The sequence below is a fragment of the Nyctibius grandis genome, chromosome 4, assembly GCF_013368605.1.
Source record: "Nyctibius grandis isolate bNycGra1 chromosome 4, bNycGra1.pri, whole genome shotgun sequence".
NCBI classification, from domain to species: Eukaryota; Metazoa; Chordata; class Aves; order Nyctibiiformes; family Nyctibiidae; genus Nyctibius; species Nyctibius grandis.
This window is the reverse complement of record NC_090661.1, coordinates 64,651,639-64,795,817: the sequence shown is the minus strand read 5'-3', so window position 1 is coordinate 64,795,817 and position 144,179 is coordinate 64,651,639. Positions and strand designations below refer to the sequence as shown.

At 41.6% G+C, this 144,179-nt stretch overlaps 1 protein-coding gene across 2 annotated transcripts; it reads left to right on the top strand.

Annotated features, from left to right (window-relative positions):
* The first annotated feature begins 65,769 nt into the window (after positions 1-65,769).
* NUDT14 (nudix hydrolase 14) lies at positions 65,770-127,464 on the top strand. Of its 2 annotated transcripts, none has more exons than XM_068399896.1 (5): positions 65,770-65,895; positions 93,885-93,928; positions 108,601-108,665; positions 113,042-113,279; positions 125,375-127,464. In XM_068399896.1, exons 1-5 carry the CDS (start codon positions 65,815-65,817, stop codon positions 125,613-125,615), a joined length of 669 nt encoding a protein of 222 aa, XP_068255997.1. In that variant the 5' UTR covers positions 65,770-65,814; the 3' UTR covers positions 125,616-127,464. The 2 variants fall into 2 exon arrangements, with proteins under 2 accessions (XP_068255997.1, XP_068255998.1); XM_068399897.1 differs by lacking the exon at positions 125,375-127,464 and adding an exon at positions 115,240-115,457.
* Positions 127,465-144,179: the final 16,715 nt, after the last annotated feature.

Sequence of the window (144,179 nt, the reverse complement as noted above, 5' to 3'; positions counted from 1 at the left end):
CCCTTAGGTGCCGCTACAGCACAAATAAATACATCTGGGTTTGGCTTGGTCTTCCTCATGTGTGAAACCCTTTGCACAAGCTGTAGTGCATGTTAGAGTTATGGGTGGAAAGCACTGAGTTCATCACAATTACACCAAACAAGAGTCATAAAACTCTCACAGCTCCCCAAGGAACAGGCTGCCGTTTGGGGGTTCCACATTGTTAAATTCAAGTGCCTCTATATTCCTGAGTCTGATCGTTCCCAAGCTATTCCTTTACTAGGTGCTTCTTCCACACTTAACACAGTTTGATCATCTCTCCTTCCTAGAACTGGGCCCTCGCAGTTCAGCTGTCCTGTTCCTTGTGTGGACAGCCTCATAGACATCCAGTTGCTTGATCAAACACTTCTCTACCTCTGGCTTTGCAGGTGCTGTAGGTTACAGCTTACTCCTTCAGAGAAGTGCCAAAGCGCAGAATACTCCAGACTTTACAAAGCATGCTAAATGTAGTTGTCCTTCATTTTCACTGGTGCAAGAAACACACAGATCAAGCAAAACTGTAAAAAAGCAGTATGAAACTCCACGCCAAAATTCACCACTCTTGAGCCTTCTGTAGGTTTTGGTCAGCAATCCTGAGACGGGATCATGGCTTCTCCCATGGATCAGGATATGTCACTTTCTCCATCCTATGCAGCCAGCTTCTCTGATCCTCAGCTGTGAAAATAGTTCCTTTGCTATAAAACCTTTCCCTCCTGTTTCTCTCTTCTGCCCCCATTTCCTCTCCCTCTTTACATCTTTTAAGGTGAGAACATCCTGGTTTCTTTGTTTCCCTATCTAAGGATTCTCCCTTTCTCTTTAGACAGCAGAGTTTCAGATCCCAGGCCAGACTCATCCACTGAAACTCTGGTGTTCAAGCAGAGCCCAGAATAACACCTTATTTTCCTTGCTGTGTAGGATTTTGCAGCAATACGGGCAGGAAGAGTGAAAGTGTCAAGGACACTTCCAGGCTGCAACAGGCTCAACCACAACTTTCACTGGTGCAGCAATTTCATGAAAATAACTCAAATTCATCAGTTATGCAGAGCCTCTCCACAGCCCTTCAGTGACTAAATTAATGAGGTTAAACCAGAACAAAACTCAGTCCCTGGGATAGGCAGTGACTTGCCCACAGCACCGGAAAGAACAGAGCTACATTTTTTTCATGCCCAAGGATATGCAATTTCTGCCCTTGAAATCATTTCCTAGAAGGAAAGAGATAAATTAGAGGCCCTGCTTTCCTCCCACTATGGGAAAAATTCTGATCTTGTTTTGGCTGAGGCACACTGGTGAGCTAAGTCAGAATTGTTTACGTGGGCATCTCCTGCTCACCTAAAAAACCAGATTGTAGGTGCTGCCAGCCAGGACCAGGCCAGGGACAACCTAGGCAGCAGCAGTGGCCAGACCTAGACACATTAGAACATAAGACATGTATGGCAGAAATCGATCCTGTGGAGTGCTTTTTTGCTACATGTTCAGTCCTCTGGGTTTATCCCCACGCGACTGATGCCAGAACAAAGGCAATGGGACCTGTGGGTGTGGAAGGAGCCTCTCTAGGGATCCAAGTACGAAGCCTTGGTGCCTAATGTTGTGCACCCAGCTCTGTAAACTGTGGCCAAAGTATTTTAACTAGGCTGGGTAAGGGCTTGCTTCTCATATTGCTTCCTGTGCTTTTGTGCATTGTTACTTCTAAAGTTATTCAAAACATCTAAAGGAGGCTGAAGCAATTACATTGCAACTAAAATAAAGTCCTAATTTTGTAATCCACTTCCCCCCTCACCCACACAGAAAAAATCCACAATGAAATATAGTGCCTGAGAAAATACAGAATATTCCACCCACCCTTCAACAGTGCATGTATGAGCACAACCCTATCACAGCCAGCACCAGGCTGGAGTGCTTTCCATTAACTCACAACATATATGGGCAGAAGCTTGATAAGCAAATAGCAGTGTTCCCAGCACACCAGCCAAGCCCTATGAAAACTAAAAACAATAAATTTATTGAAAGCTTTTTTAAAATAGGAGGAAATTATTACTCATTTGAATTCTGTTCATGTTAAGGTCAATGGTCTTTTTTTCAGATTCTGATTGTTAATATTAGATGAAAGGACATTTCCTTTACATTGTATTTATGAACTCTAATGGCACAAGGAGGATAACAGCCACATACATTGCACACCAGAAACATTTCTGAATTTTGCATTGTTTAAGAATTAGTTCATTACTCATTTTCCTTTGACCTTTAAGTTAAAGTCAGGGTTACTTAAATACATTGGACCTGATTCTGGTTTAGCATACAAAAAGAAATGATACTTTATTTTTACCTTCTAGAAGTTTAGTGTGTGTAGGAATACATGGTTTGCATTCAGTCAATGCGTCCTTAGACTATTCGCATGGATAAGAATACGGTTTGAAAAACATTGGCCTGAGGGGATTCAGTTCTCTCATAATCTGTGTGAGGGAGACAAAATTTCCAAGAGGTTGTAGGATGGGGCCAGAGCTTCAGTATCTTCTGTTGAGTTTAACAGAACAGTCCCTGTTTATGCCCCTAGGGTTGAGCACCACAGCATTCAGTTGTATGTGTCTAGCTTTGCATGCTAAAAATTACCTGCATTGCATAATTTTGTGGGTATTCAGAAGTAAATTTTTGATTGCCTAGGTGAGAGCTTTCAAAAAGTTGCATGAGCACAAAATTATGGTCTTAGATTTGCTGTGGCTTTCTGCTGACAGCAAACATAATTTGACAACTGAAGGTAGCCCCAGAGCCTTTTGTGTGGTCTGCATTATGGAACAATCATCCACAAAACAATATACTTATACTCCTGGTGACATTTCCATTGCCCAAGAAATTGCCACCTTTCACTCTGTTGGTGTTACTGTCATTTCATATCCTCATTAATGACAGTCAAAAGATTTCTGGTCATGTGGAGGAAAAAAGAAAGCAACACCCTTGGATTTGCCTGTGTCTAGGTACTGGATATTGCTCAAAATACATCGTTGCACTAAGTGATTGCTAACAGGGACAAAAGGGTTATACATGGTGTCAAACCTTCACCCAGTTTTGGCGTCATTTCAGATTTACCCCGGTGTCTGTGAGAGGAGGACTTGGCTGTGGGTATTCCCAAACGGTCCCTCCCTTTACACCAGCTGCCAACGCTGTATCTTTGTCAGCGAGATAATCCAGCTGTGTGCTTTGCTCCAACATTGCCGTCAGCTCTGCGACTTCCTCAAAACACCTGTGAGGGGTAGCTTCCTACGCGAGGTTGTGCCCATCCTTCCTTGGGAGTGCAGCGCACCTTCTCCTGACTGGGGAAGGGAAGAGGTGTGGCTGAGGCCTTGGGGATAGCAGCCCCTGCTTCAGCCCCTTGCTGGTGCTTATCTCTGCCCTCCACTCTGTCCTCATGGCTGGTCCCTGATGCATTTGCACCCTTTGCTCCAGCAGTGGTTGTAACTTTTCTTGTGGCTGCTGAGACATTGCTCTCATTTTTCTGGTGAGAGTGATACCAGAGTATGGCCTCTTCCTCCTGAAGGCACAACAGCCTGCAAGCAGCATGGCTGCAACACTATAAAATAGGAATCCAGCTCCTTTCCCCCTTCTTTTTTCCTTTTCTTGTAATGACAGGATAAACTGCGGCCTTCTTTTGCCATGGAGGGCAAACTACAGCCTGGCAGCACATCCTCATGCACACGCAGCTCCATCAAAGCCTTTGTGGTTCTGATGAAAACGGAGAGTATTTTGACATTTGTGAGTGGTTTGGAAAGATTTAGAAGTTTCAGAATCATAGTCCCTCATGACTGATATCAACACAGTAGCAGTTCAGTGTATATGCTCCTGCAGCACTTGTTAAAGACTTCTAGAAAATACATGAAATTAGTAAAGGTATTTTCTGTTTTGATTCAAAAATCTTTTCTGTTCTCAGAGTTCAGCAATAAACTCTATGTTCCGGTATCACTGAGAAACCTTAAAATACGAAAAAAAAAATATCAGCACTGTAACAGAATGAGACAGATAGCCTTCTCTTTTCACTTTCTAATCCCCTCTGCTCATACATGATGTACAACGGTAAAGCCCCACAACAGTTTTTCGAACAATTCTAGTTCATGAAGAACTCCACTGAAGTTTTACTGTCAAGTAAAGTTTTAGGGCCTCATTCAGATTTCAGCATTTTGACCTGAAGAAAACATGGGCTGATACATTATTAGTAAGGATCTGGACACCCACAGCTCATTTCAAACCAGCAATAATACAGCCTTTGTGGTAAACAGTCATAGATTTTGTTTATGTTAAAATTTGCAGAAAAGGCATCTGGGGGATGCTTTGCAGCCTTTTGAAACAGGGCAAATAACACTATTTTTCCTGTTAGCCTTCCAAACTCACATATCTAAGGGCAGCTTAAAGTGAAAGACATAGTCAGGTTGTCATGAGGCTGCCCCCACTCTGAAATAACAATAATACACAAATAGTTCAGCTATTGAATAGGATTGGGTAATCCTTTGTACTTTTAGTGTTTCACCATCTGCCATGTCTAAAAAGAAGTACATGTAGCCAGGAGCACTGTGAAAGATAGGCAGGCGAGGGATCATGACCCCTGCTTTTGACCTTGATGCTGAGAACTCACATCTCAAAACAGATCTAGGACTGCAAACCTGTCACTAGTCCTGCCCTTCAGAGGTAGACAATTGGCAGGGCACAGATTCATCTCTAAAAATGAGAAACGGTTGGGGGGAGGTTTAAGGTGGAAGCAGGGGAGAACACCAGCGAACAACTGAATTTCGAAGTACCCAACTTATTCCTCTCAACCCTCCTATCAGCATTTCCCTTCTCTCATTTCCATACTGAAGGCAGATATAAAGCCATGAAAGATGTTCAAGATGTGGCATCCATTTGGAAACTTCCCAGGCAGTTGTACTAACATGTTTTTAAAGACTGCCTGTAGGTCTTTCATCTGGATTAGCTGCACATTCTTTCCTTGACTTTTTTTTTGTACTGAAGAGCCTTACTCACTTTTATCCGCTGCAGGACAAAGTTCCCCTTAAATCCCCACCTTAGAACTTGCTAATTTACACAATACAAGAGGCTTGCTTACCACCATTTTTGCATCTGTATTTACACACGAAGGGCACCTGGATCCAAGTGAAGCTTCTTTTGGGGATTGACTTCCCTTTGCAAATCAGGAGTACATTCCAGAGCTTCACTCACTTTAGTTTCACACCAAATATGCAAGTTCAGCTGGCTTATTCATGGGAGTAAGGCAAGCAAGAGCTGGCCTCCTACTTGACTTCACATACAAGCCAGGTCTGTCTTTCCCCCCCTCCTTTTTAAGTGCTAGAACAAGTAAGCAGAGGTTTCTGCTTTCAAAGAAAGGACTGGTGGATACATCATACCAACCTTGTTGTCCTGGGCTACTTCTCTTTCATTAGGTTGTTTTTTTATTATTGAAGAGGAAAATAACATAGATGGAAAAATATTCAGGAAGATCCATGCCAGACACATAAAGCTGAGGTGTTCATGTTTTGCAAATTGTTTCTTCTTCTGTCTGCTCGTTAATAATGGAGTTTTTGACACTGAGCCACAGAAAAACAAAAAAACATTGCCTGCCTTGGCCAACCTATTGAAACAAATCATCTCCTCTTTTCCAGACTGTTTCCATTCCCCTCATTAATCCTTCTTTCCTGCCCAGCTTAACTCTCCCATCCTGTTATCTTTTCTTCATGATATTTCACCCTAGACAAGGGTGATGCCTACCAGAATAAATTCCTCCAAGAGACCTGGCAAAAAGAGAACGTGACAAGAATCTGCAGGTAGACAGAAACCTGTATGGTTGGCCTTAAGCTATATTGATATTTCTGTAGTGATATATAAAGGAACTACAGTAAAAAGCTAGACCTTTGGCTCAGTAGGGCCAGTTGCTTGTTTTTAGATGTGGCTGCTAATTAGTCTTTCAAAGGAAGATGAAAAGTCACTGTATTACACTGAGCCTCAGTGTTATGCTACACGGAGGAAATTTTTCCCCGACGTTACAAAAAATCAGCAAGATATCTCATGCTTATTCTGGTATTGTCTTAATCCAAATACCTACAAATGTTATCAATCAACATCAAATAACTGAGTTCCACTCAAAATCCAGGTCAGCAAATCTGTATATGAGACTATGTAGTTGTGTCATTGGTCATGATATGTTGCCCTTTAAAAATTTTGGGTTTCCTTCATTTTGGAAAAGTTGAAATAAATGATCTGATTGTCTTTGACCCAGCAAAGGGAAATGAAATAAGAACAGCTGGGTAGGTCAAGAAGGAGATGAGTCATGTTACAGTCAACTCATCAGGAAGGGCCAGAGATCTGGACTGCAGGAATTAGGACAGCTGAGTGGGAGTAAAGCAATTGCAAGTGTATTAGACTCTTATCCAAATCCCTTAAAATGGGCTTTGGTTCTCACAAAGACAGGGCCAGATAGAAGTTAGCAGAAAACTGATAATATTTTGTTGGAAATATTTGACAAAAGTGGAAAAGAAACTACTTTTAACACAATGTTCAGTGCAAAATGACAATCCTGTATTTGAAAATATGGGCTGCTGTCTGAAAACCTGGGAGGTTTAAGCAGAAGAATTGTTGCAGCAAAATCCAAACGAATTTAGGTGAAATCAACAATCTCTCAGAAATGTTGTCAAAAGATTTCCTACCCTGACTTGATGCAAACTTTTTGGACCTTGTATTCCTGAAGTGTATTATACAGACCTAAATCAATACACTGAAATACTGGCAAGCATTACAAACAATATGTATGCTTTCATTTTGCTATTAATGGTACTAATGCTAGAAAGAGCAAACTGTGCTCTTCCAGATGTATCTGATTACTTCCACTTACAAATATCATTTGCTTTAATAGTGATCTTCTAGAACAGGACACACTCTTGAATGCTTCACACTTTCCCCCATATAAATAATGTGTAACCTCCTTCCCCTGGCCAAATAATCTCTCTACAACCCTGCTCCTGATCACTTCCACCATTTCTGCTTCTTATCCACTCACTTGATACGACAGTGTCCACAAGTAATGTCCTAGTGATGTCTCAAACCAAAACAAAGCAATTGTGGATGAGTGAAAAAAGGTCTGAATCCACAGGACCTCAGATAATATTCTAAATACAAATGTGCAGCATGCCAGTGGAATAGCTGAAAACTCTCTTCAGGTCAATGAAGACCAGGTAAAATTGGAGGCAAGCAAAGGCAGGCAAACAGTCTTTGGATTAAGCACACAGGTTTTTTTGCTCTATGATTTTGCCTCAGGTTCATTTTGAAGTTTATAAGGTTTTTTTAATTATAGCTCCAGAGTTTGAGGTTTTATTGGAACTTTCGGAGTTTCTTTTTTTTTTTCTGGGTAAAAAGAATATCGAAATATGATAAATGCTCAGACAAACTGGCATGAAATATTTCCTGAAACCAAGAGAAAACAAAGATGAAGATGAAAGTATAAGCAACTCACATTGCCCTTACTAGTCACTCCAGTGCTGAGGGTAACTGTTTTTTCACGAGGAACAAAAAGGAATGCATGTGCAAGAGCAACATCTCCGAAGGACCAAGGACTAGCACTGTATTGCCCAGTGCATGAACTCCCATTAGCTTACTGCTAAATAGCTGCATGGTGGGATGTATTTAAGTATCACACAGCTTCAAGAGAGCAAAGAGTGCTTCAGATCGTTGACTGTTGTGGAGTCTCCATCCTTGGAGATACTCCAGACTCAGCTGGATATGACCCTGAGCAACCTGATCTAACTTTGAAGTTTCATCTGACTGACTTTGAAGTTGGCTCTGCTGTGAGTGGGCGTTGGACCAGGTGACACTGACAGGTCCCTTCCAGCCTAAGTTGCTCTATGATTCTCTCTAAAGATGCTCAAATTAGTTACTTGTATATCTAGAGTGACATAAAGACAGTGATAATGCTTCAATACAGAAGCTATAGGCAGCAACATGAGTAATACCTCTCTTCCCAAAGGTGAAGACAAGATGTGAGAGTTGCTAGTCATGGTGATCTAACGATATAAACAAGGCAGTTGTTTGGAAGGTAAGATAGTATCTTTTTACTAAACCAACTGATAAGGGTGGAAAAACAAAGATAAGGTTTGGAGCATGTAAGCTTTTTTCAGGTCTGCTTTTTCCATGTGAGGTCATCTTCAGTTGATCTTGTAAATAATCATAATTACTGCAGTGCTAAACTATGGAGAGATGGTGACTCTATGCATATAATTACTCAAGAAAATTAAGAATGTGAGATTAATCTTTAAAATATGTATTAAGGAGATATACAGCCTGAAGCAAAAGAAGCATTGAGTTTATTTTGAAATAAAAAACAGTGTAAAGGTAAATTCTACTAGTTGGATTTCAAAAGTAATTTTAATTTACAGGTTTATGTTTCATTGCCTTGGGATACTCCGGTTTGCACAGACTGTAAAACTACTGTTCAGTTCACTGGAAATGGTGGTGTCTGATGAAGAGAAGCCCTTCTCTGGGATGGCAGAGGACATCTTAAGCCAGAAGTAAAAAAGGTCTTTGCTAGAAGTGATGGCCTTCAAAGAGCCTCCTAGAGCTGTTCTTACCTCGTGCCAGCCCTGTGAGTCACTCTTTTACACAAGCAATAAATGTATCCAGATTATACATAAAGCAAGAAGCCAGGCTTTGTACCCTGTTTTTTTGAGAGATGTCTTATTTCTTCAACTGTTCAACATTAAGACATCTCCCAAGTGTTGTGTGGCAGCTGTGTATATCCTGCATTCAGAGAGCTGCCTGACCGTGTCAGGGCTGGTCTGTATCTTGGACAAATCTGAATCCTCTATATTTTTGCCCTTAGATTACCCTCTAGATTACTTGTTAAAAAGTCCCTGCCATTCAGCAGCAGAATGAGTTATTTGTTTAGATTCTGAGGGGAACCCCAAAGCCTCCTTTCCTCTGGTTCCTAACTGTCTCCAACTCCACGCAGCTCAGCACCCCTCTTCTGCTGCCTCTCACTCTGTGTGGATTAACTAAGGGTGATGTTATCTTGGGTGGGGGGAACACACACACCCTCTTGGGACTTGTTTCCAAGTGCCGGTGTTTTTAAAGAACCCAAGGTTATATGAGAGGTGGACTATACATGTCCAAAATGAGGTAGCAATTCTGATAAAAGTCACAACGTGTTGGTTGGAAAAGGCACAAAGGACCCACATCCAAAGCTCATGGGATCAATGGAAGGATGTGCAACTACCTAATCTGATGAAGCACGGGGCAATGAGATGCTCAGAAGCTGAAGCCTTTGATACAGGAGCCCTGTAGCAAAGATTCCCTGGATGCCATCAAGGTGAATTGAGGTTAGTAAGGAGCAGATAAACACAGAGGGCACAGACTTCCATCCACCTGATGAAGGAGCACAGTTTGCTTTCATCTAAGTGGGGCCCTGTGTTTTCTAAACATTTCAAATGCTGCGTTCTTGTTTTGGTTTGGTTTTCATTATTAAAAATGCAGCAAATGAAACTCACAGAAAAGAAGCGGGAGGGAGAGCTGCTCCCACATTTTCACCTCTAAGTGGATTGCTTGACCCTGCCCACAGCCCCACCTCGAGTGACTAACAAAAACATAAATCCCTGTGGGACACGGGAAGATACTGTTTTTAGGTACCAGCAAAGCATGCCTCAGGAAAATGTTTAAAATCATCGCCAAAGAATCTCAGCATTTTTATGCAGCTCCAAAGTAATCACCATCTTCTGTTTATTGTCTGGATAAAATCCTTTATTTCTTGGGTGCTGCATATTTGAGTTCCTACCTATCGCAGACAAAACAGACATTTTGTTCTTGCAGCTGCATCCTGTATACTCAGAGGTGCCCCATGCTCTCTCAGATTTTCCCTTCTTTTCTCTTTGTTGGCATAATTTTCCTCATTGAAGAACTACAGCAACATTTTGTTTGTGCAGGAAACAATGACATATACCAGAGCTACCATGAACATCCTGTTATCTGTAAGCAATGCTCCCTGTGCTTATTTTTCACAAAGAATATTTCAAGATTTCCAGATCAAAATGGCCTGAAAACTCATTAGTTAACATGAAACTCTGCAGTCTTTCGCAGGCCTGATATTTCTCTAAGTATGATAAGGCTCTGAATCCATCCGCAGTGAATTATCTCTACAGGGCATCAAGGGCCCTATAGAGAGGGAGGAAAGTTCCCCATAACTCGCAGCTCTTGATGTAGGCAGGGACACCTGTACCAGGTGCCCTGCCTGGAGAGCAGAGGCCGCTCAGGCAGCATAAACCACTCCATTCCCTGGGCATATCTATTCCATGCATAGTTGTTTCAGTGATGCACCAGGTTCAGCACGTTTTCTGCAAAGCAACAGCAAAACACCCTTTTGACACCTACAGAGACTCCAAATCGTTAAAAACATGGTCTTCTCAGTATGAGATGAGAAACAGCATCTTAACTGACATATGACTTGTGCCTAGCTTCTTGTGACTATCAGTCCCTGGGTGCCAAGGCAAGAAACATGCAGGTTAGGTAGACATGTGCATGTCCAGATCCTACAGACACCCTCAGCCCAGTCAATGACAGATTAACTGAGTTGAGGACATTACAGGGAGACTTTCTGTTCCTGGGAGCTACCCAGGGCAGACCTGAGAGGGGTCAGCACAAAACACAATCAACCTGAGAGGTTTACTTGAGCAACAAACCCTGGTCTTTCTTATCACAAGCAAGTTTTGCCACAGACAGTGTTTTAAAAAACTCAGATCCATCTATGTAGCTAGTGCCTCCTGAACAGCCTAGGTATAGTGCATCTGCACACGGGCTTGTGCTCACCGTTATCATGACTCAAGCTGTCCAAGAAGTTTGTCGATGAATTTCTGTATGCCAACTAATACCAAGCCACTGGCTGGGTGCAGGTGATGGCTGCATTTCCTCAGACTATAGCACTCACAGGGTGACTCGGATCACCCTTTCCGCAGCGTGCTGTGATGGGAATACTGTAAAACACTTTGGCAAACATGATTGTGCACAGTGTGAATGTTGTAACCACCCATTGTGTTCTGGGTCCCTGTGACTAGCCAGAGCTCTAAGACTTCAGCAGGGATTGAATTTTGTAGCATGTCCCAGGGAAATGTGGGAAAGTCATCCTTGGCAAAATTCCTTAGACCTTGGGGTGAACTGAGACCTGTGTAAGTATTAATCCCAGGTAATTATTTTATAAGACTTTGCTAGAAGAAGGTACAGAGATTTGATACTTGAGCACCCTGGGGCTAAAGAGAGCTGGGTTTAATTCCCAGTCTTCCACAGACCCTGTCTCATGGGTCACATAGCCTGGCTGGGGACTGCTGGGTGACAGACACCAACTCTTCTCTGGTTATACCCTGGGAGACTGGCAGGAATTACAGGGTATCCCCTGTCTGCCCGTCCCCTTATTTTTCTCCTCCATCCTCCACCTTTCCAGTCCAGTGCTTGCTGTCTGCAGCCGGCAGTGCCAGGAGCTGCGGCACAGCCTTCATACTGCATAGCTCTACTCCTGGACAAGCTCCTGTGTTTAGGCAGCACGGCTGCAAAATGCTGCTCTACCAAATGCATGTGGCTTGCCGTCTCCCTCTCTGGCTGTGCCTTTCCCAAGGCACAAAGATAAGTTTGTTAACACCACGCTACCTACCATGATTTTAAAAAAATCACACCTTTTGCCTTGTGCTGGGAAATCTGTGGGCGTTGGGGCGAGAGATATATACACATACACACATCTGTGCGTGTGTATGTATGTTATATATATTCTGCATATCTATGTATATATATCTGTATCCACTTACATATATGTGTATATGTATAGCTTAAGCCTTATCTGTAGAAGCAGGCTAATATGCCCCTCTTTTTAAAACACAAACATTTATTGCTGACTTGTCAGGCATACTCCTTTTTGTTGTTTTTTTAACTTGGCCAGTTCTTATAGTACAATAGTACATTGGCCATCTGTGCAGAGAAGAGGGGTTTAATGAATAGACAAAGCAGGGAATGATTGACTGATTGGGATTGTTTCCCAGTCTCATTCATACCAGCCATACAATGGACTCACTCCCCATTTACACCGACAGAAGTGAAAGGAGAATCACGTCTGTTTTGAGTTCATTCCTCAGAAGCTAGGATCATCCTCCTGGGCAAAAGACTTTGAAGCATGTGCTGCTGAAGCCAGGCTATCCAGTTTATTCAGAATATGCCCAAGCCTTTTATACGTGCTAGTAAAATTAGCTTCTCCTCGGCCCCTCTGATGGTGTCACGCAGCAGACGTGGCCTTTGTATAGGGCTAGGGCAGTTTGTGTCCGGACAAACTTGTTTATGCAACCCAGTATGCCCCTTCCTTTTTTTGTCCCCATGTATAATGACAAAGTTCTAGGCACGTGGGCAGATCAGTTTCTTTCCCCTTTTGTCAGAGTACAAATTTACAACAGCCTGTTTGCATACCGTGCGCTGGATTTTAATCAAGTTCACTGTAAGGAGAGATAATAAAAATGAGAACCATGATTACTTCACAGTTGATTTCATTTGAATAAAGAGTCGCTCAATGACAGATGGTTTCTAGAGCTGCTCTATATGTGAGCTACCATGATGTTGAATAGTAAGAAGCACAAGAAAGTATGCTGCTGTGGTCTTTGGGTCCTTACTTTGTCTTATCTATATTCATGTTTTATTCAGAGAGGAAATTAGATTCCACATCATTTTTTATTCAGAAGAGAAGGTTGGAAAGGGATAATACACAGTATGTAAACCTGCCAGCTTCTCCCGGATCAGGTCCACATCCCTCTACTCTGCCAATACAGCTTTAACAGTATTCTCCACCAGCAAACTGCCTTATTGTGAATGTAAGCTTATATCAGGAAAATTGTGCTTTTAGCAGTGTAACTTGTTTCACCTCCACCCTCAGCCCAGAGGGAAATGTGTTATCCCACAAAAGCAAAGCAAGGGGTTTTGTTCGTAAGACCTGTGTGGGGAAGGGACATCTCCACACACTGCCTGATGCGGCTATACCAGCAACTCTTTGCAGTGCAGACATGAGCTGTGAGTCTGTTTCCACTGGCTTTGCATTTGGTTACTTCTGTTGGTTACTTTTGCCGTATCTGTATGTGACAGTATTACACAAAATTGTTGAGGACTTTCTTTTCACAGTTTTATCCTGTGGCAGCAATGCCCCTCCGGCATATATTGAGGGGGTATATAACCTGTCCAAAACAAAGACTGATGCTTGCAAACTCTTCCTTGACTGCAAAACCAGAGGTCTGCTGGTCAAAACTGTTGTTTCTTACCTCATCTCACAAAATCTTGGTGATACCTCCTTGTTGGAATGAGTGGTTTTCATCAGCAATCTAGAATAAGCTTTTTCTTCTTAAACAGAATATTGTTTGTTCTCCCCCACCCTTTCTGATCTCTCCCTGATTGCATGCTTACCTGATCCCAGCTGCATTATTCTGATTGATGCTCTTCTGAGCTGCAATGGAAAATCATTGATTTGAATTAAAATGCTAGGCTTGCTTTGCATTTGGAGCAAATTTTCCAGAAAAGGGTAAAATCTGCAATTTCTGAGCATCCAGTTAATACTTAAGAAGGTCAAAATTTGTAGCGAGAAGAAATAGCTTTTATTAGACCACCTGTTGTGCTTGGAAGGGTTACACAAATTTTTAAGCACAACATCAAACTTGGGTTCAGAAAGTACCAATCTTCAAAACTAAATACAGGTTGAAAACTATTGCTCTGAATGCAGTTAATACATCAGGAAGATTACTTGAGGTGAAAGGTAGTTGGTTCCTGTGGCTTGTTGGTGTCAGATGGGATAGCTAGTAAAAGTGGAGTGCAGAAGGGTCTGTGTGATTCAGAGGGAAAGAGACAGGTAATTTATCACCTGAAGAACACAGAGGTATTTGCTGAGAATAGCTACTGAGGGATTAGAACATGCCATAAACCCACTGTCTTATTGCATCCACAAATTTTGCATCCAATAATGATTAGCACCAAGAGGTAAATATTTCAGCCCCTCAGGCCTCATTAATGGGAGTCTTTCCAGTGGCTTTAAAATGCTTTGAATTGTGCTCACATAGAGCACATTCATCTTGTAAGCTTTTGGACTAAACTTTTTTGGCTGTTGAATCATGGGTTCAGCTAGTGACCACCTGTGACTCTTGAGATCACTGTGATTATTAGCTTAGGCAAATGCACTTGTCTTCCATTCCTCCTTCCTGTCTCCATTTATCCTACCGGGTATTCACCTGTTGTGTATTGTCTAAATCCTTGATGAGGAGGTCTCCGGGTCAGGGCCTGTCTTTGTGTCCTTTGTTAGATCTCTTCAATATTAATCCTTTTCACATTGGCAGTATATGAAAGGTGGATTCCTCACAAATTCTTATTAAGTACCCAATTAATAAGAGCAAGAGCGTGTTAAGAGCCCAGCACAGAGACAATGCTCCATTCAGATGCTGCATGAATTCTTGATGCTGATACTGTCATTTGAGTGAAGTCTGTCTAGGGCTGGGGATGAATCCCATGATGAGCACTAGGAAAGGATTATTAACAGAGCTGGAAATTTTTTTTTTAATTTATTTGGAATTCTGTGTGTGTATGGTGAACTAGAAGTAACAAATGATTCCTTTGTTTTTCACTGTGCACCATTTATACACATTTTATTTTAGAATTTCAGACATAACTTGATCCTGGTAAAAAAGACAAATTGACTTAAACATTAGACCCCAACCTGAGCGTAATCAGGGGCTTCACTCTGTTTTACACCTTCTCTAGAAGCATATCACAGCACAGACTGTTTTATGGCTATTTGGAGGAACCAGTACCTCTAGCATCCTCTCCTGGGATATCTCTGTGTTTCTAAGGGACTCATCAGTTCCCATGTGCCAAAGGATTAATGAAGTTCAGACAACATCACGCCCAAAATCTGAGTAGAGCAAAATGCCCAGGAGCCTCAGCAAGGAACCTTGTGGCAGATAGACACTGAATAAAAAGGGGGCTGTATTAGACTGAGAGCTGGAGTGAGATGACTCTTTGGGGTCAGTGACAACAGGGAATTGGCAAAGGCCAGCTGACCATGAGGGCAAGCAAGATGAAGGGAAAAGTTCTGGTGGGCCTGGCTGGGACTTCAGGTTGAGAGAAAACCCCAGGTTTTACCTGAAACGCCAAACAAAATTAGGCACCAAGCTACACTATTTGTTTTCAGAATAGATGGCTCCAAATTTCTGGAAGGAGTCTCACATTTGAGGTTTCCAGAGGTTCATACTGAGAGGTGCCAAGCTGTGAAACCCGGCTCTGCTTCCAGGCTCCTTCTTCTTGCAGGGGTTCAGACTTCCTTCTTCCTTCGCTCCAAGTCTCTGCAAATAAAAATGTCAGAAAGCATGGGCACGCATGGAGTTGCCTTGAGTTTCTGACTCTACCATAGCAGTGCCTTGAAAAAATATTCCCACGGTGCACCTCCGGTTCTGGATGTGAGGTGATAAAGGCAGGCCTCTGTGCGCTCCCAAAGATGCTGGGTACTCGTTTTGCCATTCATTGCCCTATAGAGCAGCCTTTAGGCTGCTCTCAATGGTAACAGGTGCTTCTGGCCCCATTGTGCCATCCCAGCTGTCAGGGATTTCTGGGGACCAGTGAGTGAGATTGTGTAGGAGTTGCTTTAGTGGCTCTTTGCCATTCAGGAATTCTTTTGCGCCAAGGGAATCCTCCAACAGCTGTTTGGGCTGGCTTGATGACAGCTTTGTGCTGCTGGAACTGGGCAAAGCAGCCCCAGCTGGGCCAAGGATCTGGCTCCTTGCATGTAACTTGCTTATTTAGGCCTGTCGCCCTGTTTCGTAGGTAATCTCTGCTACTGTTAGTGAATGCAGCAAGCTGCTGAAGTTGGTGGCCTTTGCCAAAGAGCAAAATACCGACTGATGTAATTGGAATGTGAGATCTGCAACGCTCGAAAATTCTGCCAGAAACTAGTTAAATGGAGATGGCATCTCATTAAAGGGAAGAATGGGGTCTCTGTGCATGTTTTCTGTCCTTAGTCTGGGCAATGGATCTCCAGTGAGTTTCCTCTGCAAAAGATAAGCATTTGAAAGAGAGGATGTTAAAAAGCTGGATCTGTGGGTGAAACGTGTAGGTGCAGGCCCCCTGTACTCAAGGATGTGACATTAGGTGCAACAAATGAAGACCTGGCTGAAGGCTACACATCCCTTATAAACAAAGATATTCTTTGCCATGCCATGCTTTTGATTTGTGCATGTGCCCTGAATGTCTTCCCTCATCCCTTTGTGCTAGTGCCTATTCAGTAGCCATGAGGACCATATCATAAGGCCAGCTAGCGACAGTGTCTCCATATCTACTGAGTCACGACTGGCAACGCACACTTCGAGGATCAGCTGTTTGATTACCCAGAGAGCATGTGGCTTTACTCAGCTGCTCTAAGCACAAAAAAAGCCAAGAAGGACAACTGACTTATTGTCAAGAAGTGTGGACAATGAGGCAGGAGGGGGAATCCATGTGACTGGTTTCTGAGTGTGGTCCTTCAGTATCCAGTCAAAACAGAATTGGCTTGAGCTATCTGATGACCTGCATATGTAAAAATACTTGTCCTTATTCAAAAGAGAGTGGGACACCATATATTGTGAATGGAACAATGCATGCAAGCCCTTGGAAATCCAAGATGTGCCTTTCAGCTAAGTCATATGAAATGACATATCTCCCCCAGTGCATTGTTGATGGGCAATCAAGTCCCAGCAAAGCTGTGAGGAAAATAAAAATGGCACAAAACAAACTCCTTGCTAGTGAGCAAGCCCATTATTTGTCTGCTGCTAAATATGTAAATACTGAAACAGATTAAGCAACAGTAGCTTAAAACTAGGTATTTTTCTGTTCTTTTTCCTGTATTTTGTAGCCTAATAGATTGAAGTACAAAGCTGAAAGGCTGCTTTAAAGAGATATACCTTGTGGGACATTAAAAAGTCTTCATAGAGTACACTAGACAAAACAGACAACTACTTCACTGTCTTTGCTCTGAGTGAAAATGGGGCTGCTTTTTATATTCAATGCTACTAAAGGATATGCTTTATTCCGGTAACTGGATGGAGGAAGGATACGCAAGAGAGATAGACATCATCTAGAAATTACAGTATTTGCCATTATTTGAAATACATCTCCCTCGGGAGGATGGTAAGAGCATTCACTTCCCTCGCCTCTGTTACAAATATGGTTACAGAATTATGTGGCCTGGAATTATCCATGAAAGTAATGCCTTGAAGGGACCTTCCCAAGGGAAGAAAGGTAAATGTGATCCCATGGTTCCTAATGATTTCCTTCTGGACCTTAGTGAAGACATTGCCTGCAGATGCTGCCCCTACGGGATGCCAGGCTGGGTGGGCCAAGGCAGGGCCACCAAGCAGCTCTGTCCCCAGGACAGCCTCCCAGAGCTTACTTGGAAAAGCCAGAGAAGACCCCCACCATGTCTCCTGCACTGTCTCCAGGATGTCTGCTGGGGAGCAGGGGGAAATGTGGGGTGTCCAGCCCCTGTGGATGGGACTGACTTTCTGTGGATCCCCTAGGATTTGTGATATCCCTGGAAACCTCTCGGATGTGAACTACCCACCTCTCTTCTTCCTCCAGCCCCAGCAGTGAGACTTCACCACATTGACACATGATGGATGGGGGCCTGGGCTTGGATGATGGGCACCCTCCAGACTTTCGATCGCGCCGGGGGCTTTGGCATCCCCCTTTCCCGCTGTGGGGGAAGCCAGTGCCCGCATCCAGGGAGCCGAGCTGGGGGGGCAGTTTCCCACAGGAGGGGAGAGAGGCTGGGTGGGTTTGGAGACAGGGCTGGCAGCTATTTGAATGCAGAGGTAAACTTCATCTGCACCCGGAGCCAGAACATGTGCGGGTTGGAGGGAGGGAGGGATGGACTCTCCCTGAGGTGATATCCTCCCTGCAAGGGACTCTCCAGGGTTTTCAAGCGTAGGCTGCAGAAATCTTTTTGATTCGTAGATACATGTTGCTCTTCTTTGAAAGAAAACAATTCTTTTTTTTTTTCCCCCTCCCTGAGCTACTTTAAAATCTTCTTCTCTCATGAGGACTTTATCCAAAGAGAGAAGACTCTTCATTGTATTAAAGAGAGGCCTGCTGGGTGTGACCCATTGCACTAAATTCAAAATAAACCTGGAAATTATTGCCAATAATAATAATAATAAAGAGTGTGTAGTGTGAGAAAGCATTTTGCGAGCAAGTTATAATAGGAAAGCAAGGGGGAGCTTTCCTGAACTGGAGCCCAGAGGATCTTTAGGGCAAAGCCTGAGCATTGCTGATCCAGCTTCTGCCCCTCCGTTCCTGCTCCCATGCTACACAGAGTCCCTCCAGGTCTCCTGGCTCTTCCCATCACACATGATGCCTCCTTTGCCACATGAACCAGCATGCTGGGTCCATCCCACTGCTCCCATTGCCCCACACCAGAAAATGTGACAGCTCTGTGCATGAAGCTCAGTGAGATTTACCCATCTTCAAAGTCTGAGCATAGTATAAATTAGGAAGAAAAGCTCCACGCTCATCTGAAAGTCTTAAGTTTATGTCATCGCAACCTGCTAATACAGGAAGAGGGCCAGCTATTATCTTTTCATGCAGAGCTTTTTGTCAGCTTGAGCATGAGTAATGTCAGCTCACTGATATTTTTCATACTTTAATAAAATGCAGCCAACAGTTTGGGAACAGAATACATTTACATTTTCTCCTTCAGTCTCAACCACCTTAAAAATTAGCAGTACCAAATGCTAGGCAGTTACCATGGCCGACTTGAAGTCACTGGTGATGATGGACCAGATAGGAGAGAGAATACTGTTTTCTCAACACTACTTTTATCTCATACTTTAAACACCCATCAAAGAATTTTATACATATTTCTCTACATATTGCAACTTGTTGTAGGCGCTGGACTTGGATTGTCTTTTTAGTTAATTGCTACTTCACTTTATATTTTATTTAAAACACACCAGTTCCAAGAAGATCTGCTAGGAGGTCATTGTCTCAGGTACTGTGTAAATGTCAGCTATGTTTTCATTTGCTCCTTTATTTCCTTTTTTTTTTTTTGGTTAGGGTTTACCTCCAGGCTGTTCCCTCTTGAGGTTCAGAGTCCTTGAGCCTCTGTTCCAGCTCCTTTACTTTCCAGCTCAGCATCCAACTACCGTTAGTGATGTAGTTCCAAAATGCACACATTACTTACAGCTGAGATAAGAATCTTTGGAGTTTTCTTTGAGTAGTTTCTCTTCTTTCAGCCTCGTGTAAAAATGTTGTCGTTCATAGGCAACAAATCTGCACCACTTTGATTCACAAATTCATCTCCCCTGTTCTTGTGGACCTAATCCTGTAATTGGATCCAGACACAGAAGCTACATGTACACCCGTAAATTAAACATGCCCAGCAGCGTTCCTGGGCACTGTGGCCAGTTGGCAAGGAAAAGGCAGTGTCTGTGCTAGCAAACTGCCTAGTTAAACGTGTTCACATGGTAACCACTTACTGGAAATGGTCCCTGGACAGGTCTAAGTGCTGTGCCCAGGAACAGAGTTAGAATGGGCCAAATTCATGTCAGGGATGCTCTAACAGCTTCCTAGTGCAGGCAGTCACAGCCCAGCACCTGGGGACGCTACTGCCATACCTGAATTTACCAGCATAGACGTTGCTGCCTGAGTATCTTGCTGCAGAGACAGTGCTGTGGGAGCAGGCCATAAGGATCAGCCCACTACTTTATCTGGGTGAGCTGTTAGTACCGTGGTGCAATCCACATCTGCTGTATATGACAGCATACCACAGGTGGCTCAACTGCATGTTAAGGTACATTTGTCTTAAGTACTATAAGATACACCATGAAGCTTAAGCCATTGCAAAATGACACACATTATCTGCATACATAGGTAGATAGGCAGATAGATAGATAGACCAGGATTTTTCATCCTTTGGCTCTTCTCCAATGTCTAATTAGAGAAGACAACGTGGAAAGGACCTCAAAGAGATCTCAATCTTCACTGCAGAGCATCGACATAAAAATTCTTACACAAGGTCACCCATGAGTCCAGGTGCCCCAGGACTCTGTCTCTGACCTGCAGCAGGTTTGGAGAGAGTTCAAAGCAGGGCACAATACAGTAATCCTCCTGTGGGCATAGCCTCCTCCCAGCTTTTAGTAATCAACAACTTCCTAAGCCTTTACATTCAATAGACACTAAAGGAATTTTTCATCATGAATGTTTCTATTCCTTTTCTGAAACCAGTTATATTCTTGGCCTCCATAACACCCTGGAAAAGGAGTTCCACAAAGCCATTAGATGTGGTATGAAACAGTATTTCTTCTTGTTTGAGTTTGCTGCTTGATCATTTCTTTGCATGTCTCACAGATCTTCTATTGTAAGAACAGCTGTCTTTATTTACCTTTTCTATGCCATTTGGGACCTAAAACATTTTTCTCAGGTGTTGCCTTTCATCATTGCTTTTTTCCGTAAGGAAGATTCCAGTCTACTTGTTCAGTCTTTGCACATGTTATCCCTCCATAACTATCATACTCTATTCTATCACAGTTACAGATCTAGTCTAGTTCTGCTCTGTGCTTCTGAGATGGGGGGACCAGACATTTGAATGTACTTGAATTGAAGTAATGGCTTAATAATATTTTCTTTTTTTTTTTCTGTATTCTTTTTCCAGTAATTACTAACATCCCATTTGCCTTTTTGATCATTACTGAGCACTGCTGGTGTGATAGTTTAATAGGACCGTCCCCAGTGGCTCCAGTTTCCCTTTCCTGATTGGTAATAGGTATATTAGAAGCCCTCATTACATATATAATATTCAGATTGTTTTTCTCCGAAGTGCGTTAGTTTGCACTTCCCAATACTGAATTTAATTTTCTGGTTTATCACCCGGTCACTCAGTATTGCCAACCTCTTCTGCAACTCTTTGCTGTCAGTCGCAGTTTTGACAGGCAGGTCCTACCAGATTCGGTGGAAACCCCCTATGCTGACTCTTTATTCCAGCTTTAATTCCTCTCTTTTAAAAAAAGTCAGTTCACAGAGGAGCCCATCCATTCCTTTGCAGACTCCATGCAACCAACACACTATTGCTGTCATCCGAACAGAAGTCTTGTCATAGACTTGCCATTCTTCTCCAATTGAGGTTGAACTAATGAATTAAATCTCTTATGCGTGTTGCTGAGAATAAGATTGGACTTCTGCTCTTCTATAAGCAATACACTGTGCTCCATTTGCCCCCTGCAGCAGTTTTCATCTCCACATATCAAAGTACTTGCAAAGATGGGGGAGTATCAATGTCTCCAGGTGACAGACAGGGAAACTGATACCCCTTTTAGCAGTAACAGTATGCAGTGTTCTAGAGTGGCCTGAATGCTATTTGTTGAATAAATTAGTTAATGAGTAACAGCAATAGTTGCTAATTAACATACTCAATGAATATTTATGCTGGCGTCTCGCCAATTGTACATCTTATACAATGTGTCTTTCACTCTCAGTTTCCCCTTATTTATTTCATACCATGAGCTCCCATCGGAAACGGCCTATCCTGGCTCTACCTCCCCAGCATCTGTCGCAAGGAAAGCCAACTACTTCTTCCCACTCTGCAATAGCTAATCTCGATCAAATGTAAACCTCAAAAATCATCCCCAGCCTCGCTGTGTCCCTACTTCCCAATGTAGCAGTTGATCAATGGGCCTCCACAGCACCCCTAGGATTTACAGAGTCAAACTGTATAGGGGAAATAAGATCCCAGCTTATGGGATGAGACAGAACCGACAAGTAACCTGTGGGATTCAAGGTGACACCCGCACATTTTTTGCCACTGTTGCAGACCAGCATCAGAAGAGGTGTGCCTTCAAAACGTAAGTGTCCTGGGATATTTAAAGCATCATAAAGAAAATCAATAGCTTAATTTCAACCTGGAACCCAATCTGCAGCCTGCATACCACCAGGCCCATCACTGTACCCCGCAGCCTGGATTAGCTCCAGTGCCTGGAATAGCCCCAAGCGTGTGCATTACACTCATCTCACTAATCAGGCATTTCAACTCTGCTCGCTGTAGGGTGATGAGGTAAGAATTGGTGTTTGTAATTCAAGAAATGAGGGAGCCTGTTGGTGTCACGTCTCCTTTTGAGATGTCCAACACATCTTTGGTCCAGAGAAGAGCATCATACAGGTACAAAACCCAAAGCCCGATGGCTTGTGTCCAATATCACCATTAGAGATGGGACTCTAAGCATTAGCCCTGTATTAATCTTGCCCGAGTTAGTAAAAAAGCTAATGCTAACTGCAAACAGTAAAACAACTAAAGCTGGTTGTGAAGCGTCACAGAAAATCTCACTCCAGCAGTGACTGCAATGTCACATTAGTGAATGACAAAATAGCAAATAAAAGTTTAATGATAACAAATGCAAACTCATGCTTACAGGGAAAAATAAAACCCACCCTAACAAAGTCTATACAGTAATGGACATTACATTAGCTATTACGACTCAGGAAAGACATTCTGCACTCACTGTGGATAGTGCTGTAAGTACATAACTCCTGGTCCAGCAGCACTCAGAAAGAAAAACTGAACATCAGGAACTATTAGGAAAGAAACTGAGAAAACAAAAAGACGCCTGTCCCCATCCCTGTGTTGCTGTGTACATTGATGGCGTGTGCCCTCTTCACCACCACAGGCAGGCTGTGGCTAGCAAAAACAGCGTAGGACCAGAAAGGTTCACAGGACATCAATAGGGATGATCAAAGCTACAGAAAGCCTTCAAAATAAAGAAGTATCATATGGGCTGGGACGGTTCAGCTGGGAAAGAGACCACTGGGACAGCAGATGAGAGAGGTATATGAAATCAGGAATGGCCTGGAGAATGTGATAAAAATGTGTCTTTCATAGTGCAATGACTGGGGAGCCTTTACGTGATTGTCAGGTTTAAAGCAAACACACCCAATGCATAACCACATTGTGACACTCGTTGCCACAGGATGTTGTGGAGGCCAAAAGTATAAATGGGTTCAAAAAGCAAGTAGAAAATTCTTGAAAGAAAAGTCCATCAAAGGCTCCTAGACTGCAGAGATGAAGATATAGCCGCGGCTCAGGAAGTCTCTAAACTCCAGATTGCCAGAAACTGGAAGGATGAAGTGGAGGAAATATCGCTGTACTTGCCATGCTCTTGTGCTCTTTTGCTGAGCATCCGCTATGTGCTGGTCAGAGACAGGATATGGTCTAGGTGACCCCTCAGTCTGACTCAGCACTGCTGTTCCTGCAGCCTGGCTCTTTTCCAGCTGGGCTAATTCACACCATGGCTGCTTGGAGGCTTTATTTCTTCATGTCCTCCTGTCATGTGTTATTCAGGTTATCCAGAAAAGAGGATTGTCTCTGCCAGTGAGGGCAGACACTTGTTGGGATAAAGTCAAAGGGGCGTAAGTTTTCAGACACAATGACCAGAGCCAAGGAACTTTGTACTATGAGGTTAAGGGTTCTGACATGTAGCTGCAAAGGAAAAGTGATGACAAGGACAAGAGCTAAAACCCAGCCAAAGCTGGGGCTCCTGTGGCCAGACCAGCACCGGCTGCCACATCACTCTGGCAGGACCTCATTGGGGGGTAGGAAATCACACTCAGATCCATTCCTTCTGAGACAGGCCCCATCTCCGACCTGTGCCACACAGGGTGGAAATGCGGATGTGTAAGGGATTTTGGATCCACGCCACGCACAGATTTTAAACACCTTCTGCTGACTTCGCCTTCTATCAGGGCTCAACGACTCTGGGTTTTGCACTGCAGTTCCTTGCTAAATGAAAGAGGGGGTGAGTGTTGCTCCAGCCTCCTGACAGGCTCTTCTCGAAGACTTCCCGTCTTCCCATGGCAGATGCACAGAGCTGCAGGAGGTTCAGATAAGGCCTCGTTCAAAAAAAAAACCAAAAAACCAAACCACCTGAGCTCCCAGGTAATGAGCAGCACCTGTGCACCTCTAGGCACACCGCTTCCCAGCAGAGCCCATGGAGCTGCTCCACGTGCTGGAAATGATGTCTGCACTTCTGCATTTTGCTGTATCAGGGCGTAAAACTGAGCAGAAAAGCCTTCCTTTGCCTCACTTTGCAAAGCTACAGTATTTGTGAACATCTTGCTGCAGATTCAGTAGTTTAAATGCATCGTAGCAGTGCGGCTGCTTTTGAATTACTAAAATCCCAGCACTACAAGCTTTGTCTGTGATAAGCCTAATCTCCTCATCATTATCATGCTAGAAATCACGCTGGAGGCCTCTACAATCTGACTTCATCTTGCATTAACCATAATTGTGAGAACTTGCTTTCTGCATGCGTGTTTGGGCAGAGATTGTTTGCCAATGACTTTATACAATTATTTTACTCCCAGAAGTATGCCAGAATTAATTTCTTTTGCTTAAAAAATAAAAAAGACATTTTCCTAGGAGAAAAACAAAAGGAGAAGGAAAGAAAGTCCCTGTTGTACAACATGACTCTGAAGTGTACAGTAATAGACTTAGTGGCACAAATTACACAGTTAGAGATACTGAATAACCAGACTTCACCAGTCTGTTTGGCGTTGCTTCAGTGAACATTGCTGTGACAGATGAAGTCCCAACACACCAGCTCTCAGTGGGGGAAATATGTAATGACATGCATCGCAGCTGTATCTTCACCTTTGCTGCTCTCTAATTAATACAGATACAGTGTTGGGTTTGGACATCCTTTTTTTTTTTTTCTTCCACTTTTACCAAAATCCACACTGTCTGTTCACTCATTACTTTTTCCTTTCTTTTACAGACTGTCAGGAGTTTTCCTTACCTCTAGGGACTGATCCTATTCCTATTAAACCAACAAGAGACCTCACACGAGGTGTGGGACAGGGGCAGGAGTTGGGATGGGAGCTGCAGAGGAAGCTCTGCACTGCAGAGGGTGTGGAGACTGAGTGCAGGCTCTGGAGTCAGTCAGGAGCTACGGGGCTCAAAGAGCAGAGCCCATGTTTGCAGCTGCAAAACAGACCTGATGCTGATCCCAACCCTTTTAGATCCCAGTCTGATACGAGAAAAAAAATATTTCATAGTCTTTCCATTAAACACCTTATCAGTGATGTTAAAGCATCTGGAGTGACGGAGTGCTAAGGAGGAGACACCCATCATGAGAGAGGTTTATAAAGAGGAACACCTAAGAACATGAAACCAAAGATATTGTTACGGCTAATGAAACAAAGGCATTTGATTAATTACTGACGTTGCAGAAGTACATTTTTAAAAGTGATTACTATAACTAGAGATGTCGAACATGATAATATGCACTAAACAACATACAATAGGGCTGGAGAAGATTTACGTGATTCCCCTGCACCTTGGCTTCAACAGGGTAAGTTCATCGAGTCCCAGGAGTTCACAGGAAGAGACCTGAAGAGCTGTGAGTCTTCTTCAAACCCCAAGAGAGCCACATTAACTAGCTGAGAATGTCAGCAATGCAGATAATATATTGTGAGTCACATAGTAGGCGGAGAAGGCAAGGCTGCTGGGCTGATGGCGTGTTCCCAGTACAGGGGGTCAGTGTCTTGGCCCTGACCAGAATGTCCAGGGAATTGCCTAACAGGAGACACATGGGGCAATTGCAGTGCTCATGCTTCCATGTGCCACTTCTGCCCGGCAGTCCCCATGGAGAAGTTTGGAGGTGGCGGGGCGTTCTGCCACGGAGAGGCAAAACTGAATTTTCCTGAGGGGCCTCACCATGGGAAGACCTCCAGCACATGTGAACCTAGCTGTCTGCTGGTGCTTTCCACCACCCTGGCCAAGGCATGGTGGAGTCATATGGCCTCCCTCTTCCTTTATGTTGCTTTCCAGCACTTGGCCCTGCACAGTTTGCTTGGGGAATACATTTACACATAAGCCTCATTCGCTGCAGGGGAGGGAATGTATCCTACCTCCATTTGCTGCTGCAGCCCCAAAGAGATGGGGAAAAACTGGCCCAGGGAGGGGGAGCCTTCTGAAGAAGGGCTCTTGCAGCCTCCTGCTTCTAGATCAGGATGTCTCCAAAAGCTGAGGGATGTCACTTGCATTACAGATACAAGTGTTGGAAAAAGGGTAATTTTTCATCAACATTTTATACATTACCAGTTGCTGCACCTGGGTCAGATTAGTCACTGGTGGCTAGCAGAGCAGTCTGGAGAAATACCACTATCTGCTGCCCTGTTATTATCCTCTTCCGCAGACACCAGTCCCTGGCTGCTCTCAGAGAGCACCAGCACATAGCCAAAACTCAGGTTACACATTGCATGTTAATTTGTAAGCTAATTTTGCTCTCGTTGCTCTCTTCGTGCTCTGGCTCTGAGTTCCCGTTCATAGTTAGAACTAGCCATGCATATTTAGACAGTGACGGTAAGGAGGGGAGAGCTCAGGACAGGCAGGCAGCTGAGTCTTTAACATTTCCACCCGCATTCAAGTTGAGGCCAGTACCTAGAAACACTGCTCCTCTCTGCACTCTGCATGGAAATATGGCTTTATTGATTACAGGTAGGGCTGCAAAGCAAGCATTTCTGAAATGGCAAACAAATGGTGATCACAGAAAGAAAAACAAGTTATAAAAAAAAAAAAAAAAGAATCAGATATAAGAGGGCAAGTTGCAACAGTGAACACTGGGGATTTGTCTAAGGGCCAAAAACTAACCCAGTGTTGGTTGGTGCTCTTGGACAGCTGCAATGTAAAGATTTGGAGCCAGATTCTCTGTCGGCGTAAGCAAGCGATGAAGTAAATTGCACTAATCTGATTTATAGCAACAGAGACTCTCTGCCATTAAAAGCATAGATCCCTCCAGAAGAGCAAGGGGCATCTTTTATGAGTTGCTTCATGACAGCGATTCCTTACGCACTGGAGAAATATCTCAATGATTTAATTGGCAGCCATATGCCTGTAGGGATGTTTCAAAAGGTAAAAAAAATAACAATATCCTTAAGCTACCTGTAACAACTGCTAATTTCCAGCTACCTTCTTTTTTAATCATTGAGACTGGCGTATGTTGACATTCCTTTATCATTGCTATTAATCAGATCTGACTATCTCTGTTTAACTACCACCTTCATACGCCCCATGGCATTTTTTTGCATTTGTATGGCAGCTCCATAACCTTAACTGCGTTGCCCTGCGCTAACGACACCGAGTGTAATGTGATAGGTTCAGATAAAGGTGCTAATGAAACACACTTGCAGATGCCCTTAGGACGGTGGTGTTGAAGGAAGATGGCCCTTGCCCTTGCCAGCAGAGGTCACTGCAGAATGGATGTGTGACCGCGCACCTGGAAACCATCTTAAGTCAAATACGCCAACCGAGTTCCTTCCTTCCTTCTCAGACACACACGTGTGATCTCACACACACTTTTAAAAAAAAATTAGACTTATGGAGATCTGAATCCAGACAACGCCAAAGCCTCCGGGTAGCACAATGGATACCCCCAGTGCTCAAGTGACCAGACACAATCTATTTCTAACGCTCACCTCTCCCAGTAGGCCAAATCATACTGGTTTTAGGCAAGGGTACCCACTATAACCAAAAGCAACACAACATTTTCTCAAAATAGCAATATATTTTAACATCATTGCTAGCAGATTCGTTACTTTTGATAGCAGACCTATTGTGTAAAAAAAAAGGACCGGGGCTATTTTTTTATTATTATTGTTCTTTATCTCAGTTTCTGAGGCCCTGATGTTGAATCCTGTAATCTCAGTGAGATTTAATTCTGATTACCCAGAATGGAAACATTTCTCTCACTCATCTCTCTGGAATATATAAACACAATGTGAATACGGACTGTATGTATTTTCCAATGCACCCAGGGTCACACAAGGGTTGTCAGAGTAAGGACTAAAGGGGATTGGCATGGAAGATCGACTCTGCTGGACATTCAGTTTTGTCATGAGAGCTTTCGTGATGATTATCTGACCTGCTGTATAACCGTGATATAAAATCATCTCCCATGAGCTCTTCTCTGTCTTCAGATGTTGCAGAGGAGATTCTGGGAAGTCATCCACTCTTGATTTAAAGAGAAACTGAGAATCCAACTTTACTCTAGTAAGTAGTGGTTAATTACCTTCAATTTTTTACTTGACTTCTGTTCTGGATGTGTCTAGCATCAACAACCAACCACTGGATTTTATTATGGGTTTATTTTCTGCTTGAAACATCTGTTGCATTTTCCCCATGCTCATACTTGTAGACCGCAAGCAAGTCACCCCTTTGCCTTCTTTCAAACAGACAAATTCCACTGAGTTCTCAGTCTCCTACCGTAAAGTTTTCCAGGTCTCAGATTGCTCATGTACCTTTCCCTGATGCCTTTCCAACCTGTCAACATCGTTTTTGAAGCGCAGAATTGAAAACAGGACAGAGCATTCCCGCGGTAGCCCCATGCTTTTGTGCACAGAAATAAATCCAGGTCACGGCTCCTCCTGTGCGTGTTCAGGATGTTCTGCACAGCAGCACTGCATGAGGAGCTAACATTTATCTGGTTATTTCCCATCACCCCTACATCTTTACAGCTCCCCTGTGGTGCAAGGAATGGAGTCCTTTTTGGAGGGATCTTTGACACCCCACTCCCCCCCAGCTCCATACTCACTGTAATGAAAGGCTGGCCCTGAGCTTGGGGAACAAAATGGCTCCCCTGATCCTTGGACCATTTGGCTTAGGACCAACTCCAGGTTTAAGTTAGAGCCTCAAGGGAGACTCCCCAGCTGCACCAGCAAAAAAAGGATGGAGCTGGGAGCCAGGGTGGAGCCTGCATTCCTCAATCTAAAAGGAGACTTTTAGTCTCTTCCTCGCCTCCCTTTCTTTGAAATGTCTCTCAAGAGATGGTTAGAGAACAAAGGCGAGGAATGAATAAAACACACATTATCAGCACTTTGCATGAGTCCTGCAGGGAAAGGTGGCAAGCTCTCTCCTTTTCTTCTCCCTTTCTTGTTCCTCCCTTGCCATAGTGACTCTCCCAGCTCCAGCTGGTTTGGCATCCTTCTTGCAATTCTTTGCAGATCTCCCCTTGGAGTCACAGGAGATGCTGGCTTCTCTGCGGGCCTCGCTACTTTGCTGCTGCTTATTAGCATCCCCATTAAAAATGCCTCCACTGGAATGACACAAATGGCAGTAGTGGAGGGAAAAATACAAGAATGGGAACAAAATTCTGCACAATGATAAATGAAAAGCCATAACTGTTGGGGGGTGGTGCACACCACTGAGTCACAGGGGAGCAAAGCAGAACCATATCACTCCTCACCATCAGGAAAATCTGTAAGGACTAATGTTACATCCTAGAACAATGACATTTTAAAAATTAATATATTCTTTCTTTTCTGTGTCTTGAAAACTAAATTGTCCAGTGTTGCACCATACTTCTTTTTTTTTACATAGGATTTTAATGGAAATTACTTCCTTTCTAATCCTTGGAGCTTTACACACAGTTTTTCCAAATGTAACTCCATTACTGCCATGAAATGGAAAACCAAGCCCTACATCTTGTCCTAATTGGTCAGAGTTATTTGTATAGGCCAGAAAATCTTTTGAATGCATTACTTTATTAGCTGTTAAGGGTTTTGTGCCTTTTCCAAGCAAGTTCTGCAGAAGACAAGCATTTGCTAGCCCGGAATATGTCAGCATAGCTCCGTGAATGATGTAAAGCCAAATCTGAATAATGCCATTGGTATTAATTTGCATGACCACTTAATATAATCACAGTTTATAAGGGTTCAAGCAGTGACTGGACAAGTTCACAGCAGAGAAATGCACTGAGGTTACTAAACGTACAGAAACCACACCTAGCTCAGGGAGTCCCTGAACTGAGAATAGTTGGATGCTGGAAGAGTATCAGGGGAACGTATCTTATAGGTTTACCCTTTCCTTACTCTTCCCAAGGCATCTGTTTATGATTATGGTACAAAACTGGATGCTGGGCTAGATGGACCTTGGCGTGATCTGGTATGGCTACACTTCTGTTTTTATGTTTGTGGTAGAGATAGTGGTGATAAGGAGGCTGTAGTTGTTTCCTGAAGTGTTTAGTTCTTATAAGAAAAATGACCTAGATATTTGTATTTATTTCTACCATTATGGTATGTTTTGGGTTATGCGCGACCTTCAAGAAGCAGTGTTGGTTAGTGGCAATATTACTTATATTTTCTGTGGATGAGTTCTGCCTGCTTTATTCACAATCTCTCAATAAAATCAGGACAGTAAGAAAAAAAAGGGAACATTAAAAACAAAGAAATGGAGTACACGTGTTATTTCGACCCAAAGCAAGTCCATGACAGCTTAGTACACACAGATATTTCAACAGGCATGTTGGCTTTATAATCCCTTTTCTGGCATCAGCATAAGTGATGAAAGGTAGCCATGTGTCCAGATAACTCCATATGAGTGATTAGAAAACCTGGTCATTTTTCCTATGGCACAGGCCCCTACCTGCCTTTTTAAAGACAGCCTTCATCCAAGATGCTTGATGAATGCCAGCTTGTTGTGGTATTATCAGTAATGTCATATACCTGTGAACGTGCAGCCCAGCCCTGCAAGAAGCTTGTGCCAGGGAAGAGGATGAAAAGCAGCCCCTAAAAGCTTGAATACTCCAGATGGGCAGACTGTCCCCAGGGAAGAGCTCCTCTCTTGTTTCTATCAGCAAGCAGAGGGAAACAGTTAAAAGAGACAGGCCGTGTTTGCATTAATATTTAGAGTGTTTTGGCCAAAATGTAGCTAAATAATGAATCTGAAGGTACTAAACACTGTTGTGTGAAGCTGGAGCTCGGACCAAACAGAGGAAGAGAGGTTGCAGGAAGGCATCTTGGGGAAGCAGAGACTCTGCTTGGCCCTGTGTGCCATCGAGGTCTCTCTGGAGGAATCCACAGAGATCAGACTGCGAGACCATGACGAACCCAACAGCAACCTCAGGAGGAAACACTGGTGCTGACTTAATGGCCACCAGAGAGCTTTTACAGAAGCAGCTAAGGACTGCAGCTTAGCTGAGAAAATCCAGCAAGGGCTTGTCTATCCGGCAAGCCAGAATCACCTTGGCTAAACTAACCAGTGAAAGTAGGAGCGGCATCACTTCCCTGAAGGGCCGGAGATCACCTCATCTTCCCCAACGCCATTCACCAAGAGCAACAAAGGAGGAGAATGCGCTGAATGAACACCGCCGTACGGGGTGTTCAAACTACAGGTGGAGAACTGAGCTCAAAAACTACTGCCAAGATGCTGCTGGGGGTGGGAAACAGCAAATCTCACTTAGCAGCCGTAGATTAGATCTAGATGCAGACACAGATATTGTTGGTTTATTAATGCGCCTATTCTCGAACTGGGTGGCATGTCCCCCCGGGGGGCTGGAATACATAGGGTTGAATAGTTTACTTCTGTGAGGGAGAAAGCAAGTCTGAAGCAAATCCCCCGCACTGCTTCCCTCTGTGTTACTGCTCAGATCAGCCAGACTTGCTCTTCCAGGACGCCAAGACCCACACGCCACATCCGATGTCCACGTGGAGACCCTGCCTCTGCATCACCTGTCCTCCCCCAGAAGGGGACATGCCTGGCTGCTCTCACCATGGCCTCAGCACTGGCTTGGCCATGTTCCCAACCCTGCACCATGCACTCCCCAGCAATTCCCACCACTCCCCTGCATTAGGATATTTTCCCTAGGGATTGCTGTCCGAGTGTCAGTTTTCCCAAGTTGAGGCCATGCCAGCTTTTCATTTCCTTTTCTTTCCTCATACACTAACTCAAGCTTTGTCCATGGGAAGATTTGTCTAATAAAAGCACCTGGTGAAGACAGTATTTTCCTAGGCCTCCAGTCTAGGGCTCAGGCTGGTGGTAGCCATCACACCTGATGAACTCACCAGGCATTCAAACCCATCACTGCTGCTGCTGGCGGCAGCTGACACAGGGGGTTGCAATATCAGGGTATACAGTAGCAATTTATGACAAATGAATAATGTATAAAAACTGACCAAAGACTGAGGTATCCAGTCTGATGCACATAGTTGGTCCCATTGCTGAGAAAGGCAGCCAAATTAACCATAATTCCCGATCTCTTCCATTCACCGCCACCCATTTTACTTCTGTTCATGCAAGTACTTGAGTTCAGTCTTCTGTTTCTCACACTGTGGTGCAAGAGGCTGATCCTGGCTCTTGCTCAGGAGGGTGGCTGCCACAGCGGTCTCCTTGTCTTTGCCCAGGGTAGAGCCAGAGAGCTAGTCTTCACCGTCTGGGCACTTCAGTCCTGTATGAAGAGCATGGACACCCACCTGCCCATGCTGCTTTAGTCATTCATTGGTGTTCAAAACCCTCCTTCAATTTCTGCGTCATCTGGGAGCAGTGTCAGTGCAGAAGAGGTGTGAGGGTGGGTCAGAAGAAAGTTCTTTTGTTTCCAGTAACTTGATGCTGGCTGAGGTTCTGTCAGAGCCCATGCATCTTTTATCACATCCTAATGGTTGGGCAGAAGCTGCCATTGGGATTATCTAATGGGAAACTGAGGCCAGAGGTAGGTTTAGTGACCAACGACCAGATCACATGTAACAGGGCCATGTAATGGAAATGCATCAATCATATAATAAGAAAGATGACCCAATGCTGGGTGAAAGAGGGGAAGTTATTCTGCCTTAGCCTCTCCTGTGGATCACTGCAAGTTTAACTCCTGAATGTAGGTTCAAGAAGACTCTTAATTTTGTGATGAGAAATGCAGATATTTGATTTGATGTTGGAAAGCTCAACACCGCAGAGCTGGTGCCTTTGAATAAACACCTCCTATCAGCAGAGCCTGACAAAGGCTTCACAAAGAGCTGAATTTCATTCTAAACAGGTATATTTACTTTGGAAAGGTGTCCGTAAAGCTGAACGTGGTGCAAGTGTGCTGCTAGCAGTGAATTTTCTGGCAGAGTCCCTCTTGGCATGCAGCAAAGTTACTAGTCCAGCCCCATCGTTCATACTGGGCTTGAATCACCAGCGTGTTACTGCAGCTTTGTGCTGGTACCATTCCAGAGAAATGAGTGAGTGGCTCTGGAGAGCCCCTGAGTCCCACCGCGCTACCACCTGCATGGCAAGGACAGTGGCAAAGCTGCCCACCAGCAGCTAGCTCTGTGCAGGAATGACCCTCCGGCCACATCAGGATCCTCTCTGTGTCATCCGTCTCTGGCACGGTCTGCCCGTCTGTGCCTTGTTTTCTCTCCTTGTCCTACATCAGGCTGGGTGGGCAGGGAGCAGCCCAGTGAAAGGGATAAGTGGCTGCTGTGCCTTCTGTGAACAGCAAGAGCTGTGTCCCAACTGTGCGGCAAAGTGACAATGACAGGGATGCTATAGTGAAAACTGGTGGGAGAAGCACAAAATCCCAGTGAGATTTGCATCTGGCCTGTGCCCAAGGCAAGTAGTACCCTGCTTTATTGGAGGAAAGAGTCAAGTGCTTAGTCAGATGTATGCCTTGTACATACAGGCAAAGAATTATTTTGAAGCTAAGACCCTCAACAAGGACTTGAAAAAATAGGATTTAGTTCTCACCACTGTCATGACTCTCATGTGTCACCAATGTTATTCCTCCATGTTTCAGTTACTTCCCTGTGGAATGGGGAATTCCATCTTCCTTCTCCTACCCTTTGCTGTTCCTGCCTATTTAAACTGCAAGTTGTTTAGGCCACGCATTATTTCTCACAAGGTGTATGTACAGTGCATACACCTAGGAACAAAAATGGGAACTTAGGACTCCTCTAAAACTGGCAAGTCCCGATAAGGAACCCGCTCACCCTGCAGGCTGTCGCTACCAAGTGGCAGCAGATGTGATCAGTGCTTTGAGAGGTATTAATCTGATGTTTCCTCGTACCCTCAGTCTCTCTGACCCCGTGTGCCACCAGACATCCATGGCTACAGCTAATCACTAGCTGCTGGCGAATACACAAGCAGTCACCAGCCACTTCTGAAGCGTGCCAGACACATAGTGGAATATGTGCTCCTCTCAACCCATCTGCACAACAGGCTACAGACGCCAGCTGCTTTCCTTGGAGTGACATGGACGAGAGAGAAAGAAGGGAAAAGGAGAAAACCAAGTAACCGAAAACCATATTCTCCACGCTTCTTTAATGCATTTCCACCTCTTGTCTGCATACTGTGGTCTTGCTGTTGCCCCAGTTTTTCTCTCCTTTTCATTTTTCCATTGACTAATTAGGCTATCAGTGAGTTCATGAGATTAGTGAGTTTTTATTGCATGACAATAAAATATGACATGTTCCTAAAAAGTCTCCATACTGGTCTTTCAAAATATAGGGCTTTTATTCAACATATTCCCTACTTGATGGTTTAGATCTTTTGAATACACTAACAAGAGCAGCCAGTTCTGAGAACCCCTCACCGTAATTCAGCTTGCCTTCACAAAGAAAACTGACACTGTGTTTTTCCTTGGGAATATTCATGATTTAAAAAAGGGTAAGATACAAAAGAGCACTGGGGATAATAAGCCTAACCTTGTTCTCCTTTATACTTTGCCGACACTGCTCTGACTCCACTGACCATGATGAAAGAACTCCTGGTTGATGCTGGCGAGCAGTAGTTGAAATGAAAGTCGGGTAGTCTGAAATGAAACCTAGCTGGTCTACAGCAGGTATACATGAAAATGCGAATGTGCAAGTTCTGAGGCATGCTGGTATGGCAAACTACTGTGAGCAAGTCTACTAGGTAAGTAGCTAGTCATCATGTTGCAACAATACTAACAGGGAAATGATGTCACCATGACTATTGTGCATGATCATATATATTTTGTACCAATATTTTAGGAAGAAAATTTACTTCTTAAAATTTTTATCCTCCTGGTACAAACCTACGTGTAAATCCTCTTCTTTTAAAATAAATGTAGCTGGGTATGATTTTGTGCAGGAAGGCACACGAGCATGGCTGTATCACCTGAATAAATTCCAGTTTGATGGGATTGAACTGGTTATACAAACCAAAGTGCATTGGATCGGTTGGATATAGGAAAAAAGCAGAAAGAGATCCTCACTTTGTGCAACTTTTCCTTTTGAAAACAAAATGAATGAAAGGAAGCAAAGGTTAATCACTCCATGCACCCTCGGATGAAAGGTTGTTGAAGACAAGAAGTCATCCTGGGAGTCCCATGTCTTTAGCACAAAAATTTTTGTGAAATTCTGAATTTGGTCAGAATCTACCACATCAAGCTCCCCAGCTTATTTAGGAGCCCTACAGACCCTCCCTGGGTGTGTAATGAATAAATGAAGATTGTGAACAGCAGAAGCCACATTTCTTCTGAGTGAAGTCTGTCTGCGCAGACACACCAGATGAATTGAAAACATTTTCAATTCACAACTCTTATAATAATTTGATGACAGAGGGGGAGAACACAAGACTGGTGGGTACAATGAGCTAATTGGATAAAAGGCATGTGAAAACACTATACCTATAATATACCTTGTTAGCGTATGCAAATGAGATAATTATACAGGCTGATAGCAGTTAGGCACAGTAATACATAGTCCATGTGAACTGTCCACAAATACTTTTGAGATCAAGAAGTGAAAATAAATTCTTTAAACATCCTAATTGGTTGCCAAAAGGAAATTCATCCCAGATAGAACTTAATTCAGTGTAAAGTAACATAACTCATTTGATCTCAATGAAGATCAAAAAAACACAACCATACCCAGACAACCTTGGATTAGGACGCATTGTTTGTATATATTTACTACATAAAGTTGTTATGCAAAAACAACCTAAATGAGATGAAGGCTTTGTGAAATAATTCATTATTATTTCTCATGTGTTATTAGTGAGCTGAACACTGTCCTGTTCATGCGAGGAGACACCAGATCTTCCTAAAATCTGGGTTTGCATACAGGATTTGTACAAGTCAAATGGATAGTCAGATGTTTCTCATTCCCTCAATTGCACTCAATGATTTTGCACTTCAAATGCTTTTTGCTTACACAAATTCAGGCCAGCCTCTCACCTTTGAAACTATTAATGTGCCTCAGAGACATTTTCTAGGGAATTATTCAGGGAGACAACATTTTTTCTACTTGATTTGCTATGAAATGACAAGCACTGTTAAACCAAAGGTTAATCATTGATTAAGTTTAATGACACTAAAAGAAACAGGTCATGTGAGAAAGCAATTGCACTTTCATTTTTGCTGTCACAGGTCATTTATAGCTTTTGATTCAAATTCTACCCCATGCAAAGAGTTGCTAACAACATCCTACTTCAAATTCTAATGTACTACAACTGCAGAGCAAGCATGTGAGCTGGCAGTAATCAGGCCATTTGTAAAGCATACACAGATTCTTTCATTCATCCTGGCCATTAAACTGTTTGAAAAGATTATTTTATTGTTCTGCATTAAGAGGCAGTGCTTTTGACAACTTGTTTTACAGAGAAATGCCCCATTTTATTTGTATGCAAGACTGTTCTGCCATTTTCATGCATTTAAGAACCTCAAACTCATCATCACCTGCAGTCCTTCCCACTTTGGTATGGACTCAAAACAAAAAACAACAAAAAAAAAGAAAACCAGCTTGAAAAGAGAGCATTTATTTTCTCTGTGACCAATAGCTCTTGTGCCTGAAAATATATGAGGAGCTGAAAAGTCAACTGTAAGTCTCTGTGATTCATTCAAGGATGGCTACATCAGCAGGGAGCTGCTCATAGCAGTAATAGAGCTTGCCTCTGATTTCATCCTCCTTTGCACCATGGCGTACCCATTTGTTTCCAGGACCTGACTCTTCCTTTACACCAGCATAAAGATCAGAATCAAATCTTCCACCTGCTGAGGGAGAGTTAATGGGCATTGTTAATCCAATATGCATCTATGCTTTGGCCTACCATCCAAAATAATTAGCCCTCTAACAAAGAAAGGAGCCTTTGAAAACTTAGATGTGGGCAGGAAATAAGCAATAGAAGTAGATCATGAGGCTTATAAGGCTATATAAAGCCTCCGTAAGCTTTCTTTTCTTCCTTTTCATCCACATAACAAGAAAAAGAAGGGCCTACTGCTCTAAGCTTTTGGGCAGTCACATCAGGACCCACATATTTTATGCACAAATGTCAAAGAATTTTCAAAACTGACCTTGTTTGAAAGAAAAAACATAAAGACAGCTATATTGGCTTGACCTAAGTCAAGGTTTGTTACAAAGAGCACCTATATGTAAAAGGGAACTATGCTTTCAAAAAACTAATGGTGGGACAAAAGAGATGAGATTGCCTTTATTTGTAGATTGTACATGAATTCAGGGGTGAGTCTGGCTCTTTGGAACTAGACCATTGGCAGATGCAAAGCTGCAGAGAATGGCTCATCTCCAAAGCATAGCACTGAATCTTCACGCAATGGGTAAAACACTCCAGGTGTGATTTGATGAAAATAGGCTGTTGGTATAGATCAATTCCAGAGTATCACCAGAGCTGATGATACCCAGAAATTGGCTTTAAAATGGTAGTAGAACTGATTCAACAAAAGAGATGCCCTAGCATTAAGTTATGTCTCTTTTCAAAGAATGCAGTGAGCATTGTTCAAATAGATAAAACATGAAGAGAGCTCTAGTTCTGTAATATTGACATGATTTTTTTTCCTTTAAATCTAATTCAGGAATGATCATTAAAAAGTCTGCAATAAAAATTCTCATTTTCAGTGCTGCAGCGTTGGAGCATTGCTATGGGCTTTTTTGAAGAGTCACTCCACATCCACATCTATTTTCACCCTTTCAACCCAATTCTATATTGTTACTGCTGAGTGGTGGAGCTGCCTTTGAAAACATACAAAGCAGGTGATTTTCAATTGTGTAAAGCCGTGTTTGGATTTAGGCATTTGAGTTCATGGGAATAGCCTTTCAAAGTGCCTAGTCCAAAGCATAGTGGAGTCAATGGAAAATCTCCAGGTGACTTCACTGGGCCTTGGATCCAGTCCAAACTCTGGAGCCTCAAAGTCTGGAATTCTCAGCTGGGCTTGAAGTTAGTCCTAATTGTTCAAACACAGAATAAGAATTTAGCAAGGTCAACTTCCTCCACACACACTGTGTCCGATTTTGCAATGACTTGAGAGTCTCCTCGAAGGCTGAAGGCATTCAGCACCTTGCAAAATGAACGGCCACCTTAGGATAAACCTTCTTACAAAAGTCACAGCAGTAGATGTGCAGTAGATTCATCACATTGTCTCAGTCATTTGCTGCCAAAATTCATCCAGCTGTGCAATTTAGTCATCTTTAGCCACAAGTTGTGGTTGCAGCTCATCTGCTGAACTTAGAAAGCCACATGGAAATTCACTTCTAGGAGACTGTTCCCTCCAGGAATCAGCTAAGAAAAAGAAATAAACAAAACCACAAAAATTTAAATTAAAAGTGTGATCTGATCTCCGAAACAATTCTTTACCCATAAAGTTCCCATCCAAGAAACCAGTTATATGTGCGTTTCAAGGAACTATATTGTTTAAAGAAACTGTAAATGTCACACAGTCAAAAGAGAGAGATGCAGCTAGATTTAGTTAAACAATTGACTAATAACTCAGTCAACAATATTCTTATCCTAGGTAGTAGTTATCAGCTTAGACAGCTGTTACAATCTTTCACTGTAATACTTAAAAAGCAAACCACCAAATTCAATACCATATTGTGTGTGTAGTAGTGTTTGTTTAAAGGTAAATCACTCATAAAAGTGTAATTTCCTGCTGATACATAATGGCGGATAGTGGCAGGAAGCCGGCCCGAGCAGACTGAGACCCTGAGATACGCAGCGCTAAATCGCCAGCAGTACTTTACCTTGGCTCTAAAATGATTGTGTTTTTACACCCAGTCACACCTAAATTAGCACCAGCATAGTAGGCCTTCTTGCAAACACCTCTTTTCTCTTTGTGCAACAGCACAAGATAAGAAAAACTGCTACAATCAACACAATGAAGTCGTGTTTCTCCGAATAAAGATTCCTTTCCTGCCAGGCAGACCCTGCTGGGCAAAATTCTTATTGATTTATTACAGAATCATACTTACATTTTGGATTTCCTTCTGCTTGCTTTTGGCTGACACGCTGCCTCATAGGATTTCACCATTTTTGGAACTGCTAATTGAAGCTCCCAAATTCACAGTGCTCCATTCACTGGTTTCTGTGTGTCAGCAGCACAGAAAGAGAGCAACTGTTGTTGGCTTTGGAAGAGCTGCTCTAGAGTCATGTCCATATAACCAAAACCCCAATTAAGTTGTAAGAATGTACTAACTCTTTACCCAATGGCCCCTCAACCTATATAGGGGCTGGCAGTGTGAAGGAGATGGGGATGCTCCCAGGGATTAACCGTGAGACATTGACACTATATCAAACACAGGACAAAATGTGCCCCAAGAGGAATCACCTGTTGTTCCTATCTTCGTCCTTTGAGCTGAACGCTTTTTGCCCAGCTTTATCTGCCTAAATCTCAGGTTGCTGAGTCCAAGACAGCTCTCTATGTGATATATTTTAAATTATAATCAATGAACAGAGAGGCAGGAGGCAATTCATGCTGTGCACTCTGTGTACCTTTTTTGGGTGGAATGAATCAACATCCATCTCCCAGATGGTCCCTAGTGCCCAAGGCAGTTGGATATGTATTTTACTTTCCTGCATTTCTCTAAAGAGATATCCCAGGATGTCATCAATATGCCTTGATGGCCTGATGCCAGAGCACTCCCCATGTGCCATAAGAATGAACTGGATAAAATCTCACAGCCTATAGCTCAAGCCCACGCAGAGCAGGGAGGAAAGGACTTGTACTGCATCTCTCGCCCTTTCTCTGCCACGAGCCTAATTGCTCAGCCAGCTTCAGAGAGGAAGAACAACTTGTGTCCTCTGCTCTCTCTTACCCGTCTGTACCCGAAAATCCAGACCCAGCCAGACCTGGATCTAAGCCACAGTCTTCAGAGGAAGTTTTGACAGAGTGAGGATGTTGAGCCTCGTTTGGTAGGAAGGGCAGTTGCTGTGGAATTTGTACTAGGACTCTCAGGTTCTTTTGGACAGGAGTGACTTCTGATACATGCATATGTAGATATTTTTTACAGAATTTCTTTTAGCAGCCCACTGAAAGGAAATAGGATTCCACAAAGATCACAGAAAAGTGAACTACTCTGCTAAATTTAAAATCATAAAACATTAATAGAAGGCTAAATTGGAAATCAGTTCCATCTTCCTCCATCTGCCAAGCTCTGCTTTCTCACCAGCAAAGCACATAGCTCAGGGAAATTCTCCCATCTCTCTCCATTAGGGTTTGATGTTATCATTTTTTTCCTGTCATGTACAAAAATTACCTTTAATTAGCTCAGTTTACAGCTATACTACCAGCCTTGGAAACTTTTTTTGGGATATGAGGAACCAGTTGTCTTCTCAAGTCCCTTATGAATCATCATCAGCAATAAATACATCAAAGTCCTGCAGTTCAGGAGGGCTGTCTGGCATAACTGAGGCCAATACTTAGTCCTGGAGATGGAGCTCCGTTGAACATGCCATCATGCCATTCCTCATGCACAGTCCTGCATCCAGTCCAGTTCAGCCATCACTGCCCCTAGGTTATCTCAGCACTGAGAAGAACAAGAGCAGAAAGCTACCTTGCCCTCCTATCTCAGCAAGTGTATCCCAAATCATGACCTAGGTAGAAGACTTGCGTGCCTAAAAATACCTTTTTTACCAGTTTGTTTGTTTTTTTTTTTTTTTTTTTTTTTAAAACAAATGCTTTTAGGAACACAGGTTTACAGTGTAGTGTGAGCTGCTCACATTCCCTGAAGTTCATGTTGTTAGAAATGAAGGGGGATTAATTTCCCGGTAAGTTGGATGAAATCCTTTTGCAGGTTGCATAGTTCACAACTAAATATAGCATTTGTCAATGTTTTCCTTGCCTGGAGGAAGAAAAGATTGTCTATTGGTTTCCTCTTCATTAAACAGTTGCTAAAATAAACCATCTTTGTTTAACTGAATGCCTCTGCAGACTCAGTCAGGTGCAAGCCCTATTTCTTCAAACAAAAGGATAACAAAGGAAACATGCGACTGCCATATAACCTTGTCATTTGCTTTGAGAAGAGGAAGAATTACAAGCCAGTCATATGTTTCCCTCAGTGCTTCAAGGACAGAAGGACCAGCTGTCAGTCCGGGGGCAGCAGGATGGAGGAGGATCACACACTATATAAAAGCAGGATAGGACTTGGAGTTAAACTGCAATCAGCAGGGGAATGGTTTGGAAAAGGCTACGAGGGACAGAGTTTTGTCATGGCAATTTTCTCTGCTGGACCATCAGGTTTCTGCTGTGGTAGGTGTTTCCTCACCCAAAAAGTTCACCTGAAGCCAAGGGAGATTTTACAATGGCCCTGGTGTGGATGAAGATGCCATAATTTGGCATCACTTGTGCAAAATGGACCACTTTGTTATGAGGATTGAGCTACTGGCGTGAGTCAAGGACTGGGTAAATATCTGTCCTTTTTTCAACAAATATTATATCTTCTTATTGTTTGCACTGTAACCCTTACTGAGAACAAGACCTCTGCGTGCTTACAGAGGCAGACCCTGACCCTACAGATTTGCTTTTGAAATCAGTGAGAGCAGTGTGGTATGGCAAAAGGGAAGGGAAGGGAAAGGGAAAGGGAAAGGGAAAGGGAAAGGGAAAGGGAAAGGGAAAGGGAAAGGGAAAGGGAAAGGGAAAGGGAAAGGGAAAGGGAAAGGGAAAGGGAAGGGGAAGGGAAGGGGAAGGGAAGGGAAAGGGAAGGGAAGGGGAAGGGAAGGGGAAGGGAAAGGGAAGGGAAAGGGAAGGGAAAGGGAAGGGAAAGGGAAGGGAAAGGAAAAGGAAAGGGAAGGGAAAGGGAAGGGAAAGGAAAAGGAAAGGAAAAGGAAAGGAAAGAATTAGGTTGTCAGAAATCACACAAGAGGTTAGTGGCAGTGCCTGAAAGCTGATTTTATGATGCTAATGACAGAAGGTAGTACTATGGGGAAATAATTAAGGAAATCTTCCAGGAGTTCATCACTTAGTTGATGACAATATTCAGGGTTCTGAATAACATTGTGTTATTCATAATAACAGAATTCAGAACAACACACTCTGTGAATAACATACATAGACCCATGTTTTTGCAGTCTGTACTCCAAAAAATCATAGGAATCTCAGGCTTTGCTTTTCTTAATTCGTCAGGTCTGAATTTGTTCTCCCTTCAGCCACAGCAGGGGTGACTTTGTGGAAAACCACCGAGTTATACCAGAGTGGAATTCAGCAGAGAGCAGAAAAAAAGCAAGTCACCTGCCTTGCAGTCGCAGTGACACTCTGCCTGTGTTGCTGTTGTAAGACACATTTGCTAGCCTGTAAAATACTTCCACGTGAACCTGAATCTGTCCCCCCTTCCCTTCCTCCATATCTCCATATCTGATCTCCATATCAATATGCAGAGCTGACCCCCATCACAGGGAGGTCTGCAGCCTGCCTGGAGCCCGAATCAGGGATATCACCAGGCAACTCCCCAACCTGGTGAAGGCCACAGACTACTACCCCCTGCTGATCTTCCAGACAGGTGGGGAAGAAGCTGCATCCCGTAGTCTGAAGGGGATGAAGAAAGACTACAAGGCCCTAGGACGGTTGGTGAAAGAGTCTGGGGCACAAGTTGTTTTCTCCTCCCTCCTTCCATTTTCAGGTGATGACGTGGGATGGAATAGTAGGATTCTCTCTATTAACGCCTGGCTACGAGACTGGTGCTACAGGCAGGGCTTTGGGTTCTTTGATAATGGCTGGTTTTATAAGACAACAGGCGTGACAGTGATACATGGGAAAGGTTTATTTCGTAGGGGCAAAAGGGTTCTGGGACAGGAATTAGCAGGGCTCATTCAGAGAGCTTTAAACTAGATTCGAAGGGGGATGGGGTAGTAGCTGGGCTTGCACCACTGGGGCAACGCTCTAGTGTTGAGGTAGACCAGGAGGCCTCCCATCCCCCTGGGGTGAAATCGGTGTGCCCAGCTCGCTCCCTGAAATGCCTGTACACCAATGCACGCAGCATGGGGAATAAGCAGGAGGAGTTAGAAATCCGTGTTCGGTCGGGGGGCTATGATCTAGTGGCAATTACAGAGACTTGGTGGGACGCCTTGCATGACTGGAATGTGGTCATGGATGGCTATGTCCTGTTCAGGAAAGACAGGCCGCTAAGGAGAGGTGGTGGAGTTGCTCTTTATGTGAGTGAGCAGCTAGAATGTATTGAGCTCTGTCCAGAGGCGGATCAGGAGCGAGTTGAGAGTTTGTGGGTGCGAATTAAGGGGCAGGCTGGCAGGGGTGATACTGTTGTGGGTGTCTATTACAGGCCACCGGATCAGGATGAGGAGGGTGATGAGGCCTTCTACAGGCAGCTGAGAGCAGTCTCTCAATTACAGGGCCTGGTTGTCATGGGGGATTTCAACTACCCTGATATTTGCTGGGAGGCCTACTCAGCCAGCCATCCCCAGTCCAGGAGGTTCCTCCAGTGCGTTGATGATAACTTTCTGATGCAAATGGTGGATGAGCCAACTAGGAGAGGAGCGCTGCTGGATCTTATCCTCACTAACAAGGAGGGTCTGGTTGAAGAGGTGAAGGTTGAGGGCAGCCTTGGTTGTAGTGACCATGAGATGGTAGAGTTCAGGATCTCATGTGGCAGGAACAGAATAGCTAGCAGAATCACAACCCTGAACTTCAGGAGGGCCAACTTTAGCCTTTTCAAGCAATTGCTAGGGGAAATCCCATGGGACAGGGTACTAGAAGGTAAGGGGGCCCAAGATAGTTGGTTAGCATTCAAGGACTGCTTCTTCCGAGCTCAAGATCAGAGCATCCCAACAGGTAGGAAGTCAAGGAAGGGTACCAGGAGACCTGCATGGTTGAACAGGGAAATGCTGGGCAAACTCAAGTGGAAGAAGAGGGTGTACAGATCGTGGAAGGAGGGGCTGGCCACTTGGGAGGAATATAAGTCTGTTGTCAGAGGATGTAGGGAGGCAACTAGGAAAGCTAAGGCCTCCTTGGAATTAAACCTTGCAAGAGAGGTCAAGGACAACAGAAAGAGCTTCTTCAAATACATTGCAGGTAAAGCCAACACTAGAGGCAATGTAGGCCCACTGATGAATGAGGTGGGGGCCCTGGAGGCAGAGGATAAAAAGAAGGCGGAGTTACTGAATGCCTTCTTTGCCTCTGTCTATACTGTTGGAGGCTGTCCTGAGGAGCCCCGGACCCCTGAGGCCTCAGAAGAAGTCAGGATAGAGGAGGAATCTGTCTTGGTTGATGAGGGCTGGGACAGGGACCAATTAAGCAACCTGGACGTCCATAAATCCATGGGCCCTGATGGGATGCACCCGCGGGTGCTGAGGGAGCTGGCGGAAGTCATTGCTAGGCCACTGTCCATCATCTTTGCTAAGTCGTGGGCAACGGGAGAGGTGCCTGAGGACTGGAGGAAAGCGAATGTCACTCCAGTCTTCAAAAAGGGCAAGAAGGAGGACCCGGGTAACTATAGACCGGTCAGCCTCACCTCCATCCCCGGAAAGGTGATGGAGCAACTTGTTCTTGGTGCTGTCTCTAGGCACATCAAGGATAGGGGGATCATTAGGGGCACTCAGCATGGCTTCACCAACGGGAAGTCATGCTCAACCAACTTGATAGCCTTTTATGAGGATGTTACCCAGTGGATAGATGATGGTAAAGCTGTGGATGTGGTCTATCTCGATTTCAGTAAAGCGTTTGACACGGTCTCCCACAGCATCCTCGCAGCTAAACTGAGGAAGTGTGGTCTGGATGATCGGGTAGTGAGGTGGATTGTGAACTGGCTGAAGGAAAGAAGCCAGAGAGTAGTGGTCAATGGGACAGAGTCCAGTTGGAGGTCTGTGTCTAGCGGAGTCCCTCAAGGGTCGGTTCTGGGACCAGTTCTATTCAATATATTCATTAATGACTTGGATGAGGGATTAGAGTGCGCTGTCAGCAAGTTCGCTGATGACACAAAACTGGGAGGAGTGGCTGACACACTGGAAGGCTGCGCAGCCATTCAGAGGGACCTGGACAGGCTGGAGAGTTGGGCGGGGAGAAATTTAATGAAATATAACAAGGGCAAGTGTAGAGTCCTGCATCTGGGCAAGAACAACCCCATGTATGAGTACAAGTTGGGGACAGAGCTGTTGGAGACCAGCGTAGGGGAAAGGGACCTGGAGGTCCTAGTGGACAATAGGATGACCATGAGCCAGCAGTGTGCCCTTGTGGCCAAGAAGGCCAATGGCATCCTGGGGTGTATTAGAAGGGGTGTGGTCAGCAGGTCGAGAGAGGTTCTCCTCCCCCTCTACTCTGCCCTGGTGAGGCCGCATCTGGAGTATTGTGTCCAGTTCTGGGCCCCTCAGTTCAAGAGGGACAGGGAACTGCTAGAGAGAGTCCAGCGCAGAGCCACGAAGATGATTAAGGGAGTGGAACATCTCCCTTATGAGGAGAGGCTGAGGGAGCTGGGTCTCTTTAGCTTGGAGAAGAGGAGACTGAGGGGTGACCTCATTAATGTTTATAAATATGTAAAGGGCAAGTGTCAAGAGGATGGAGCCAGGCTCTTCTCAGTGACATCCCTTGACAGGACAAGGGGCAATGGGTGCAAGCTGGAACACAGGAGGTTCCACTTAAATTTGAGGAAAAACTTCTTTACGGTGAGGGTGACTGAACACTGGAACAGGCTGCCCAGAGAGGTTGTGGAGTCTCCTTCTCCGGAGACATTCAAAACCCGCCTGGACGCGTTCCTGTGTGATATGGTCTAGGCAATCCTGCTCCGGCAGGGGGATTGGACTAGATGATCTTTCGAGGTCCCTTCCAATCCCTAACATTCTGTGATTCTGTGATTCTGTGCGATCTTAAACAGTACAGCACAGGCAAAGCCCCATGCTGATCTCTAGCTGTGGCAGACCGTGCATTCATAGCTCCCCAGGTCTGAATGCCTTCTCTAGCAGCAGAAGAATAAATCTGGGCAGTGATTGCAATTCACAGATTTGTAATCATACGGTTTTAAGGTCAGAGAGGCTGTCATGATCTTGTGATCTGATACTCAGACCTTTGGCGTAACCCGGAGCAGAGAAAATTATGCAGAAGTTTCTGCATAACCCCGTAGTCTCAATTTGTGGTTGGTGGTGGTTTAGAAACTATGGCTTCCTCCAGTCTCCTGATGATGGAGAATCACCACATCCCTGGTCAGGTATTGCAGTGGTTTGCTACACTCAGTGAGTCACCTTAACAAAAATCTTCTTAAGCCTCATAGGCCACTTACAAACCTGGAAACCAAGACATTTTGCAGACTCTGTTTCAGTACAATACAAACAAAAATGTCATGTTAGGTCTATTGTTCAGCCTAAAGCAGCCAACAGAAATCAGAGCTGGTGCTCAGAATATACAGATATTCTCTATAAAGTGTCACTGAAGAGAAGAAAACCAGCTTTCTACCTACATCACAAATTTACAAGCTGGTGTATTATCCAACCCAGACATTGTTATTTAAGCCAGTATTGGCCTCAGAGAGAAGGTCTGACTTTGCCAAGAGGCTCCTAAGGACATTGAAACTGAATTTCTCTTCCTATTTGAAAACATCTCTTGCTGAAACACTCTGAGGGAAATCACAAACGCAGGAAACAGCAGCTACAGTGCCGCATGTTTGTCCGTATAGAAGGAATGTGATGATATCATTTTGGAATGTGCTTTCTTTCTCAGGTTTTTGTTTTGGTGGTAGGAATGTCACTTTCTTAAAAAGTAAAGCACATTCTTGGCCATTCTCTCCCTCCCCCTTCTTCCAAGTTTTGCCTACAAATCAATATTCCCATCTCCTGCCATGTGTTTTTCCCAACCTGTCAGATACTGTTCTCATGTTACTAGTACAACCATCTGATGTCAGGCATCTCAACAGGCAATTATAAATAGTCATTTACTATTAGCCAGAGGGCTTATTTATATAGATATAAGTTTCAAGATGTTCTTTGCTATTTTAACTTGTAAGCGTTATTTATTTGTGTTTGGCATAGAGGATTTGACCATTTAAAACATGCCCATTTCCATCAGCTGTGGTAAAACCCCAAGTGAAACTTTAGTCCTCTGAAATGAACCATAAATACCTCATGTTACCCATTTTCAGAGGAACCCAAAGGCATGTGATGTCCTGTTCTCCACGAATCTGACTGAGCACCTCTCTTTTACAGCTCTTCCTGAGAGTGCCCATTTCCCAATGGACACATCCTTATAGCCAGATAACATTTGTCAGTGCGGATGAAGCTGGCCAAGACACGAAGACCTCCTTTGCCATCCTTTTCTGTGGAAATGTCACTTTTTTCTCCATTTAAACCTAATCCATGTGTTATGCGCTTCTACTGCATTCCCTATTACATCAAGCTTTTATGTTTCTACTTCCAATTGTTGTTAAGTCTAACTTAAGGTTAAGTGATATCCTAAACCAGGCTCTCAAGGCCCTCAAGGACTAATGCCCCAAAGGGACTGAGATGCTGGAGAACGCACCTGCACTTCCAAGAGGAAAACCCTGTCTCATCATCACAGAATCACAGAATCACAGAATCACAGAATGTTAGGGATTGGAAGGGACCTCGAAAGATCATCTAGTCCAATCCCCCTGCCGGAGCAGGATTGCCTAGACCATATCACACAGGAACGCGTCCAGGCGGGTTTTGAATGTCTCCAGAGAAGGAGACTCCACAACCTCTCTGGGCAGCCTGTTCCAGTGTTCGGTCACCCTCACCATAAAGAAGTTTTTCCTCATATTTATGTGGAACCTCCTGTGTTCCAGCTTGCACCCATTGCCAGGTTGTTGTCTCTGGGAGACAACATTCCAGGTTGTTGTCTCTGGGAGCACCTTCCAACTCATGGAGGAATGAAAATTCAAAATTGTCCAGGAAGCAAACCTTCAGACAGAAGAATGTGAGAGTTTAACACTACTTTTCTCATCTGAAGTGGCTTCCTGCTGTGGATCTCAGTGTGCTTTGCAGATGATCAGTACAGAAATGATCCTTCCAGGAAACAACATGGGGAAAACTCGCTAGAAAGCTCCCTTGTCCACATGGCTAAGACGAATGTGGCTTTCCCAAAAGACAACTCTGGTGCCTTGAGACCTTGTCCTGCAGCAGTCTGGGACCTCTTCAAATTGCAAGTGGATTCCTGCTGGTTGGAAGGACAAAATGAGCTGCTTGTCCACCCTAGCAGCCAGAATCACAGTGCTTAAAGTTTGATATTGAGAAGGGCAATGTGTATCAAAACAGTGAGTTACAAAAATCCTACTGATCCCTAAAAAAACCATGTTTTCTGAACTGTGTGCTTCAGCACTGAACATCTGGTAAAGAATACAGTGGAAGAATAGCAGGGCATTGCCAACATGGGAGTCAATTCAAATGCAAAACTTTTGAATCCTGTGTAAATGAAAGCTGACTCCAGAAAGATGAGTCTTAAAGTCTTCCTGTCCTAGTATATCTCATGTCTCAGAGATGACATGGTGTGTTTCCTAGGTCTTTATTCTCAGAGAACAGCAACATTAACATCAGTCAAATTGCAATTTCTGATCATCATGTCTAGAGTAATGAACGCAGTGTTAGTGAAACCCAATTCACTGCCCTTGATCTAATGTTCTCTCTGAACTCCAGGGTCATTTCCAATGAATGTTACTGCATTTTTTAATCATAAAAGTCTTTCCTTTTATTGAAGAATGTTTAACAAAATGCTAAGGTTCTGTAATTGGACAGAGAAACAAAATTATCTAATATAATCAAGGACACTGCAAGATCAAATATTGACTTTGCACTAGCAAAGCCATTGCTACAAAAGAATTAAGAAGCCTGGCTGGGCAGATGTAATCCTGCAAGCATCAGCTAATACATTTTCTTATAAGTCTTCTATACTGGCTACAAAATGATTATGCAAAAACAGAGGCTTCCTACTGACTTAAATCAGGATTGTGTGGGGGTGTAAGGATGTGCCTTCACTGGAGCAGTTTATGTGGCACGGGCCAGAAACCCAACTCAACACGTCTCTGTATTCTTTAGCAATTAGATAAACCTGTAATAAGATCATAATTGCAATTCCACCAGGTAATTTCATGTGCCTGGGAGATGACAACATCCATACAATTAAAAGAAGAAACCTTTTCATCCCTGAAAACTATATTACTGAATACTCTGGTCTTTTCTATTTGCAGCACACAAGCAGAGGGAGGGCAGGGGTCACCCCAAGCAACGTGGAGGTACCTAGAGGGGAAGAGGGAATCCTCAAGGCTGTAAATTCACTGAGTTCAGTTCCACAAAAAATATGGAAACACAGCTCTCTGACATGCTACCTCTTCTTGGCAATTTTCAGCTTTTTGGTTGTATGCAAGAGGAAATGTCTTGGGATAAGGTTCTTAGATCTAGTATAACAAATAGAGTATGAAAAATCCCTTTTACTCTGACCATCTTTGAAATAACAAAGCAGCTCAATTTCTGAATTATTATATTTAAGCTGTCTTTCAACTTTCCTTTTTCCCCCGACAGCTTTAAATCTCTCTGTGGGTGGAGGTCTAATGTCGGCACATGCAATTCTATACTTTAATCATTTTTTAACTACAAGATCAAAGAAAGTAGGTTTTTATTACTCCAGTGTCCGATACTTCAGAACTTAACTATTGAATGTCAGGCAACAGCTCTTCTCAATGCACTGCATTAAAATAAATCTTTCCAGCTACACTCCCCTTCCATCAAGAAATGTATTTAAGAAAAAAAATAATAATATTTTATTAATCATATGAAAATTAGTAGTAGTACAAATAAAATATAACAAACTTGTTTCTGTATTTACTCTGGGGCTGTCCGAGAATTATACTGCCTAAGAAGAAACCCAGTGGCAGACATCATTAACATCTTCATCTTATTTTCATTTCTAACATTTTTCTTCACTTTCCCTGCTCCCATGCAAGAACCCAGAGAAATTAATATCTGGCCCATAGCCAGACTGTCTGGGTGAGTCGTCCCCTGGGGTATTACTTCTCTGCCACAGCAGTGCAGAGCCATCACACCAGAAGAATGAAGGCACCTTTTCCCCCTCCCAGTGTCAATCCCTCCCTAAATGTGCCTGAATCCTGTCTATGTTGCTGGTCTCTCTCCACCGCGCTGTCTATGGGAATTCCTCCCATGCATGTGCTGGTGTCTCACTCTCATGGCTGGATAACACGGGAAGGAAGTTTTCTGGACTGACTGCACATTTGGTCTTTTGTTGACACCACTGGCTTCGAGTTTGGGGTGATAACTGCAAGACCAGGCAAAATGTTGGTCACTCCTTTATACTCCTGGAGAAAAGATTTCCCTTATAGTATTACATGACTTGACAACGTGTTCCCTACTGCTCACAGGGAAGTGACTTAACCTCATTTAGCAGTCCAGAGGAATTTTAACAGCATCTTATTCCGACCACAGCAGAAGCACTGAGCTAAGCTTTCCTGCACACGGAGGGCAGTCCCACTGACCCTTGCCGTTCAGCTGCTCCGTGGGCACGGGGATCTGTCGGGTTGCATTTCCACGCAAGCAGAGAACAGGCAACGCTCGCACTTTGTTGTCAGGTTGAAATCCTCCCAAATATTTCTCTGTCACAAGCTGTTCCAATTAAGAAGGCATGCAATAATATGCCTAATTACATTTTACTTTGATGAGAGATCTAGGCATTTTTTAAAAATGCATGTTGTATAGGGTTAGGAGAATCTTCATTTTAATTCTTCGCATATTTTGGCACGAGCCGTGTCTCCGCCCTTCGGCGGATTCCAGGCCCTGCAGGGCACGTGCATCTCTTCTGCTACAGCAACCCAGGCTCTGGATGCCAGATACCAGCAAAGCGACGTGGGGTTATTTTTTGCTGACTCACCCCAATGCTAAATCGCAAGCTCTGACAGCTCCAATGCAAGAAGAAAAAAGACCCCGAGCAGTCCGGAGGATCAGATGGAGGGGTCCTGCTGTAAAATGCTCCCTCTGAGCTGTCAGGTTCAAGCAAGCGCTTAGAAGGAGATTTATATTTTGTTAATTACAATGGTAATAAGCCACAAACACAAATTCAAAGAGTAAAAGTCAACCAAACCCATGTTCTCTTTGAGTGAGATAAAATCTCTACCTTTTACATGCCTATCTATTGATGTGTTCCTGGATAAAATGTGTAATTTTAATTAACTGAAAATACCTGCCTTTTATATTGAACTTGGTGCTAAAAACAAAGAAAATCGTACAGCAAAAATGCCATGCTGGCTGAGTGCATCTCTCTCTTTTGTGCTGAGAAATTGGTATGTGCACTGCTTTCCTCTCAATCAATACACATTAGTGTGTAATTGGGGACTATAAAAATATCCACATCACTTTGCTAAGTCTCTTGCCAAACAGACACAAGCATTTATATGTTAAGCTTCTCTAATGCAGGTTCCACAGATAAATTTCTTTCTATTAATGAAGCAGCTATGGTGAATGCAATTATCCCTAAAATAAGGAAGAAAAAGAAGAAAACCTGAACACAAATGTGTCAATACAGAACTAAAGTTAAGCAAAAGGAAATTAGATTCTTCACTATAATTGTTTAATGCTATTCTAGTATGAAATATTTGTCTCTATTATTTAAACTATTATGCCAAAACTATCTCCATTTAGCACACACGTATGTAAGTACGAATGGAGGTAAACATATTCTGTTTGTCTATGTGTGTCTCAAGAATGCTGTGCTTTTGTGGATCTCAGGATTATTTGGTCAGTACAGATCCCTTGATCATATTAAAGAAGAATTTTAGGTCAGGAATTTATATTTACAGTGAACCAAAAATCTGAGCAAACGGGTATTTCGTTAGAGCTAACTTTTAATCTCCATCCAGATCCAGGTCTCAAACACCCCTTCCTGGATATCCTGTGTTGTCTCTGCCCAAGGGTTTTGCCATCTCACTCTCTCTTTCGACACCACCCTGTTGTTTGGCTAGCGAGACGCGTTGTTTCTCTAACTAGATCAAGGATTTTGCCAAGTCCTGTTGCTTCCACTTCTGTAGCATGTTTAGAATTCCTCCAGCCCTCTCCATCTCGAAATTCTTGGCCCTGCACAACTGCTTTATTTTGGCTGCTAGAAGCCCATACTAACCTAACCAGATTTGGGCTGGCAACACAGATCTTTTTAACCATGTCTGTTTTCCCCTGGGCACATCCTTGTTTACTGAGCCTGGTGGTGGTGGAACCAGTACAGTAAAACTCAGCAAATAAAGACACTGAGGAAAATCCATGCCGAGTCTTTAAAACAAATAAAAGTGCCACAAAACAGAGCTGAGGACATAGCTTAGCCTAAGTCTCAGGTTTTCTTTAGTTTGGGGTTTTTTTGAGGATACCTGTATCTGTCTACTGACTACAGCTTCTTTTTAATGCTTCCAAAATGTAAGCATACGATGCACAATTTTAATTTTTTCATGCCCAGTTTGCACACAGGTGAATGCCCACAAGCAACTGTCTCTGAGTAATGGCAAACATGAAGCAGAGACTCCAGGATCCTCCCATTAAAGCTGACTGAATCGGGCTATTACAGCTAATAATGTCTGTTAATACATTAGTGGATTGCTAGTTTAATGTACATTGGTAGATAAATGTAGATATTGGTATTGGTGATGGCAGTGATAAAAATAAAACAGTACAAACACACTGTCTTCAGCTGCAAATCACTTCTTCCTTTATTAGCTTCCCCAGTGTTTCAAGTAAAATTCAGCTTCAGTTTTAGTAGCAAACCTTTAAGCAAAGCTCAGATATAATTTATCCCATGACCATTTTTATCAGTATTATCTTCCTCCTCTGGTAGGTTAGATAGAGCACTAACTTCAACAGTTTTCCTATACAGAAAACGCACAAGGTGATTGCTTTCGTTTAAGATTTGCCTCAGTGGTTTACCAAAAGACAAAGTTCTTTTTTTTTTTTTAAAGCTTTTTATAAAACCCATTTTGGCTGAACCTGGAAAATGTGACTATACAATGGGAAAGGGCAGGCCCTCCTTTTTTATTTTTTTGTCTGAACACAATGGCAGGATAAGGGAGGCACCGCTCGTTACAAGGAATACACTTTAATCAAGTTGCCCAGCACCAAGCATTCGTCTTCCACCACTCTGGATGCCAATGTTTGTTTTCTGTCTGGGAGAAGAAACAGACAACACTTTTCATTTTAATAAAAATCTTTCAGAATGAAGCAAACAGATGACCTGATCTGGAGGATCTACTTCTTCACTTGGTTTGCAAGTGACTTAGGAGGTAAAGACGACTGGAGTGACTCTGGTTACAGCGTTGCTGGAGGAGATTTAACACTTTCCTGCTCAGTTTGCTAGCTCAGAAGTGTGAGATCGATTGCGATGGTGTTTGATTCGACTCTCACTGCTTCAGCAACATTGCCATCACTATCACACACAGCTTGGCTTGAGTGAGAACTGCAAAATACGTTGCTATGACTAAAACTGCAGTTGGAAAGGTGGAAATCTGGTTTTATTAAACACATGCGGGCGCCTGTTAAAATTCCTTCTGCAAATAAAACCAGGACTTCATCTTCAGTCTCACAACAGTCCCATTCTCTGGTACAATAGCATCCAGTGTTGCCAGTTTTAAGAATATCATCACAAGTCTTCTGTTTCTTTATCTTACAGTACTGGGTGTCTAAGTATATGAAGACAAGAAATCATAATCATAAGACTCATCTTTCACCTAAATAATTCATTTCAAGCCTCAAAGTTTGTGCAGAAAAACACAAAAGCCTTAAAGACTCATAGTGCAGGGAAACTGAAATGCTTATTTATTTTGAATCCTCATTATATCATGGCCAGTCTCCAGGATTTTGGGGCTTGAGAGATACATTTTTTATGTTGTTGGCTGACAGCAGATACTAACAACACTTGAGGGCTTCAAGCATCTTGTCCTGCCTGCACATAGCTTCTGATAACAGCAGAGACTTACTTTATTATCTGTGACCAGGTAGAAATAACAGCCTGAAGACTCCTGTTCTGTTCCAGGATTCATCTCCTTTAAAGCAAGATCTTCCACCCTTTTCTCGCAGCAACACTTTACTCCCCAAAATCAAGGGAGGAAAGGGTAAGAGGAAGGGTGAAGAGGCAGAAACAAGAAACCTAAGCCCTCTTTCCCCTACATCTCCTCACGTACCAAGGGAGCCCCTACATCTCCTCACGTACCAGTTGTCACTGAGCTGCAGGTACAAAAGACACCAGAGCTGCAGGCTGTCCTCCTGAGACTCTCTGCTGGGAACACAGGAGGGACATCAGGGAAGAGGAGACAGGAGGTAGTAGTGGACTGGAATCATTGTGCTTTCTTCCATGCATTTCTCCCGAGATAAATCCCTACTTGCCTTGCATCACACAGCCCGTAACAGCTGAAACTTGGTGGATTCTGTCAAATTGGCCACAAACTTCCAAAAAATATGGTATTAATTATCAGCTACCAGGAGATGGTTTCCCTTGGAACTTGTGCTCCAATAGTGAATGATCCCCACTTTCAGAAACACACATCTTATTTCTCATTTAAACTTGCCTCACTGTAGCTTCCTACCACTAATTCTTGGTATCGCAGTGCAATACAGCATCTCCCTGTATGGGTGCATTAGGCAAAAACTACACACACAAAGATACTGCAATTTTTTTGTGAGCAGAAGCTGGGACCTGAACTGAACTGGAGAATACAGCAAGTATTACTGACAGCATGGAGCTGTTTTTGAGGCCCAGGCTACCTGTGCAATGTAGCTAATGTAAAAAATAGATGGTCTCTTGTAAGGATCTTGCAGTAATATCTGGCAAAACATGTACTGGACAGTGTATACCTTAAGAGGGACATTGACTGGTGACAAGTATGGGATTCAATCTTTGTCCCAGTGCCATCCATGAATGGATTAGACCTCATTTTCATTAAATCTTTGTTTATTCTACTGGCCTACTAAATACTACTATTAAAGCAAATGGTACCATGTATTGTCTCGCATGTGCATTACTAACAGCATCAACAACCTAGAGCTGCCAGGCACCTAGGTGCGTTGCAAGGTGCTACATGAAAACATCTACACCCATCAGATGGTCACTTCTTTGATTATCCTGTTGTTTTACTATTTCAGAGGTGGCATCCAGGAGAATGTACGGGTTCATTTTCCTCCACCAAAACCAGCAACACTAGGTCAGCAGAGGGTTTGTCCCATGGGCTGGATTGGAGCTGGACACGCAACACTCCTGGTAACATGAAAAACGGATTATTTTGTGAGGTTCTGTAGAAATCCTGCTAAATCTCACCCACAGAGGTGGTGATCAAAACAGCTGAACTCAAACATCTCATCATTCACTGGTCATGACCTTTTCTCTTTTTTTTGCAGTTGTGAGAAAATGTTTTTCTTCTACCCAGAGCTGTTAAAAAGTTTTTGTTTAGCAGTCTGTTGTCCTGCTTGGGAAGTGCAGAAAACAAGTAGAGAAATACAAATTTATTTTCTATAGATTGGAAATCTTTTTTTCCGGTGAGCTCCGTTACTGAGTCAGCTACCCGTGTGCACTGCCAAAGGAAGTAATGGGGTTGTCTATACAAAACAGAGGGAGCACAAATCAACAGGAGAGAAAATTGGGTTTCTCTTGGGCCACCGGCAAAAAAAAAAAATATCGATGACGCAAAACAAGACAGGGCTCACTGCAGACTTGCAGATTCCCTGTACTCTATTGATGATATCTAAGTTGCATGACTGCTTTGCAGCTCTTTTTCCCTTAATCGAAATTGTATCAGCCTTCAGACTGCTTCTCAGCATGTCTGCTTGCAGATAGTACTGCATTGATTTCCATCTGGTGCATGTTTGAAAAATTTTCTTCACAACCATAAGGATTAACTGCCCTTTTTTTTAACAGAAGTTTAGATTCTGAAGCATGCTGAAGAAAACAATCGCAGCAAAGAAGCACCAAATCTCTTGCAGACTCTCCCCCGATCACTGGGCATTCAAAGATCTACCAGCAGCTGTTAATGTAATGTTATGGATGTTTAGCAGGACTTCCTGTATCTAATGAACATAGCTCTTTCAGTGAAGAGAAAAAGTGCAATGCTGTCCCAGGAAAATAAAAACGATGTAACATTCAGGCAGGAATGCACTTACTACACAGCCGGAATGGTGAATTGATCTCATGCCTCTGTAACAAAGATCTCATCTGTAGTCCCCACGCACTGCAGGCTCTGGCACGGCTTCAGAGGGAGCGTGATGATCCTGCTCCCAAAAGGAACTGATTAGGAGGGATGTTCCAGGAGCTATTCAAGACAGGCAGCACAATCCAGAATGCCATTTATAGAGAAAAAAAAAATCTTAAATATTGTTATGTCTAAGAATGCCAACAGCATCACCTGACAGTGAAAATAAAAGCTTACTAAGCACTCCTACGAACGTGGTGTTCCTGGATTTGAAGTAGGCAGAGTGGACAGACAGATGTTTTGGTGTGAGCATGGCACACGAGAGAAAAAGGTTGGTTTATTTCCACTGCTTTCCTCCTGATTTTAACAGAAATTATACATGTAGGTCCATTTAAAATCCTACTGCTCATTTCTCTATGCCTTGTTGCACACAGAATGTATCCAGGGATATGTGAAGCAAAAGGTGAAGTTGCGAGGTGACCCGGTGGTGTTGGAAACAAGGACGATGTAAGTGACACAGGCAACTTCTAAGAAAGGCTTTCGGCATCTTTTGCCAAATATCCAACTTGTGGCAATAGTGCCAGCAAGGGAGTGAAAATGTACTCAGAGCTTTGCTTCATCAATACTATAAAATAAACCTAAGTTAAAATGGGTGTTGCCCAATCCAATTGTCAAACATCGCTGCCGCAATACAAAGACAAATGTTTATTGGCTTAACTTTGAAACTGCAGTAAATGCTCTTCTATTCAATTAGATAAACAAATACAGCACAGAGTATATAATAGGGTCCTTTCAAGTAAATTATGCTTCCTAACTCATGTGTAAAAGAAAAATGACTTTTAATGTTTATACTCCTGTAAAGTAAGAAACCATCAAGGCTCTCCTTCTGTTATACTCAAAATATAAAAAAAATAAAGCAGGTTTAAATTATGTCCATTTTATGACAACGTGAGCAAAGCAAAGAAGTAAAACCAGACTGACATTCCAGCTTTTCTTCTCACTATTACGAGAAAGAGGGAGAAAAATTTCTCCATTCTGTTCTCATTTACAGGAGCACAAATACCCAGGAACTGCACTGACTTCAGTTGGTTATTTTGGATTTATGGCAGACTGAAGGAGATTAGAATTTGGTCACACATGAATGAAGAACAGAACATCCACATTCACTCTAAATATATTTCCCTTTCTTACTACACAAGAAAGTAATGATGCCCTTGGCAATGACAGATGATGTGCTATTGGTTTACGTGACTGCCTAGAGATATTTATACAGGTACCAAGCGGGATGCCTCAGTGAAGAAAATACCTAGTTACCTTCTCCAGCAAATGCATCCACATCTATGTCCAGAAAGACCTGCATTCTCTACAGGAGCAGGGCGTTAGGCAAGAGGCTAAAATGCGTACATACAGCATTATGCATCCAGTGATGAGAACCACCTGTTTGTGAGTCTGTTCTATTGTTTCTGCCAAAGATTGGCTCTAAGTCATGACAATCTCTCATGCAGATATATTAGCATACATGGACTGTATAGCTTTCAAATACCAAGTAGAAAACTGTAGTAGTTATTGTAAAGCACTATGGTTAAGACAATATATAATTCCAGATCTTGATGAAGGAAGGGAGGCATTTTCTTCATAGAGGCTGCTTAGTTATGAGACTCTCAGATCTAGTCTCAGAAAAAAAGCAATGCAGTGAAAAGCTCCCCGTTGATTTAAAAGCAATGATACCCCTTGCACAGCACAAACCAACTTCAGATCCTAATGCCCCACGCCTTGTCCGTCTTATTCAGCTGAGGTGCAACATCCTTATGCACAAGCAGGTGGCCAAATAAACAGTGTCTTTCCTTTGGTCTTGACACCTATCAACATTAAATACATCCACCTTTTCCATTCTGCAGGCTTACTCATAAAGTGGCTGCAGGCAAGGAAGAGGCATTAAGAGAGGGAGCATTGCAAAAGTAAAGCGAAAATAGGCTGCTCCAGGATATCAACAGAGAACAGGGCTGGATATCCCTGGACTCAGTTTTACTGTGAGCATACTAATGCCCAAATCTCCAACTGAAATGCTCTGGAAACCTTCTCTGCAGCCTCCAAGAACACAGTGCAAAATCATAAATACAGCAAGATGGTTCACAAATAGGAAAGGTGGGAGGAAGGGTTGATTTTTGTGTTGTTTTTTTTTTTCTGAATTATAACCAAAGAATTGAAAATGTCTAAATATGCAGAACATTTATTAAAAAAAAAACCATTGTCAAGGTTTCAAAGTCAAGCACTCATAAGTCTGGGCCCTCAAAACTGTTGGCATTGACATTTCCTATGTAAGATGCCTAGGATATTATTTTTCAGAATCTTGATTCTTATGGAGACCTAATCTCTTAAAGACCCAATCTAACTTTCCAGCGAGCTCTCAACAACAGATCAGCTCAACTACTTGCAAGTTACTTGCTAAATCATCTCAACTCAATCAGTCTGACTCCCATATTGCTTCCTGACTTCATCTCTCCTATAGTGAAATCCTGCTGCCCCGTATCTCCAGCTCACGTCCCACTCCCAGGCTCCATTCTCCATGCTGTCCTTCAATCACACACACTCTTTGATGGAATGTCCTTCCCCAGAGCTCTCCTCCGACTCACTTCTAACCACAAGAATTTCACAAAAGCATTTAGGCTGTTTTGTTCTGTGTTTTGATACTGATATAGGCACAATAAAGCTCTGGATTCCTAAGCACTACTGCAACACAAATAAATACGAAAATAATATAGTATGCCTAAAGAAGAAGAGGCAGGAAAATGGCCAGTTATGTCTCCTTGCCTTTCTATCTCATAAATCACGTATACATGTATTTATACCTAAGTATGTCAAAATAGAAGCCAGGTACTTGCTCCCTACATTTGGTGGAAAAAAACCCTCTGACTATTTTTTTTGTTTGGAATGTCTCAATCCACCAAACAGAAACATTTCATACAGACAAGTATTCAATTAAATTCCTTCAGAAAACAGGCAAGCTTCCACTGGAGCCATGCCAGCCCCAGCTTCGGAGCAGCCCAGCTGGTAGTCTCCTGAGGACCAGGGCATCCAGCTCCCACAGCTTTAACAAATCTTGCTAGGCAAACTGCCTGAAGATTAAGGACCCTTGGCCTTACAATGCCTGCAGTCCAGGGCAGGTTACCAGGCACAGCTCAGTGTCATGGTGAGTGGAGAGCTCAGAGATACCAGGGTCATGGCTAGAGTCATGGCCAACATTCAAGTATCCAACAACTCGGGCTCCAGTCCTTTTCACAGACAATTTCAAACTATTGGAACATCAAGGTTCCCTGAGAAATCAAAATACTTTTCTCCTTCCAGCTCTATTGCATACATATGGGGCAAACAAAAGCAGATTCTTCTTATTCCTTTACTCTCCTTCAGCTGTTCCTTATTACCATACGTTAGTCTTGTTTGTTCTTTTGTATGAATTAGTTTGCAGCTCTTTTTGGAAAGACACCATTTTTCTACCTGTGTTTGAACAGTGTCTAGCATAATGAGACCCAGACTGTAGCTGTACACGGTACTGCAATAAAAACAACAAGGTGTTATCATTTTCTTTTTTCCCCTCATCAGAGAGGAGCTTATTGAAAAATCAAAGTCTTGCCTCTAATCATTTTCACTCTGTTAGCTGTAGGCAACATTTGTTAGATAGTAATTAAAATAATTTAAATATATCTAAATTTTGCATGTATATTGTTTCTTATTTTTTCACAGACTATATGTTTGTTCTTCCCCCAGCTGAAAAGCTAGAAATCAGAATTTACTTCCCAAGTTCTCACCTCCCTCTACTTTATACCATATTGCAACTTGTCACACTATATCATGAATCTTATGAACTAATTGACATATTACATATTTATACTGAAGAGCTTTTTTCCTCCACTATTTTTAGAGAGATCGATTTTATATGTCATGATATCCATATCTGTATTTATAGTGAATATATTTCAATTATTTTTTCTTACCATATTTAGTACAAGGATTTTAATGATGATATGCACTAAAAAAAGAGCTTTGTATCAGCCCTTCATTTCACACGGCAGATGGATAAATTTCAGCTGCTCTTGGAAATCACACTATTCTTCTAGACGCAGGTGAGTTTTCCGCTACAGCCACGAGAAAGTACTTGACTTTGCAAAGTAAAGACCAAGATGGTCCTTTCTCATTAAGAGAGACACATTTTGGTTTTCTAAAAACAAGGAGCTGCTAATGAAAACATGTAAGGGAAACAAACTGAAGCATTCCTCCAACTCGGAGTGATGCACATCAGCACTACCACACACCGTTCCCCTCTTGCTCATGCTTTCAGTCCTTATGAACCAAATTCTGCAAACCCATACATGAATAATTACTCTGAGTTCTTCGGACTGAGGCTATTCATGTGATTAAATCAGCTCTGAACCAACTGATGGTGAATAAAATTGTTGGAACATAATGTTATGTACTGCAGTGCAGAATTTTATATTCCGTAATAGAAATGTAAATTATTTAAAAAGAGTCGTCTCTCAGAAATGTTACTACTAAAATAAAAATAAACTTCTCTAGGGCTCTATTTACAATGCCAGAAGAATTGCATAAGCACGATTCCTGACTTTCATGAATGTAACCAGGGTGGTTATGCCCCAGAACTGAATAATAATTAAAAGCCAGATATTGGCAGCTTCAGGCTTGCTTTTCTCCAGGAGCCTAAGGGGTAAACTTTAGAAGGCAAACTTCACAACAGCCACTTCATTACGGAAAGAACCTGCATCTGATCCCCAGAAAGGCACTCAAAATTAATGTCTCTGTGGCAAAGCAAGGATGGCCCACATGAAGAGGACAAGCTTTCATGCTGCCAACTGTAAGAATTCCCAATGCAAGTTTACAAAATATACTGGATTTTTGACATTTTCATCCATCTTCCTCACCTGAGCCTTCACAGCAAAGGTGTCTGACCTTCCTGATAGGCTTATGTGACCTTCACAAAAAATGCACATGGCCTGGGGAGCTGAGGAAGAGGATGAAGTTCTGGGAATAGTTTCCAGGCAGAAGACAAAAGCTCTGCAAGGGTCCCAGCTGTCTGCTGCTGGATGGGGTTGAACTGGGCACGCAGCTGGATGCTGGGTCAGCCAGTGCCTGTTGGTTTCAGCAGCCTCTGCTGCTTTTTCTTCTGCCTAGAGCTGGGGATTCAGGTTATTTGTCACCCCAACATCAAAGCCTTTCTACTATATACATGGCATTGCCTTGGCACGAGACCTGTGCTTAACAGCTCACAAACCATAGGTTCACATTTCCTGGCTTTTTTTTCTGCAACCATGAGGGCTAGAAATTTTTTTTAAAATTGAAAGCTGAGAATTGCAAGTCAGTGTGCCTCTAGTTGCTGAGGCTTTTGTACTCACAGTATCTTAGTAACTACAGTACTCACAAATATCAAAAGAAATATAAGAAAGTAATGATACTCTGCAATATATTAAGGAGCCTTCTGGAGACAGGAAAGACTGAGGACTCGATGATTTCTGTTCGTGAGCAATGGCACGTCAAAGAGCAAAGCGAGCCTGGTAAGGATTGACTGAATTTTAAAGCACATGCAGAAACACACACACACAAAAATCACTATGGAAAATGTGCTGCCTAACTGTGCATGAATGAACCCGGCAGCTCAGGCACTTCGCTAAGCTCCAGCAGGAAGAGGGAAGTCCTGCAAGGGACATTCCTGGGTGCCCACCCACAGTAAACAGTGGGGCTGCTGCCTGAACAGATGGGCCAGGGCAGGTGGCAAAGGACTGTCCTGACTCCCTGCACACCCACACCCATGCACGCAGGTGGAGGCGAGAGGGTGCGCTTGGCTCCCGGAGCCACCACGAGCAGGAGAAAGGCAGTAGCGCCAGGCTTGTGCGGGAAACATGCCCTGTTGTGTCCCAAAGCAAACAGCAATAAAACGAACTGCTAATGAGGATGCAACCTGACCCTCCGCAAAGTACGTGCCCAAGGACTGTGCAGCCGGTTGTGTTTAAGGGGAAGGGAAGGACCGTGTCGGCGGAAACTTCAAGCTCAAGGGGACTTTTTTAAAAGAACAACAAAAAAAATTTGGATATTTTGCTGGTAATAAAAGTTACACAACGTAAGAGAGAGCAAACACTGCTTTGAAGGAAAGAGAAACCTGTTAAACAAAGAACTTCACCCTGCAGAAATAATTCCTTTTTAATGCTACTGTTAACTTTTTATTTTTTATAAGAAATTCCAGTGAATCTTCCCTTAAGACGCTTCAGCTCCAGACAGGACACTTCTCTTTTCTTCTCTGCCTGTTGACCTACTCACCTGATCTTTCCTTCCAGGAAAAAATGAACTTTTACTCACGTTTTTTGTTTTTCTTTATTAGGCTGTTTATCACACTGCTACACAAAACCTTTCTCAGATCCGTTAGAGCCTGTGCAGGCAAAATATCTAGATTTTTTAGTAGTTTACAACAGCAGACCAGCAGCTCCAGGAAACTAAAGAACTCATGAGGAAACCACTCATGACAACATTCACAACCTTGTATCTGTTATTTTAAAGGGGAAGAAAACAACATATAATACAGAAGCCACCTCTAAGGAAGATAAAGGAGTATATTTAATGTAGTGAAATGCAACCTGTCATTCTGACACCCTGCTGTTTGCAGGGGGGAGTCAAATTAACAATAATGCTTAGGAAGGAAGATGTGATGGCGCAAGGCCATTGGGTTATGAAAGCATATCATTGGCAGCTATTTCAATTAGGAGCATAACGGTAAATGTGGATAGTGCTCTGCAAAGAAACTGTGATGGCAGAGAGTAATCCAGGATGTGAGAAGTTTGGGAACTGATGATCTAGGGACAGTATCACAGAAACGTAAATGATACTGGATGGAGTAGTGCTAATGGAAACCAAAACGTTTTGCAAGCAGTTAAAACACGGGCTTAAACTTAAGTACCAGAACCATCTCACTGAAGCTAACAGACATGAACATAGTACTTGAACACCTTGGAATTATGAATGTCTATTTTCATAAGTTTCTGGAGGACCACCACCACTAGTACTTCTGCTTTTAAAAAGGAGCAGACACGCAGGGATGTCAAGTAACACACAACGGAGTAGTTCAGAGACTTGCAAGCTGGTCATTATCTGAGGTTATAAATTCATACAGGGCAACACTGAGTAAACACACCTGGTCTCTCAATGTCCTTTGGAATTAAGTTACTCCAGCAAAAGGGTGAGCGCATGGTGGGCACATCTGCCCTGGTAGGAATTTGTGTGAACAGGGCTCCCCTGACTCCCGAGCTGAGCTGCTGAGTAGCATCTCTGCATTGTATCCTCTTGTACTTCTTGCTCTGAAACCAGTGCGTTTAGAGCCAGGTCAGAGTCACTGCGCCAGTCAGCACAGGCAAGCTACAAAAGCAGTGCAAGGGTACAGGAACGCAGGAGTGCATCTCACTCACTCAAAAGTAAGTTACACGCCTTCGTTTTTGTCCATTAAGTAGGAGCTGAGGGGCTTGTCCATTAAGTAGGAGCTGAGGGGCGTTTCCTTCCCAGGAGTGTTCCTGGACTAGCAAAGGCAAAGCCACTTGCTGCATCAGGTATCTAGGCCGTAAGGAAGAATCGTAATGAAATTCAGATGTAGCTGCTCAACACTAGTCCCACTACACAGGACGTATTTTTCCTATTTATTTTCTCAGGTTTCACCTGTAAAATGGTAACAACTAAGGCAGCTCCTCAATCTCAGCCTGTTAAATCCTTAGTTCAGCTAGCGTATTGACAAAGAATAGTTCCCAAAAGAGAAGTCTACAACTTTCAATTGCAATTGTAACACTAGAGCACCCTGAAACATGTTTTTCTGCAACACTGCGCCCAACTGTTCCAGGTACATGAGCGAGATCAGGTCTGTGACACATCACAACCCCAAACACTTCCCACCTAAGACTAAGGATGGAATAAGCAATCCATCACACACTATGACACGTTCCCCAAAACACACACACACACACTCAAAACCTTAAAGTGGTGTCAGAATGTTTATTGAAGAGGCCAATCTAACTGGCTGAACGGACCTGGGTACCCGGTAACTTTTAACATAAGCAAACAGAGATACTGTAAACTTGCAGTGCATGGAAACTGTGTTTATACTTAAATTGGACTTGGAAGACTGAAATAATTTAATAGAAAAATATAGCTTAAGTTCCCAGGAGCTCTGAATGACCTCAAGATCATTCTGAAAAAAACAGAAATATAGGGACACATTCAATGATGCAAATAGAATTACATGAATATTTTCAAAAAGTCAGCTAATAAAATACATTTAGTTGCCTATTTGTTATGATAGCTTTGCAAATACACTTTTAAACCCACACTTTCCAGTCCTACCAAACATTTTTTGTCACTTGTTATCAGCACATTTGTGTTCTGCAATGTAAGTGCTGCCTCATTTACTTCTTAGTGAGTTTTGTAGTTGCTGGATCTTCTTTTTAGCCATACTGCTAAGATTCTTAGTACCACATGACAAGATAATAAACTTTCTTAGTGATTCAGTAGAAGTAATTAAAAGAGAAAAAAAGAAACAGATGCAAGAAATTTCAGATTATTCTCAGTGCAGTCAATACATTGACAAAACAATTTGATTTATATAGCAACTAAAATAGCTGTACACTGGAACATTGTCATGGGAAGTGAGCACAAATCAGAGGGATAATGACCATTACAAATTGTGAGCTCTGTGGCTCATGAATCTAGAAAATCATTACTAGGAATATTAAAACACCAAGGGGAATCTAACCTAATGTTGCATGATGATCATCAAACTCCTATGAAAATTAGGAGATCGTTAAATCTAACAGTGATTTATTTTTAAAAATGAAGTAAAAGGGGAGAGGATAATTATTTTCTGTCGCTGGAAACAGCCAGATGAGTCTAACGAAGCTGCATTTGTTCTCCTGCCATGGGCTGGGTGCGCGGCCACGACTGGAAGCTGGCCCCGAGAGGGAAGGTTTGAGCAGCATGGAGTGATGCGTTGCAGTTACCAACAAACCTGCATTCTCACCTGCATTTTCCACGCCACTCGTACAACTCCCATTTTTACGGGAAAACGGCACACAGGCAGACACAACAGATTATTGTGCTTTTAACAGCAATGTCCTCATCCTGCAAAACCCTACATACGTCCAGGATTGGGGCGACCTGTGGCAAAATTCAGCACTGTTTTTGCGGAGTAAAGGTGACAGGGCCCCTCTGGCTGCTGCCGCGTCCCCGTTTTGGGGGTGAAACCCAGCATTTGGGGTCTTCTCAGAGGGAAGGGGGTAGGAGGGCGCCGCAGCTCCGTCCTGTCACCGCTCCACGGGCCAATCTGCCAGGGAGGGAGCTGCCGGGCTCCGCACCGCGCCGGGGCCCGGCGCAGCCAGCAGCCGCCCGCCCTGCCGCGGGCACCGCCGCAGGTTCCGAACGCACCCACCGGGGCCGCGCCGCGCCCTGCCCGGCTGGGCTGGGGCCTGCCCGCCGCCCTGGGCCCTGCCCGGCTGGGCTCGGCCCTGCCCGCCGCCCTCGGCCCTGCCCGCCGCCTTCGGCCCGGCCGCCAGCGGCTGCGCGCGCCTCCCCCCTTCCTCCTCCTCTTCCTCCTCCTCGACCTCCCGGCGCCCGCTGCCCCCGGCAGAGATGGAGGCCATCGAGGAGCTGGCGCTCAAACCCTGCACCTCCTCCCTCTACCTACGGCCTTTCCGCCTCTGTTACCGGCAGGTGAGTGGCGCCGGCGGGTCGCCCCTCGGCGCCCGCCCAGCCCCTTCCCTCACGGCTGGCCCAGCTCGTCCCGCCCGTCCGCCCGCCCGCCCCTTCCCTCCGCCGCGGCCGGGCAGCGGCGCCTGTCCCGCCTCGTCGCGGCGCGGAGAGGCGGGACGCCGAAGGAGAAGGGCCGGCCGGGCCGCGGGCCCCTCTGGTGTCCTGTCACCCCCCCGCCTGCGCCATTTTGGGACAGTGGCGGTGTCGCCGCAGGAGCGTGCGCCGCAGCCTCATGGCGCCCTCCCGCCCCGCCCGGAACCGCCCCTCAGGCGGCTGCTCTGGCCCGGCCCGCCCGCTGCAGCGTCCCTGCCCGCGGGGAAGGTGGGGCTCTAGGTGGACAGTGAAAGACCGGTGCTTGTGGAGGGCACAGCCCTGGCGTGTGCCACCAAGTCCAGCTCCTCCGTGGGTGCGCCAAGCCCCCGGGTGCCCGGTGCCTCACCGGGCTCTGGGGCTGTTTCCTTAGCCCCGTTCTGGTTTTTCGGTTCACCTTCGAGCGGGGCATCTCTTGATTTGGGCCTTGCCTTGGTGCTGATAGTTTGCAGATCGAGCCCGTTGCTGGACAGCCCTCAGTGTAGCAGGTTGTTGCTTAACATGGACAAGGTATGCCTCTGCTCTGCGAGGCCAGCCTCAGTGCCCGCACGTGGGAAGCAGGGAAGGAAATCCCTTTCCTTATAATTTTTATATCAACGTGAGTCGCCTTTCACAGCATCTCTGAGAATTGGTACCTCCAACAGTTGCCAGAATGCAAGGTGTGAAAGGAAAGTCACTTCTCATGGCATAAAGTGCTGCATGTTCCTTGGCACATTTTCTGCGAGCGAGGTCATGCACAAAACCGCTTGTTTCTCTAGCTGACCACGCAGTGTTGGCCGGTCCAGGGTGAGCTTTTACCCAGGTAGAGGAGTGGAAGTGGAAATGCAGAATTTGGACAGCCCTGGAAATGCATGCTGCAGACCGCATCTTCTCTTCTTCTTTGCTTTGCTTCTAAACACATCAATTGAAAAGGCAGAAGAGGGAATGTATATGGAGGAAGTGTATTTAAGTCCAACAGTGAAATAAAATGAAGAAAGCAAAAGCAAGGGTTCAAATAGCTTGCATCAAAGCAGATGAACTGATTTTTTTACCTTTTTTAAATACATTTTGTACATGATTTTCCTAAAACATTTTGATTTGTGAACAGGTGAAAGCTTTACACTGAATTAGTTATTTCTTTTTAGGTATCAGAAGAAAACCTGAATAATATTATTTCATGTTCTGAATTTTTGCTGGCTATTTTATAAGTGAGAAGTCTTACTTCTTAATTTCATTTTCATTTCTGAGTCATGCCCTATTTACGTGAAAAATGGGATTTAATTAAAATGTACAAAACAGTATTATAAAATTACATTTAATTGAATATAAGTGCCTTAAATGTGATGAGTATGGTAAAGGAAAAATAAGGATGTGTTTGATCACGTGCTGTGATTTGACAGAGACCATCACTGCCAGCAAAAGAAGGAGTTTGGCCCTTTCTGCACGTCTTCCTACTTTCTCCATGCACAAGTGTTCGTACAGCAGCATAGTGAGCTGGATCAGGGATTTGATCCAGGTCAAACCTAATCTGTCCAAAAAAAAGAAGTTAGTTTTAACTTAAACAAGGTCTCTGATTCAGTTCAAATGCTTATGCTGGCAGAGGGGAGGTGGTAATGTGGTGGTTAGGGATGAGTGTTTGGGGGCTGGTTGAGGGCAGAGATTGTTTCTCTTGGCCACAGCACTGTCTTAAAATGAACATGAAAATGTAGTTTATATGGCATCTGTACAGAAGCTGGCTTGGGTCCAGCCTACTGAGAGCATAAACTGAACGAGTGCACAACTGTCTGCACCTGACCTGGGAGACAGGCCCTACATTTATTAAAAACACATTTTGCATTTAAAAACTGACTTACTAACCAGAGGAAATGCTAAATATTTTTAGTCATTTGACTAATTGTTTCAAAGGCATTTAGGCTTGCTGAAAACCCCATTAAATACCTAAGCAGTTAAGTGTCTTAAATGTAAGGGAGTTACGTGCCTGATCTGCTTAACAATTTTTGAAAATTCCGCCACTCATCTAAAACTGAAAATGATTTCTGAAATCTAGCCCTTAATCTTAATGGCTTTATGCTGAGTAGGTCTTCCCCGTGTCCAACTTCTTTTTTTATTCACTAGCTGGAAAAAAGAAAATAAAATTTTCTTCTTCTAATTGGTTCTTTATCTTAGAGTAAAATTAGTTTTCTCCCTCTATGAATTCCCTGCACCTGCTTACTGAACTTAACCCAAGTCTAATAAAAAAGTTTTTCTGAATAACAGAACAATTTAAATGAGGAAAATTTCAGTAATGGCACTTGTTGCACTATGAAAACCGGAACTAGTTTGGATATTTACTTTATGCAATATGTGGCGTCATGCTGTAACTGGAAGGTTTGAGGAAATCTTACAGGTACTTTTTGTGAAGCTATAACGTGTCCCCTATAATTCATTGTAATTTGAAGAAGATTAATTGATGCATATTTTTGTGTTATATAATATTGATGAAGGATAATTTAGGCCTTGAAGACTGAGATTTTGAAATCTATTTTCAAACAGATATGTTCCTAAAATAGGCATTGATATTTCAACATCACTTCTCTGTCCAAGTATGTGTACAGAATGAGAGGTTTTTGTTTTATTAGTTTAGTTTTTTTATAACTGCTGCTTTTCTGTACAGGAAGGAAATGGAAAGAATTTTTACATACATGTGATTTTACAATTGTTTCTAAGCCTTCATGAACACATATGTTACAGCATTGGTTCTAAGACATTTCATGTAAAAATTACACTACTTGTGTGGAGGTAATTTCGGTCCCATCACTATAGCTAAACCAGTTAAGTTTTCAACATTTAAACATAAATTTAGATATAGGTGATTTATATCACAGTTTACCCTGCAAGTCTGGTTTTATTCATTCAACCCACACCCCACTGAGTTGTAAACCACAGTTACTCTAGCAGGTTTGCAGACCACCAGAAATCCTCAAGACATCAGAAAGGGATCCTGGAGGTGAGTGAAATCTAAACAAAATGCTGAGGAAATACTGTTGTAAGCCCACACAGGTTACGCATCTGAAGAAGGTTGTGGTCACACCTGATCAAGAGCAGAGACAGAGACTCAGATGGTCGTCTGCCTGTTCGTCAGAGGCACTTAACACATTGAAACTTGTAGGCCCAAAGATTGGATTAGTGTTTTGGCCAGCTGAGTATTGTCCTTGGGTTTCTGGATGTTCAGACAAGGAGTTGTGGACACACACAGGAACAGAGTTGTATGTACTTAAAATCAAGTCAGGAGGTTACGTATAGAAATACCCTTCCAAAAGATCATGAGAAAAAAATGTAGGTTTCTGGCTATTAAACTGTAGTGAGCATTGTCATAATTCTTAGGACTTCCTGAAGTTACAGCAATTTATGCCCACAGTGGATCAGCTCTTCTAATAGGGAGGGTCATGAGATCTTTTTGTATGACGTCTTTCACCTTTCTCTTCTTCTGCCCACCCATATTGCCTTAAATAAAAGTAACGAGCACTGCATGTTTCTTTTAAAGTGTTAAAGTGTACACCCTTCTGAAAGAATTATAGGTTTTGAACTGTATAGATGGAGGCAACATGCAGCTTAGTGTTAGGCATCCAAGTTATGGGGAGTAGCCAGGCTCTCCATATCCAAGCAAATCACTGTACCAACCACTTTTTTAATGATTTGTTCTCTCTGTATAGAGGAAAGGTAGAAATGGAAGTGCAGTAAAGGAGTCATGGAGTTCAACAAACTGTAGGCAGATTTGGTTAGGGCCAATGTGAAGGTGTAAGGCACAGTTTAAAACTATGTTCTTCAAAAAGCTTCTCAAAATGCACCTCACTTTCTACTTGGAATTTTCATCTGTCAACCCCTTCCTCAAGATGGGGCCCTCCGTCAAGTAAGCCATCTTATTTTAGGTGGGGTGGCCTGAGGGTGAGAGATGGACAAGGTACCTCACGTAGCCTCATGAATGTCCTCTTCATTTTGTCAGCAGGAATCTTCTTTATGTACTTTTGTTCTGCTCAGTACTGAAAGAAGATAATACATTTATCTCACATACAGGATAGCATCTGGCTAGTTTTAATGTGTACTTGCCCCCAAAGTACAAATTGATTTGTTGGCTAAAATGGCTTTTTTTTTTTTTTAACCATATATCACCTCCTGAAGAATTGGCTTCTTTACCAGAACTCCATGGTAAACCTCTTTTCACTTTTTCCTATTGAAGTTTTTCTGCTTTTCATAAATAATTTATTCAAGAGACCAGAGAGATGGCTAATGAGAGATTAACTCAATGCCCAAGGGCTAGGGCATTTCCCTGGGATGTGGTAGCATCAGGCTGCGAGATCTTGCTTCAATTAATATTGCTTCCCACATCACAGGAGAGTGTGCTCACTGCTGGGAAACGCATTTGTGTTTAAATCTTCAGCTCTCTTTTGTGTATGTTAGCCAGGCACTGGCCTATATATTAGACAAAAAAACCCCACAAGTTTAAGAATTCTGCTGAGACTAAGTCCTGAAGTAGACTCTGAGTAGTAACAGTTGAGCAGAGCTGTTAGGATTTTGGGCAGCATTAAGTATCCAAATGGGAATCTGAATTCAATGTAGTCTTCTTAATCAGCACCTGAGCAGGGATTTAAGTGGTTCTGCATGTTGGATTTGGACCCTAACGCAGGGGTTTGACAGAGCGAGCTCTGGTGAATCTTGCTGCAGTAACTTAGGAAGTTCCTGCGTGCAGTTATTTGTCCCTGTGCTAGTGATTATTACCCTCTGAGAATCAGGAGAAAGGAAAGTAGTTTTGCTCCAGCTCTTACTCTGCTGTTCCAGTCCAAACCCACCTCCATCAGCCCTTTAAGCTAAATTACTGAGCTTTGCATAGGGCTAAGTGAAGTGCCTTTGCATCTTCTTTTTGGTGACCTCTGTGCTGGGGACAGTATCCTTCAAGGGGAGGCAGAGCATCAGCCGGGGGGGAAGCATCTAGCTGGGGGAATAATATCTTGAGCTGTTAACAGAAACTTTTGCCCAGAGCTCACATATCAAAGCCTTTGTGGATCTAGCCCAGACTCCTATAGCTTTGTTTTTGAAGGTTGTTCTGGCAAGGGAGCTCTTGCCGCTGTTTCCTCACATTGTATAAACATATATGTGCATTCTGCCCAGGACCTTGTAGAAGTTTGCTACTAGACTAATATCAACTGCCAGTAATTTTCCCGGTATGTATGTGAGTTTGTATTTCGAATCTGTGGAATGGTGAATGGGCATCTGTTTCAATGATGTGGGATAAACCTCAAAAGCTCCGTGCATATTGACTGAACCATACAATCAGTAGTGGTAGATTGGAACTACCTGCTCTTGTGAGCTTCACCTTCCTTCCACACTTCAGAGTAGTCCAGTGCCTGAGCATCACGTTTCCTCTATTGATTTAATGTTTGGAATCATTCATTTTGAAGTTAACCATGAAAAATGCTCCCTTCTATGCATGATGTTTTCATTCAGTGTTAAGGGAATTCAGTTATAATCTCTTTGAGTTTTACAGTCATTCTAAAGTAATTTTCAAGACTATTGTAGGTTTTAACACATCATGAACTTTATAATGGGTAGAAAATGTACTTCAGGAGTAGTGCGCAATTCATCAGTGAAGAAGGAATTTCTTATTTCTATTCTTAGATTTGCTTCTGCTTTCTTTTGTGACCATGAGCAACCACTGTGTTTCTGTGCCTTACAATTTAACTGTCTTGGAGATGTCATGAAGATTAAAACCCTGATAATATGTATACATGCAGAGAGAAGTGAGGCCTGTATCATTAATGTCATGAAACCCTTGAAGATGAAAAAAGAAAAGCAGTGCAGTGTCACAATAATATTAACAATCTGATTTTACATTCAGGATTTTTTTTTAATATGGTAATAGCAACATGAATGTGCCCAGCTGCCTGAAATATTCTCTGGAACTTCCGTCTGCTTTTTTATAAACATAAAACGTTCTTTTCTATTTTGACAGTTAAAAATAATGCTGTTGAGGGAGTAAACAGATTTTTAAGTTACCTGTTCAAACAAGTAAGTCTTCTGTTGGATCTTCAAAAGGCTCCAGTAGTAGGAAATATGCTACCGAGTTATACATTTATTTGCAGTTCATTTTTCCAAAGCACTGGTGCAATAAAGGGAGATGCCATTTTTGCTGCAAAATTTGTCTCATTTTTTTCAGCTTGTCAAGTCTGTTATGTCAGTGTATAGTATTAATCTTAAATGCAAACATACCGCTTCTAGCTCAGGAAGTCCCTGAACTGCAAATTGTAGGAGGCTGAGAGTATTTTAACAATATATTCTTCCTCAGGCATCTTGGCTTCTGTCAGAGGTAGGATCCTGGATGAGACAGATTTTTGATCTGACTGATCTGACTGCTGCTGTGTTAACCAGGAATTATGGTTGAAGTGCAGTATAATTCTTTTATATAGGTAAAAGAGAAGAAATGTGAAGTTTTTGCAACGACAGCATTAGGGAGCTAAATACCAAGCGGACATAATTTCTTCTGGGAGAACCAGTGTTCTTTGCAATTAGACCACAGGTTTAAGAAAAGAAATTAAGGAATCTAGGCGTATCTGCTTCTGGGTCTGCCATATACCTTGAATTCAACTCTGGAAATTTGGACAAGTTATTTTTGTATGAGACATTTATATTACTAAAGGGGGAAATGAGAAGAATTAGTTAAAAAGAGTAGCAGTCGAAAAGAACACTAGTTCTTTACTGTTTCAGTGAATATAATGTTGTATGACTCTTAATTTCTTTATCCAGCGTGCTTTGACAAGTGAATGTAGGGTTCTTTGAAGTAAATACGTAAAAAAGTTGTTGGCAGTAACAAAACTTCACATTTTTAGGTGAGTCATATTATGATTTAACAAACTTAGGACAGCAAATGTCACTTATTGGAAAGAATAAGGCACTGTTGAGCATCTTTTGTATCCTTGCATAGGGCTGAAATGTGTCTACACTTGCATAAATGAACATTAAAATCTCATTTAATGCCATCAATAGCTAGACTACTTGGGTTACTGTGCAACAGCTGTGAAGTTAAGACCGAATATTAGGAGAAGGTACATGAGTTGTAGTTAGCTTAAACCAGTATTTTTCAAGTTCTGATATGTAGCTCTTTGAGGGCCATTGGACTACTTGTAGGTCATCCACATGAGTCAATTAAGAAAAGCAGATCAATTATCAGCAGATTTTAATGTGTTACCAAGGTCTGCAGCTTCACTGGAAGATGTTTCCAGGTCTGCAGATGAAGAAGTTGAAAACCATTGGCTTTGACAATACCACTCCAGTAGCTTCATCTGCAAGGGCTTGTCTACACGGGACTTTCCTGATTAACTCCATGTCTCATTCTACAACAAAGAGTCTGGTTCTGTTTACGTTAAACCATTTTCAAAGTGGGATTGCACTTTGAATTCATACCCTACCTTAATCCATGTTAACTTTCCAGTGCATGCCCTAAGGGAGCAGTAAACTAAACTGAATGACTGCGTCCACACAGGGTTTTAATGGAGTTTAACTAGCAGAATTCAAGTTCATCAAGTACTTATTTAAGATTCATTTTCTTGATGTCCTGGTATAGACAAGCCCTAAGAATGAAGGTGGTTTAGTTCCAAGTAAATGAAACGTTATAAAATCCATCACTGAGATTTTATTATATTTTTTGTGTGTGAAATATGACTACTGTAGGGTATAAAGTAGGCTTTTTTTTTACTTGTTTGGGACCATCTCTTTTGTAGTAATTGCAGTTAGATCTGAGAAATAGAATAGTATTCATGTTCTTCAACAACTAAATGCTCTGTTGTTTTTCAGTTTGGATCAAAATACGTATGTTTGCTTAAATAGCAGAAACTTCCTTTTCCCAGTACAAAAAGTCTGTCATCTGAATCATTATTTCAGCTATGACATTATGTGTATTTGATATGTTTTAAAGCAGATGAACACCATAAAATTTTAAGTGTTTATAGCAAATCTGAATATTATGGAAATTAGACATTTTCTATCAATGGGAATATTCTTTAAAATGTCTGGTTTTGATGGTCTATGTGGGATGAAAATATACTTTATTGTATTCCTGAAAATACGCGTGTTTTAAATAACAATTTTACTTCAACAGCTGCCATATTTAAAATACATTTGTATTTTCAGCTGTAACTCATAAAAGGTCAGCTCCCATGCTTTGAAAACTCTACACAAGTCGATGTTGCATAAATAAGCATGCTTTACACAGCAGGCATATAAAGTTAACTGCCCCTCTGACTTGCATTCAGATTAATTATTCTTCATAATTTTTAACTAAAGCAAGTTAAAGAACTTAGCTTTTTGGTACTGTCCTTCAGACATTGATCAAAATCTTGTTAATATAGTAACACTGAAGTTTACTGAACTTTAAACAAAGTAAAGCTCAGTTTTTCTTAGTGGTCAGCTCATGTCACACTGAAGCCCTGATCACTGATCAAAACAGCATTAATTATTTGTTTCACGTTGCGGTTGCTGTGTCAAAATCCTTTAAATACCTCTTGGAGCTGAGAGGGAATCTTATGGCCTGTGACAGAGCAGCTGGTCTGGACATGGGCTGATGCCCCAGTTGACAGGTTGTTGGATTAGAAAGAATATCAAAGGCAGCGAGTAAGATTAGGGATAAGTGAACATCTGACAGCAGTTTGCAGCAGGGGAGAACAGATGATAAACAATGGGAGCGGGGTGCGTGGGGGGGGAGAGAGGTGAGAAGGCCATGGGAAAAGTGTGGCGGCAATCACTGAAGCTCCAGGTTGCTGAGCCTCATGAATAGAACAGGAAATGGGATTTGCTGGGACAGATGTGCTGAGCAGTGATGAATACATTATAGGGAAATGAGGCTAAACTCCTAAAGGTGAGAGATGTCCTTTCTCTGAAAATAGAAAGGAAAAAAAAGTTTACCCTCCTGATGAAGTAAGCATTAATATTTGAGAACTAATACAGAAAGAAGTAATGCTAATGGTAATTTTAATTAAATGGTTATTCCTCAGTAACATTCGTGATGAACTCTAAGTCATGCACTTCTAGCGTAACAATCTTACAGTGCTATTACATATATAGTATTGCAAGTATTTATTTTAAACCTAAAATTGCACAAATGGTAGAATAGTTTGAATGATGGAACAGCCTGAATGGAGGCTCTGACCGCATAATGCTCAGATGGATCTTCTCTGTCTGGCATGTATTATATAGCACTCACGTAACATATGTTTGATCCTGCCACCGTTAAAAGAGAGTTGTACTGAGTGATCTTGTGAGGTCCTTCCAGCCTTACATTTTTTCAATTCTGTAAAGTGATTGTATGCTTGTAGAAAATTATACATAACCATTCCTATTCCTTAGGATATCGTTTCTGTACTTCTCAAACTTCTTTAGTTTATATTCTTGATGGATGCTTTTCTAATATTTATGATATAATTGTCTCAGGCAACAGGAACTTTTTGTGTGTTTACTGATAGGACTTACATCAGTTCACTGACTTAGAATTTCTTCTGTGTTTTTTTTTTTAATTTTTAAAGAAAATCTCATTAAAAACCTGATCTCACAGGAACATTTTAATACTGTATTACTTTAGCACAAGGTGGAGATGCAGAAATTATGATTGTTGACATTACTCTGAGAAAGTATCGATAAGATTTGTTCTCAGACATCTCTAAGTTTATTCCACAATGTATTCTCCCAGTTTTACAAATATGAGCTTGCTAAAATAAAGTGGAAACACAAACTGTGAGAGTCACCAACTGGAAAACATAAAGCTCAGTGATGTAAGGACAAGAGGTGACTTAGCTGTAATGGGAATGCCCACCATCTGTCTTTCCTGACCTCAGATCTCTTGTACGTGCTGCCCCTGTCCTCAAGATGGGGAGACATGTATCTGGCCTCTTTTAGTCCCTGTTTGCTCCTAGCCATGTGTACTGTAACTGTAGCTCTAGTTTTCAAAAGAACAAGGGATTGCAACTAGAATCTGGGATGAATAGGTATGTCCCATAGCCCTGCTTCATGGAAGCAGGTGTTCGTGTTGCGGAAATGCCATGTGTGGTATTTTGACCACCGCAGCATCCGTTGAATACAACAGTTGAAGAGTCTGTAGAGCTCTGGAGTTCCAGAAGTTCCCTAAATTAATAATCAGCAAAGATTGTTCTTCAGGTGGGCCATAATAATAAAAAAATAAAATGGTGGTGAGCACAGCAAAATGTAGATAAAAAAGTATGCTTTACTGATTCTGATCAGCATAAATACTATCCTAATAGTTCTGTTTTCCATAAAACTTTGATTTCTATATTTGGATGAAACTATAACTGAAGAACTTGCCATTTGTTACAGGCGGTTCCCATTTCTAAAGGGTGGTTGAAGATTATTTGCTGTTGGCTTGCATAGTTCCTTAGTTTATATCCCAAGATTTAAACTGTTAGAGGGTCACTGTCATTATGAAGGTTTCAGAAATACTGCAGTAAAATATAGAAATGTATAGAAAACACTAATCAATTAATCACTAATTAATCAATTAATTGAATGCCAGTTGTATATACTTTTAAGCAATAGGTACATTTTTCTGTACCAGTGCTCTTTTCAGAATAGATGACAGGTTAGAAGATGTTTCCAAGTAACTTCTTGAATCTTTCTATGTATTATTTTTTCCCAAGGGGAGGATATGGGGAGATGACCACCACTATGGGAATCAGATTTCAGTTGAGTCTCCCAAAGCTGAGAGGTAAAAGTGAAATTAAGAAAATAGCAAAACCTGGACCTAGTTGCATCTGTCACTTTGAACTGATTTTTGGGGGAGTGGGGAGAAAGGAGAGGATGAAAAGCCCTGAGGATCTTTGTGAGGAGGGTCTGTGAGAAAGTCTTAGGAGAAAAATCTAAAGATTGTTACTAAGCCTTGGCTTCTATTAGCCCCCTGCTGCTGTTCTTCATCAAGTTGTTTTAATGGCTTTCAAAGCAAGTGAGTGGAAAATGGTTTCTCTGGAACTTTAAGGAAACTGAGCTGAAAACTGTCATTGCTTTATAAGTAAAACACATCAAAGATTGATGGAAGAATTGCTTGTTAAACACATTGTAGATTTTAATTAAAAAAAATGGGAGGTATCATAAAAGAGACATCAGATCATCATAACTACCTAAAGGTGAAAGTTTAATGGCTTGTCATCTGCTGAGGAACCTGTGTTAAGTATCTCTTTCATAGCTTTTGTGACCCTCTGTGTGTGTGCATGTGTGCAAGATCTTTTTTTTTTCCTAATGTACAGAGGGAAAATTATGTAAGTGTGAAAATGTAGTTGGTGGTTACTATGCTTTGTAATTTTCTTTCCCCTGTATTTAGGGATGCTGCCTTCTGGTATTTTTAACTACCTAGTGCTTCAAATTCTTATGTATTTCTGAAATAGTTATTTTTCTTTGTGTTGCAGTGTATAAGATTTGTTCTATGTGTTCAGTGTGTGCTAAGTGCATTTCTGTATCATCTAGTAATTACGTGAGCGTTTCTTCTGGAACCTGGTCCTCTCACTTTCCTCTCCTCTCCCCACCTTCTTTTCCTTCCACAGTCCTCCCAGATGGTAAATAGTGTGTTTTTTAGAGTTGTGTAGTAGATCTAATTAAAAAAAAAAGGGAAAAAAAGTGTGCATAGGAAACATTTGCACTGCGACTTTGAGCTTCATTCTTTTAAGCCAAATGCTTGTTCTGATATGTTGTGCTGCATATGATCAAGGTGCGTATTCAGTAAGCAAATACAAACAATTGTTTTAAAAGACTAGAAGAATTCCTCAGCAAACTGATAAAACACACCATGCGTTATTCACTATCCCTTGTAAGATTTCAGAAATGTTCAATGTTGCCGTTTCAGTTTTAATTTGTGAGTTCTTTCTGGAGTCAAACAGCTACATCTATGCATGATTCTGTCTCTAGATCTGATTCTTAATGTAGAAAATTGGTTTTCCCAAGAGCCTAATATGTGATGGCTGTAATTACTGGATTTTCTGCACATGATATGCGTAGAAAAGGTATATATAATCAAAAAGCATAACATCATTTGACTGATTCTGTAAGATTTTCATGACGTACAAGATCATTTAAATTAGGAGCAGGAATAATGACTATGCAATCAACTACTACATAGAATTTGATAACTTGGTGTTATTATTTTCAGGATTATTTTCAATCATATTTGTCATTTTAGCTGATGTTTGAGTTCGCTATAATAGTTATTTGTGGACTTGGAATGGATTTAGCATTTTGTTTTGCTGCATAAAAAGGTTCTAGGCTATAAATGGGTCTGGACTATGAAAGGCTAGACACTAAGGTCCTTACCGTGTATTTTTATAAACTTCTGAAATTCCAGCCTTTCTGAATGCAACGATATTTTTGCTCCTCTCATTGGTGAGGCCAGGTCTTCACTTGCATTGTTACTACTTAAGCCTAGTTTAGGCAAAGTCTAAAGCAATTTGACTAAGAGAGTTTTTTTTACTTAGAAAGTAAAGTGATGGGAGTTACAGCAGTTCAGTGCTTTTTGACCAGAAATTACATGTTCTGACAAACTGAGCTGGAAGACAAGATGTGGAAAAAATGGGGGAAACGGGTAAATTTGTATATTGAGTATAACATTGTAAATAATTTAAAAATTTATTTAGGATATGAGCCTGTGTAGCTCTTGTGTATATTCCTATCTTGAAGTGCTGAAATAAACTATCACTGTTGACTTCGTTCAGGTTTTTTTTGTCTTTAAGTCCTACGTTTGTTATTATTTGGTCTCTTAAGCTTGTTGAGCTTTTGAAGCAGCAGGATTAGAAGAAAAGTTAGCCATCAGGTCTTTTGGCAAATCTGTCTTAGAATTTCATATGTATGTCTGCACTTAGCACTCTGCTTTCAGCATTGTAACATTTCTGACACTTTAAATATTGGACATAGGTAGGCAATTTCTGGCTTACTTTGTCTGCAAGACTTGTGTTGCTCTTTAGAGTGACATTTCCATAGCACTGCAGTTTGTACAGCCTAAAATTTGATCTGTAACTCATCTGATTTGTACCACTTAGATAAGTTAAAGAATAACATGAGATTCTTTGCCTTCTATTCAGTGAAACCAGTTGGTAATCATTAGTACAGAAATGACTACTGTAGTACTTTATGGGATAGTTCCATCAAATTTGAAACCTGACTGTCTCCCTGATTGTTTCTGTAAACCGTCAATTTTTCTCGTTGAGGAGAGATGGTTGACCTGTCAGTCTGGAGAACCCTGTTTCGTTTTATCTCGTTACTTTCTCTTTGATCTATCTAGGAGTTAAAACCTCTTGGCAGTGCTCTCACAAGACTCACGGGAACATATGAGCCTCCCTAGAGCATTATGGTACACTCCATAGAGAAAGATTAATTTGTAAAAGTAATAATATAAATGTCAGGATTTAAGTGTAAGAATTATGTTGGGGGGGGTGGGAGAGAAGAGATTTAATCACACCCAGGGGCTGAAAAAAGCTAGTCAGGGAAACTATTTCACTAAATGGAAAAACTGTTGGAATATTTGCTTTTGAAGTATTTCTCAAAAAAAACAAATGAATGCCAGTTGGCATTGTGTCTTCCCTCCCCTCTGTCTGTACATTCTTCTGCAGCCCTTACGATAGAGCAGTGGCATGCCTTCCAGTACTGCATGAAGTGGGATGACAAACCACACCTAACAGTCGTGCCTTGGGGAGAGGATGAAAGAGAAAAGAAACAACTTTCTGCAGTGCTATGTTTTGTATACTTTTTGGTCAGAAAAGTGTGTCTTGCTCTGGCAAGGGAAGGTGTGTAATTGTCTGTAGTACTTGTGGAAGTTAATTCTTCATTCTCAGACCAGCCCTGCTGAGTCTGTGGAGTGCATTTGTGACCTTCATTCTTTGTCTAAGATTTTAGGCTCTTCTGTATATGCTGGGTTCATGCCATTGCACGCTCAGGATAAAGTCTTAGAGCTTAAAATGTCTTGATATTCTGTTGAAGGAGCCAACAGAAAGGCAATAAATAGTTTTAACACGCTCACAGTATTCGGTACTGCTGAGGACATATGCTAAAAATCCCGGGACCATGTCTATGAAAACACTTGCAGTAAGTGGTAACCTTGAGTTCCTGTGAGACTTGGTGTGTAGGAGGTGTCCTTCCCTGCTCTTACTTCACCATGGAGACACCGCAGTGCTGCACCTGGCTTTGTTCCCAACTTTGTTGAAACTTAGGATCTCCCAAGTGCTGCTTGCTAACCTTGGTCAATCTTGTTAATGCTGGTTCTTTGTTGGCATGTACCAGACTGGTGTGTGATGCAAGGTGTACAGTTCATTGAGCTATATTGTTCCTGCATGGATTTGAATTCTGCATCAGAAATATTTTGTCCTTCGTAAGTTATAAATAAATGATTAGATTTGTTATTTACTTTTTAAAATCATACTTGCATGATCCACACTATTGCTTTACAGGTGCACTTGCAAAACCAAGTAACTTTGAAGTTATGCATGATGTATTGTTTTCTGTGGGGTTTTTTTTAAATCCATTTTTAATGATACAACAGTCTATACCCAGGCTTTTTCTTATCAGTGTTCTGCTTCAGGTGACATAGTCGGTAGTTTTGTTTCTGAAATTAGAACAGCATTCATCAACTGCAGGGTTTTTGAATGCAGCTTTATTATCTATCTAAAAACAGAATGGTCCGGTACTGTGGTAGAAGAGCAATAGTTTTTTTTCTGCTGGCTCTTTGTCAACTGGGGAAGATTTTAATCAGACTCTGTATAAGTTGCAGTAGAATTTGTTAGAATGACTGAAGAGGTAATGAGAAATTTTAGACAATTGATGGTGGTGATTAGCATTTGGCTGAAATACCAGTGGCAACTTAAACTGTGGTTTTATGGTGGTGTCAGTGTTGTTTTCCTGAATGGCATAGCGAAATTAATGATGAAAGGACAGTTTCTTTCCTTCCTCTTTTGGATGAGGGTCATGACCTAGGGTAGCAAAGAAGAAGAAATTATGCTTGTAGGCGTAGTGGTTGCCTTGGGACTGATGATTTTACGATTCATTTTCTCCTTCTACTTACTATACTTGTGTTTGCTTCTCTCCCTGCTGTGCCCGCAGAGATGAGGTGAAAGGCCTAAATCCTGGCAAACCAGTGGGGTGGATGTCTCTCAGTCAGAGATTCTACATGAGGTTGTCTTCAACAGTCCTAAATTCTTTGGGGTGTAAGTGGTCAGGGGAATCACGAGTAGTGGGAATGTGATTTGGACCAAAGCAGTGTTTATCCAGTATGTATCATTTGGAGAGTCCTCTTCCTAAGGGGATGAAAAGAGATTTTGAGTAATGAGCACACAGGATGAGTACAGGAAGGAGTTCAAGTATATCAAGCGAGATTTCTCATTTACTGTGAGGTCTCAGACTCACAATGGGTACTTTATAGTGAATCTCACTTTATCTTGAAACAGCTACTACAGACGTAATTGACTGAGGTGTGTTATGAAGAGTGCAGAATTGTTTCCCCTGCCTGTTACTAAATACCACCAGTCTGAAATTTCACAGTCAGGCCCTTTACCTTGGCTACTCTGTGGTCAAAAGAAGCAGCTGCCAATGGGCCAGAAAAGATTAAAGCAGGTTTGCTGGAGACATTTTTCATTCTTTTGGTCTCTTTAAAATATTAAAACAAAGTTTATTTTTCTTATAGTTAGCTGTGTCTCAGTAAAATTTAGCAGTTTGGAAAATGTTGTCTTTAGTGACTTTGGAGTGTAAGTACCATTTTCCAAAGGAATTTGCAGGAATCAGTCTCACTGAATTTCACTAAGGTCCCATCAGGTAGCAGAGCAGGAATAGTTTTGTAATCTTAGGACAAATATTGCAGTTTAAATTGCACTACAGAATATGACATTATTCAATAAAGGTGTTTAGATGTTATTTGGGGGTTATGGCAGTTGCCTGAAATTACAGTGGTTCAGAATAAAGTCTAAATTCAGATCTTCCATCTTTCCAGTGAATGCCTTAAAAGTGAAGGTTATTGAATGCTACAAAGTGATTTCTTAAATCTCATGTTTTGGAGTTTTCATGAATTATTATAAATTGGAGCAGGGACATGAACCCATGTCTCTTGCTCCCTAGATTCGTTTATTACTGAACTACAAAGGCCATGTTTGTTTGTTTGTTTCTAACACAATGAATATGTAACAATTTATACAAATAAGGAAAACTCTAGAAAAATAAATGAAACACAGAACACGTAGGAGTTCTCAGCAGCTCTCTGGTTGAGGTATTTCCCTGTCTTTTAATCTCTGAGCTGGAGCCAGCAGATGTGCCTCCTGGATCTATGTTTCTCAGCTCTTAGGTCGTTTAGGGAATTTTATTTTTCATTTCCCTTAATGTTCACTGGATCTGAAATGTGTACCATAAACTAAAAAAAAAAAAATAATCCATGCCTCTTTTCCACAGGGATATGATATTAATGTTCGCATCACTTTTGCTTGTCCTGATACAGAATTCAGAAGACAAAAAGTTACAATTTCTGATCACGGTTTACCCAGGACAATTGTCTCAATTGTTTCTAGCTTCTGATCTTCTTCAAAGATACATATATTAATCCTGCTGAATGTCATCAAGTCTAATATGTCCTTAATTATTTGGCAGACCAGAACTGTAGAATGTGAGACATGAAATTACAGGTACCATTGTCCCCCCCTTACATACCTTTATGCAGTGGCAACATGACTGGCAGTGGAGAAGCTTTTTTGTGCGAGTTGGTTTAGTCACTAGGTGACATCTTTAGTGTAGCTCAGTGTGTGATTGCAGAAATGTTTGTGCTGTTTGCATGCGGGAGACCGTGCAGAAAGCAGGGAAAGGGAGGGTGATGCTGTTTTGAAGGAAGTGTTGATTTAGGTCAGATTAAGCAGAAAGTATGGCAAAAGAGATCTTAGTGGTTGAAATTTCCTGAGTTTTTGTCCCTTTGATAGCAATTTTGCAAATAAATAGTTATAGCAAATTATATGAGATTTTTGTTCTTTAATAATAACAGAAAAATATAGGGAAAATATTACAAAAATGGCCTTTGCTGTGCAGATTTTCAGCAAGTATGGATATAAGTGACTATGTGAGGTGTGTAATACATCTGTTTGAAAGTACAATAGTTATTTACAGAGAAGTATTTTGCTGTCAAGTCAGCTGAACGCACAGTTTGCAAATGATATTATCTCTGTTAAAACATCTTTAATTATTATGAATATATTCCTTTATTAGGAATATATTCCTACATCCTATTATTAGGAATATATTCCTACATCCAGTCAAAGTTTCTGATTTCATGGTTTACTGTAACTTTGTGGAAAAAGTAGCGTTAGTAATTTTGTGAATATGGAAAGTGTATGTTCCTTTTATCCCTGCAAAATAAGAAAGTGCGTCACAGACTTCGCAGGGAAAACACAGTTTAGTGAAAATGTGAAAATACATGCAGCAAATTTCAATAATATGTCAGGAATTTAAGTAAAAGCAGTTGAATACTTGCTTTAAATTTTGTCATTTGTATACAATAACACTAGGGTCTGAAAACTCTACCTATTAGCAATTGGTTCCTTTCAACAGAATTGGAGTTAACTTAGTACTAGGAAAGCCCCATCTGCACTTCAGCTGACAACCATAAATTATATGCTGACCTGGCAGTAAAATGATGTGAGAAAAGTCATAAATATGACCTTTGTGCATATCGTGTTTCTTAACGCAAGCACTGTATCCTTATTCTTTGTAGTATAGATTTCAGTATGCTACTGCGTATGTGCCTTGGAATAAAGCGTGTTTGATATGTATATGCAATTGTTCTTAATAATGATGTATATTAAAAACAGAAAAACAAGGCAAGAAAGGAGATTTGACTTAATTTAGTGTACTTATATATGCTTAATTCTCATGTTTTATAAATTTCATTCAAAGGTAAGTGATCTTACTGATAGCTGAATGCCAAGCTAAACTGCAACAACTCCATTGTTGAAAAGTACACACAAAAAACAAACTGTGACCTGAAAAGTAAACTTCCAGAGGATTATACGAGAAAGTTTACTTACACATCAGGTATCTTAGTTGTAATTGTTCTGGCAGTTGATGTACATAAAATGAACAAAGTGGCTTGGCCCAGTATTGCATTAACAGTTGAATAAATTAATGCGTTCTCCATTGTTTATTTTACCTCCTAAAGTGTGAAAAAATTGCACCTTTGAACAGTAAACTATTGCCATAACCATCTGTTTGCAGTTTCATTGCAAACTCCTACCAGAATAACCCTCACTTTGAAGAGAAAATTGATATGGGTTGTAAAAATTACAGCCTATGACCTTAGGTTTTACATCTCTTGAGGTATCCCTGGTGTGGTCTCCACTGCTATACATTATGATTTCCTCCAGAAGTACCTTTATGTCTTCCAGCTAATTTCAGATAAGAAGTCAAGTCCATGCCTCAAAGAGTTTGCTATCACATAGAGCTGAGCAGCTCTGTCTCTTGTTCAAGATCCTTGTACATAAAATCAGTGTAGTGGAGACCACAGCAACTTTGCTCTGCTCTGCCCCGAACTGCTGTGTCAACTGGAGCTGGCATGTTGTTCTTTAGTGTATAAGAGTATTTGTCCCCATGAACTTTGCTAGCTTAGCGTTACTTCTGAAATTGTTAATATTGTCAATTAAAGCCAATTAGCAGCAGTAGTATTTGTGCTTCAGATAGAATGTTCATTTTTAATGTTGTTGAAAAGTCATCAGTTTGTGTATTTTTGGATGCAGATTCCACAAAGGCACTAAAACCAGTCATTTTTAACTGAAACATTTAAATACGGGTAAGTTAAAAACTGCAAAACACCATTATTTGTAATCATCATGCTTTTAAAATAAACATTCTGGATAGTTCAGTAATGAAATCTTACAAGCTTTGTTTAAAAAACAAACACTCCCCCCCTTCCTCTTGAGCTTAAACAGTGGCTTGTTTAAAAAACAGTAAAATTCCATAACACTTAAACTCTTTTGAAGTAGTTCTTCAACATCAGCAAGTAATTCTGCAAATTGCTTTTGAAGATGAGGCTTCATTTACTCCAGCGTGTGCAGTCTCATGGAGTGGAATAGTGGGTGTGGACTGAAATTGTAATTTAGGCTTTTTTGTGTGCATGTGCCTCTCTCTAGAACACTCCTTATCAGATAGACCTCTATCCTCTTGCAGTAATTTTGAATAGACCAAGGCTGTTCTGTTTAATAGTCATTGGTGAAAACTTCGTATGTATATAATGGCATTACATCCATGTTAACTACTAAAAATCAATTTTTTCATCAAGTTTTAGTGTAGAGCATTTTTTTTTTTTTAATCAGACCAGTTCCCAGAACCAGCTTGCTGTGTGGTTACACAAATGCCAGTGATAGCGTAGGAGTAGAGCAGAGATGTGCAGCTGGGGTAGAAAAAGGGGCAGCCTGGGTTTCGGTTGACTTACACTGTTACGGGACTACACCCTAGGACTGAGTGAGTTTAATAGCAACACTTTGCATTTAAATTAGTAGTTGTGTAATATGATAGCCAAGCATAAGAAAGTTCCCTAATACTGATATATACATTCAAAAGGAAAAAAAAAGAGGGCCAGACACTCAACTAATGCAAATTAGAATGATTTTATTTATTTTATTGTTTTTTTAAATTGAGTTGCATGGTTTTATGCCAGCTGAAAGTGCTTCCTTTCATTTTGAAAGATATGTAATACTTTCTATGAAATCTGTAATTATATAAAAAGAAGACAGCTTTCTTCCTGCTTATCACAAATCAAACCTTTAAAGTAGACAGAAAAACTGTGATAAGTCATTATTTCAAACAGATTTCATATGCAAAATAGTCTGTTCAGGACAAGGTCTTTCTTTTAGATGAACAAGTTGAATATTAATTGTCCTTGAATTTTTAACTGTTCTTTGCACTGTTTTTTTTGTGGATGAAGAAGATTTTTAGATACAGCATGGCAGCTCTCTAGCTTCTATAAACAAAAAAACAGTCCACTAATTTATTAATCCAATAAAAATATTCAACAGGAAGCAATGAAACTTTTAAAGCGTATGGAACAGGGATTTTATTTTATTCTTATTTGGAAAACTTCACAAGTCCAAACTTGCTTTAGCTGTCTTTCTATTCTTCATACAGGTTTCACAGTGCCATGTTGGCTACTAATGCTTTCTTTCTTCAAAAAAATCCCAAACTATGGATTTTTGGGGGTCAAAGTTGGTGGTTTATTTTTTTATTTATTTACATATTTTTTGTATGTGGCATAGTGTTGAAAATACTATGAAAAATATTCAGACAGTGCAAGGTAATTTGGTCAGTAATCATATGATAGGAAAGAGAAAAGCAAGAAGTATTTAGTCTTGAGTTTGGCCAGGAAGTGAGATTCTGTGGGCACATCGTTGCGGACACTGGAAACATTATGTATTGATTATATATAACAAAGAGTTATGGCATTAATAATTCAGCTGGCAAGAAATGGTTTATATTAGATTATACGTCTTCATATGTTGCCACTGAAAACTCCTGCAGATGTGACATCAGAGTCCATTAAGCTGAAAAAAGAAAAGTAACAAGGAAATGACAACTGATAGGAGCAAGTAACAGAAAGGTTCATTTACAGAGGAATGAGGGCTTAACTTTTAGCATCCGGTATCTCCTGTCTTGCTGGGTTTACCACTCTGTTTAGCTTAAGAACTGGAGAAGCAGCAGCAGCTAATGCACATCTTCAGGGCATATTTTCCCATTGTAGGAGCATATATTTTATAAACCAGAAAGTAATGAATTACTGAGTTGCTTTGATTGTGAATTTACCTCTTGGCAGTTTTTATTGGTCATAAAAAGGTGAATATGACTGAAAAGCATTAAGCTAAGACTACTTAAGGAAATAAAGGCAGCAGGAGCTGGCTGCATTGGTGCAGTTTTTTGTCTGTCTTCATGAATCAGTTACTTGATTCCCCAGGCATGCTGCTCATCTGGATTAACGATGAAAACCCATCTAATCAAGTGACAGCTTTGGTGTTCTCTTGCCATGCGGTTCTGGGCAACAAGTAGACAAGTAGTGAATTTCCAGATAGAGGCATTGCTGTGCACACTGATACTAAACTGTGTAGATAAATTTATAGAAGATTGGTTGAATGTGAAAATGAGTGCAGTAGAAAAGCAAGTTTTATACATGTTTTTAAAGAAAAAAATACCCTCATACCTTAAAAAAAAATTTGAGAACAGAAAAAAGCAAAATACAGTTATTCCTCTAGGGAGTTTTACTGCTTTGTTACATGTAAATCATTAAACAGGCACCGCACAGTTGCTTGGCTTTGCTGACTGGTTTAAGACCGTTATTTGCCAATTAATTCTCTTATCGGTTTTTCTTTACCTATAGTGTTATTATTTTATTGGCTGAAGAATGGTCATAATCTCTTTGCATTAAGGACATTTAACTGCTTTTGTGTCTTAGGAGTGTGGAAACAGAGCCAATGGAGCAGTGAGGACAGAGTTATTTTTATGTTATAATTGTTTCAACTTCTCAAGTTGGATTTTTTCACAAACATGGAACATTTACTTCTTGGATGACTGCTTTAAACCCAGTCCAACTGGTAGAAGCTTGGGGATCATGACTGTTGTTTGCCATTTTAACCCTCATAACTGGGGCGTGTAGCTTATCTATACCATAATGTATTTGTCGTTTTTCCTTAACTGCCTCTGTTTGTTTACACCAACTTTTGTCTGGGCTCTAACTGAATTGTAAGATCCTTGAACAGGAACTGTTCCCACTACATATGTTTAGTGCCTATCACAATGGGTCGCCAAACGTTGTGTTGTCTCTCCTGTAATGTAAACAGTAAGAAGTTAATCATTGTCATGGACAGATTTTTTCTCTTTTAGTAACATATGTGAAGTTAGTTTGCTTATTTTGGACTTAGGTCTCCAACATTTTAAGTGATCTGCCTGTGTGGCCAGTTACCAGTCTCCTCAAAAATCTGTAATGCAAGGTATGAACCCTTTTTACTGAGGTAGTTTTGGTGTGACTTTACGGTTCTTGGCAACTTTGGCTTGTCTGTCCAAGCAGAAGTTTTCTGTGGATAAACATGGGAGATGACATAGGGCTGTGCCTTTAATTTAATTTTTAAATTATTAAATATTTAATTAAGGCAAGTAAGATAGGAGAAGCTTTAAGCAGATTTTGGATAAAGATTGTTTCTCCTTCAGTCATGTGTTGTCTGTCCAGAGCTTATTACAAGAAGTTGTTTAGATCAGTGCAAATCCAACATAAATTTTGATTTGTTGAATGGTCTGAACTCCCAACAGAGTAACTACAGGAAATCTGTTACTGTAAACCTGCATGTTGAGGATTTATTTTAGACACCCTTGTGTGATGTTGTGAAACAATTATTAGATAGAATTAAAGGAAATACTTAAAGAGGTTGTGTGAGTGTTCTTGCACCCGTTAGACTGACATGTTTTCTGTTTACTTTTCTGAATAAAACTTTTAATAAAATCTAAGAAGTATAAACCTTTAATTATGTGTGTTTAAAACATATATGTAATACAGTAGGTGTTTCAGAAGCTATCAGTTAATTGTTTTATACATAAAACAAGCAAGGCAAACTTCTCTGTGCAGTTGCTGGACTTCAACGCTGGTTCCTTGAAAGGAGACAGTTCAGTGCCCGGATGAGCCTTAGCCTTTCTCCACAGGTAGCCAGCTATGACATAGTGCTTCTATATTATGAGAAATAGTGAATAATTGTTTCACATTCACCATCTCCATGTCATTCATGATTTTACAGACTTCTGCCACGTCAGCCCTTAGTGTGGCTCTGTACCTAGGTTACCTTTAGCTGCGTGGCATGGCCTCCTGCACCACTATCCCTTTCTTGGAAAGGTGCACGTTGTCTTATTTATAACTGGGGCACCACAGCTCTAATTCACTTCCATTATTTTTAAACAGATCCCATTCTTTGGGAGGGCCCTTGGAGATGGTCCTTCAGGAAGGGCCTACATCTGTCTCTTTAAAATTTTGTTTAAGTACTTATTCTCTTCATTTGAAAAAGCTGCATCTACACAGAAATTGTAAGTTCCAGGAGGGCTGTACACAACAGTGGACTGAGGGGGTTTTGGTTGGGTTGGGGGTTTTTTGAAGGTCTGAGGTGGTATCAGTGTAACACTGAGCTGAGTATTGGTACGTGTGCAGACACATTTACCTGACGTATGAGCTGGTTCAAGAGCTTCTCAGGTGGCAGACTGTGTATGGGTGGTGCCCTCAGGGAAAAGAGGGAGGAAGGCATTCAAGCTGCCCCAAATGGAGAGTAGAGGGAAACTCCCAGGTGACTTGTTTCAGAACATGTCCAGGGTCTGTCACATGTGGAGCACACCCCGTGTCACCATAAGGTCAGTGTCAGTGAATGTTTCTTCCTACATCGTTAGCATATCATGTCCTTTTCATCTCCTTTATTGGCTAGCCTGGGCTAAGTCTTAGGTGAGTTTCTGTAGTAAGCAGAAGTTATGCTTTGCATAGGTATCCTGAGAGCAATTTGCCCATGTTGTTCAGACATTGTTTTGCCTAAGGTAGTGGAGGAAACCAGAGGACAGCAATATCCCTGGTGCAGTGATTCTTAATGCATTTTACCCAGAGACAGAGAGAGTGTAGGTGGGAAAAAGAATGATATTTTGATTATAGGATGCAGTCAAGTCCAACTTCTCCGTAACAGACGGTGTGAGCAGGCTCCTGCCTCTAATTATGGCAATGAGCAGGTGCAGGAAGAGGTTTAGGAAAATGATTTCAAGGATCGAAGAAGGACAGAGAATGTGGAGATCAAGTATGGGTGGCATCATAAACAGCTCTCTGCTGGTAGGATTCACATCTGCTGAACTTGCATCCACTGTCAACACTTGTCTAGCAGAGAGCTCTTTGCAGCGCATGGTTGTCCTGGAATCGCTTGAACCAAAAGGGATCGAGTTCTTGTGCAGACTGTCAAGCTCGCAGCGTACTGTTGTAATTCTGACTAAGTTGTCAATGCCGTTATCAAGTCAGTCTTATAGACAACATGAGCAGGACTTGTGACACACTATTACAAATCCAAACAGTACAGAAATGGCTATTCGTGCTTCCTTTTTGGGGTGGGGGGAGGACTGTGTTTAATTTGGATGCCTTTTTGAGGGATTGTCTTTTGACACGCTTCAGCTGCCTTTTGTCAAAGGCTTGGAAGAGTGTTCTGGGGAAGCACTGCTGTATGCTTCCTCTGTTCTTAAATTTTGCTTTTGCTGTTAGAGACAGGCAAGATGGACATCTCATCTGACCTGATACGGCTTTCTTATGCAATTTGTGCCCATGTAAGTAATCTGTCTTCTGTGTAATATGAAACGAAGTTGTCTCATATGCTGCCTCTTCTGGAATACAGCTTTATTAATTTACACATACTATACGCACTAGTTCAGCATTGCAACATCACAGAACCTGGTCGCTGAGCACAGAACTAGAGTGTGATTACTTTGTGATTAAAGATTTACCAAATCAAACGTGTGTTATACAAGGTAGTTGCAGTATCAGAATTGCTATTCTGAACAGATAAAAATGAATACAAAATACTTTTGACATATTTGTCTTCATAAAACATCACAGGACACATTTCCTATGTGAAGAATAATTTTTAAAATCCTTCTCAAACTTAGCAATATACTCCTTTTCTCCTTCCTGTTGACAATGTTTAGATCTGCCAGCGATACTTACTTCTCTCATTTCATTGAGAGATACTTAGATTGTTCCTTATTAGACATTGGAGAATAGACTATTTTAAAATAGTGCAAATATATATGTTTATTAAAATGAAGAGCGTTAAGGGTTTGAGAGAACTTTTGTGTTTCATAAAGATACTGCTCTTTTTTGGGAGTGATGTTGACCGTTGATACCTTTAATTCTTTCCAACCATCTGTAACTGTGGTGATAAGAGAGCATTGTCAGAGACCAGGATATATGGAATGGAACAGTTTAACAAGTAATCATGGCTACTTGGCTTTTAAAAGCATGAATCTTGATCAGTTTCAGCAATTAATATTTTTGTCTTAAGACAGAGATATTATGTACAGCTTGATATACTTGGTCAGAAACTGGTTAGAATTAATGTTCTGTAAAGTATGTAAAGCAGCATAAGAACCATTGGTAACTGTTTACATACTATTAATAATTAGCAACCTTCATACTAGTCTGTTAGGAAAGAACCCCGCATTGGGTACAATAGAAACTCAACTCCATACAGTTGGGTTCAAATTACATTTGGCTTGGACAATAGGGCATGAATGGGGCTCATTTGAGTTTCTGCCACTGTAAACAATGAGATCTTGGAATGTTTCATTTGTTTATTGATTTATTTATTTGGACAGGTGCAGGCTGACCATATGAAATAATTTTTTATTCAAATATAGGGAGAAAATAGCTTAACAAACTTTGTCCAGTCAGAGTGTATGATGATAACCAACATCTTGAATGGACAGACTCAAATTAATTTAGTCCGTGGTTGGTTTTGAATTTGGATCTTACACTAATCAAATCATGTTCTAGAGAAAGTACTCTATGTACTGTCCAGCCACTTAGAAAATATAGATTTTATTTTCTGATTAATTTCTTTTTAGGTACTAAGTTCCTTCTTTTACTTTCTGTTAAAAATTATGTGCACGTCTGTGAGGTTGATTCTGTTAATGCTAATGGGGCTCATCCTTGAGAAGAGGTCATTGAAATCTGATGGATCCCATCTGGATGAGGATCATTCTCTAGGATGTAATTTTCCTCAGCTATTTGAAACCCTTTCCTAAGTGCTTCAAAGCAATCAGGTTCTATAATTTGCGAAATGATGGCAGGAGGAAAGAGCCAGGAAGATTGCTGCTGGGATCATACATTAGGAAGTGGTATCACAGGACTAATAGCCTAAATCAATGCAAGGAGAGCCTTGATTTGGGCTTTTTTGTCTTCTCCATCAGCTGGACACCTGCATTTCTCCCAAGTGAACACTACAAAGGGAGAATGGATGATGGTAGCACATCTTACCATTTGAGAAAGAGGAAGGTTGAAACTGGAGTGTCAGTATGAAGGTACATGCAGAAGACATTATCCTTGGTCCACAGTTTCCCAGCTCACTCATGTCAAATAGAAAATTGCACAGCAATCTGCAAACACAAATACATGTCTTACAGGTAGAAATAAACCTACAAAAGGATTGAGCAGACACTATGCATTTAATACCATAAATTATCTTACCTCACAACATAGCCTATGCTATTAAGTTCAAGTGTTGCAACTCTGTGTTGTGTTATAGTCCTTTCAAAGTTGTTCCTCTCTCTTGGACCAGGTGGAATGGATTGGATATACACTCAGCTTGATAAAGAATGGCTTTAATATTTCAGCTCACACTGAGAATTTGCTGTCTTTATTTCTCTTTCAACATTTTACTGCATTTAAACAATGGCAGGGCTTCTCTTGTAATGCACACGTTTGATTCCTGTCAGTGCTAACAGAAGGTATGCACAGACAGCAATGGAAGAATAGACTAGAGTTTCTCTTGAGGTGAACAACTGTTTATAATTAGAGTTGTGGGAATGAAGGAAAACCCGGCTAGCAAGCAAACAGTCACTCTTCCAAAAAGCTTGGTAAACTCATAAGGCTCAGGAGCTTAATCTGTGAACCAGAGTGCTTGTTATCTAATCCCCACCAGCTGTTGTGTACTTGGTAGCCATGACATCTGTAATAGAGCTGAAGGGCCTGTCTATATTGGTTGGCACCTTTACCCACCAACTGAACTTGATTCTTCTTTCATTGCTCACATTTACCTGCTTTAAATCATTAACCAGTTGCTCAGGGTTTGATCATCCATTTAACCATGCTTTATAATAGAGAGCTTGTGCTGCTTTTCACATTAAGCCTATTTTAGGTTTTCAGCAGATCTAGGTTTTGCCTTGCTAATAAGAGAAAGGTATCAACCAAAAGAATTTCCTCTGGTTGCATGCTGATTCCTTATATAGACTTAAAGCTGGCCTAGGAGTGAAATCTCGCGTTGTATTTCAGCTGAAAAATACTGTCACACTTGTAGTAAGCAGGGTAAAGAATTATATACATATCTCTGTTAACTGGTGTGTATCAATTGACATAGGTGATTATAGAAGATAGATAGAATATAAATGTAAGCAAGTGTGTATGTGTTCATTATAGCTGTGGAAAAATGCTTGTTTTCAAGGATTGATTTCAGCTGTGCTATAGTGGGTGGTGTTCTTTTAAGATAGCAGAGGAACGAAATTGGCCCAACTTGAGAAAATAATCCATTTTAAGTTCTTGGGTGACTGCTGTGACTTCAAGCCTACTCTTTGACAGTATCTTCACCACCACAAGCAGTGCAGAGTAACGACTGTTGGGCCTTGTAAGGGGTTAGAGGGAAGGATGTCTTGTTCCTGGATCCCAAATGAATTTAGTTAGAAGGTAAGTGCTGAGCTGTCCTCCTAAGATAAGACCATTTCTGGACATGGAGGAACTTAGATGTATGGGTTATTTTACTGCTTAAAACTTAGCTGCTTATAGCTTCCTAGCACCTCAGTGATTAGTTTGGGCATCTGTAGTTGACCCAGTGGCCAAAATTGGGCCCAAAGACTACCACAGTCTTAAGTCAGCTGTCAGCATAATATTGTGGATCTAAGCTTTTGAACTGTCCTAAGACAATGCTCAACATCTGTAACGCTTACTGTCAAAATCCAGAATAATGGTCTCATAAATAAAACTAGCTATATGAAGTTGTCAAAGAAATGCCTGTTAAAATTGTGTTAAATTTCATTATAGTCAGTTTTCATTTGGAATTAATTTTACTGATTTTTTTTTTTTTCCCCTCCCCCAGAATGGCACTAAGAAGTTCTGGGATTTTATGAGGACACATGACAGGTAACAGATGGAATCATGTTATTTCCTTTTGTGTTTATGTTGTTTTTCATAGTGTATTCTCTTCCATTGGACAAACCTTGTTGATGTGGTGTCAATTCTTTTTCCTCCAAGTTCCTCTTCGAGTCTCACTTCTTGTGTAATACTTGAAGATAGTTCTCCACTATTTTATACAGAATTAGCAGCAATTTTAAAATCTCCTCATGCTTTATTATGTTTTCAGTAAGTTTAGTCTGTGCTTGACTTTTCAAATATGAGAGTTTTGGCACATGATGTGTTGTACATTTTAATGATTACATACAAGTTTGGATTGTGTGAAATTTTCTTTTTTGAGTGTGAATATATCACCTGAAGGAAGGACTCTGGTCCCCACATACTTAACCTTGTTGTTATTTGTGCTCTTAAATGTTCTAGTCCCAAGTATGTGACCATACTCTTTCACATGTGAATATACCATCCCAGGAACTGTCCTAATATAAAGGCTGTTAAAAATCAATCTGAAGTTATGGTCATACTGTTTAATTTTTTTCACTGGCAATTACTTGGAATAAGGTAGAGATTCTGTTTTATGTTTTACTAAATCCTAGTATTATGTTAACTTTTTTTATTTTAATCCTCTATATCACTGCTGTATAAGGATGTTTTAGGCAAAGCCTAATTCAAGTAACTTTACAAATGCCTGAAACCTTTCAGGCTTCCAATTCTATACACCAAAACCCCCTCCTAAGCTCATGGGAAGAAATGGCTGACCAGCAACTTTGTTCTGTCTTTCCAATTGTATTTCTCTTATCCGGGAAGAAAAGCAGTTAACTCATGACTTCAAAGATCAGTTCATGCAAAATTATAACAAATAGGGTATATATGAAACAGACCCAGTCTCAGAGTTATTGAATACTAAAATATTAATATGTATTTTTTAAGAATAAATATTTCATCTAGTCACTGAAAATTCAGGTACTAGAAGATAAAAATAAAAAGCAAAGGTAAGAACATTTCCCTAAAAGCAGCTTTTCTAAATCTATTAAAAGTAAAAAATGTAGCAAAACACTAATGGCAAAAGAAATCGTGATTTATAACCAGATCTGGGTTGAGAGATGTATTCTTCTTGTGTGTGAAATAAATAGGTAAAATCAATTGCATTTTTGGAAATTCTTCTCTGTTGGAACCCGCTACATCCTTACAGTAGGTGTTTTTGTGTGTAGGTACCTGGGATGGACACAGTGATAGCAACACTTTTTATCAATATGAAGATTATGAAGGTAAAAGTTCTAGGAAGACTGGGAAAATATGAGATAGATTAAAAATGCCTGTGCTACGGGAGAATGAGGACAGAAAAGGGAATGATATTTCGATACTGAACTTCACACTTGCTTTTGGAATTTGCCTGGAAGACAGTTCTGTCTTTGCAATTTGTCTATCCATATGGGCATGTGCCTGGATTTATGATCACGGATACAAAGGATGAAATGATAATTGATTGCTGGAAATTTAATATATGCCCTCTACTTTCAAGCAAGTCAATCCAGCCTCAAGTCACAGTTCTGAGAATGTGACTTCCAGATGAATAATTTGTATTATTATTTTTATTTAAACTTTAGATTATCGCTCTGTGATAATGTGTGAATATATGCAACTGAGTGGGGTAAATATTAAAGGATCAGTTTTCCATGAACTTCTTGAGAACAGTGTTTCTGAAGGACTTCTGTGGACATTTTTAAAATAGTTGAGAACATAACTGTATAAAAACGCTACGGCCACATGTCATGCCAGTCATCTCCGGTCACATAACATTTGTTAGCTTCAGATGTACAACAGCTGCCATCCTAACTTATTAGCGACTACTGTTGAACTGCAGAATGTCTAACGCTCTTTCACAAGTGAATTCAATGCAACTTCTGACACCAGAGGTAGTAATATGAATTTTCTGTATAGGAAATCTATGGTTTTACATAGATTGTATTTGTGAAAATCAAGCCAATTATTATCAGATAAATTAGTCAGGTTCAAAACTCCTTGTAATGCATTAAAGCTCTACATTTTACTGTATTTTAGTAGGACAGCTGTGATGCTAGTTATATGGAAAAGTCACGTTGTCTAGTTGCTGAAGATTATAGAGGACTTCATACTCGGAGGGCTCTTAATGAAGGATAAAATCTTGAAGAAGAGGAGGGGTTTCTGAGACACATGTCCTGTTGGTCAGGATTTCCTAGTGCATATGTCTTCTTCAGGAAGATTGTAGGTGTTTTCCATAATTAAGATCCCTTTTCCATAATACTTTTTCAAAAGTATTCAAAACTTGTTTTACTTCTGAAAATGCTGTAACACTGTTAAATGCTCCAAGTTTTTTTAATAAGGCTGTTTACCTAAATTGGACATTGGAATGCCAGATCTGTAAAGTACATATATGTATATATTATATATTTACATATAATTGATAAGTATAATGAATTTAATGACGCTGAGTAAAAAAAAAAATACTGTGCTAATCATATAAAACCAGACATTGAGCCTAGCTCATGTCTTCATCTGTCATCCTCTTTCAGCAGCACAGGTAAATGCGTGCTTAAGACTGACTTGCTTGATGTACGACAGTGAACTGAGAGCTTGTGTGCTGGGTTCCTTAGGGACCCCAGTGTTTGTTCTTGTTTCACATGAGGTCAACATAAGGCAATATTCAATAGATTTGTATCAGAATGTAGACTTGATAACAGGAGAATATTTAGCAAGAGAGATGATGTTATTTTTGTATAAATTTATCCTTTCCAACTGTTCAGATGAACACCTGGTTAAATTATAGAAACGCAAAAGCCTGAGGACTGCAGTAGTCATTTAATTTGCCTTAAGTGTGAATAACCTTTTAAAATCTCACAATATATTGCAGTAGGACAAGATCATTTAACCATATGCAAGCTGGCATAACACTAGCACAAGCTGAAACAGCAGAATTTTTATTAGATACTGCTTGTTTTTTTTTTTTTCTTTTCGTTCTTCTTAGTTATTGCAGATGTGGGCTTGAGTCTACAGTGTGTGGCTCCTGAGCTTTCTTAAGATCAAGACCATCCAGAACTAGAGTATCAGTCCTGGAGTCACCTCTGCTTTACATGTTTTGTATTTTATGCTGAACAAATAATTGCTTACTCTCAATCCCTCCATGCCACTTAAAGACAAAAAAAAAGGTTTATGAAAAATTATTACTGGTCACACAATAAACTGTTACCAAGCCAGACCTTAAAAACCTGTGCTGTCAAAAGTCAGCTGAGTGTCAGTATAGACAAAAGAAGCAGCATTTCTTACCGTATTTAGGTTTAAATTGTAACAGAAGGAAGACCCAGGACACAAAGACATACCCATGGAGAGTAGGTAAGTCCTGGAATGCTTTGCCCAGATAGGCTGAGGAACCTTCATCCTAGAACATATTCAAACCTTGACTGGACAAGGCTCTGAGAAATCAGATCTAACTTAGAGGTTAGCCTGATTTTGAGCAGGAGGTTGGATCAGATGATCTCCAAAAGTCTCTTACGACCTGAAGGTTTCTATGATTTTATAAGTAGATTAAAAACTTAATGAATGTTACAGTTCCTATCTGACAATTGTCAAAAATTTGTAAACTTTTCAATAAATCTGTCAAATTACAAGCCATTTTTCTGTTGGAAAATAATGCGTTTACTATTGTTCTTGTCCTGCAGAGTTACATTTAAGTTAATCTTTCTTTGAAATATGCAGATGAACATTATCAGAGCTCATTGCAAGGTTTAGTTATGTCATTAGAAACAACAATGAAGATTACTAAAAATGAATGAAGAAAAATAAAAATCCTTGATTACCTCTTGTCGATTGTAATTATTAAACAAGTTTATTGAGGGGGTGCTCGTAAGCGGTACATAATGCTGGCCTGTTGAGTTAGGCAGTGAAACACAGCAAAAGATACTTTCTGCAGTTATTTTATGCACTTCTTGCTCTTCTAATTAAGTTTCCTTTTCCTCTGAATACTCAGCTGATATGTTTGCTCATTATTAAACATATCCTTACGAAAATCAAGTGGAGTGCAAGCGATGGAAATTTAAATGCAAGGTGTATTTCAAGGTGCTTCTTAGATTTGGGTCTATCAGAACTAGTTAGCAGTTTGTGGTGGTGGGATTTGCAGGAGGAGGAGTTGTTAATTTTTTTTTAAGGTCAGTGCTTTTAAAAATAAAAAACTTGATCAGGATGACATTTTCCTTCTGCAAATTAATGGTGATTTTCTGTCATAGATAGAAACGTACCAAATATTACAAAGTAATCATTGATGCCTGTAACAAAAAATTATTCTCTAAAACCAAAATATAAAGTTCCAGTTGTATTCTCTCGCATCCTAATTTTGCTATATTTAGTACTGAAATGTAATACTTAAGTTTTACATTCATTTACTTTATAAAGCAATAGACCAAGTTCGTTTCAGGTTTCAGCAGCTCCCCTTAAACAGATTCAAGGCTTTTAAAAGACATAATTTGGGAACAGATGAAGGTCAGTGTAGAGTCATGTGCTCGCTTTTGTGCTTTGGGTAATAATGTTTGAGAACAGGAACATAACCGTACCTCTTGCTAGTTGACAAATAAAAGGAAAGCTTTCCAATGGCATTGTGAATGGGTATAAAGCAAAATTATGGCTACTTCTCTATTTAAAAGTAGGAAAAATCACTGTAAAATACACCACATTTAAAAGAAAACAAATTTGAGAGACTGAATTGCGTGCAAGATTGTTATACGAGTTCCTTTCGACCCTGAAAATATCATGTGACAAGGAGAAGGCGTTTGGACTAAAAATTTTAGAACTCTTGCTTGTGCATTGTACCCTTTTTATGCCGTGTTTTTACCTACAAAAACTTGTCACAGTGGCTCAGTAATAGTTCCTGACTTAAAAATTCTTAATGGGAAAAACTTCAAGTCTTTTATTATCACTCTAAAAAGAGGAAATAAAATTCCTGCCTTATAAGATTGGCTTCTTTTAAGTAAAGAGATTAATTTATTTCACATTTAAAACAAATTAATTCCTAATTAATTTGCTCAGAAAAGAGGCTTTATACTTTCTTTATTACAAAGACAACTGAGAAGTGTAGTTTTCCATCAGGAGGCAGTTTGCAGGCTGAAGGGAACCAAGGCAATCCGCACCTCGGCGTTTTGTCTCCTCCAGGTACCAGCAGTGAGGGTGTTCTTGAGGTAAGTTAAAAATGGGAAGATGAATATACTCAACCGGTCACTCTGTACTCTGAAGCTACCTGGCCGGGTGCTGGCATCTGTGCGCCGCTGAAGTCAGGGAGCGCGGCTGCGCAGGGGGGACCGAGGAATGCTGCCACCGAACAGCTGCGCCCGGAGCCTGCCGCGGCCCCGGCCCCGGCCCCGGCCACGAGAGCCGGCCAGGTGATGGTCGCTGGAGCCACGCGAGTGGCCTGGAGGAGCTGGGGTTGCTATTCTGGCTCCGTGGCTGTAGCAGGCAGCTATGGAGGCAGGGTGGAAGTCATGTGCCCTAACCACATTATAGGAGTGGATTAAATTCCTTCTCCTATTTCGTATGCCAGATCATTTGGGCTTTATGGAAACTTAATCCTGTATGTATTTTTCTGGTTTATGTCCTAGTGTATTATAAGACACCGTGAAATTTAACTCAGATGCTTCCTTTGTCCAAGAATTATCACAGTGGCTTTAAAATGGGTAAAATACAGCTTTTTAACATCTTTATAGGTAAAAAAAAAAAAATCTTTCTTGGGTGGCGTGTGCCTTTTAAGTGCAATGATGCGCTGTTGTGCTGTGAACCTTGTCTATCTTTGTAATATCTCCTCCAGGGTGTCAATGGTGTGGAATTTTCTTGATTATCATCAAAGATAGTGCAGAAGATAATGCACTGTTTAAAATAAACTGGATGTAGTTCAACAAACAACAAAAATGATGAAAAGTTTAGGGAAATAATAGCTGAAAGAAGGTAATGATGGCTGGGCATGTTCATGCAAAGGATAACACAACTGAAGAGAAAAAGTACTACTTATCACAAAAATGTAAAGGAAAGTTGTAAAGCAGGCCAGAATGATTTAATTTCGTCAGTAATCAATGACACAACAAGAAATGGTGTCTCATGTGGAAAGTATTTTTTAAATTAAACCATTTTTACCAATAGGCAGTAAGACAGTCTAGGAAGACATGTTTTGTAATCAGTGTCATTGGAAACACTCAGGTCTAGACTTGGTATCTGTCTATTGAGGATGCTATCAGCATAATGATATTTTTCCTGCTGTTAAAAGGAAAAAATGTAGTAGCCTATTAGTTTCCTTCAACCCAAGTAATTACACGATTTGTTTGCATATGATATTTGCAAATAAAATGCACTTAATGCTTGTGGTTTTTTGTTTTTCATTTTGGGTTTTTTTTTAAGCGAAGACTTGACAGATCCTCTGCTTATGTGCCAGGAATTCTGCAGGCGTATTTACTGTCTTTTAAGATGTCTTATTATGTTGTTACCTTAGGCTCGGATCTAAATAAAATCATAGCAACGAGGCAAAAATAAATGTATTTGATGCTGTGAAGTTATCAGAGAAAAACACAAAATCAAAAGCCAAATTTTCAGATTCTCATTTCACCTTTTTAAGTATGTGATATGAAAGCACCATATAAACTTATAAACTCTTCTCTGTTGTATCACTGAAATAGGGTAAAATGGTGATAAGATCTTTATTGAGGGCATTGCTTCATTGGGAAGTTAAATCCCTGATTTTAAGAACAGAATCCATAAAAATTCGTAAAACTAAGCAGATACACAAGAGTTTTGACTGATTAGTCATAAATTTCTAAATACAGGTCTCTGGTAGCCAGATTAGAGGCCTCTCATTTTTGCAGCTTTATGGATTTCATTTTTTAGTATTTGCAGTAATATGCAAAATAAGTGGATATGTTTATTCTCTTATACTCACTGAAATCAAGAAGAGTCTTCCTTTTGCTTCCAGTTGGTTTTGAATTAAACCTGTTTGGTCTGAAGAGTGCCAAAGTTTTACATGGCCTAGAGACAGTAGCCTGGTCATGGCCTGCATTTGCGGTTGGTAAAAATAATCTTAGGAAAGCGAGGAAATGCTCTATAATCAGAGTGCCTGTATTTTTAGAAATTTGTCTGAAAATATCTCTTGGGGAAAAAAGGAAACTATTGAAACCGTTATTCTAGAAAGGGGAAAATTAGGTAAAATGTGAACAACTGACTCTTTCTCAGTCTATGTTTCCCACTAATGGAGGTGAGACTATACGTTTATACCTGAGAAAAGACTGTGTCATCGCTTTTGTTTGTCCCTTACTTTAGCTAGGGCAGAACACTCAAGCTTTTTGTTTTGTGAGCTGTCCTTGAAACCTGATACTGTTTTAAAAAGTTGATTTTTACCATTTCAGAATGGAGTCATACTTCTGCCTTTTAGATGAATTCTTTGTTGGTCTTATTATATGATAGCATTTATAAATGGCAGTTTCACAAATAATTAGGAATTGGAACAAAAGCCCATCAGGCTCTGACATCTGTTGCATATAATGCCCACAAAGCTTTATTTAATCAAATAAGTTAGAATAAAACCTGAATTTATTTATTAAAATATTTTGTTGAAAGAATCCCATTGAGATGCAATGTGTCATTTCCAAGGGAATCCTGGGATACGGGCCAAGATATGACACTTAAAGAATGTTATTGAGAGGAACGTGCTTTGATGTCTCATTTATTTTGCTGTTGAATTTACTTTCTATTTTTTTCTTTGTTATATAAAACAGGGTGCTGGGAGGATTGCTTATTCCAAAGAACTTGTCCTGCATCATGTTCTTCGGTTGGGTGCAAATTACTACTTTACAAGTAGATAGAGATTATATTTCAAAAGTGTATGTATATGGATTTGTTAGCACTTCTTAATTCATTCTTCCACCGGTCTGATGATTAACCAAACATATGCTGCCTCCTTTATGGTGTCATGAACAACTTCCTGCTGCAGTTCAGTTTACTGAAACTAATCTTCCTTTTGATTTTTTTCCAAAGTAATATTTATTTTCTTAAGCATATGTGTCTCACCACTTTATTCTGGTTTTATTAGTATTAAATATTTAAGTTAAGTTGTATTGGAGAAAGCATTCAAATTTCATCAGAATACAGAAGTCTTCTAGATGTCTAATTATCTTTTGCCAAATCCACTTTATCTGTGATTAGTATGAAAGGCTGAATGTTTTTGTCAGGAGCTTATAGCTTTGCTTTTGTGATGATAGTCTGCATTTTAAGCAGCCAGTTGGGTTGGTGTTGGCCTTTGAAAAATGTAAAATGCTTTGAAGGAAGACTTAAATGAACCAGTAAAGATTGTGCAAGCACACACATTTAATCTCAGGACCCTCTGCATTATAGTTAAAGCTCTGGGAAACTAATGGAAATGCACTGGAGAATAATCAAAGGGTACAGCTTTATTACATGTCTGTTCTGAAAATGAAGGGACTGTTTTCTCTGGCTTAAAAATACTAGGTGCTGCTCTGATAAAAGGAAGAAAACAGCACTTTAGATACCACATTAGAAGTTTTCAGGGTCATGTCCAACTATGAAATGGATGGTTAGTTTGAATACAGAAGTGACACAGGGGCTACATGCAGTTCTTTCTCATGGTCACCAAAAATAGTTTTGCAGTAACTTCAGATGAAGTAGGCCTTCCTGAAGGATGAATCCTCCCAAAGAATTACTTTTGATTGTTAGATCTCAAACAAGTTTGGCGTTTTGAATTATCACTAAAATGGAAAGCACAGTCATTTCTGATTTGAACAAGAAAAGGACACTTGTTCACTGACATGTTTCCATCCTGATCTGTGGTGTTTCTCAAAGGTAATATTTTAAAAAGACTAGATGGAATTATAGTCCTGACACAGAAAACAATATGTTGCAGTTTGTCAACACTGCATGAACAAAGAAAGCCAAATTCATGTAACTTCAAGAAGAAAAACCAATTTATACTTTAAAGCTAAAATAATTATCAGACATCTAAATGATTTTTTTTTCTCTCTAACTTTCCTTCTAGTATGATTTAGAAGTCTTGCCATTTGCTCCCTTATGAGCTATATAGGCAAAAATATTACATGTATGTTTTATATTCACATGCTCTCCAGCTGAGATGAATACATCTTTCTAAATATTCTGTGGTTGTACACTACATTTGATTATTTTCTTCTGATTGTATCAAAGGAATTTTTAATACCAAATATCTGTTGAGAGTCAAGGGGACTGATTAAATCAATTACTTGCTTTTATTCCTGAATGCATTCCTTTTTGGAATCTGCCATTCTTTTTTCATTGTCTTCTTTGAGAATGGTAACTGAATTACCACAGGCTCTGATAGTGTTGCAGGGGTTTTGGTGTTTTGTTTTAGTTTGTGTGGTGGGTTTTTTAAAATCAAAGAACATTGCTTCCTGAAGTCTTCACTGTGGAGCTGAGATTATCATTTGTAAGGAGCACAAACAGTATTACAGACTTTCAACTAAATTTGAGATAATTTTTAGCCTTTAAAAGTAGGTGGAAGTGGCTACGGTTAACAGGGGGGAAGCCCTGGCGTTCAATGTTAATGTCAGTCTTTTTTTAGATGCTTTATCTTCCATTATTCAATTCTGATCAGAATTTGTGTGACACACTCCCCCTAATGCTAGACATCTACACAAGGAGATCCTGAGTTGCTCTTACAATGATTAAAGAAGGGTCAGTTTCTTTGCCCATATTACCTCACCAATTACTTAGCATACTAAAGTATTAGTACGAGATTATCTTTAAAAATCCTCATCTCCAGCTTTGAGAGTCTTATTTCATTCACAGAAACACAAGAGAATCTTGTCCTTTTCTTTGCTATTACTATACTGTGATTTGTGTTTAATTGTTTTTTTAGTTTTGCAAATTCACATTTGTATGCATTAAGGTCACATCTAAGAGTAAGGAAAGGCTGAATCAATCATTATTTATTAAAGGATTTTAAAAGTTTGTCTCATGAAAAGCAATTAGTAAGTGTTGGCAGTTGCTTGTGGATTATCTGTAACCCAGGTCAACAACTGACAAATCATCAAGATAGAAGATTACCAAACCGATGACTACAAGGTGAAATTACATTTCTATCTAAAAAAAAAAAAAAGACAAAAAGCAGAAAAAAAACCCTCAGACAAAAAAAAACCTAACAAAACCAACCCTCACCCCCTTAAACCTTCCTTCAAGTACTGGAGATCTAGAAGTATATGTACTTGTAGCTTTGGCAAAGCTCATTTGCTGATCTTAATTGCTAGGATGTATTTCAAAAGAATTAACTTTCCGTCCGTCCATGTGTGTGTGCACATTTTAACAGGATGTCAGTTTTCATCTGTCCCCTACCTTGTAGCTGTGGTCAAACACTGCATTTTTTACATTGCTCCTTGAAACACCACCTTCCTTTCTTAGGTTTAAGCATGTGAAGTTGTAGTAGTATTTCTATATAAATGTCTGATCTGCTGGAATGTCATAAAGCATCAGTTACTGTGAGTTCAATAAATACAGAGCTGTACTATGTTGGGGGAAGGAGAAAATTTGGAAACATTTTCTAGGCCAATGGCACACAACAGAGTAATTTTCTAAACTCTTGTAAGAGGTATATTCAGCTGTAAAGATTGCATTCAGGTGGATATCCTCTCTCTCAATGAGAGTCTAAAGGTGGAGAAGGAGTTAAGATTCTGGACTCTGTGTTGCAGATGTCCATGGGTCAGCTGTATGGAATTTCTGTACATTGACTTAGACATTTTAGGGAAGCCAAATATCCATTAGAGAATCCTAATACTTACCTCCGAATACTTTTCTTTTAAGTTTAAATGGTTAAATGCTACATGAGATCCTTGACTGAACAGTTGGAATCCCTTTAAGAAAACATTGTGTTAGATACCAAGACCAGGCACACTGTAACTGCAAACTTGAGTACAATAAAAGCTCAAGTACAGGTTAGCTGGTCTTTGTAGATATGTCTTGCTGACATTTTAGGTACATATCTTTCTTAAAACATTTTAAGGCTACTCCAATTGTTCCTATATTTGTAGAAAAAAACGGTATCCTACATTATTACACAGTAACTTGTTTACTGGGAAAAAGTCTCCTGTAACTGGAATAGTGATTCATTGTATGCATAAAGTGAGTAGGAGCTACTGCAGGGCAAAGCTGGGGTGGGGTTGTGTTGAAGGCTGAGCTGGCCTGTGGTCTTCATCAGCCCTGGAAGACACTGTACAAACCTGTGTCATCTCTTAATATGTTCTCTTTCTGTTTAGTTGTAGTCCCTAAAGCAGCCGCCAACAAATGCAATGCAAAGGAGCCAAGTCTCCTTCATTGGTCCGAGGTGTTCTGTCTCTTACAGAAGCAAATTATACCACCTGCGTGACACACAGAGCACATTTCGAAGAGTTTTTTTCTCAGCCACCTCTTGCCTACAGAGGTGGAGTGCTCACCGGCAGTGGCAGGTACAGAATGTGGTACCTGCGTGTGACAGTTGTGCTGTGTGCTCGGTGAGTCCCAGGTGCAGGTCCGTGGCGCAGTGACATTGCATTTGCTTTAATGACCTCTCCCTTTACACCAGTGACTTCCCTGAGTGTCAGCTGCTGGAGGAATAGCCAGCAAAGATACACAACTGTGGAATATGGTAAGAGTAACGACCTGCCACCCAAAATGAAAAGGTTGGCAAGTCTAAGCTGAGATGGTGTTTCATTTGTGCAGCCATGTTACAGCTTGTTTTTAAGGTATGGAGGTAAGTTTTGGATCCATCATGATCCTTTTACATCTGAGTATTCTTTTCCTTCATAAAAAATAACAAAGAAGTGGTCTTGAGCTCCTCTTTGGGACATGGGCACATGAAGCCTGTTATTAGGTTAGGACCTTTGATGTCCATTTCAGATTAAATTCTTGTCTGGGATTCCTGCCTTTTTAGGAAGTTTGGCTGGGCTTTTGTTTTTTTTCTCTTCTAGTGGTTCTCTGTGATTTTTCTCTGATAACATACAGCTCGGGCTTTGTTTATCTTCTGTGTCTTATTTGTGGAGATATTGTCAAAAGTCATTGTGAATGTTTTAATTTTTTATTGTATATGTTTACTCTTTATTGACCACTTTAAAGCTTAGAGGTGCATATATAATATTCTGAAATAGGATTGGTTGTAGTATTTGAAAGGGAATTGCCTTGAAGCATCAAATACCCTTGTAATATCTTGTGGTATGATACAACTGAAAGGTGTATTTGCAGCTCTTTTTGGTAGCCTGTATCATCTATAAAAATAGTAATCTCTAAATAATTTTGTAGTGAATTCTTTGTATGATGGTTTAAAACTCCAGAAGATAAATGCTTTCCTTATCAAATAGGCTAGACCAAACAGCTGAACCCATGTATTTGGGTCATTGCAGCAATAAGGGAACCCATTGAAAGCAGTGGCTTGGGGGATCCTCTGCTTAGATCAGTTGAACAGTCTTGCCCTAACTTTCTATAATACTCAAATAACTGTCCTGAATGAAGCTTCAAATGGGTTTTCAGAAGTTACAAACCTACTAACCTGTGGAAATATTTCATGTTATATTGTTTCTTGTGGAATGCGAAATGCCAAATGGCATTCATCGTGTCACACTCCTCCTAAGAAGGTGTAATTCTAAACTTTCGCCTCCATGACTCTCCAGCTCTGACAAGAAATGTTAGAACTTGTGTGTTGTGGTTTGTTAAAAAATGTAAATTTATGTTCAAAATTGTTTGTCAGTCTCTCAGAAAATTAGAAGTAATTAAATAGAAAGTTCTACAGATTTGTGTCATTTCTGTAGCCTCTCATCTCAAGATGGTGTGAGAAGCAGACAATTGTAATAACTTGCTGCTACTCCTTTCCAGCTTAATTTGATCTTGTTCCTTAATTCTGACAGATTGTTTTTAATTTTACCATCTGTTCCATAAAAATCTCAAGTGATTGACTCTTAGGAAAAAATAATGTCTAATAGCTGAGCCATTTTTAATGAGTTGGTATGAGCTATTTAATGAGATGTACTGAAGAAGGCAAGCCAAGCGAAAGATTGGGCCTGGAGTGGTGGATGTAAAGAAAGGTAAAGACCAACTGCATGCTTCAGAAAATCCCTACGCTTCTCTAACCTCAGCTTTAGAGTGCTGCTGTCTCCAGTTTCAGGCAGTGCACATCCTTACACCCACGGACAGAAAACAAAGGTTCAGTAGCAGTAATTGCTTTTCCCCTTTTATTTAGTGCAATGTCTACCCGCAGACAGTACTGCTTTGGGGAGAGGAACAGTCAGACAAAGGGGAAAAAAAAAAGATCAAAGAATAATGCTTAAGTAAACCTAAAAACATTGTAGGCTGTGTTTTAACTTCAACTCTTCCAGCAACCTACACCATAACTCCCCATTATTCTGATGTTAGGTCAGAAAGAACCCCCGTGCCAGTAAACAGAGTGAATGTTCTCCGCGAGCCGTTCTGAAGGCTAAAACTCTTTGCTTTAAAATTGCCTGCAAATGACATCTCCTGGGGTAGGAAGCCATCAATATGCAGTACAGGCCTTTGAGAATAGCAACCATGAATATAAATGTTAACATCTGGACTTCTCCCTTCTGTTTTGGTTTTAATATATTATTATAATAAACATTAACATTATTTTTAATAATCATCAAATAGCAGTTTCTCTGGCAGCCTGAGACTTCATTATTAAATCAAATGGTGGAAACAAATACAGCTCTTTTACAAGGAAAGTTGAAAGTTTGACTCAACTCTGCAAATATGCCATTGTTAGTCTAATCTATTGTAGAATTCATAGAATAATGAATTAACTTTCCAATTGCATACAGCAAGGCATAACAAATGAGAGACTACTACCATGGTAATAAGCAAAATATACAGTTGGTTTTGCAGGTTTTAACGGGCTACCAACTAGGGAGAAAGACTTTCATCTGCATTTTTTAAACTAGTAAAATCTGAGAGTAATTTAAGTGAAAAGAGAGAGCAGAGAACATCAGTACTCCGCACTTTCAGAGCATCTCCAAGTACTCAGCCTGCCAGGTTTCTCTATGACATGTATTTCAAAAAAACAAAGAGGACGGGAGAAAGATTAAAATGTGACTTTTAAACCACTTAATGTGGTAACAGTTAAAACTGCTTCTGGTTTAAATTTGTACAAAATTGGACTTGGATGGTGTCTATTTTAAGGCCCAAGCTCAGCAAGTAGCCACAGATAGGAGATGCTCAGGGCTTATACAGAAGTCTCTGGCTCTGAATGAGACTAGACTGTGCCTAAGAGTTAGACTATCCCAATCTGGGACTGACGTAAGGGAAGAAAATGGTTTTGGGTTTTTTTTTTAAGGATTTTTTTAATTGTTATTACTATCTAGTAGCAATGTTCCTAGAGTTGGATTTTTTTTTTTTTTCTGTTGGGGAGAAGGAATTGATTGGTGGCTTTGTCTGTATGGCAGGAGACAAAAGTGACTTAATTTTGGGTAAATTCTCATGGGCTTTGGACTCATTATCTATCCCTCTTGATGGATTTTGGACAAGGATCTTGTTGCATTGTGGTGTTAGCAATAAACCTATGTATTTATGTAGTTAAACTTAAATTCACAAGATGTAAGTTTAATAGTTCTGCATTAATCCTTCATAAAGCATTGATCTTTGTTTTTTATCTTCCTCCTTAGTGTGTCAATCCTGATCTTTAATACTTCTCGGCAGTGCTTTGTTGTGGTGAAGCAGTTCCGCCCAGGTAATCCTCTTTTTTTAGATTTACTTTTGCTCTCTAGTGAAGCAAGCTTTTAAGGGTTTAGCAGTTAAAAGTTGGTGCATCTGCGGTGATAAAATCTTTGTTCTATGTTCTGTTTCTTTGTATGGTAGCCCACCCTTTTCAATTGGTCAAAATTTCTAACCAGGGAAATTTCCATTAAAGATGAAACGAATGATCAGGGTAGCCTTAGATTCTGCTTTTGGGCTAGTCATTATCCTCTTTTGGATGAAATTACAAACAGCTCTACAATGGTCATGCGATAGATTAGACTGCTTTTATTTGAAGCTCCTTCTTGACCTATCTAGTATGTAGTAGGCAGCTTCTGTGCAGAAGCACAATATTCCTGGGTTTTTTTTTTTGGTCTTAAATATTTTTTTTAAATGTGTTATTGTGCATCATCTACCTGGGAATTTAAAATGAGGGAAATTTAGGATTGTATGCTTTTTCATCAATATGTGGACAGCTTCATTTTATTAATTAGTTATATATAATATAACTATATATATAATATAGTTATTTTATTATAGTTATTAATTATGATTTTAGGTTAATATACTTTTTTTCCTGAGTTTTTGTATCAGTTGTTTTAATTCAAAGCAATATTTACTTTCCAGAAGTTAAAAATTAAATGCATATTCTCTGCATGTTAATTAAAAAAAAAAAATCACAAGATATTTCACTGACAGTTGCTAAGAGACCATTTCAAAACTGTTCCTGGTAGACTTCGTAGGAAAGTTTCAAGGGTGGTGTCATGCTGTCCTTTCTTACTGACAGTGATTGACAGGCTCCTCAGTGTTGTGCAGCACTGTTATACTGACAGTGCATACTTCTCATGAAGCACTAGATTGACTATTATAAAGAGAAAGTGTTTGCTTATTTGTTTATCAATAATCCAAGGTGTTTTATTTGCCAGCCGAATAAAATGGCTGATAGAGCTTTTGGTCTCTTTGAGGCAATCTTAGGCAGAAGCCTTCATATATGTGCATATATATGCATATGTACTGAACAGTGACATGTTCATTACATCATCCCTATGGAAATGTCAAATCTGCCTCAAAAGACTGGTCTGTTCTTGGAGTTAAACAGTTCCAGGGGCTGGAGCTGCTCAGAAGCCTGGCCTTAGGGACAGTTGTCAGTCAGACAGTCCATAGCAGTTCAGTGATCGCAACCATGCCCTCACGTTTCTCCCATCGCTATAATTATATTTCCATTCCATGGTTATTGTCTGCATTGGTGCCTGTTCCACAAAGAAAAATTAAGGCTGAGACTTTTCTCATTGCTAGCTCCTATTAGGGTCCCACCAGGAAGGTGATAGCTCGTTACTTGTGAGCAAACAGCTGCCGCTCACTCACCAGGCATGTCCCCTGCACGTGTGCTGGTTGACATATGTGCTTGCCTTTCCTTATGGCATGGTGTCACTATCAGGTTTTCCCATTGAAGTCTGCACTGCTTATAAAGGCAGTCATCCTTCCCTATATGTACATTCCCACCCCATTCCCTTTGGCAGCACCAGCCCTTATGCAGCCACAGCAGAGGTCTTAAATGGCTGCAAACAGATAATTTTGAGGATTAGACAGTTTATCTGACTGGCCTGGAAGAGTTCATGCTGGCTTGAGGGGTGGCAGGAGCACACAAGCTGGGTGAGGCAGACAGGACCATATTTTTCAGTGTACTATGGACTTAGATCATCTTGAATGAATCATTTTTAAAGAGCAGAGAGAAAAAATTACACATATATCTCAGTAGCTTCCATATGAGTTCCTCACCCATGCAGCTGAGTGGCTCTGGGGTAATTAGTCAAGATGTTTAATGAGTACTAGATGGTTGGTTAAGTTCCTCGCTGTGCTGCTGGTCATTGCATGTGTCCATCTGATGATGGAGGAGACTGCCTGGTGATGATGAAGTGGCAGTTTCTGACCAAAGTAGCATAAGCCAACAGAAGATGAGAGCAATCAGACATGGGACTAGTGGACTGGTGACTGTGCTGGGAGCTGAATTCTTGCTTCCAGTTCCTGCTCTCCAAACTCTTTGTGCATTTGCAATAAGCTGACAACCTGTGATAAGGAAGAGAAGAGTCAGAAGTTTCCCTTCAAAGAGTGTGCCCTAGCCAATAGTCACAGACTGCTTTTCCAACTGGTACTTTATTTCCCCTGGTGCATCACTTGTGCAGTCAATTTTACACCTTCAGGAGAGGTATGGGGGACCGCTCTCTTCTCTGGTATTAGCAGGCAGCTTGGTTTTCTAGGCTTTGCTTATCTGTGAGAGATGAACTGAGTTTGAACCTTTCTGAGCCTTCTGATAATGAATTCATACAGTGATTCCTTGGTGAATGCTCTGATTTTTGGACTCTAACAGAAGTGGCTGGTACCGCTTCTTGTCTTCCTTATCTGCACAGAAAAGCTGTTAGTGTGCTTTGAGTGTTGTCTTTGCTCTGAAGACGACTGCTGGATTGGGTCCTTTTGGGAGTGTAGGTTTTGATCTACGTGGAGCCCAGTTGTGTTGGTGGAGAAGGAGAATGGCAGGTGCCTGATGGAATGAGAGGATGGGTTTCAGGGATTCAAGAGACTTGTAACAGAGAGTTAGTTTAATCACAGTTTCATATTTCTGTACCTACACTCTTACCTGCATCCTGTTTTGGTGCCCAGGTCCTTTACTGGGATGTGTGTGTTGTTCCTTTTTGTATTCACTGATACAGATAAGTCAATACTGAAAAAGCAATGCAATCTTAAGAGTATTTGGCTCATCTCAGAGACATCCTGGAGGTAGTTGTCATTTATGATAATTGTCATAGCTTTTAGAAGCTTTTGGAATAATGACAATAGACACCCTTCAAGGATCTGTCCTTCAGACTCTGCATGGAATATTTTTTTTGTCGCCTTCTTGCTGCATTTTAAAAAGAAAACTGAGCTCCAGTTATTTTTTTCAACTAAGAAATGGAAGCTCTTGTCCTTAAATGTTTGAATTCAAAGGCTTGATGTACTTACTGCAAACGGCTTTGAAAGTTTTAAGTTCTGGAGAAAGATTAATTTTTGGGCAAACTTCTGCACTTCGTCTTTCTTTTTAGACTGATCCAGACATCTCCCATTCACGTGCTGATCTTGCTCTACTACACTTCTGACGCAAGAAGCATTATAGAAGGAGTCTAGGCACGAACTTCTGGGGTATAGACTCTTCCCCACAGACCAAGTGCTTGAGAAGTCACTGTGGTACTTTACTTTTATGCGACAACATTTCTTTAGGGACCTAGCTGTATATCACAGTTTTAAGAAATAATAAGCTAAATCCAAGAACAAAAAGTTGTCCATTAAACTTAAGCTCTTTTGTATACCAGTTCTGTAAAATTTAGAATGGGAAATAAGAGATGAGGTCATTTGAAAAATGTTATGTCTATATGAAATATGCATGTAAAATATTTTAATGGAATAATTTGGAAAACTATTGGAAGAATGGAAAATTTCAAATTTTAAAATAGTTTTATTCAGGATGTTTTTTAACGCCCTCATGGTAACCTTTCATGAAAAGCAAAGTGATAGACATGAGGAAATTTCAAAGAAGAAACAGATGGGATTATACCTGTAAGATAAAGTTACAGTGATTGGAATTGTCAGTACTGATTTGTGTTAACATCCAGTCCTGCAGTTCTCACTCTGGCAGAATTTCTCTTGACATCAATGGGAGGTTTTGCTTAAATAAGGACTAAAATCTGGCATTTGTAGTTTCTTTAGGAGTGCTTTACAGTGGCAGCTGTTTGTAGATTAATTCAAGAAGTCTTTTTCAGGCTCCACACAGGAATCTGTGCAAGGAACTATATGTTCAAAAGAGGATTTTTTTTTTTCAAACAAACATACATGCTTTTCATACTCTTTCTAAATAACAGCTGAGTTGACAGGCTGAAAGACTCGTCATTGTGCACATGGTACGTAATGTGCAACCCAACTTTCCTGCAAGATAACTGCGTAGTTTAAATTAAATCCTGATATGCGCATTGCCCAACAAATGGAAGCTGTTTGGAGCTTCTGGGAGTTAGACTTCTTGGATGAACCAGATTGCATATGTATATATATTTTTTAAGGTGTGCATGAACTCATTCCAAATGATGTAAGCAGAAGTAGTTTACAGAATAATTTTACAGAAATGGCAAGAGAACCTTTGTTCTCTAAAATTCCTATTTCAGTGTGTCATAATTTTAATAGATAACACAACTGAATTCATTGCTACTCTCAAGTGCTCTGATGGTTATAGATTCTCAGGCAAAATTTGTGTGTACCATCTTCTTTCTACTTAGTATGAATAAACTAAAAAAAAAACAACCCAAACCCTCTTGTTTCTTTTTGTTTTGTTTGTTGGCTTTTTTTAAGCCGTTTACATGTGTGAGGTAGAAAGGCATCATCCTCAAGTCTTTCAGAATCAGGAGAAGGAGACCTTCTCTCGTCTAGAGGATCCCTTACCTGCTGTGGTAGGAGTGACCTATGAACTCTGTGCCGGCATCGTAGACAAACCAGACCTTTCTTTAGAAGAAATTGCATGTGGGGAAGTCTTAGAAGAGTGTGGTTATCGTGTTCCTGTTACAGACCTAAGGAGGATCACTTCTTACAGGTAAATAGCAGTAAGTTAAACCACTACTTTTCGTTGTTTCACAGATTTCTGAAGTGGCTTGTATGTACATTAATGTTCCCTGTTCCCTTGTTTAAGCAGTGTGTTGGAGGAACATGGACATCTGAAAGTATGTGAAAGGTGTAATTTTCTGCAAGTGAGAGGAGTATTGACAGAGACTTAAGGACTTATAAACTCAAAATTACAGGATTGAATTCTGAGTAAGAATGATACTATTGTGATTTATTCCAAAAACTATTAGAACTGGGAAAAGTTGCATTGGGCTCTTAAGAGCAGTTTGTTACAGTGCTAGAAAACAGCCCATCTTTACTGTGTCAGGCATTTTCCATCTCTGATCTTTATTATTCTGATTAACAATAGAAGCTGCCCAAGGTGGACTCTGATTTTCCATTGACACAACTTTGTAGAAGCATGAAAACTTGTACCGTTAGATCTAGATATTAGATAATATTTGGGCTGTAATTAAGGCTTCTTTGAATTGGACAATAATTAATGTTACATATGAAGATTTTGATGATTTCACTGTTAAAATTTTTACATTATATGTTTGCAGGGTTTTAAATAGTTACTGACATAGATTTTAACATGTTTTAAAACATATGTTAGGAGCAAGAGGAAAACTTAATAAGTAAGAGGAAAAATAGTTGTTGGAGGGGAAAAAAATTTAAAAAAAAAAAAAACTCAAGAGAAACTGCACACAGCTTTAATCCCATTATATCTCCTCCCCAGCTTTTACTATTGTTATCCAAAATGTGTGTATGTTTGTATTTTACAGAGAAAGCAGGTTTTTTGCTTTCTTTATTTTGCTTGACATCTCCATTGAACTAGGCCCTGTCATTGGTTTTTAATTTGGGAATTGAATACAAATCCACAGCTGTCAATCCTGACAAATGTTATTTCCTGCTGGATTAACAAGCAGTGCTTCTGTTGAGGGGAGGGGGTGAATCACAGGAGCTGTCTTTTACAACTCCTTGAAACTAGATTAAGGGTTTGTTCTACTGAAAGAAAAAAGTGCCTGCTAGATTTATGAGCAAAAGCTGTCTGTGGAATTTCATAGGTTGGGTGTCACTGACAGGCCACAGCATGCAGATATATGCATATGTATATGCATATATACATATATGTGTGTGTATATAAACACAAAATAAGAAGAGAATATAATTTCTGTATAATTTCTGTAACTGTAGAAATTTGTAGCTTCAGTGTAGAAGTTTGGCTCTACTTTAACAATTTACATCTGGCTAAAACACTGTATGTTTTTTGGTTGTTAAATGTATCTTACAGGTGGTTGTTCTTATAGTTGCCTTTTTTTTTTTTAATTGCACTGGCTTGCAAAGAGAGTAGTATACAATTGGAGTTTTCTCTGTTGAGACCCATGCAAAGGGCACTTAATCCCCCAATCCTGGTTTGTCTATGTGGGCACAGCTTTCTGCCCTTGGAGATCCATGCTGAAGTCAGAAGGACCTGTATAGTATTTACTTTTTTAGATTAATGTGAAAGGTTGAAGCCTCAAAGATGATATTTTACAGTTTCTTTTGTTGGACTTCCTGTGCTCTGTGTTAGAATTTTATTCTAAATGTTATGGTCTTCCTGTTAGGAGTGTCCAGTTCTTCTTCCTTCAGCCAAAGACTGGCATATCTGACTGATCCTTGAGGATTTAATGCAAAGACAGGAAGTAACTGGTTCCCCTGTGGTCTGCTAAGGACATTTTTTCTGTAATGGCTATATTACGTATAAGAATTTCTGAGCTTTTGCGAAGTGTAACACATTTTTCTAAATGGTTTATGCTATTTCACGCTGTGACTGTCAATACAAAACATTGACATATTTACATTAATGCATATACATCCTGTTAATAATTACAATACATCATGCACTTTTGTCATTATGTGTCATCCCAGCAATCCATGTAATAGTTGCTCTGTATTATTTATTGATCCAGTGCATCAGATCAGAGAGAAGCCTTAGAAAACAGAATTGGAAGGAATTTTGGGAGGATCTCATCTAGACTGCTCCTCTTTGAAAGATCAGGCTCAGCTGGATTTAAATCACAAATGTGCATCTGTGCTTTCTCTAAAATCTGATCATTTCATAGCCTCTCCAGGCATTCTGTCTGAAGTATCTAACAGTCCACCATGAGCAAGTTTTTCCTCATGTCTTGCCTAAACTTCCCTTTCTTCACTTCAAGCCTGTGACTTACTACCCTGTTCCCAGTGGACATAAGGTACTTCTGCACCTTCCACATATTTGTTTCAACATGTCTTTCCTTTATTTTATTTTTGCCTATGCAAAATGATCTTAGTTGATTTCAGCTTTCTCTTTAGACCATGTTTTCTAGATGTCTGACCATTCCTTCTGCTGTCCTATGTCTTCTCTCCATCTAGTCTGCATATTTCTTAAAAACATAGTGCCCAAAGTGGAGCACAGTATTTTAGCGGGGGCTTTACCAGTGTCAGAGTGGAAGCATTATTTCCCTATTACAAACAAAGTGAAAGATCATTCTGTTTATATGCTGTAGTATGATGTTTGTCTTTTTTTGCAGTGGCATTATTTTGTTGACTTATGGTTCACAGTGCCTCCCCCATCTCAAAACTATTTTCTGCAGCAGTACTGCGCTGTCATTCACCTCCTGTCTGTATTTGTGCTGTTTGTTATTGCTGCCTGAACACAGAGCCTTGAACTTGTTTTTTACTGAATTGCACCCTTTTTTTCAGATCATTTCTCTAAGTTGCTGGGATAATTTTGAATTCTAATATTCATCTCTAACTTCTTATAAATAATCTATCTCAGCTTTGCTATCTGCAGTCTATATTTCAACATACAAGTACTAAAACAAAATATTGAATTATATTGAATGGAGGATGGTCCCCAGTGGAATCCTATTCAGTTTGTATTCCCAATTTGACAGTGATATCCATTCCATGAGTACCATTTTCACACTAGTTTTGCACCTATTTCACAGTTTCTTCGATTCCTAAGTATATCATGATCTTCTAACTTCTTAATGAAACTGTCAGATAGTGTTCAAACCCTTGATAAACTGAAGTTACATTGTTTGTGTTGCTGCCCCTATCCACAAGACCTGTTATCCTATTATAGCTGATATTTGTTTGACTGCACTTGATATATTCCTGGCAAATCTGTTAGCTGTTGTTCCTTTCTTGATGCAAATAAAACTGTATTAAAATATTTAGATAACTATAATTAATAATTACTGAGTTGTCTATTAGATTTTTATAGATAAAAACTCAGAGGTATGTGCACGTTGAAAAGGCTTTTGTACAAACAAGGGTTTGCATCGTCACACCCTTTGGTCGGAAAGCAAGGAGCTGTCTTGTATTCCTAATGACAACCCTTTCTGGAATCATGGTCATGAGAAGGAAATTTCATGACTGGAATAAAAGCAGGACTGGAGCTAGACCTGACAGAAAGAACATGGAAAGCAGAAGACACATCGAATGTAAAGGGAGAAACAGTTTTGGCTAGGGAGGTCAATACAGTTCTGTGGCTAATGGGTTGGGAAGGGGAGGTTGTGGACAGTGTGTAGGGAGAACTTAAAGCAGGGAGGAAAATGAAATAGAAGATCCTCAAGTGGAAAAGGGGGAAGAAGCGATGAAGGAACAATGCAGAGAAAAAACGTGGGCTGAGAACTAAGTGAACTCAGGGAAAGTACATTCAATGCAGTGGAGAAGAATGCTCTTTAAGGGAATGAGGAAAGTACTTTAGGCTGTGTTCAAGCAGAACTTTGCTCTGTTCTCAGGCAGCGGGTGCCGTAACGATTGGAGGTAATCTGAAGACAGCATTTTTTTTTTTTTCCATTTATTATCAGGGCCTGCAGCAGGGGTTTTGGGGGAATTTTTTTTTATGTTTCTCAGCTAACCAGAAAAGATTAACTACAATACTGCTACAGATATTTCAAAAGTACATAGAAGTAAGCCATTGGACCCCATTCGTAAGCTCTGTCAAAGCTCTTGTGACATGATACTCATCAGATGGAAGTCAGACATTGAATTAAGAAGATCTCAGACTTTCCTGCTCCGGCAGGGGGATTGGACTAGATGATCTTTCGAGGTCCCTTCCAATCCCTAACATTCTGTGATTCTGTGATTCTGTGATTAATTACCTTGAATGATCCACAGAGTAGCTGTGGAGTCAATGAGAAATCAGGAAAGAAGCCAGGAGTTGGGGAATTTATGCTAGTTGAGCAAGAGTCTTAGGAACAAGTTGTTCCAGCAACAGGAGGAAAGTATGTCGTGGGTGAATGAAGGAGACTGGATTGGGAGCAGATAATGAGAAAGACAAATACATTAAGAGGGACTTGATTGGAGGAGGTCAGAGGAATCACACTTTGAAGAATTAGAAGGATCTGTTCCTATTACAGAAAAAATGCTAGCCAGAAGATGAATTTAAATGCAAATGGTTCATTTTGCTGTGTAGATGGAGGCAGGAATCATTCTGAAAAAAATCTGTAGTGTTTGCATCCTGTGTGGTGAGTTTCCTCTTCTCATCATGGCTACACAAATGTCTACTTTTGTGCTTGGCGTACAATAAGTAACCTCATTTTGGTATTATAAAAGGTTTTGGCAGGAGCTAATCCACTTTTGGAGGCTTCCTGAAAGTTTTGATACCAACTGGTGTGTTGAGTTGTGGTCACCTATGTGTATGGCTTCACTCAAAAATGGCATAGATGGTAGATGATGCGATGGGTGTAAAGGAACCATTTAGATCAATAATAAAATGAAGTTAATACTATGGTAGTATAATTGTAAACTGAGGCTTCATGAAAATGATTGTCAGTTAAAATTGTTCATTTTCAAAAGCTCTAGAATAAATCTGTGAGGTTCACTCCAGGTTTTTTTTTTCCCCTGAATGCAGAATTTTGTAAGTGAACGACTTCAGACTTACTCATGTATAAGATATAATGAATTTTCTATCTGTATCCCAGCAGTTTTCAGTTTGAATCCCATGTGAAATTCAGCTGTGAGGTTCTTAGGTTGAAGTACTTCCATCTGTCTTCCTTGAGACTTGTTTCTTTACAAGACAGGGGCAGGGAAATATGTTGTTGTTGTTAAAGATGTTATTACTACCATTGCAACTTACAGTATTTTCTTTTAGTTCTTGAAATGTTTGGTCTTCTTGAAGAACGTTTATAAAATTATGTGGACTTAAATAACACCTCAGAGCATCAGGAGGAAGTTGAACCAGAGCTTCTGGTTCTACTTTCTTTTCCCTTCATTGCATCTTTATTTTCTCCCAGAGGTTGTAATAAACTCTTGGCAATGATTTGGATACAATAGGAGCTGCAGATTCTCAGCCCTGCTGCAGAAAAATCAGATGGATTAGTTTAAGGGCCTAACTATATTAACATAGGTACTTACTTTAATCTTCCTACATTTGATTTTTTTCCAAAAGTATACAACAAAGAGGAGTATTCATAGAATTAATATTGGAAGTTCCAATTACTGTGCTACGGCTATTAGCCCCTGTGCAATGAGGTAAAAATGGTTTGTATTCACAGGTTATTATGTAGAAAGAATAATAGCCTTGAAAATATTGGAGTGCATTATAATTAGAAAGATCACCTGCTAGTACACCTGTTGGGTGATGGCATAATGTAATATAATTTTATGTTAATTACTTCTCTGCCTTTTTTTCCTGCACCTGCTGCTTATAATGTAAGAAGTGTACAAAGGTCCTAAGAAGTGACAATAGGAGCTGTATGTCACTGTTCATCAGTTTATATGTTGCATGCCTAAATAGGTCTTGATTTCAGCCTAAATAACAGAGATTTGTGTCGCATTTATTTGTAAATATGAATTATGTTTTCATTATATACCCAAATTCTGCATCCAAATGGCTTACATCTTATAAAAGGAGATGTTGCATTTAGGAATTTTCACATTAACTGTGTCAGATTAAAACCAAAAAATATATTTCTGTGTTGACAGGAACAAGTAAATGTTGATTGTTTATAGATTTTATATTTGTTAAATATTAAGAAATTATGAGAAATATAGGTTTTAATTGCTGTCTATCAGAAATCTGAGTTTAATAAGTCTTCACAATGATAAGTCTATTTATTTGTTTCCCACATTGCAGCAGAATAGTAGAGTATATGATGTTGCTTATTTTCTCATACATGTTTGTTCCTTCAAATTAGAAATGTAATCTTTATGAATGTAATAATTGGTTGCTATAGATGAGCACCCAGACATGAGATGACAGCAAAGCTAATCTTGAGTACATGCTTTGAATTTCGACCGTGCTTACAAATGTGCACATTGCATACATGCACACTCAGTTTGAAGAAGAAATTTACTGTTACTGAGCACAGGCAGTCGTACAAGATGGACTCAATCTCACTTGTGGCTTTTAGGCACTACTAAACATTATTTTTTTTAAGCAATAAGATTCTGTTAACCACTTGTGATCAAAAATATGTATGTAATATGTCTTTATGCTTATGAACTTAGACACGATGAGTGAAAAGTCCCATTTTGTGAGCTCTATTTCATGTGCTATGTATTTCCTCATACATTTAATAAAAGGGAAGAGCTAAACAAAGGCTTTGTGATAGCTGCTATTGCCGAGTTTCAAAACCAGATTGGAGTGACAGTCTGTCTCTTGTGTTTTCCCTGATCTAAGAAGGAAGTAGATAGAAAATTACTCTAGTTACAGCCTCATTGTGCCAGCCAGTCCCACCCCTGGGCAGGAGGTGAGGAGAAGCACTTTGCAGTCGTTCTGCAGAAACTGCTTCTCCGCTGTGCTGTTGCCTACGAGTGTGTTGCCCACAGCTTTGAAAGCCATAGCATGATTTAATCACAGTGTCTGAGTGTTTTATTTAAAATGAAATGTGGGAATGCAGCATACAATCTTGTTTTCATGTGTTAAACTTGCATTTAAGTTACTGTTGTGATGAAAACCATACCACTTTGGTATCCTTGCTTTGATCTGCTTATATTCTTAGACTTGCTGTTGTCAAAGGTAATGGAGGTTTCTAATTGTCTCTGAAGCAACACTAAAAGTTTTGTGCTAATAGACTTTTACTTTTAAAAATCTCTCTCTGCTGAAGTTACAGGGTTTGTGAGCTTAAGCCTTAATGATTTGACAAAGAGTATTTGTCAGCCATGTAGCTGTTAATTGAAACAACTATAAACTTCTCATAGGAAAGTGATCCTGACAATAAAGAGACAAAGAAAACAGAGCTGTGTGTTGCATCGTTCATTTGCAATTGTCCCACAGTGGTAAATAAGAGTCAAGCACAATACAGACTCATCAAAATATGTCTGGAACAGTCAGCTAGGTCAAGCCAGGCTTAGTAGGTCTGGGTCAGTATAAGCCATGACATGCCTGGTCTGGGCAACACAGTGCTGAACCTGTGGAGTGAGACTGAAGCCTGAGGTCTCACCCTGGGCGGGTGCTGTGAGTTCAGACCCTGCTTGCCCTCCCCCAAGCTGCTCTTGTACTGGGAAGGGGAGACACCTTTATCAGAAAGGTGGTTTTCCCAGGGTGAAACTCATCACTTGCAGTTCGGGTGTGCTGACCCCTGTGATTTTCACAGATGCAAAGCTAATGAATATAGCTCTAATCTGTTAATAGGTGACTCATTTAAGACCATGGCAAAAGCATTTTATTTGTAATGCAAAATACTAGGGCAAGAAAAGCATATGTCACAGACTTGGGATAGAGGAAGGAGGTAGCAGAAAAAGGAATATAACCATGAATAAAGGCACGTCAAAATTCCTTAAACATACTCAGAAAGTGCAAGTAAGTAAGTGTGCAAAAGCATAGGAAGATCCTAGTGACAGATAAACCTGAAAGCATACTGAAAGCATAATAGCAGCCTGTTGCCTCTTTACCAGTCAGACCCACCTTCTCTCTCTCTCCTCTCTTCCTCTTCTGTCCCCAAGTACCCCAAGTCACTGAAATGTGTATACGTTTTCCATGGGTATGTGGAAAACACTTTCAACCAGATGGAGGCTCAGAATGGCTTCAAAGCAACAAACCTTCTAACTTTTGATTTCTATAAAAAACAAAGGTACTAAGACAAATGAAATGTCAATAGCATTGATTTGTGGACAGTTTTCTAAGGATGGGCAGGATACATTAATATCTAAGAGTCTGGAAATGTTGTGAAAGACAGCAGTAGGCAATAATGGAGAATATTTAATTTAGTAAAGGGAATTGCACATGGATCCATGCAAAAATGATCAACTGGTAGAGTCAGCCAGAGCATTTAGAGAAATAAATTTTAAATTTAAAAAGGTAAAAAATATGCCTTTTGTGTGAATTAAAATATGTTCCTGTATCTTTCAACCTTTTTCTGAAACCATTGAAACAGGCATGTAGTTAGACAATAAAAGGCATGAATATGTACATAAATAATGTCATACAATAGTCTCCAAAGTCACCTGTCTAAATAGTGAGGGGATTCTAAATAGTCTTAGAAATGTTAAATTTGCTGTTTTGAGGGGAAAAGAGTAGAATAGAATAACATGAGTATTAATACCAGCACTCTTTGATTTTATTTATAGCTCATTTGGAAGTTTTTATTAGTTTTTAATGAATAACTCATGGCAAAGTTGCACCAGAGCAAGATAAGTTAGGTAATCAAATGAGAAAAAATGAACACGTAGGTATGTCATCCCTTGAATATGTATTGTTGCAAATTTCTAGTTGTTTTCTGTGGCAAATGGTAGGCCAGTATATGTGAAGAAGTGCCATAACTTTGGGCATCATAACAAAGGAAAGACACTGATGTCCAGTGTTTTCCTCTTTTAAAGTACATTCAGTGTAGTAGCCAGTCTTGATGTACTGAGTTCATAAGAAAAGAAAAAATGATTTTATAGTAATATCTCATGAGTAAATACGATGAAATAATGGCATATTGAAATCACTCCATGCTACTTGAGCTACAGTGGCAAGAAACTGTGAGGGTGGTGAGACACTGGCACAGGTTGCCCAGAGAAGCTGTGGCTGCCCCCTCCCTGGCAGTGTTTAAGGCCAGGTTGGATGAGGCTTTGAGCAACCTGGTCTAGTGGAAAGGTGTCCCTGCCCATGGCAGGGTGGTTGGAACTAGATGATCTTTAAGGTCCCTTCCAACCCAAACCATTCTATGATTCTATGATTCTGTCTTATGGTGTAGCACCTCAGGAAGCAGTTTTCCATTACTTTAAAGAAAAGATGTCTAGAAAGTGAACTGTGATTTCCACAGCTGCAGCTATTTCATAAGTAAATGCTCACAGGTGGTATAGAAGGAGATTTTGCTGTAAATAATCAAGCCAGAATGTTCTTCTAGAAGGGCTTCTTAAAGTCTCTGTGGTTTTGTGTGTAAACTTTACATGATATCAGCTGGACATGGGTATACTCAGTTTAAGAGCATTTTCATTCTCCAGGTAGGGCACCCCAGATGAAGCTCAGACTTCATACTTGTCAGAAATAAAATAACATTAAGTATGTTATGCGTAGTCCTGTGGGTTTTCGTAGTACCTATGGAGACAGCAAGCTGCATTCTTTGTTTTGCAGATTTTACAGTATAAATTAACATATGTTTTTCATTCTATTATCAGTTACCAAAAAACCATCTCTGAACCCCAGGCTTCCTATGTTTATTTAATTACTAAAAATGCAATTCTTGCAGAAACAATTGAAGAACAAGTAATCACTATATATAGAGAAAACCAGATCTCGATCTCTAGTTGATTAAAAAGAAAACCACTTTCTGCCTCCTCGCACAAGAAAAGAAGAGGGAAAAGAGAGAACAAAAGCAGAGCAAACAATCTACTATTCCATCACAAATACGTTCTCTCAGTGAGGCTCCTTCCAACGGACATTGCAACGACAGTGAGGAGTGGGTAGCACAGGGGTCAGCGGTCAGTGACAGATATCAAGGTGACTAGAGCTTAAGTAGCCAGCTGTGATGGATTGTGAAAGAGATCTGTTTGCTCTTAGTATTTCATTTCCAGTGTTGCTTTTTAACGTTATATATTATTGCTTGATAATACGAAGAAAAATATATTGTATTTTAACACAAAGGGAATCTAGTAAGTGTGCCATCATCCTCACGGCAGAAAGGGCACTGATAGCACATGAGCATGAAAAATGTCATTCCAACTTTTGCAAGCTGGTTGCTGATAGCAACTTGATGAAAAATGAACCTACCTTACTTTTGTAATGAGATCAGAATGATGAAGCCAGCATGGTGGGCTCAGTGTGCAACTCCTGCTGCTTTCAAAGACTGCGTTTGTGTTGTGCTGTCTGCTGGTTTGATCTTCAGTTGAGGTGAGATGAGTGGCAGCATGGCTGGTGAATGGTGTTACTCTTCCAGGAAGCTTCCCGTCAGAGAAAGGAACGGGGAGTGTGGGTGGCACAGGGAGTCCTGGGAAGACATTTGATATGGTACCAGTGGCATGTACAGTCTGTGGATGATTGTCAGCCCTGGATGGCTCTTTTATTGGCAAACCATCACTGACAGTCATCAGAATAGCATACCAATACCAAGGACAGTGGCTGCAGAGAAGAGGTCCTCAGGGAAAGTAAATACTGAATAAGACTGACTGAGGAAGGAGGTTGTGTACTTTGGTGAGAGTGGAAGAGAGAGGGAAAATGTTAGTCTGGCCTCTTGCTGCATCCTAGTAGGTCACATTTTGTTGGTTAAAATGTGTATCAAAAAACCCACTACTGACGCTGAAATAAAGTGATGAGCCCAGAATGAAAGAAATGCCATAGAAGCCTTCAGAGTTCCTGGAAGTGCTGAAGATGATTAAGTTTCTCTTCTTAGATATACAGGAATGATCCTGGAGGGGTGAAATGTATTGTCCGAAGTCACAGAATGTATCAGACATAATTTTAGGAGAAGAATTCACTGGTTTGCTCCCTATTCTGTGTTTAAAAAAAGAGTGTATATGTATGTAAGAAAAGAACTTCAATAATCACTATTAATTCTCCAAACAAAATAATTGCCAATGTTCTTAGAAAATTGAGAGGCAAATGATTAATTCCTGCTATGGGGTGTGGTTTATGCTGGATTAACTGAAAGATTTAGTTGCCTAATGGTTGTGTAAGTGTTGATATACACTCTGAGAACATAACACAGCTACAAATCTTAGAATCCTCTGCATGTATAATAATATGAAAGCTAATTTTTCAGCTTGCCCTAATGCCTCATTCATAGTTTCAGTGAACTTTGGATCCAGATTCAATGTGAAAAGTCGCTTGTAATCATGAGAAATGAAGAAGTTGTGATTACGATGTGAACATTTTCTTGCAAGGACTAAATGAGTGGATTATGTACTTATCCCTTATTTAATAATACATAAATGAAATAGTCCTAAGGAAATAGAGGATTAACAACTAAGAACTATAATGCACAGCAAGCGGTGTAGTTGAAGAAAGACTACATAATCTTAAATATCCTCAACTAAATCCACTGTAACAAATTTAGCAGGGAGACTGAATTACTTCAAATGCATGCGTGCTTAGAGTGGTCCATTTGGGTCAAGGCTAAAGTTCAGGAAGGATAGAGAAAGACTCTCAGGCTGCCTTTCTGTTCTTGTACCTCTCCAGTCCGTGAGTAGAGGACTCCCAGCTGTGAATGGACGTAATCTTCTTAAGAGTAAAAAATCTAAATATTTGTGTAAAAACAAGCAAACAAATGTAGTGTGATAGCTTACAGATACACTGAGGAGCTTCCCTCTGTTGTTTGTAAATCTCTCTGAGTCATCGTGCAGTCCAGCTCTCACTAAGGTCAGTTGAAGAAACGTCTGTTGACTTCAGTATGTGTAGAGCAACAGTTCACCGATTCAAAAACTTTTTTTTTATTTTCTCCCAAACTATCATTTTTCCAAAGTTGCAGGATATATTTGAAGACAGATCCATTTCATATGCAACTGTGCATGAAAGTTGCAATCAATTTCTATATTAACAAAATCACGTTTGTAGGTTCTAAATGACATTAGCAGAGAGTAAGGACATGCATTTTGATGTTGCTTAGCGACACAAGGACCCAGGTTTCCATTCCTAGTTCCTAGCTACCTTCTTTTTATCTAAACCAACGTTTCCTCTCTGCTTTTTTCCAGGTCTGGAGTTGGTGTGACAGGTTCTAGGCAGACATTATTTTATGCAGAAGTAACAGACCAGATGAGAACTAGTGAAGGAGGTGGCCAGGCTGAAGAAGGAGAGCTGATTGAAGTTGTAGAAATACCTTTAGAAGACTCCATGAAGTTTGCTTATGATGAGACTTTCCCGAAGACAATGGGTGTCATCTTCAGCTTCCTGTGGTTCCAAAACAACATAGCACCCAAGCTACCAAAAAAATAAAATCAAAGCACCATGATTTTAAGAAAAGCTATCTTGCTGGTTCTGTGGATACAGAAAACTGCAAATCTGCCTGCCTCGATCCACTCAACTTTTCACAGAGCAGATCTTTCTTGAAATTTTGAATTAAAAACCTGACCCAATTTCTATCATTAGCAAAACACTTACTGGCTTCACTGGGGCCAGGATTTGCCTCTGATGATAGACAAATGTTGATTTTTGCACAAAGGCTGAGTAAATGTGTCTGGTTCTCCTTCATCATGGCACTGCTCTACCACTATCTCGAAGAGTTGCTCAGGACCTCAGTGCAGCTGCTGTACCAGCCTGTCGCTGTGGTCTGTACGTACTGGCAGCTGTGTATTCCCTGTACTTTCTGATATTTTCTGTGAGGAGGCAGCAAACCTTAATAGTCACAGATACCCTAACTACATTCCTGAGTTCTGCACAGCTTTCAGGGAGCAGCTTTCTCTGTGATGTGTAGCTCCTGTACAGAGAAAACGTTTGCATTTCTGAACATGCAAACCTTGATTTCATAAGCAAACATGACTGTAAATACTTCTGCTAATGTGTCATTTTGACAATAGACCAGCTCTAAGATTACGGGCTTCTGTTTGTTCCCACTATAATGCTGAGTAGCAGTGGTGGTGATAGAGGGACGAATGAGGGGGGCTGCTACTGGAACACATGCTGCTTTGTTTGTTTTATGGGTAATACTTGATTAATTAGATCAAACTTTGTCCTCTAGAGCAGGACTCAAGAGACCAAATTCTTTTGATTTGACTCTGAGGTGACTAATACGAGTGATTTCTCTGAGACGTTCTGTGGTCTCAGTTTCCTTATCACCCAAATGGGAAGAATAGGACTTACCCTCAGATAACGCTCCTTGAAATCTAGTGATCGGAATGGCTTTATTGAGAGATTTTATCATCATTTGTGCATTTACATTGAAGCCCGTACAACCTGCACAGACGTACTGAGCAACACGATTTAATAAAGTGGTCTAATTAGAACGTATGGTATTTGTTCTGTCAGCGTAGTTTAGATGTGGAGTAATTGTCATGTGAAACTGTTAAGAGCATGAATGAAAAGAGAATCAAGTCTGGCAATTTAATTATGTACTGGTTTATGTTATTCACTGAGCTAATGTTAATTAACGTGACTACATTATATGTGCTTCTAGGATTACTGAGGTACTAAGTATGTTTGGAAGATGAGTACTGCAAATACACAGACTTCATACAGCAACTGGAATAAATGTGGTACAGAAGCATGATGGTATCCAGTGGCTGATTTAAAATCACTGCGTATCTAAATAGGTGTAGAAATAACTAATTTTCTAAAAAAAAAAAGCTTTTAGAACTGGTACTTGCTGGTTCTCTTACTGACAGGGAGGAAAGATCCTTGGAAAGTGACCGGAGAAAGAGCAGCCTTCGTCTGTGGGAGTCAGACACCTTTTGTGACAGTTCAGATACCTTTGCGTTGAACTGTGCCTGGTCTGTGGTGAGCCAAGGGCTGAGTTATCGTGAAAAGCAAATAAATTCTGTCTGTCTGATGTATTTACATTGGAAGGTGTTTTAGGGCGGGGTCTCCGCTGCTCTGCATCTTTACTGGTTGCTGCAGAGGCCTTTATGAACTACTACAATATGTATAATAAATAATGTCTTATTATTCCAGGCTGTAGTTACCAAAGTATGTATTTGATTCCATCAAAATTATTACACAGTAGGTTGTTGATCTGTTCAGTGTCAAGCTGATGAGTGTGTGCGTGTACATGTCAAAAGCCTTTTTTGCTGTATAATGCAGTAATTTGGAAAAATAAATCGGTGTAGTGGAGGGTGGTCAGTATTTGAAACTTTTCAAAGCGTTTATGCATTTATACCGTTTGCCCCAGAATTACAAATGTACAAAACTCCACTTCTACTGAGGCTCTTTGTGCGACGCTGAGAGCTTTCCCCCAGTCAGACGTTCCCTCCCCTGCCGCATCCAGGGCCTGGAGTTGGTGCTTCACAAGGTGCACTCACATTGCATTAACGGCCTTGGTGAGAGCCCATGGCTGTGACCCATACATGTGGGTGACAAGCGTTCAGGGTGTGATTCGTCAGACTAAATATACACTTCATGGATTAGTCTGTCTAGAAGTGCCTTCAAATCTCGGCACCTGCAATCGCTTTGGGCTCATCAGACCACCCCTGAGGAGGCAGGTCAGCCAGTGCTGCATCTGCTGTGCCACCACACAACGTACGTGACATGAGCTATGGGCTGCTGGGCCACCAGAGAAAGCACACGGCCATACCCAGCACGGGGGGAAGATGAAGGTCCCAAAATCTCTGTGCACATCACGCAGCTGGTGCCAGCCGTGATCCAGAAGCTGAGCAGCATTGCCCCCACCTCCCAGTCCATCCCTCCCCAGGGGTCTACAGGGCAGACACCTACGAAATGCCAGGGGACTGTGGTGGCTCTGAAGCCTTTACACCCCAAGGGATGCTACACCCCAGCCCTGTGCTCTGCCCGGCTGTCCCCGCAATTTGTAGTTCTCAAACAGAAACCAAATGGCCAAGGGATTACTTTGGTTTCCTTCCAGTGTGGGAATTTTCCACAGAAACAGCAGTGATGCAATATAGTGAAAGCTGTACATAAAGCGATGGTGTGTCTGGTGTTTGGCTTTGCAATATTAAACATAAACCTATCTTCAACCTTTACTTTTTCCCTGTTAATTTTGGTGGGGATTTTTATAAGGAATGAGGAAGGTTTGAAAATGTGGGAGAAAGGGCTTGAACTCTTTTCAAAACAGTAGCTGATTCATACTTATAAAAATAAAACCAGAGCAATTCAGATACCACTTCTCTCGTTAGGGCTCATTTCAAAGATCATAATTAGAGCAAATCCGATATACATCAGCCAAGCCTGGGCAGGAAAAAGTGCTTCTAATGGAAGCTTGAAATCATGTCTGTGTTTTAGATGTGTCCTTTGGACGTGCCACCACACACATGTCCATGGAGAGCAGACAGTTTGGAATAAAACAGCGTCCCTGTTTGCTGGTAATGAATACTGACTCCAACCTGCAAAAATCTTACCTGATCTCATCTAACCATCACCATGAGATCAGCATCTTTCTTTTATTGAGTACAATTGAGTGGTCTGTGTTTAAAATACAAATCTTAGCATCTCATCTTTATGATGTGACTTTGGGATGTAGAGATAATCTAATGAAATTGAAATTAAGACTCAGGCTTCTAATGAAGAGTGAAATTACAAAATCTTGAATGTGTTGTCGCTGTCAGGCTCACTCAGGTGGCAGACGAGAGGTCACCAGCACCTTGCAAGTACATGGACCTCGTTTGTTATTATTTATTACCATATTTGTAAAGTATCCACAAGCCCTGCTACAGGTATTAAACACTGAACAGTGATATGATTAAAATGCCTTCTCTAAAAGGCTGAGGTTTTAAATAAACGAGCTGAATTACACTGCAGGGTAGGTGGGGGCAGGCGCGCGGATGCTCCTGGCACTGCCAGGAGCCGGCTGCCCTGGCAGCGGCCGCTCGCCTTTTCGCCCGCTCCCTCATTACCATCCCTCCCCGCCAATGATAAAAGTGGCGTTCCCCAACTCCCCGTGGGACCACGGCCGGGGCCAGGCCAAGCGCAACTGATATAATTGCTCCTGAAATACACGTGCCGACTGAGCAGGGCGACCCACTGGACAAACAGGATTTTTGCTAAATTAGGACAATCGCCGAGCGCGCTTCATCCTCTCGCCGGGGCTCTATACATAGATGAAAGGCACACCCAGTTGTGCAATCTGTTGAAATGGCACACCTGGTGCTGTCTGCAAGTCTATTCACAACCATCAGCAGGTGCGACTCGGCCTTTGTGGCCATAAAAGTCTGGCTGCACGGCTCCCGCTGTGCTCCCCGCGCCTTCGCCGCCCCGCGCGCTTCGGCGAGGGAGGCTGTCACAGATTAGTACGGTTGTTTGAAGCTGTTAGGAGCCACCGCCTGAAGCATATAGTGGCTTCAGAGGGATCAGAATAAGGCCTGTGCACACAGGATGGATTTGCAGCTTTGGTCTCGGTGCCTGCGCTGGGGTGCAGGTAACAGGCAGGGCAGGGACACAGCACAGCGTGGTCCCCATCTCTGCGCTCCCAGGGGTGCTGCTGAGTGGTCCTGCCAGCAGGTACCAGCGATTTGCAATCTAGCCCCTGTTTGGGCTCAGCTTCTCCAAAAAGGGTTTTGCTTGCTCTACTTTGGGATGCTACATCTCAAACAGCGCAGCAGTGAGGTGAAGCTCTGAAAATCCCAGCCCCAATCCAGATTCAAATTTGATTTAAGGAAGGATGCCGTAGACTTTGGAGCAGGTTTCCAGCATGAGTTTTCATTCCCACTGGTTTACGCAAGATTTTGCTTGATGTGAACAAAAAAGCGATGCTCATACAAATCCTGTGCTACTGCAAAAGTTAGTCCTCAATTTGTCTAATCCTTCAGAGCCAGTCTCACTCTTTAATTGGGAACGCATTTTTACAAGGGTTTTAATTGCTCTCCAGATGAATCACGAGGGAGGAGAAGTCATAACATAGCAAAATGGCCCAGATTTGCGGCGCTCGGAGCTCTCTGGCCTGCCTCAGGACTGGCTTCAGTGCATTTCTCGTAATTGGAAATACAATCAGATAAGTATTAAACCCTGCCAGCCACACACTGTGTTGCTTTGCTGCTCAAGTACTCAATATCCTGTGCTGGCTTCGGTCTCTAATAAAACATTCAAAAGCAGCGCTGCTCTGAGAAACGCCTTTCGGATGCTTGGTTACAGTGAAAATGGGCTGGGAATGGACAACACGGGAACAGCTGTCAGCCTCGGCAGTTAATGGCTACCCTCATGCTCCAGTCTCATGAACCGAAAAATCCCAGGGCTCTTCTTGTGCCCACCTGTGGTTCGGTGTTTGCGGTATGGGTGCGATGGGTAGAGCATTCAGCAGTAAGATAAACATGTTTTTATCGTCTTACAAGAGCAAAACATTGCTGTGATCGCTACAGACATGCTTGTGGCAGCCAGGAGCCAGCCCTGGTTCAGCCACATCCCACCAGCCGGGGACAGATGAGGTGCCACGTGAGCCCTGAGCAGTGTGTGTGTGCGTGGGGACCTCCTGGGGTCAAGGCCACCCGTGCGAGAGCCTGACCCCTCCAAGCAAGGCCATCCAAGTGCGTGTCTGTCACACTGTAAACACAGCCTGGTTTTAACCCTTCAAGTTGTGGAGAGGGGCTTGGGAAAAAAAAAAGCAGTTAATTAATGCTCCTGAAAATAAGCCTGGGAGGACAACATCCCACCTGGCCCCAGGTGCAATGGAAACATGGGTCATGAGCCTTGACCTGCTGCTTTGGGGTGTCTGGCACAGCACCAGTCCCATCCCCAGCCCTTTACAAAGTCCTCAACGGGTGCTGGTGGGCAGAGTTGGGTTCTCGCTGTGGCCCGTGGGTGGCACAGCCTGGCTGCCACCTCCAAAGCCTCCCCAGGAGCCGCGGGCAGGGGCTGAGGCCATGGGAAACAGTGTGCTCCAGCCAGCCAGAGCCCTCCAGGGCTGCAGCTGCTCCAGCTGCTTCTACAACCCCAGGGATGGGGATGGATTTTGGGGCCAGAGTCACTAATCGGGTTTCTGTTGAGCCTGGCCAACAGAGATGATGGTGAATAAAACACACCTCCAGCTCCTGCCCGCCGTGTGGGTGCCCCCGGCAGCCCCGCCGTGTGTGTGTGGGGATGGGGTGTTCACGTAACGCTTTTGCACATGCAGCAATCGTTAAAATAACTGGACAAGGCACAATCACGCACTTGAGAGTGCTAGAAACAATTTAAGAAATGTTCTTGGGACAAACGGCAGGTGCTGTGCAAACAGCTCCCCGGGGTTTGGGAAAGGGGGAGGCCCCGCAGGAATGCACTCGCTCCGATAGCCCGCTCCTTTCGTAACCTCCTTCGCTTCGTCCTTCAGGTCCCCCCCTGCTCCTGCCCTGAGGTTTCGGGGTACTCCTTTTGCAGTAAAATCAGGAAAACAAAACCAAAGGTATTGCAAGCTCGTGCCACGCTATCTCCAGCTCCTCTTTTCTATTCAGCCTGAAAGCGAAGGACTTTGTAAGGACCTCAGCACTCCCCGTGGGTCTCCCCAGAGATGTAACTTGAGTTTTACCCTTCTATGGCTTCCCAACTTCATCAGACTTTAAGTTGAAACCCTCTGGCCTGGCCAGGTTCGTATGGCAGCCCGAGCGCCGCTGACCCCGGAGCTGGCGGTGCAGCAGGGACGCGAGGGCTTGAGTTACAGCAATCCCTCAGCTGCTCATCCACCCAGCAGCCTCACTGCTCTGTGCTGCTATCGGTCATGTGCGGAGCCCCAGGGTGGGACTGCAGCAGGGTTGTGGCAGCACAGGGGAGCCCCAAGCATATGGGGGCCATACGCAGCCTCTGGAGCTGGGACCTTCCGCAGGCAACGGGAGAGGGAGGGGGACATCCACAACAGGTCTCGGCCTTTGGGTCTGGTGTCAGCATCTGTCCCGTCTCTTCCCATCGTGGTTGGGGAAGTCGGGGGACCAGCATCAGTGCCCCTTGGGAACGGGCAAAGCAGCCAAGGTCACGTTCAGGATTTGTGCTTAGTCGTGGAAGTGCTTCAGAAAATCCCATTTGCTGTGGTGAGCGACCTCCGCCTCCGATACTTGTGTCTGATATTTATGAAATATCTTTAAAGAGCAGGGAGGGGGGCTGGCAACAGGCTCCCAGCGCAAAAAGGGAGCAGCGTTAGGCTGATGCCGGGGGTGTATGAAAGTGCCATGGCCTCACGTTGGCCCTCCAAGGCAGCCACAACCCTCTGCACCCCTGACCAGCCTGTGTTGTGAGGGCAGAGGCTGTCCCATCTGCAGCAGCTCTGGGTTGCAGTGGCGGTGTCACGCTGAGCAGCTTCTGGGCTGCACAGAGCCCGAGCGACGCGCAGGAGACAGCCAAGCCAGGTACCAGCTTCGTACCCGATGTCCTCATCTGCTGCACCTTCCCGGTCATGCTGCCAGCTTCATCTTCTCAAATGGCTTTCTTTTACCTCTAATGCCTTTGTTCGCTTGGGTTTTTTTTTTACTTCTATCTTTTTTCTTTCTTCTATTTCTCTTCCACGCAATCTGATCCCAGTCTCTCAGATGAGCACAGTCAAAATAACACCAATACATCAAAATAATAAGATCTGATTCCAGGAGCTCTCACAGAGCCAAGGCACTGAGCGAAGACTAACGGGTTTATTGATCACAGCAGAGCGACGGCTCGCTCTAGCACAGGATTTAGCTCCTAGATGGGCACTAATGTGTAGGTTTGTTTTTTCTCACTTCAAAAGCAATGTGTAAATATTCTGCAGTTAATGATATAGATCTGCTCCCAGTTCGATTAATGGGAGAGGTGTCAGCAAACATGAAAAGAAGAAAAAAACCTGAGGTTAAGGTCTTGCCTTCTAAAGCCGCATGCCTTATCCTAATGCCCTGTCCTTTTTCTATCAATCAAGGCTGATTGATTGGCAAAGCTTTTTAGTTCAACTCTCTAAGCAGGATGATCAGCGTTTACTTAGCTAGTGTGGATTTCCATTTGACCGGGCTGCTCTGGAGTAAGGTATCATCTTATAGCGCAAACCCTCTTACAAGGGATAAAGAAACTGAGACTGCCTCGATCCTCCTCATTACCTCCTCAGACCTAACGATTGTCCTGAGCAGCTCTTAGTGTGGGTTGGGGGGACGGGGCTCCCATGGGAGCCGGGCCAGCACTGGCGAGGACCGTGGCTCGGAGGGAAGGGTGGCGGAGCGCGGGGCAATGCCTTTGGCCCCAGCCCAGCTGTGGTGGCTGCCTCGCAGCCGCCCAGCCCCGCGATCCCCCGATCCCCGGCCCTCGCCCCCGGGCACTATGCGTGGCCTGGACCTGACTCCCAGCACTGCTGCGATATAAAACAAACCTGGCACCGGCAGCGCGCAGCCTGTGGCACATCTCCAGTGGCTATTTTTAGCTGCTTTTCCAGAGAAACTGGGCTTACGCAGCCCACCTCTGAGGGCAGGGGCTCCAGCTACTGCGCACCCCCGGCACCTCCGCCCCTCAGATGGGTTGGTTGCTCCAGGATGGTTTAATGATGCTTTTGGAGAGGGCAAGCCCACAGGGGTGAGACATGGGCATCCCACGGACATGGTCCCCAAGCTCTGCCACTCATGGGGCGACAGGTTTCTTCCAGCAATTCTTCTGCCACCTGCACCCAGGCACCCACCCGGGGCTGCCCATCAGGGAGAGAGCGGAGATGGAAACATGCAATGCAACTAGTTTAACGTTAAACCAAGGGACTCGTTTTTACGTAGCAGAGTTGTTTCCTTGTAAAACACGTTGTTCTGTAAGGTTCTGTTTCTGGAAAAGATCAGAGAGGGTCTCGCGGGTCAGAGCGGAGCGTGGCGGTTCAGCTTTGCAGGGCTGGTGCTGGCCAAGCTGGTTTTAACTCGCTGGCTTCATGAAGCACATCCAGAACGTGCATAGAGCAGTGCAGAATTAACACGGAGCACTTACTCTTGATATAAAAATAAGGAACTTCTTTTCCCTCAGGTAATATATTTAGATCTTTTATGTGAAATAAAAATTTTGGGGGGTTGGGGTTTTTTTTCAAGAAAAGTAGAGACCCAGGGCTGAGCCCCAGGAAGCAGGTAGGTCTGGGAGGGGCGTCTGGAGCCAGGCAGGACCACTCTGAATGCTTCAGGGGGCTCAGAACCCACCTCCAGCCAAGACTCCCATGGCATGAGGAAGCCCTTGGTGCTTGGGAAGGGCCCATGATGCTATAGGAGCAGTAGTCTGCTGTCTCATGCAACATGCCCTACCGCTACAGACATCCTCCAGCTGCAAATATCCATCCTACATGTTGTTCAAAACAACAGTGAAGTGTTCACCTGCAGGAAAGCAATCAAGTGGAGCTTGGGGGGTTTCGCAGCTCCTCTCGTTTTGCCAGCAAAGCAGCACATGTTCTGCCATGTAACACCAGTCTGAGCTGTAGGGATGAGACAGGGAAGTCAATGGGAGCCATCTGTGCAGGTTAGGAACTATTTCCTTCCCTTTAACCATTTTGGGACAACTGGGTTGTTTGGGGCACAGGGTGTGCCTGCCCCTTTGTACCACCTGGAGATGTTAGGTCCCCTCGAGCAGCACCTGATACGGAACAGCTCAGCTGTATTCCCAGTCATTAAATGATGCAATGCTCAGCCCACCCGCCAGCTATTTGCGTGAAGATCATGGATGCTCTAAATCAAATTAGTTCTTCTAAAATTTCTGTAATTTTCAACATTTGTCTACGTAAGTCCGATAAGTAAAAAATGGTCAGGGAAGAACTGTGACTTCAGGAACTGTGTTGCAGTCCAAAGGCAGGGGTCCCATTTTTCTCTCTGCCCATTTCTTTGATCCAGCCATCCATGCTCTGCCGTGGGATCTGTGTTTGCACACTGACTTTTTGAATGTGCTCACCTCCTCTTTACCGAGTGAAAACATCTAGCTGTTGCTGTTTAGTTTACCAATGTATTCACATATTCACAACAAAGATCATGTAAAAGCTCAAACGTCTTAGCTTACAATAGTTCGGCGTTCACATTTAAGGATATGTAAATGCCAAACTATAAAAATACTAGACAATTCCTTTAAGGCTGTGTGTACACTAATATTCCTATTAGGCTACAAACACACTATTTAGCACAGAAAGTCTATTGCTTTAATGCCCCTTATAGAACCAGCCTGAGTTTGAGTACTCAGAAAGCTGCTTATCTGTTCCTTTGGACTAAGAAGACTCAAATGCCTTTGAATTATTAAAAGGGCTGAATTATGTCTCGGTCTAAACTTGGAAGTCAGAGAAGTCACAGACCTCTCTCCGAGACCTCTAAAGGAAGCAAAGTCCTTTAAACCCAAGCTCAACTTTTCAGAAAGAGCACTCAACTTCAGGAGGGATCCCTTATTTGCTTTCTTGTTTGTTTGTTTTTTTCAGCTGAACTTATTTCCAAGCAATTTGCATTAACACGCTTTATAGGCTTCGGCTTTCCAGTCCTTCAAGGGAAGTCCCAGCCTCAAGGACTGTACTGTGGTGAAAACAGATGGATGTGCATGGAGGGACTCAGCGCCCAGCCCTGTGTGTGCAGGTCAGTCCAGCTCACTCCCAACATCCTGCCACCAACCAGCCTTTTACAAGGGACATTGTTTTCACCTGAAAATTTGAAGACTGGGAAGCTCAATCTGCTTATTTAATACAACCTGACACAGCACTGTAATCCTGAGAGGTTTCAGCATCAAAGGCAATCATTTCACTTGCAAACTGCTAAAGCTTTGAAAATGGGGTTTTTCTTTGTAGAACACCAGCCCTGGGTGAAAGCCAAGGTCCTGAAGGTCACAGGATGATAGGGAAATACAGCAGACCTACAAGGATACTGGATATATTTTCTATTTGCAGATTTATGTGTCTGTCCTGGCATGTATTTTTTGTCATGCATTCAGCATGAGCACTGTATTTGACACTCTTAAATCAAGGAACAAAGGACTCAAACAGTAGAGAGGACTAAACTGAACTGAATTAATTTGTTTATCCTGCAAATCAACATCTGCTCAGACCTATTTCTTTCCACTCTGAAGTTGTCATAACGGAATATTTTGCCTTCTGCTCAGTCTAATTATAGACGCACGAGCCAAAAACTCTTAATTTTGCTCACAGCCATCAGCAGGAGCTTTGCTGCCGCACTCAGAGCGGGCAGGGTTAAACCAAGCTGTCTTTAAAAGGCTCTATTTTAGACAGACGTGTGCCACAGCACAAATGAAGCACCCCCTGCCACAGAGGGCCCCAGACAGGCTTGTAACTCCATAAATACCCATCAAGAAAGACTTTCCTCCATCCTCATGTGCAAGTGTGGCTCCTCCAGGGTGGAGGTGCCCAGGCTGCGGCAGCCATTAGGCCAGTGGCTCCACCAAGCCCAGTACAGACATGCCTGCAGGGTCAATGGCATCAGCCTGGGGAGCCTGAGCCTGGCGCAGGCTTATCCACACACCTTTGACTGCTGCATGTATATGACCTTATATCCTTTTCCTGCCACCCCCACAAAAAGTCCAGGTGTCCCACACTGTAATGAAAAAGGGCCATGGCTTAATTCTTTCAGGTTTCCTAAATTTTCTTGGAAATAGGAGGCATTCCCACTTCAAGAGCTCTCTGAAAGCAGAGGGAAATTTTCAGCTGCTTGCTGTTCTGTTGGAAATTATATAGCTTTATTTGCAGCCTCAAGGCCACAGTTTGGATGCAAATATAGCTCCATTGTTGTCAGAGAAGGGTCTATGTTGATTTACACTACACAGGAAGATAACATCACTTTTCTTTGCCTTGATTGTTTTGGCACAGCTCCTAAAGCGACGTGTCCGGCGTATAAGGAGCAGTCAACACCGAACTCCAGATCTGCTGTTGAGGAAAAGGAGCATTCGCAGGGTTTCCAGGACTTCTGACCACAGAGCTGACCAGAAAAAGGACATGGGGAGGGAAATGTGTGGGGGAATTGCTTTTCTCTCCCTCCAGAGCCATACCTGTCTCTGAGCTCCCCCCAGGACCTTTTTATGGTCAAGAAAGTGTCTCCAGCATCTGTCCCTACCCTGCGGCTCCTCGAGATGTTGTCTGCCGGCCTTAGCACTCTACTGCTGCTGCTCATCAGCAGCCCTGGCTTGAGGCTACCCCAGTAATTCTCTGTTTCAATGCATGACCATTATTTCCTCTGTAGAGTTGCAGAGTTGGGTAAAATGACAAGCTTTTCCCAACATTTGATATTCGCAGCTGTGGGTTGCAAACTAATTAACTCCCCTATCTAAAGTCATCTTCAGCACACCAACTGGGTCTTCATTAAGTAAGGCTCATTTACAAAAGACCATCTCGTTAGCAGTATTGGCCCTTATACATTTAGGGTTTTCTCAGAGAGGCTTGGGGAGATGAAAATTTTTTGCCCTTAAGTCACAATTTTCAGATTTGAGCGCTTTTCTCTCCATTAGAAATATGCCCTGTAAAACACAGCTGCTGAAAGCAGTCCCTGTGTATGGTTCTGTATTGGTGTACACACAGGAGGGGTCAGGATGGTTGTTTAACTTCTCTCCATGGATAGGTTTTGTTGCCTACAGCACCTTCCTTACCTGCTATCTCTGTATCCTCTGTCAGAGTGGTTGCCTTAAACATCCCGTGGATCTCACCCCTGGATATGACATATTGGACCAGAACTTAGAGTGAAAGTTTGATATTGCCATTTAAATATAAAGACAATATTAAAAAACATGTCCTCTGGAAATCAGCCCACCCATTCACTTGAGGTAGCTGAGTTGCAGGTTCATCCTCCAGAATCCTTGGAGAGGCAAAAGTCCCTCAGTGGGGACAAATGCAGGAGTGGTCCAGATGTTCCCTGTAAAATGTGGAATAAGCAGCTGGAGTGAAGTTAGTGATGTGGTTAGATATTGAGATGCTGCCCAGCAAATAGGTACAAGAGACCTGGGATGAAGGGACATGGTAACCGTCCTTGTTCCTCCAAGCACTGGAAAACATCTGCATTTCTCTGACCTGTTTGGTACCTGGCTGGTCTGTTCAGATGGATTTTAGGTTCTAACGAACAATGAAGAAGGGTATGAAGTAGAGCAGGAATGTGCCTGGTGAAACCCTGGACCACACAATTCAGTCCACTAGTTTTAGCAGGGCCAGGATTTGACTCTCTGCCAGCTGCCCTGTGGCTGTAATCCTGTGTAAGGAGTGTGGCAGTGGCTGGATGTAACTACCATGTCCCAAACATCTGCAGGACCTTCTCTGCGGGTGAATATCAGCTTTTCTCCAAGTTGAAAGGCTTGGAAAATGAAGGTAGCACTTAAGCAATATCCTCTCACAGAGATCGAGCAGGAATTTGGAGCACTTTAATAGTCCATCCCCAAAGAATCTTTTCCAGGTCTGACCCTGATCCTGGTGCATGCTGAGACAGGGCTATTCGAATTTGTAATCAGTGCTGTAGACATGATATAAGACCCTATAATATGTATCTCAGTATCACATCTCAGTGCTTTGAATTGAGGAGCTCAAAGTGTTGTATTTTCATGCATATAGCCTGCATCTCAGATAACTCACACCACTGTAAAAGAACTGTCCTTTGCAAACAAGTACTTAGCTAATCTGCATCCTCAGATAACCCAGGGATCACCTCAGAGTATCAGTCATGTATGTGAAACCATGGGTATAGGGTGGCAAGCAGCCGTCCCCTCCTTCCTCTAAGCCTCCACCATCCGTTCCTGCTCCCACCTCCTTCCCCCAAGAAGATGTGTTTTCTGCAGTCCCCATCTCCCTCCCCCTGTGCAGCAGCTGTGAGAGAGGGGACAACAGGGACAACATCATCTCATGCTGCTCACACCTACCCTCTGGTTCAGTTTTGTTTCTACATGTAACTCCTGGTGCTGGCCCCAAGCATGGACCACACCACGGGCTTCAGGGGACGGTCAGCACGGTGGCAGCCTGCAGCTGCTGTGAGGGTGGAAAGATGGGGGGAAAGTCACAGGTTTGGCCCTAAAACTGTGTTGAAAAACAAAATAGCTGATTCTGTCTCTCTTGCATGTGTTGCCCTCTCAGAGGTAGCTCTATCCAGATGAGCTTTCTGCATCTTGTTTTCTTATTCCCAGCTCAGAGTGCAGACAGTAAAGCCTCCCTGATGCAAATTTCCACTCCAGCCCACAGAAGCTTGACAGAAGAGCTGAGCATTTACAGGGATGCTTGCTGCAGCCAAGAGCCTAAAATTAGACTTTTAATGCCACAGCCAGCACCTAAGAGGTGACCTGATTTTCAGAAGCCGGAGGAAATTTCAAAGCCTGGTCTGTGTATGGCTTGATACTCTGTGGAAGCGGACGAGTCTGCAGCAGTTCTGAATCAGCTGCTTAAACCCTGTTTTGCACTGGTCAGGCAGGTCTGAAACACAGAAGGAGACCAGGCATGTAAAACCCAACTGCCCTCTCATTAGGGAAATTACCTGCCGAGGTGTTTCATCTGTGGCAAATTTCTAAGCTCACCTTGCCTCCTTCAAACTCTTCTCACTCACAAAAACACCTGATCAACCCTCTCAAGTTCTGCAGTTGAGCAACTTTGCACATGCATTTATTCAGCTGATGAGATATGGGCAAAATGTATTTGCGAACATCAGCTCACGGGCACAGAAATTTGCCAGGCTATGGGGTTCATTTAAAAACATAAATATATTTCATGGTTTTACAAGGAGCCAAAGAAACAGCTAGCTTCCCTGCCAGCCGCGGCAATGCTGCTGGGTGTACGCAAGGCCAGCCAGCTTCGGCAAGACAGTGACAGGTAAAACCTTTCTTATAACAAAACCTGTGAGCATATCAACCCCTTTGCACATGCTGCACCTTGGGGCCTGTGTTTGTTTTTGACCAAGGTCATCAAATGAATTCTATCCTCATTGCAGAGTTTGTTAGAAAGGTCTTTGAAAGCAGATGGGATTGTGAAACACTCTTTTACTACACCTAATGCATGGCGAATAACAGTGAAAAAAAACTGACAGCAGGCTGGAATGCCAAGAAAATTGCTTTGATAAACTAAAGTGTTTAAAATAAACTTTAATGTTATTGCGTTTAACTCATGTTGGGAAGCTGAAGCAATAAGTGTTCTTTCTAGAGTAAATGAGTTCAGCTCCAAGTCTCTGTAAAATTGAAAAAAAAAACAACACAGGGAGCAAGAATTAATCTGTGAAAAATTAGAGACGTGTGAGCCATCTCAGAAGAAAATAAACACAGGCTGGGCTCTGGTTTTATTATTTTCTCTCGCAGAGGAAAGCACCTGAGCTAGCATTGCATGCTCTAGGCGGACAAGGCATTGGATGGAGGATGCAGACAGTCAAACGCTCCGTCCCTGGCAGCGCTGTCCTCCGGGCAGGGGACAGCTCACATAACACCCATGCCAGGCAGCACCAAAGGGCCATCACTGGTGCTGAGCCTGAGCCGGGACCTTTCCAGGTGATGTGTGTTAGAAGGCATTCCCGTTACAAAGCCACCTCCATGTCTTTGGTAGCTCCTGTATTGCCACACAGAGATGGCATCCCATGGTTCGGTCCCTAAAACTGAGCTGACACAAGCATGCTCACCACCAGGCAAAGGCAGTGAAGAAGGGGGGACCCTGTGATCACATCAAATTGTCTATTAATGCTGTGAAGCAAGAAATCAGCACTTGCTGAAGCAATGCCTGCAGAGAGCTTATAAGTCCCTGGCCCCCATCTCACCCCAAGCTTAGGGACGTGGGGGTTGTCTTTGCACCACTACGGGCTGGGGGGAACAACAGTGACAATCACCTATAGGTAGATGTCCGCAGAGCCATCAAAAAACATAATTTACATTTCTCCCATCCATGGAGACAGGGGAGTGTTTGCAGCCCAAGGGACGAGGCACTGTTCTCCCGGACCTCCTCCAGCAGAGACATCTGCTCCAGTGAAGTGGCAGCACAATGGCAGCTGCTCCATGGATTCGTGGCCGATGGATGTGCTGCACCAGCATGGACCAATATTCGCGGAGGGTCAGGCCCATTGCACACCAGTCCTGCCAATCTGGCTGGAGGGGCAGCTGACCCCATCCCTGGGCACGGGGACATCCCCCACACCAGCTGCCTGCGTCCTCTGGATCGTCCCTCCTGCCCTGGAGGTGGGCACTGGTGGAAGCTGCCAGGACTTCTCCAGACATCTCTGTTTCTTATTGAGGCAGCTGGTGGTCGCTCGCCTTCAGAAATCAGATCAGAACATATTACTCTCTCCAAGGAGTTTTTTTGCTTCTCCCCCTTCCTCTGATCCAGTCCCCCCTTTCTGGCTGTGCATGTCGCATTTCTGCTCAGGGATTGTGTCAGTTCCACCCATCTCTGTTCAATGGCAGTCCAAGCAGAAGACACAACCTTTAAACAGCCAAAGAAACTCTATTGACAGCCCGGGAAATTTGGGAAGTGCTACCTTTTGCCCAGGCCATGTCACAGATCTGGGCTGGGACTGGGGTCTTTGAACTGACCCTGGATTTGAGGCTTTAATGCCCCATCCTCCTCCATGTCCAAATCTCCTTGCATGGGCCCTGAACTGAGCAGAGGGTCAGATTTGTAAAGGCAGATTTGTCAAGGCTGCTTGCTTGCTTCTTTTTCCTGGAAATCTCCCAGCCAGCTGCTGCCGTGGCCTCGTCTTGTTTGGCTCACGAGGTCTGATAGGATCACAACCCGAGATAGTACAACCGCAGGCCAAAATGACTGGTGTCATCTGCTCCTCACTTGTAGGGACGAGTCCCCGGGGACCCGATGGTGACAGGTCTGTAGGGTCCATCTTTGGGGTCCTCCTGTCCGCAGCACCCTTCTCTGCAGAGAGGATGTTGCTGATGCATCTTCTAGGTCCCTCCTTTTAAAGAAGCACAAAATAACCCTGTGTTTGTCTCCAGGCTTTGACAGATATCGTTGTGTAAAGCAGCTGCTTAACCCCTGAGGGCTCTGTGCTCTCCTTTTGGCTCAGAGTCTTGGGATGTGGAAGCAGGATAAAAACAAAATCTCCTGACGACAAAGATATGCTGGACTCAGGGTCAGGAGAAACATGAAGGGAGTGCAGGACCCCCGGCTCCAGCCCCACCTTGCCATGAGCAGCACCACGGTGTCACCCCTTTTGTGACTTGATCTGTCTCTGCCATAACCCACTCCGCTTTCCTACAGCAGCTGAGGCTTTGATGCTTTGCTTTTTGCACATACCAACACAACCCCTCTGGGTATTAAATTCTACCTCGGGTCCAAGTCTTTAAAAATATATATCCTTATGCACCGCTTCTGAAAGTCTGTTGGAATTGGAAAAGCCCCTGGTGCTGGATTACAGAGGTATTAGAGGGGCAAATAGTAATAATAATAATAATAATAATAATAATAATAATAATAATAATATGAAACCTCAAATGAACCAGTTTAGGGTAATGACTGTTCCTTGGGTGGTCACTGCAGGCTGGGCCCCCCGTGACAACGTCCCCCCATCCTGCCCTGTCCCAGCGTGTGCTGGTGGCCACGGCACTACCTGCATTTGGAACCAAGGAGCCAATTATGAGCCAAAAATGGCAGAGCGTGGCATAAAAAAAGAGGGTGCGATTTGGCCCTGCAGATGTATTTTTAGACTTTCTATTTTGGACTACTCATCTCTAGCATAACATCTGTTGGATCATTTTATAGCTGTGATTGTTTACTGGTGACCGGCTGACACCGACACAGCAGGGGTTTGGTAATAGTATTTTTTTCTGTGTATCTGTAGATACACGTTAGTGGAAGGCAGTGGGGATGGGTAAAAGAGCTGTATTTAAACACCACGGCGAAGGGAATACATTTTTAAATCAATCATTTTCTTGCTACTTGTAGGATCATCTAGTCTGTAAAAGACAAAGGAAGCAAGCTCTAGGCTAATGTTTGCTATTCAGAGATTACCTTGAATTTGACCCTTCTGCTCAATTTACTCTGTAGAAGCTGCTGAAATGGTCATGTCCAAATGCCACAGAGTCAATTAATCCGGGCTTTGCAGTTGCAACTCTGTCCAGGGACTCCATGGTTTCTGCACTGTCAGTTCCTGCGAGAGCCTTATCTGCCAGGGCACATCAGACAAAGGAGAGTGAGGGGTTTTTAAATGATAAAATTGTGGTTTATTCCAACAAAAAAAAAGGAGGCAGAGGGAGGGAGAGAGGCAGAGAGGACAGGCGGTTTGCAGGAGAGGAGAATCAATCCAGGCAGAATTTCCAGCAAGGCACATTTAGATGCGGCGTGTAATGGAGATTACATTGATTTTCCTCCATTTACTGTAAGGTAACTGCGAGTGAAACTGTAACAGGAAACTTAGAAATGCTCTTCATAGAAGCTATATTTAGGCAGACACACTGACATGATACCACTGAATAAAATAAACATGCAGGAGACAACCAGTCCTGAGAGACTTTCAGCTCCATCTGCATGACATGCAGCAAGGGGAGCGTGTTATTCCCAAGCCATCTATGCGACCTTTACTGTACAAACCTATAGAAAGCCAGCAGGCTGCTGGGCAACAACCTGCGTAAGCTGGGGGCATCTCACTTAAACGCAAGGGGTTTGCCCTTCCCTGCTAAACAAATCGCCTGCTAGCTGGCCGGAGCACAGCTCCTCGGGCTGCTGCTCCCTTTTATATAACAGGATAATTTATGGCTTGTTGTCAACAGAAAGAGCAACAATTTGTTTGTAGTGCAGGCTGGAAGAGATGAGTTTTGTCAGAAGTTTGGGTCATTTCTGGAGTTAGGGGGCAGCTGCTTCTTTAAAGGTTCTGGCATCGTCTCCCGCATGAAATTAAGCCATGCACCAGGTCCAGCCACCTGGTCTCGGTGATGCCACCACAGTGTATGCAAGGGCCTGATTTTCCATGGGGCACCCAAAGGTTTATCCAGTTGCTGGTGCTGAATTCCCTATTGCTCCTTTCCCACTGGTGAGGGACATCTTTCCCCAAAAGGATGGCTCCCAAAGTCCTAGGGAAAGAGAGCAGCCCTGGG

Bases quoted from the DNA above. Each gene is read 5' to 3' on its own strand.
- NUDT14 (XM_068399896.1), top strand. From the start codon at position 65,815: ATGGAGGCCATCGAGGAGCTGGCGCTCAAACCCTGCACCTCCTCCCTC. The intron at 65,896-93,884 runs GTGAGTGGCGCC...CCCCTCCCCCAG, and splicing joins TCCGCCTCTGTTACCGGCAG to AATGGCACTAAGAAGTTCTG. The intron at 108,666-113,041 runs GTAATCCTCTTT...GCTTTTTTTAAG, and splicing joins GGTGAAGCAGTTCCGCCCAG to CCGTTTACATGTGTGAGGTA.